Genomic DNA, 119009 nt, shown 5'->3' on the forward strand with positions numbered 1-119009 from the left:
AGTTAAATGAAATATTAAAAAAAAAAATTAAATCCACTATGTCAGCCAGGTCAACATGAGAAACTTAAAATACTGGCTTCTGCAGCTAACTCAGTCATCTTCACCTTCATTTTCCTGTTTGTTCATAATCTGGAAAAGAAAAACAAGCTTTCCTGATTTTCAGGTCCCAAACGATTTCTCAATTTGGAATGAATTAGTCCAAAGGAAGAAAATATTCTTTCTACACGAGCAGAAGAAGCTACTGCTTTTAAAAGTGAGATTATCACTTCAACAGTCTCTGAATCCAAGTGCTTAAGTGACTTTCACCAGTTCACTGGTGTGACTTTCTTTAAAACATCATCAGCAAACATATCTTTCTTGAATGGTTCACCCTTAGTTCTGAAGTTTATTATAGTTGACATTATGGAGGGATGATTGCTGGATGTCCATGTCTTAACCAACTCTTCTTCAGCAGTTAAGATTTGACCCTATGTAGTGAGGTGGCCTGGCTCCCAGCCGCCCCAGAGAGGGACGAGCCCCTCTGGTTGCCAAAGTGGGCCCCCCAAAGGTCAAAGTGCAGAACCGGAAGTATAAAAGCCGCATCCCAGGGCAGAAGCTGCCTGGCCGCCGGAGAAGCCAGACGCTGGGGGCCTTGCTCCCGCTGGGGAGACTCCTGCAGCCTGTGACCAACCCGAGGACTGGCCATACCAGTCAAGGCCTGATGACAACCAGACCCCGGAGAAGCTGTCAACCCTACCGGAGAGAAATGACCCAGAGGAGCTGCCAAACCTACCGCTCGCTGAGTATCCTGAGGAGCCCATGGTCCTTGATTCCCTGGAGGACACCGACCAGATGCAGGTACTGCTAGAGGGGGAGATAGGAAGTAGCCCGGGAGCAGCTGACCCCAGTCTGGCTGCGGCACACCCAGAGCCGATGTCAGTGTGTTGTGGCCAGGATCCCCACTGACACAGCAGCAGGCTGCCTGCCGCTGCTAGGGCCCCGGGCTGGGACGCAGTGGAGTGGGCGGACCTGCGTCCCCCCTGCCACCCCACTCACGGGTGGCCGTCTCTCCCTCGCCCCAGATGCTCAGAACCAAGAGTCTGGGTTTTTGTTCCAGAACTAGTTGCTCAGCCCCTGCCTGAGGCCCTGAGCTCCTGTTTGTTTGCTGCCCCGCCCTGACCCAGGGCCTGGGCTTACTACTGAACTAGTGCTCAGCCCCTGCATGAGGGCCTGAGCTCCAGACTGTGTGTTGCCCTGCCCTGACCCAGGGCCTGGGGCCTGATATTGAACTATTTGCTTAGCCCCTGCCTGGGGCCTGAGCTCTAGACTGCTTGTTTACCTCCCCACCCTGACCCAGGGCCCGGGCTTGTTCTGGAACTATTTGCTCAGCCCCTGCCTGAGGGCCTGAGCCCTTGACTATTTCCTGTCTCACCCGGCTAGTTCCCTGACTCAGCGGACCTCAGTAGTGAGGCGGCCTGGCTCCCAGCCGTCCCAGAGAGGGGCGACCCTAACAAAACCCCTCTACACCCTGGTACCGAATATTGAGAATATTTGCAAGAAACTGAGGTAGAGACAGTGTTTGTTCCATTCGTTTTTTTAATGCTTGTAATTTAACTCTGTCATTGCATATTTCTCTTTTTAAGATCTCACTTCCAAATTTCAACAGCGTCAGCAATAAAACAGCTATTTCCCTGCATTTTTTGTTCAAGGCTATAGAAATAGGCTTCAGGGTACTCAGCATGTGTTCAACATCTCTCTTAAGCCCAGTGCTGAGAACTTTGGCTGTGACGGTGCCCTCTATTTTGTTCACAAACTGTCATCACCAGTTCTTGATATAGTGCTCAAAACAGTCCACAAGTGAGTTCCATCGCACATCTTGTGGGAGAGTTAGCTTTGTTCCTTCCACTTTTTTCAGAGCAGCTGCTGCAAAGTGGTTGTTATGAAAGTATTTTGCAATTTCAACAACATTAGCTTTTATTTCAGGAACACTGAAGTCTTTGGCTAGGAGGTGCACCAAATGAGCACTGCGACCGTATGTTATTAGCTTGGGACTCTCTTCACTCTCTTCTAAATAATTTCTTCTCATCTTGGATACATTTGCAGCATTGTCTGTGACCAAGCTGCGTACTAAACATTTGAATTTTTTCTCACAGTTTGTTATAGCTTTTACTGCTACTTCTTGTAAGTATTCTGCTGTGTGTGCATTTCCTGCTGTATCAATGGTTTCTGTAAGGAAGACATTCCCTTGTTCTGTTGTCACACAAGCACATTGCTCCACCCATCAAGACTCAGGTTAACAATTTCACCCTCTAGACCTTTTGCACACTGCTCAATTTCTCTTTATCCAGCAATTTGCCTGAGACATCTGCTCTGTTGGGTGGACTGTATCCTGGTCTTAATGACTGAACCATGTTAATGAAGTGTGGGTTCTCAATCATAGGGAAAGGAGAGTTTGTTGCATAAACAAACCGGGCAATTTTTTCATCAATTACACTGGTCTACAATTTTTGAGAAGTCGTCTGCTTCAGAGATAAAATGTGCTATTTATTATGTATTTTGATGTGCTGAATTCAAATATGACAATTAAAACAACTGATTGGCTACTGTTTCTAAGATATTTAAGTTTTTACATTTTATGTCTATGTATATTGCGTAGATAGTAGAGTTTTAATCATAAATTGCAAACCTAGGTCTTTCATGTGTTTCTGGTTGCTTTACGTGATAATATTTCACCTGTCCTGTTTATGTAACACTTTAAAAATCAGCAAAAGGGTTATATAAATAAAATTTATTATGAAACAAAAGGCAAAAAACTATTCTGTACATAGTTTAGTCCTATTCAGTGTCTATTCGGCGCTTCTTGGCTTGTCTCTTGTATTCATTAAATGGAGCATCTCTTGTCACTGTCCAGCAATAGTCTGCAAACATTGATGGGCTCCATTTGCCCTGATAGCGTTTCTCCATTGTCGCAATGTCCTGGTGAAATCGCTCGCCGTGCTCGTCGCTCACTGCTCCGCAGTTCGGTGGAAAAAAATCTAGATGAGAGTGCAAAAAATGTATCTTTAGTGACATGTTGCAACCAAGGCTGTTGTATGCCTTGAGGAGGTTTTCCACCAACAACCTGTAGTTGTCTGCCTTGTTGTTTCCGAGAAAATTTATTGCTACTAACTGGAAGGCTTTCCATGCTGTCTTTTCCTTGCCACGCAGTGCATGGCCAAATGCATCATCTCGAAGATGTTCACGAATTTGAGGACCAACAAAGACACCTTCCTTTATCTTAGCTTCACTTAACCTTGGAAATTTTCCACAGAGGTACTTGAAAGCTGCTTGTGTTTTGTCAATGGCCTTGACAAAGTTCTTCATCAGATCCAGCTTGATGTGTAAGGGTGGTAACAAAATCTTCTTTGATTCAACAAGTGGTGGATGCTGAACACTTTTCCTCCCAGGCTCCAATGACTGTCGGAGTGGCCAATCTTTCTTGATGTAGTGGGAATCTCTTGCACGACTATCCCATTCGCAGAGAAAACAGCAGTACTTTGTGTATCCAGTCTGCAGACCAAGCAAGAGAGCAACAACCTTCAAATCGCCACAACGCTGCCACTGATGTTGGTCATAGTTTATGCACCTCAAAAGTTGTTTCATGTTGTCATAGGTTTCCTTCATATGGACTGCATGACCAACTGGAATTGATGGCAAAACATTGCCATTATGCAGTAAAACAGCTTTAAGACTCGTCTTCGATGAATCAATGAACAGTCTCCACTCATCTGGATCGTGAACGATGTTGAGGGCTGCCATCACACTATCGATGTTGTTGCAGACTACAAGATCGCCTTCCATGAAGAAGAATGGGACAAGATGTATTTTAGTCATTTCTGGTTTAAATTGAGATCCCTTCCCTTTATAACTCACTTATCCTCCGCCATTCCCAAGTCAAGGGTCGTATAGACTGACCCAATAGCATATCTTGAAAACTAGAGCCAATCAACAATTTTAAGCATCATTTTCGTTCTCAGTGACCCAGAATTAGTAAAGTTTGANGAGAAAATTTATTGCCACTAACTGGAAGGCTTTCCATGCCGTCTTTTCCTTGCCACACAGTGCATGGCCAAATGCATCATCTCGAAGAAGTTCACGAATCTGAGGACCAACAAAGACACCTTCCTTTATCTTAGCTTCACTTAACCTTGGAAATTTTCCACGGAGGTACTTGAAAGCTGCTTGTGTTTTGTCAATGGCCTTGACAAAGTTCTTCATCAGACCCAGCTTGATGTGTAAGGGTGGTAACAAAATCTTCCTTGATTCAACAAGTGGTGGATGCTGAACACTTTTCTTCCCAGGCTCCAATGACTGTCGGAGTGGCCAATCTTTCTTGATGTAGTGGGAATCTCTTGCATGACTATCCCATTCGCAGAGAAAACAGCAGTACTTTGTGTATCCAGTCTGCAGACCAAGCAAGAGAGCAACAACCTTCAAAGTGCCACAAAGCTGCCACTGATGTTGGTCATAGTTTATGCACCTCAAAAGTTGTTTCATGTTGTCATAGGTTTCCTTCATATGGACTGCATGACCAACTGGAATTGATGGCAAAACATTGCCATTATGCAGTAAAACAGCTTTAAGACTTGTCTTCGATGAATCAATGAACAGTCTCCACTCATCTGGATTGTGAATGATGTTGAGGGCTGCCATCACACCATCGATGTTGTTGCAGGCCAGAAGATCACCTTCCATGAAGAAGAATGGGACAAGATCCTTTTGACGGTCACGGAACATGGAAACCCTAACATCACCTGCCAGGAGATTCCACTGTGTAGTCTGGAGCCCAACAGCTCTGCCTTACTCGTGGGTAGTTCCAAATCCCTGACAAGGTCATTTAGTTCACCTTGTGTTAGGAGGTGTGGTTCAGAGGAGGAGGATGGGAGAAAATTGGATCCTGTGACATTGATGGTTCAGGACCAGAAGTTTCATCCTCTTCCTCTTCCTCGTCTGACTCAAGTGAGAAGGATTCTGGTGCATCAGGAACCGGCAGTCCTTCTCCGTGGGGTACTGGGCGTATAGCTGATGGAATATTTGGATAATGCACAGTCCACTTTTTCTTCTTTGACTCACCTTTCCCAACTGGAGGCACCATGCAGAAGTAACAATTGCTGGTATGATCTGTTGGCTCTCTCCAAATCATTGGCACTGCAAAAGGCATAGATTTCCTTTTCCTGTTCAACCACTGGCGAAGATTTGTTGCACAAGTGTTGCAGCATATGTGTGGGGCCCACCTCTTGTCCTGATCTCCAATTTTGCAGCCAAAATAAAGGTGATAGGCTTTTTTAACCATAGTGATTATACTGCGCTTTTGTGATGCAAAAGTCACTTCACCACAAACATAGCAGAAGTTATCTGCACTGTTCACACAAGTACGAGGCATCTCTGCTCACTTCGGCTAAACAGAAATGTGTCCCTTTGCAAAATCAAACACTGACAAATAAGAGAGCACGACACTGTATGATTTCTAGAGCTGATATAGGGCAATTTGTTCAGCAGAGTGATGTAAGCTTTGTTATGATTGCATCATCCATGACTTCTAGGAATAACATGATGCAATTCATATCATGTATGATGCAATACCATCTTCAGATTGCATCATTCATTGTTTTGCCTAAAAAGCAAGTACTGTCCAAACACAGTCATAGATTTATTCATAGATCCAGTCAAAGATGTATTTTAGTCATTTCTGGTTTAAATTGAGATCCTTTCCCTTATCCTCCGTCATTCCCAAGTCAAGGGTTGTATATACTGACCCAATAGCATATCTTGAAAACTAGAGCCAATCAACAATTTTAAGCATCATTTTCGTTCTGAGTGACCCAGAATTAGTAAAGTTTGACTACATTTATTTCAGAAGCATTTTGGCTGTAGAGCAGTGTTATCCTTTTTTGTAATCTGCTGATTCTTATCACAAACTTATCTATGGTTGTTTCTGGATGATGGAGATTTTTTTTTTCTTTTTGCTGCAGGTGATATACTGTGGCTATGTGACATACATGATGTGACTGAAACACTATCATTGGCAGATAACTCTGAAACTATAGAAAATGATGGTGATCTTGAAGGTGAATAGTCTTCAGAATCCTGTATGTTGAGGATGGATTCTCCTAAACAAACTAAGTCAATGCAGTTATTTAATTATTATTGCCATACTGCTCATTTAGTATTACTCATTGCATTCACTGACACTCAGTACTACTTTAAAGGTGAAATTGGAAAAGGAAGATCCGCCTATTTCAGTTATTTATTTTTTATCACAACTGCATCTAAAATGAAACTACCATAGAATAACAATTATATTTTTTGCTCAAACATGAGAATTCAAGAATAGTCCACAAGGAAGACAGGTAGTCCTTAAGAAAGAAGTATGAAATTAAAAAGTTTACCAACCTGAAGATCCTGCATGTTCAGACATGTTCCTTTCATCATCTTCAATGCAGCTTCCTCCTGAGAAGGAACACTTCCCATGATTGTTTCATTTGGGCAACCAGGCTTTGCATTTCTTTGTTGCACTGTTTGAATTTTGCACGCATGCCTGTCTTACCCACAGGTAGAGGAACTTCATTAAAATATTCCCAAACTGGGTCTCTTTTACAGCCTGCTGCCATTATAGGTTTTCCCTTCTAGTTGACAGAATGGGATGGTAGATCTCAAATCAATGAAGGCTACACTCAGAAAAATCTCAAGACTTCTGGAATATGCTGCTCAAACAGTTTCACTTTTGTTCCTACTGCCTGTCCCTCCCTTCTCACATTTATCTCCAGACGTCTTCTCCTTGTCCAGATCTATTCCGCCCCCAACAATCTTCTATTCATTGAACTTTTTGAAACTTTGCACTTTTAGAGAGAGGTAAGGCATTGACTCTGTGTACACAAATTTGCAGAGGGACAATGGGGTTGAGGTCTGTTATTTCTCACCTCTATATATTATGTATTTATTTATTTTAAAACATTTTTGCTGTTAAGAAGCATGTCATCTCTGGAGACACATATCCAGAGTTTGAGAACTGCAAAATTAACCATCGCTGATGGTAGCTTCTAGACTGAGCACTGAGTCCCGTTGGGTAGATAGAAAGATTAACCTAAATAATCTAGACAGAAGCCCCTGGAATCCCATAAGATTGGGTCCCTAATCCATGAAATATTGGACCTCATTTACAAAACTTTTCTTAAACATTACATACATAATCTCTCATACTATAGAATTAGAATTTATAATCCCTATTCCAGGATGAGATATCTTTGAGCTGTAATGTATCTTAATTAAAACTATCTTTAGATCGTTTTTTCCTCAGAAAGCATTATATCAAAAAAATCTGATTTACATAAAAAAAATCCGATATTTTTTTTTATTTAAAAAAAAAACTCATTGATTTTTATCCAGCCTGGTGCAGATCCAGCAGAGGGCGCTATCATCAGGTATTGCATGCAGTCCTGCTGTGGGGAGATAGGCCGGCAGGTACTCGGCAGTGGAAGACACAAAGGAAAGCAGAAGGAACATATTTTGTGAGGTTGCAGCTTCTAGTTCCGGAGGGGGAAGATAAGAAGCTGTTCATTTCACCCTCACACACCTGGATACAGCTGTCCAGTGGGCTGGGTATTTATGCCTTTTGTCAGTTCCGTAAAGTGGTTTATTACACCCTGGACCACATGCTTAGATTGCAGTACAACAAATCCTTACAGCCTTCTGGCTAAGTGTCCACTCTTCTTTGTCAACAGCTGAAACAAAATGCCCCCCTCTTCTCAAGGCGAAGGGAGATGACTTGCACTAACATTAATGGGGGAAAGTGTTTTCGGTGAGAGTCATAAGATGCACTGAAGGACATAAATCCACACCGTGTAGAGGTCAAAGAATAGAGGTTTATTACACACAGCACTGGCGGAGTGTCACCTGGCTTATCAGGCTCAGAGACACTGTCAATCAATTGATTACAATGAAATATATGGATTTACCATGGGCGGGGGAAAGTGACGGGGTAGGCAGTTCCACACCCCGGGATAGGTTTTGCAGCAAGACAAGATAGCACAGTAGCCAAAGGCTAAAAAGGTTACATAATGTCTCCGCCCAAGGTCTCAAGTTAGCAAGTTAACATTTAATAAATACTTTGATAAATTGTTATTAGTATAAAATATATATGTTGAATTCTGATTTGGGGTCCATAGGAACGGAGCAACTCCTTTGATTGTCCAACAGGTACATTCCTAGGGGTTAAAGCAAAGAAACAGTGAAAGGATATGGTAGTACAGATTGTCTCCTTTATGCCTTAAGGCAGGGCATTGGTCCCTGGGAAGGGAGGTGGAAGGATGCCATATCATTATACTGACATGTGCCAATTTTCATAAACTCAAGGTTGGATCTGTGGGAAGACTGTTTTCCCTTCAGGAGAAACACAATAGGAACAGGGATCCTTTGTTCAATTTGAAACATTGGACGAAACATAATTATTCAGTTATTGCTTTAACATCTGGCATTTCTACTGACCAAGCATATCTTAGCAAAGGCAATGTTGTCTTGTTTATTCTGCTTTCTCTTAGCTAATCACTATTAGCTAGGCCTCTGGTCTCTTAACCAAACTCTGGATTTCGGGTCTGAAAAAGAGCTGGCACAATCCATATACCAGGTTGTTATATAAAATGCACATGGATTTTAACCCTTCATGCACTGAAAATGCAAAATGGACCCCTCAATAAACTGGAGAGAAAAACAGATATTCCCCAAGAGGCTCGTTCCATCACATCTCTTACCATTTGTGCTGCATAGTCCATATTTATCTAGGAAACAACAAGCTGCCGAGTAAATTCCCAGGGTGGGGGAGTGGGGGCGCCACACTAAGAACAAATGTGTTTTGATTTGACATCTGTATGTGTTTCTGCTTTCCCCATTCCCTGGAGAGTAGAAAGAGCACAGAACTATGTTTCTAAAACAAGAAATGTAGCTTTTTCTCCGTTAGCAGTAAGTGTGTTTTGTCTAATTCTGTACAGTTATTTCCCATTACTCTCAGCAGCACCAGGTCAGGCTATATACCTGGAATTGGTTTAATTGCTGTGGGGTTACTGGCTCAGGGCCCCAGTGATCACCTCTTTAGGCTTAGGAAGGGGTTTTTCTCTTGGGGCAGGGGATATAGGCAGGAATTATTTTGTGGGAAGGGGGTTGAATTTTCTCCACCCCAGCAATCTTTGCCAGCAACCAGCTCCTCGCAGCAGCCTGCCCTGGAACCTCTCCGGAGAGCAGCTACAACCCGCAGCAGCCAGTTACTGGCTTGTCGCCTGGCACCATTAGGCTTCAGAGTTAACAGCGGCTCCAGCCCGGGTGCGGCCCCCAACTGCCCAAAGCTGGAAGGGGGCAGCACCCAGTGCCTCAGGCCGGGCCGCTTGGGTCCGGGACCGGGACCGGTTCCAGCGCACTGCTCCCTGCCCGCGGGAGCCCGGGCCCCGCCCCATGTCCCGTCTGGCACGCCCTGGCCCTTGGGGGAGGGGGAACGCGCTGTGCGGCGCCGCGTTCCGGGGCGGGCCATAGCCGCCGCACACACGCCGAGCCCGGCAGCCCGGCCATGGTGGGGAAAGCGAAGCGTCCGCGGCTGCACCAGGCGGCCCCGAGGCCGAGGGGCCCACGGAACCCGGAGCCGGGGAGCCAGGATGGGGCGGGCGGGACCAGCGGTTGGAGGGCGGAGCCCGGAAAGGTAAAAGGGGTGCACTGGGCGATACCATCTCGTGTGCGGGGAGGGAGGGTAGAGCCTGGCGGGCGGTACCATCCGGCGTGCGGGGAGGGAGGCGGTTCTAGTGCGTGGCCGTGCCATGTGCTCTGCCCGGGGGGCGGGCTGCGGAGGGTTAGGGAGGGGTGAGCTGTACCATGGCAGCAGAGGGGCGGGCTGCACCATGGCAGCAGAGGGGGGTGCTGGGGAGGGGCGGGCTGCACCATGCCCGTGGAGGGAGGGGTGCTGGCCAAGCCAGCAAAGGAGGGTGCCAGCAGGAGTCGGGGAAAGGCGGGCCGCACCATGCCAGTGCGGGGGGGCGGGCNGGGGGGGGGGGGGTGTTGGGGTGGGCTGCCCAATGCCAGCGGGGGTTGGGGAAAGGCGGGCCGTACCATGCCAGCGGAGGGGTGCTATGTGGGGCGCTATGTGGGGCGGCTGAGGGGTGGGGTCTGGTGGGCATGTGCAGCGCTGGTGTAGCTCTAGTGCTGGTGTAGGGCATGTCCGTGCTCCTGGCCCCCCGCTGGGTCTCTGGCGCATGCAGCCCTTGCCGACAGCCCGTGTGAGCTGTGGGGCCTGGCAGTGCCCATGCTGACAGCAAGGAGCCGCCTTTGTTACCCAGCGCTCTGCAGCGGGAGACCCAGGTGTAGGCCGCTGGGCCTGGCCTCACATCCTGCCACCACGTGGGAGCCCCCTGCGCTGTCTCTCAGCTCGTGTCCTTCGCCGTCAGTTGTCTCGCCTGTTCGTCTCCTGTCCTCCTTGCTGGAGCCTCCTCCGCTTTGGCCGTCTCGTCTCCCTCCCAAAGGCTGCCACTAGGCCCAGATCCATGACCTGTGTGTGATCACCTCTCTCCTCCACGTCCCGCCTCCTTCAAGTCAGGCTCAAACGCCTGGTCTTCCCCTGCAACATTCAGCCATGCCCTTCCTCACAAATCCAACCTCTGCTCTTCCCATAATGCTGGCCTTGATCCCCTCCTTTTCCTGCAGGGACCTCTGCTTTCTCCCATCCGTGTCCATCAGAACTTGCAAAGCTGCCCCATCCCCATTAAAATCTCTCCTTGCAACTTGCCTTTGCCCTCATCCCTACACATGGTTCCTGTTGGCACCAGTTACATTGGTGGCCACCAGAGACTCCAGTCTTCCATTCTGTGGCCAACACTCAGACACATAAGCAAGGAGCACTTTACCTGCCCGCTGTGGTTTAAATGCTGGGTTGTGAACTCTCAGGAAAACTGTTGTCACATTCTGGGAGAAGCAGGAAAGACAATCCATGGTGATTGGGTGACACTGGGAGGTCTATAGTGACTGTATGCTTTATAGTTGATCGCTGACCTGAGGCAATAGTGGAGAGTCTGGGAAAAGGGTGTAAAAGCTTTTGATTTAAGGCATTATGTAAGGTATTAATCTCAGCCTTGTTCAGACCAGTCACAAAAAGTACTCCGTTCAAGTATCTGTAGTGACATTGAGCATTTAGTGTATTTGGCACTTTAAAGATTAAAAGTTGTTTACAAACATTTTGGAACATCCCCATGAGATACTCTAGAAAAAGAACAGGAGTACTTGTGGCACCTTAGAGACTAACAAATTTATTAGAGCATAAGCTTTCGTGGGCTACAGCCCACTTCTTCGGATGCTTTTATTCCTATCTCCGTGAACAAGCAAATGAGACAGCAAGGCATGGGGCACTTGCAGGCTTAAACTAGTGGAAATGGTGGATTCTCTGTAACTTGAAGTCTTTAAACCATGATTTGAGGACTTCAGTAACTCAGCATGAGGTTAGGGGTCTCTTACAGGAATGGGAGGGTGAGTTCTGTGGCCTGCAGTGTGCATCAGGTCAGACTAGATGATCATGATGGTCCCTACTGGCCTTTAAGTCTATGAGTCTATAAGAAACTCGCCTGAGAACAGACAGACTTGCCATAGAGGTTCTTCGGCAATTCATACAGGATGGTATCTTCAAGTTAAAACAGTGTCAGGTTTAGGACACCACCCTGGCTTTCTGTGTAATAGTTTTTTGTCCCTTAAAGTTTCCTCACCGTTGCTACCACTGGCTCAGCTCCACCAGCGGCCGTGAGAATGGGAATGCTAGTGCAAACAGGCTGCTGGCTCTGTAAGCATCACGTTGCCTAGACTTGTGGTTAAAAAGGGGAGTGCCTGTCTACCTGATGAAGTGGGTTTTAGCCCATGAAAGCTTATGCCCATACAAAGTTGTTAGTCTCTAAGGTGCCATAAGGACTCCTCATTGTTTTGTCTACAGTAGTGCATCTACTGTCCTTGCACTAGTGGAGCTGAAATGGTGGGGAACTTCGGGAAAAGAAGGCTATTGTAGGCACAAGCATTGTGAACACGTCACGTTCCAGAGCAAATGGGCGAACTTTAAGCCACTCACTGGAAATCTCTTTGAGGCACATTCGGGTATTGTCTCAATGAACAGAAAAGCAGATGAGATTGGATCTGTTTTTCAAACCCTGTGTTTAAATACTCCTGAATGGCAGAGACCTATGCATGGCTTATCTTTTTGGTGTATTTTTGCAAACTGATTTCTTGCACTTCTTGTTGATTATGTTTGAAGGCTCACAGTAAGGCTTGTCTTCACTACAGCTGCTGGTCGACTTAAGCTACGCAATTTGAGTTATGTTAGCAGCGTAATTCAAGTCGTCGTAGCTTAGATCTACTTACCGCAGGGTCCATGCTACGGTATGTCGACGGGAGATGCTCTCCCGCCAAAATTGCTTCCGACTCTCATTGAGGTAGAGTACAGAAATCGATGGGAGAGCGCTCTCCTGTTGATTGAGCGTGTCTTCACTAGACCTGCATCGATTGCAGCAATGCCGATTTAGCTCCATAGTGAAGACAAGCCCTTCGAGTAAGAATCTGTAAACCTGAGATCTGGAACAGAGAGACTAGCTGAGATGTTACAAGTCCATCTGGCCTGCATTGCTGGTTTTGTGAACGATGTCAGAGATGTTGACTGTGGTGTATTGGTAGATGGAAGGGAGTGAGAAGCTACCGGGTTCCTGCACCACGGAAGGTGCTGTGAATTGCCTTCTGTTCATTAGTATTCTTAAGAGCATTTCTGTAGAAGACCCTGGAGCACAACCAAAAAGACTTCTCACCAGCAGGGCTTTGCAGATGAACAGTGGGCAAGATCAAATGCCCATGACTTTTGTCCTATCTGAGGTAAGCAGAATTGAAATTCCTCTTGCCCCAAGGTAAAACAGATGAGCTAGTAAGGGAAATAGCGCTAGCAGGATGTTGGTTTTAGCGATGGAAGAACCTTGAAAATGTCATTTGATCTTCAGACCTATTAAACCAAACTTCAGACTCATTCATAAGAACGGCCATACTGGGTCAGACCAAAGGTCCAGCCAGCCCAGTATCCTGTCTTCTGACAATGGCCAATGCCAGGTTCCAAGAGGGAATGAACAGAACAGGTAATCAAGTGATCCATCCCCTGTTGCCCATGCTCAGTTTCAAACCCCTTGCACAGGTGGCTGCTAATGGAGTGTTCTGCATGGCCAGGTGCCCAGCTTGAGACAGCTGGGCCCAGGTTTTCAGCAGTGTTGAGCACTCACCTGATCTCCTTAGAATAGGAGTTCCCAAACTTTTTGCAGGCACAATTCCGTTTTAATGAATTATTTCCACCTGGGACCCCAGACAGCATGGAGGATGCCATTTTGAAGAGCAAAATGGTGGTCTCCACAGAGCATGACCTTGCATGCACCGGAATGTGAGGTCACACCACACGGAGGACGCCATTTTGCTGTTCAGAAGGCATTCTCTACACCCTATGACTTCATGTGTATGGTGTATGTGAGTTTATGCTGTGCAGAGGATGCCATTTTGTAGAGGAAAATAGCATCCTCCATGAATAGTGACCTCACACACATTGTACATGTGAGGTCACTCTGTGCAGAGCAAAATGGCGTCTTGTGCATAGTAGGGATCGCCGTCCCCCCAAAAGGGGTCGTGACCTACCGTTTGGGAACCACCGCATTAGAAGTTGTGGTTGCTTAGCACCTCCTGGCAACCTGGAAGTGCCACTGGCTGTCTCTGTGGACTTTGTTTGTTTCCCTCTATAAAATGGGGACATTACTTACCCACTGGGCTGTTTGATTTCTGTGCCCTGCTTTGAATGTAGAAAGGCTACACAAATGCCCAGTATGCTGAAAAATTAGGGGTGCCCAATCACTGAGGCACCTGAAGTTAATGGTCACTTGTGGATTTTGGCTTTAAATTTCCCAGTCATTTCCCCTGCTAGGAATGTTGTGCAGATAATTCATTATTGTTTGTGAGGCTTGTTTGGGTGATACAGCAGTCAGCACTATAGAGTTCATGAGGAAATTAATAATTCTGTATTTGGTCCAGGGTTTGGTTGGTGTGCAGTGAGTGAAGTAGGGACCACACATTGAGAGATGAGGATAAAAACAAATTCTGAACAGTTGCCTCTTATCCTGCGAGTCCGTCCACCCAGTGCACTGAATGAGGCAGGGGTCCTCTGGAAAAGCTAGAATTTGATCATGTAATTAAAGACTATCACAATGCACATGCCCAGGGGGACTAAATTAAAGATTGCACTTTCAGCCTTAATTTTAACTTTCCTAACTTTTGAGTGCTTGGCTTTGCAACTTAAACGACAGTCTTTGAATGGTTGTATTTGTGTGTCGCTAGACTCTAGCCAACAGAAAATGGATTGTTCCAAGCAATGCAGGCAATGTTCATGCATCAGTACCATGAAAGGGCCTAAGAAGGAATGTCGCATGTACAGTAAGAGGTTGAATTTTAGTGTTCTCCTCTCTTTATTTGGCTCTTATTACCATATCCTGGTGTAGCTGAGTATGAAATCTGCCTTGGTCTCTCCCTCTTTGTTAATCACACAACAACTCATGTGCAGTGATCCTGACAGTGTGTGTTTAATGTGTATGTGGGGGGAGGAGTTCATCTGTCATCTTTCACCCTCTGCCATCTCCTCTTCCCCCACACCTTGTTGCCTGCATGAGTCACAGGACTATTTTCTCACTGAAGGAGTATAATTTGCCGTGCAGGTGCAGTTAATGTTTTGGGGCCTGCTAAGCCAAATCTGAGTAATCTCTTATTAGCATATTTAAGAAATCTGAAGATTTAAAAAAAACAAGCAAGGTGCAAAATTCTACATTTCTATGACTGTTCCGTGTGTAGTACTGTAACATCACCGTATCCCAGGGGTGGACAAACTTTTTGGGCCAAAGGCCACATCAGGGAATAGAAATTGTATGGTGGGCCATGGGTGATCACAAAATTGGGGTTGGGGTGCTGGAGGGGGTTCAGGCTCTGGGGTGGGGCTGGGATGAGGAGTCTGGGGTGTAGGAGGGTGCTCCGGGCTGGGACTGAGGGGTTCAGAGAGCAGGAAGGGTATCAGGGCTGGTGCAGGAAGGGGTGCAGGTTTTGGCTGGGGGTGCGGGCTCTGGGCTGGGATTGAGGGGTTTGGAGAGTGGGAGGGGGGTCGGGGTTGGGGCGGGGGGTTGGGGCATGGGGAGAGGCTCAGGGGTGCAGCCAGGTGGCTCTGCGTGTTGCCGCGTCCGCAGGCGCTGCCCCCCGCAGCTCCTATTGGAGCGCCGGAGGGGGCCATTGGAGTGTGTAGGAGCCAGAGCGGGGCCATGCCGTGGCTTCTGGGAGTCGTGTGGAGTAGCCCCGGCCCAGTGCCCAGGCCGGAGCGCCAGAGCAGGGCCGAGCCACATGGTGCAGCCCCTGACCTAGCACCCTGGCTGGAGCACCGGGGCAGGGCCGAGCCGCGTGGTGTGGCCCCCGACCTCGCTCCCCAGTGGGAGCTCGCAGGCCAGCTTAAAACAGCTCGCGGGCTGGAGTTTGCCCATCCCGCTGTATCCCCTTGTTTAACTGAGGACATATACCCTGCAGAAAAATCAGAAGTCTGAATAAGGGAACTATGCTGCGTGAAGTCCCCTCATTTTCTTTTCACCCCCACGTTTACTGAATGAGATCTAGAACACTGCTGGAAGAATGCTATGGAAACAAAAGCAACAATGAAAATGTGGCTTAAGAGGCCACATTTTCAAGTTTTTCACTACAATCATGAGGGCTAGAAACTTAACTTCTTTTTACAGACGAGATTCTCAAAATCACTTGACTCCAGTAGCCAGGGCTTTAAATGTTATGAGACGTATAGTACTGAAGAGTTGGGAACAGCACAGGTCTCTGCGGTGAAATAGCTATCCTTCTCTGATTTGTTCTGTGCGCTCGTTTCTAGATGGAGTCTTTTTCGACAACACATCATTAAGTAGGAACTTGCACTTCCTTCATTGTATTGAGGTAGTGTCTGTTTTTAAATGTCTGTGACATAGCCCAAGGTGTAGTCTGGACTGTTGAATTGCTGTGTCCCTTTAATTCTCCAGCCCAGGGTGTCTTTTACACTGCTCTGCTAGTGAAAAGCCACCTGCATGTAAAGTCATTTCCAGCCAAGTTACATGAATGCACTTCCAGCTACTCATGAACTACATATAGGGTGATGCCTGCAAATTCTTGGTCCCAGCCTTGCACCCAAGAAATGTACATCTTGCACTGTCCAGCACACTACTGAACAATGCAAGCTCATTAATAGCCTGTCATTTCATCAAAAGAAATGGTTATGCACCAGCCTTTGTTAACGTGAGTAGAGATTCCCCAAACACTTCAACCAAAACGCACTGGTTTAGATAAAACAAGTTTATTAACTAAAGGAAGATAGAGTCTAAGTGATAAGACATAAAGGTCGGAATTGGTTAGAAAAGAAATAAAAGATAAACACGCAAGCTGTTTCCTAAGCTTTACCAAGGTGAATTTTTCTAAAAGCAAAATAGTTTGTCTCACTCAAATGCTTTTAGCAGTCTGTATGGCTGGAAAAACCTCTAGGCCGGACCATTCCCCCCAGTTCCAAAAGCTGCCTTTGTCTTCTAAGCCATCTTGCTGCCATGAGTAGAGGTGCGGGAAGAGAGGTGCTCGAGGGGCCTTTTTTCCCCCTTCTATATCCTGACCTGTTTTTCCTGGAAAAGTCCTTGCTGGGTCATGGGATCAGGCAGTTCCGTGCCATCCGTGAGCTGCCTCCTGTTCTTCAGGTGAATTGTACATTTCTAGTTTACAATTTCCCTGCTGGTAAATCTCCCATTAAACAGGTAATGGCCTTTTAGCACCGAGCTGGCAAGCCAGTGTGCTTTTGTCTTTGAGAAAATGGTCTGAGGGCGTTATCCAAAACTACAGTATATTTCAGTAACAATCATAAGTAAAATCTCATAGCTCCACATATAGTGTTGATACACACATTTTAACAGGACAGTGACATTCAGTAGATGATGCATTTTCAAATGATATCTCACAAGGCAGACATGGTACACAATATATCAGAACCATATAAAAGTGGTGAACATGGAATGCAGGGTGTTGCATAGAGTTTGGGGTGTCCCAATGTCTTGAATGCGTGTGTGACCCAGAGGCACGTTGGTGGTTCACTGCTTTGTGTCAGCAACTCTTGCCAGGCCTGACAAACTGATTACACCCAACACATGGCTGTTATGATACCAAATGAAATCCAGTGACACGTTAGTCAGTAATACTGTGGAGTGTATGTATTAACACTACATGAGGAATTATGGATACTCACTGACTTTGAAGTCTAACAAAACAAAAGGAGAAACAGGTTTTCTTTCAAATGAGGGAAGATTATTTTCTCCCTGTCTATAAAGTAAATTGAGCACAGTGATGTCAGAGACAATGGGCAGTTCATACTGGAGGGACAAATTAATATGAGGATGTAAAATCAGCAGGTGTTCATCCTGAGTCTGGTGACAAAGACAATACACTTTGGGAATGTAAGGAGAAGCAAAAAGACAGGTTGGTGATCCGTTCCTGAGGGGACAAAGAGGCCAGCGCGCTCTGTATCTTTGAAGGGTGGATCCCTTACCATGTTGGGGTGGGGCAACGTTAAAAGGTTGCTTTAGGTAAGAAATGCCTTTAGTCAAGGATGGTAGCTGAAGTTAAATTTTAGTCACACGGTGTACTCCTGTTTTATTTGCAACCATTTCTGTCTCTATTATTCTTGCTTAGTAATGCTTAAATTTCAGCTCTTGGGTAATAAACTTCTCTTTGTTAGAACCTAAGTATATCTCAGTGCTGTTATATTAAGCCAAGTGTGAATCCCTTGTTCAACCAAGTGAGCTGGTGTGCGCACTGTTTCTGTGAGGGCCCAGTGATGGGTTGGGTGTTGCAAGGAGATGCTTGTGGAGAGCTCAGGCACTGAAGTGCGCCAAGGCAAGGCAAAGATAGGCCTGGTGGAGTCCCAAGGAATCGGTGGTGCTGGCCAGCAAACTGGAATGGCAGGGATCTGTTACCAGGGTTAAGAAGTAGCCGATCCCTTTCACACTGAGACATAATAGGGGGACTTGCACTTCTGGTCACTCAGAGCTTGGAATCCTATTTAAAAATGAAAAGTCTGTTTTAAATAAGGTGGTTATAAAACCAGGTTGCTGCAGCAGACTAGAAGAGAAGAGGGAAAAGGCCAGACACCTTGTCACAACATATAACCAAGGAATTTAGGAAAGGCTCAATGGAAGGACAAGCTGAATTTTTTTTTTTCCTGCACGTCTATAGGAAAAAACAAACCAGGGCCCATTGTCTCATAAGAACAACCATACTGGGTCAAACCAAAGGTCCATCTAGCCCAGTATCCTGTCTTCCGACAGTGGCCAATGCCAGGTGCTTCAGAGGGGATGAACAGAACAGGCAATCATCAAGTGATCCATCCCCTGTCACCCATTCCCAGCTTCTGGCAAACAGAGGCTAGGGACACTTCAGAGCATGGTTTTGCGTCCCTGCCTATCCTGACTAATAGCCATGGATGGACCTAGCCTCCATGAACTTATCCAGTTCTTTTTTTTTTTTTTTTTTGAACTCTCTTATAGTTTTGGCCTTCACAATATCCTCTGGCAAAGAGTTCCATAGGCTGACTGCGCGCTGTGTGAAGAAATACTTCCTTTTGTTTTAAACCTGCTGCCTGTTAATTTCATTTGGTGACCCCTAATTCTTGTGTTATGAGAGAGTAAATTGCACTTTCTCCACACCAGTCTTGATTTTATAGATCTCTAGCATGTCCTTCCTTAATCGTCCCTTTTCCAAAAAGAAAAGTCCCAGTCTTATTAATCTCTCCTCATATCTGTTCCTTACTCCTAATCATTTTTGTTGCCCTTTTCTGAACCTTTTCCAATTCTAATACATCTTTTTTGAGATGGGGCGACCACATCTGCACACAGTATTCAAGATGTGGGTGTACCATGGATTTATATAGAGGCCATATGATATTTTCTGACTTATTATCTATCCCTTTCTTAATGATTCCCAACATTCTGTTCTCTGTTTTGACTGACGCTGCACATTGAGTGGATGTTTTCAGAGAACTATCCACGATGACTCCAAGATCTTTCTTGAGTGGTAACAGTTAATTCAGACCCCACCATTTGATATGTAGAGCTGGGATTATGTTTTCCAATGTGCATTACTTTGAATTTCATCTGCCATTTTGTTGGCCCGTCACCTTACATTGCTCTACTTGCTCTTAATAATCTCCTCGTGAGCTCTTGTTTCCTCTTTTCCTTGGCAAAGAGCTCATTTGGAATAGCAGTGAACAGAAAGTAGCAGTGGTAAGAAAGGGACAGTCCAGTGGTGAAAGTACATTTTCTGTCCTTTGTAACTCCCACCACCCCACTTCCTGTGGTTGGGTGAGCCCGCTCTGTGGCCTGCAGGGGTGGCCCTAGCTGTTTTGCCAGCCAGGGTGGAAAACGTTTTCGTTCTCACACCCCCAGACAAACAAACAATGGCTAGCCAATCAGGAGCGGAGGAGGAAAAGGGCTGAGCAGCACAGCAGTTCAGTGCCCCCTTCTGGAGGGCACCTAGGACGACCGTGCTGCTTGTCTGCCCTAGAACCAGCCCTGATGGCCTGTCCTTCAGTAATGCTGGAGGGGTTCAGTGTTGCTTCTCAGCTTGGTGGGTTATGCAGTAGTTATAGGTGGATGCCAGGACTGAGAAGGTTGGAGACTGCTCTTTTAGTCCTGCAGTACTGTGCCCACATTAGGGGGTGTATTGGTATAACTGTTATGGTAAGAAATGATACTCTTAACCACCGACAGTCATAAGACAAAAGAATCTTCTGACTGGACACCACAAAGTGGATGAAACCACGCTCTTGATCATTACATAGAATGCTTCAAAAAAAAAAAAAAAGACTGAAATCCTTAACAAACTTCATATCTACCACAGTCTCTCCACTGTCAAGAGGACAGCCATGCAGTCCCTGAAATCCAACCACCAGATAGTGATCAAACCAGCAGACAAAGGGGGCACCATTGTAATCCTCAACCATGATGGCGACATTAACAAGACCAACTGACAACTCTCTGACACCACTTATTATAAAGAACTCAAAGAAGATCCCACACCACAATTTACCCAGGAATTTAAGGCTATCATCAAATCCTTCCCCCCAAAAAAAATCCAAGAGAAACTCTATAAACTCATCCCCCATGAATGCACCCCAGGAACCTTCTACATGCTTCCTAAGATATACAGACAAAGGAATCCAGGCAGACCCATCATATCTGGCCATGTCACTCTTACTGAAGGAATATTGGGATTCATAGAAACCATCCTCAAACCCTTCACCACACAAAGGGGCAGCATCCTCCAGGACACAACTGACTTCCTGCACAAACTCTGCAACATTAACAACCTCCCTCAGAACACCATCCTTGCCACTGTGGATGTCACCTCCCTATACACCAGCATCCCTCACAATGACAGCATAGCTGTCTGCCATAAATATTTACGAGACAATCAACAAACCTCAGATCTCCACCGCAAACACATTGCCAAGCTCATCCATTTCTTCCTCACCCATCACCGTTTTACATTCAACGGTGAACACTTTGTCCAAACCATGGGAAGAGCCATGGGTACTGGGATGGCTTCCCAATATGCCAGCCTCTTCATGGGTCACCTTGAAGAAGAATTTCTGGACAAATGCATCACAAAACCAATGATAACCTGAGATACATCAACGATATTTTCATCCTCTGGACAGATGACCTAAATGCCCTGATGGATGTCCTCCTCAGCTTCAACATCCACCATTAAGCTCCCTCTGGAACACTCCCACACGATCACCAACTTCCTGGACCCCACGATAGCTGCAACAGTGGAACTCTACAGAAAAATGTATACAAGAAACCCTTGGATCACCACAACTTCATAGATCCCATAACCACCCCAAACACGCCAACCAATCTGCTATCTACAGCCAGGCACTCAGCTGGCACAGAATATACTCTGAGGAGAAAGTCTGGGATACACATCTTAAACTACAGCGATGACTCCTAACCAAAACAGTCATGCCTGTACCAAAACTATGTGTAAACCAGGGGCTAGCTCTACAGAAGTTAGGTGTCTAACGATGCAGAGAGGTGCCTAGTGGGGTTTTCAAAAGCATCTAATTGGGTTCAGTGCCTAACTCTCATTGGCTCAGAAGTCAGGTGCCTAACCTGCTCAGTTCTTCTGCAAACGCCACTAGGCACCTCTGCAGTTTTGCCTTTGTGATCTGGCGCCAGGCCTTAGGAAGGAGCTGCTTGCTGTACTTCCTCTGGCAGGCATGGTGGGATGATTGTGGGTAATGATAGCATTATGCGTTTTTTCAGTGTGACTAAGATGTGGCTTGGTTTTGTCTATGGGTGATCGTGAAACTCCCTATGGAAATGCTGTGCTCAAACCTTGAAGTGCTGAAAATCTAGCAGGGCAGCCTGCTCTTAAGAGACTTGCAGCCCTGTTTCCAGACTGAAGGGGCTTGGCTAACCAAACGAGACCACACCACTGGTGGCTACTTGTGTCTATCCTTAAATGTGCTTAGAAGAGACTGTGACACTCTGTACCCTAAAGCAAGACCCTGGCACCTCCAAATTCACCATAGTGTTGTAATTAGAATATGTTTTGTACAAAATATGCTTTGTAAGAGATCATTCTAAAAGTCTTGATCTGTTGAACATTAATATCCTGTTGGATTGTATATGCTATAATTATATCTGAAGTTGTGAATATTGACTATGTACCAGTATTTAAAATATGTTTGCTCTTGAGGTGACACCCAGAAGGTAGTTTACATCCAGTCTAGACAACACATTACGAATGGACTAATCAGGCTGATTGCCCATTAAGTAACACAGTAGGCCTTAGAGGAAGCTTATTTCCACCCGGGGAATAATGGCTGCTATGACTTATCGAAGCATGCAAGGGCATGTGACCAGATCATGTGACGCTGGACTCCATCTTGTGCCTGTAGTTTTCCACAAACTGTTGTGGGCTTTGTTTGGGACAATGAAGTTCCCTCCACATGGGAGAAGCTATAAAAGGAGGAAGTGACATAATCTCCCCCCAGAACTTAACACCTGGAACAAAGACTGGACTGGGGAGGTGGTTCCAGGCAGGAAAGGAGGAATCCCAGCCTGTATATGGAAGATTGGTGAACTGTTCGTACCACCAGGGTGAGACATTGCTTGATTCAAATCTTGTCTAGTGTAAAGAATTTAGATTGCGATTTTGTTTTATTTCTTAGGCAATCTGCTTTGAGCTGTACACTGTTACTTATAATCACTTAACATCTATCTGTAGTTAATAAATCTGTTTTATATTTTACCTAAAAACAGTGTAGTTTGAGTGAAGTGCATGAAAAAAGCCTTAGCCAGTTAATAAAAACCTGTGCATATCCTCTCCACATTGAGGGAGGGGCGGACTGGATAATAAACTTACACTGGCCAAGTTTTTGACTAGGACAGGACGGTGCAGCTCTGGGGTTCCTAGGCTGGGGAGCTGGGGGGAACTCTCTTGTTGGTCCATGAGTGGCTGGTGAAAGCTGGGTCTGTCCCTGCCTGTGAATGCTTGTGTGAGTGCAGGACCTTGAGGGCTTTGCAGCTTGTCACATTCTCAGTGTGAGAGGGAGTGCAGGCTGGTGAGACAGAGGGCTCAGCAGTACCCCAGTTCCAGGTTGCACCCCAGGAATGCCTGTCACAGAGACCCATACATATTTGTAGAAAAAACCAATGAGCTGGAAACCAGTAGTTTGGCTGTGTCCTCTGAGGCATGGTGCACACTTACATACCATGAACCAATGGGCTACTAGGCCTGAACTTTGCAATTATTTTATTCCTCTCAATATTAAACTGCGTGTTTCATTTTGTCTTTGGCTCAGGACTGGGCTTTTTTGTCCTCTGACGTCTTTGCTGGGATGAAGATTGATCCCAAAACTCTGGTGAAGAAGTTGGATTTGGACTCCCGAAGCGTTGTCTCAGCCCAGACAGGTAAGGGGTGCTCTGTAGGGAGCGATAACTGCTAGAGTGAGCACCTCTCTTCTGTGAGAGAGGGGGGCGCTTGTACCTGCTGCGGGTTTGGCTGGATTTCAGTCGCCTGGTTGTGATCTCAGGTCAGAGGTTCTGCACCCACTGGGATCTTGTATCATGCACATAGCTAGGCGTATAGCTATGTTCATGTTGAATCAGGTGACCACCAGAAGCAAACACGAAGAAGTCAGTTCTGTTATTCCTTTGCATCTCTGAGCCCAGGTGAAATCTGGTGGTGGCCTGAAGGAAGAGCAGGTGTGCAATTACAGAATATAAGCGTGTTCTGAGCTGAGCAGTTGGCTACTGCTTGAATCCGCACTGTCTTAGGTTGTAGAAAGACTCCTACGAGTAACCTCACTTACCTTAGTTGTGTTTGGATATGTGCGTTCAGCATCTGGCCTTGCAGTGCCTGTGAACAATTAATACAAGGAGAATGAAACCACCTGCTAAATTCTGACCCAGGTATGACCTTGGGTCCCAGGAGAGGGTTTTAAAACTGGGCTCCAAGTGAGGGTTGGAGGTGGCAGTTAAGCGTTTGCCTTGCTATTCATTGAGCCTTCCCTGCCCTTTTTCTGGGTCCGTCATAAAACAAACCGTGAGAAGAAAGCCTGTGGCAGGGAGGGAGGGAGAAGAGTGAGGACTGGGAGGGAGCACTATGGACCCTCCTCTGTTCTGTCTCCACAGGACAGGGAGACGTCTCCCTAAACTGCCAAGTGGCAGGTCAAGCTGATTCCACTCTCCCGTCCCTAAGCAGAAAGCGAGTGCAATGCTAATCTCTGTCCTGGGGCGGGAGACTATGGGTCAATGTACTCTACACTGATTCCCATCAGCATTTTCTTGTCCAAGTTTATTTTCTTCCTGCAAATGAACAGTGGTAACAAATCCCATACAGTGTCTTTGCTTTCCTTCACCATTACAGCCAGCCTGAGTCCTCTTGCATCAAACGGGCTATAAACAAAACCTGCCAATAGTCTAGGCAGGATAATGCTTGGTGGTGAATTGGAGCAGCCAGAGTGCACACGTTGATTGGGTTGGTACTGTGGAGTGAGGGAGCAGCAAGGTTGGATAGGGACACGTTAGCCCATGAAGGCAGCTCTCTGTACAGGTGCTTTGTTCCATGATTGACGTGTGTGTGCACACACGCGCGCGCACACACGCACACGTACACACACGCACACGTACACACACACACACACACACACACACACAAATAAATGTGTGTGGGGGGGGGGGGGGGGGGGGTACAGAACCTACCCTTTCATTTGAGTAAACCATAGTCTGTCACAGGCTGGCAGTCTGCAGTCTTAGTCTCGCATTGCAGACCACAGCTGTACGCTGGTTTATAAATAGACCTGTGCTGCTGGTCTCCCTGGAGTGCTGATGATGCAGATGTGCAGTGCCTGGCAATATTTAACCCTCTCCTGAGATTCTAAAGGCTGTTTTCTTCCAGACAGCGACTTGCTGACCCCCCACCTTCTGTTCAGTCTCTTCCTTTTGATTGATGCTTTTGGGGCCGCAGGCTGTGGCTGACTGGAGACCAGTGGGGCAGAAAGGAGGTGCTTTTTCTTCCCTCCCCAGGCTGCTGTGCCCCTTCCTCTTGCGTTGCTCTGGAACCCACGGGGGTTGGCTTGCTTTGGAAATCAGTTCACATTGTTTGTGTGAATTCAGTGAACTGTGGCTGGGTCTCACCTACAGCAGCTGACCGCCCCAGAGGTAGAAGAGAAGGGCCAGCAGTACTAGAGGTATGTGCTTCGTCCTCAGGGATCTCTGGGCTCAGGGGAGAGCGTCCCCCGTGGGGAGTTCAGCCTGACTTCTCCTGTGGTCTTGGCTCTGTGGATGGGGCTGAACAGGAATTCTCCGACACACGCGGTTATTTTAAGGCTCAGTAGAAAAGCCCCAACGTGTTTCTCTCCCACCCGCTTTCCCAGCCCTGAGAAGGTCGGGTTCACAGACTCTGCCGGTGAACACGGGAGCCAGGCAAAGCCCCACTGGCTGCTTGGGGTGCTTCCGGGGCTGGAAGGGGCCTTGCCACCGGCAAGGGTCAGAAATGGCCCCACTGCTGGGAAGAGGTGGATTTGGGCTCCAGTCGCTGTGGCTCCGGTGCACTCTGTGGCCAGGCTCCGTCTAGGCTGCCAAAACCCACCACGGCAGCGTCTCTGAGCCAGGCCTATAGGCTCGCTGCGGTGCTAGCCATAGCAGTGTGGGCGATCGTGCTCGGGGGCCGGGGGTTACGGAACCTGTGCTCAGGCCAAGGGGGAACAGCCACACTGCTATGTCTAACGCTGCAGCGCGAGCCCCAGGCTGCAGACCCAGGCTCCGGGACTGGCTGCTGTTCGTGTGGGTTCTTAGATGGCAGTGTAGACACAGGACCAGTGGCCAGGGAGTGGGGAGGCCCCATCTCTGCAGCTCCTGGCTAGTCGGGAGTATGGAACTGCTCTTATTGCGTCCGAACTGGTCAGAGGCAGGGAGCCCAACAGCTGCTGCCCTGGGGGGCTGAGTGGGCGGGACAAAGGGCTCTGGGGTTCCCCTTCCTATTTCTCGGTGTAGAATGAGACTGGCTGCCGCAGTCTCTGCTTCCCACCAGTAGTCTAGCTGACCCATCTCCCAGGTGTCCTGGGTCTCCTCTTCTTCTCCCTCCTCTCCCGGTGTCCTGAGTCCCGCCGTCTGGCTCCCCACATTCCCTTGATCTGCCCCCACTTTGATTCCCCCCTCCATCTGGACTCCCCGCATTCCCAGCAGCCAGTCTCCACTGCTGGGGTGGGGCCCAGCGACCAGACCAGACTCTCTCCCTTCCGTGTCTGCACCAGGAAGTTTTTGACCCCCACTGCTCCTGAGTGCAGCCGGTGGTGGGGCAGGAACAGGTTGTCAGCTCCCTGGGCAGGGACTGTCTTTGTACAACACCTGGCCCAGTGGGGCCTTTGGTGATGCCTGGGGTTCCTGGGCATTAGGATCATAATCTTCCCCAGACGTCCTCCCCCGGGTGGCCAGCTGCAGAGGTGCTCTGCCCGTGGCTTTGGGTTGGGGGCGCTCTTGTTTAGCACCTGCTCAGTATCAATGGCTTCTTCCCTTTCACCCCTTCCCAGGGGACGGCAGCGGGGCTGGCTTGTGTTAGGTGGGGAGCAGGGGGAAGAGCGGCATTGCTGACTCGAAGTTGGCAGGGGGGTGTCGCCCCTCCATCGCTAGGCCCATGCGCCCCACCTTCCTTCACTGTTTCCTGGCTGCTGTCCCATGGCTTCATGCCAGTAGCAACAGCAGTGTAGGAGAACATGAAGACATGCCCCCGCCCCTCTTCCCCCCCTCCCCTCACTCTTCTCTCTGGAAAGGATAGCAAGGTGCTAGCACGGCCCTGACCCCCTGCTATTGCAAGGGGGAGGGGTGTGTGTGTGTGTGTGTTTCTAAAGCGCGCGCACACACACTCGTGCGCACGCGCACACACACACAAAAAGCAGCACCACTTCCCCCCACCCCACCCCCCAAAACCCAAGGGACTTAATTTTCACCACTGCCTTGCCCTCATTGACCATGTGGCCAGTGATGGCGGTCCTGCCAGCTGTGATTGTTCTGCCCGCCGAGGGGGGGAGGAGGGTGGCAGCCATAGCGAATCTCGCGTTGTCTGGGGAGCCTGGCCCAGGTCTCTCTCAATGCACAGCTGCAGCACCAGCGCTGGGAGGTGTCTGTGGCAGGAACACAGGCGCATTGGGGGCTGAAAGGAGGCTCCACGGGAACACGCTAGGCCTTGGTCTGTACTACAGAGTTAGGGCGAGGTAAGGCACCTAACTCCAGCCTTGCCCTACTACACCCACCTAATAACTCCGCCTCCACGAGAGCCCGAGGGCTAATGGCAATGTCGTTAGGGCGATGCAGTGTCTGTGTGGACACTGGGGGTTACTTACATGGGCTGTGGGCTGTCATTCCTATCACCCCAGGGCAGATGGGGGGGCTCCTGGCTGGCCCCGGGGCTCCTCGCTCAGAGCCTGGCTGCACAAGGGAACCTGGTAGCCAACTGGACTCTGGGTGTGGAGCTCCCCACTGGGAACCTAGGTGACTGCCATGCCCCAAGCAGGGAGCTGGGATACTCAGTGCAGCCGGCTCCTGGTGGGGAGCCGATAGCTGTGTGTGTGTTGGGGGGGGGTAGCTGTGTTCCCAGCAGGGAGCCGGCGGGGGGGTAGCTGTGTTCCCAGCAGGGAGCCGGCGGGGGGGGGGGGGGGTAGCTGTGTTCCCAGCGGGGAGCTGCACACGGAGCTGAGAGCCTGGGATCCCCACACTGCCCCTTTTCAATCAGTGGACATGTTCCTGTTGATTACTGGCATGCTGCCTTTTTTCATTATTATTTATTCATTGATTTTTGCTGGCCCCCTTGGATGTAACGTCCCTCTTACCCTGAGCACTGGCGGGTTTGCCTCAAGCCAGTGAGCAGTGTGCTGTGTGGCACTGGCCAGGGCCTTGCAGCGTTAAGCAAGGGATGGATGCGAATGTGTCCAGGCGGCAATAGGAATAGCTTCACCAGAACTCTTCAAGATCCCTGCAAAGAGCCGAGAAGAAAATGAAAATTAATGTATAAAGACAAAGAAACGTGCATCGTTTTGGTGCGCGTTAAAAAGAAAAGTGTGTGTTTTCATGTGTGGAGCTCTGCTGGTCGTCCATGCCTCACCTGGCCGTGTGCCCATTCATTCCAAAGCTCCCTGCTTTTGATGTGCTCTAGACCCTGGAGCCAGTTCTCCATCATTGGTGCGTCTTGACTGTCACACGCTGGTAGAGAACAGCAGCCAGCGTGGGAGCCTCTACTAGCTAGTTAAGCTTTTGAGTCACTCACCCTTGGAATGAGGACTTTCTGCTGGTACAGTTGAGTTTAGACACTGCCGTTGTGTAAATCAGATGCCTTACTGTAGTCTAATCCAGGCCAAGCCATGTTCTGCTACTGTGAGGGAGTAACTCTCGGCCGCTGCGGTTCCTGGCCAATGGGCGCTGTGGGGGCGGTGCTTGGGGTGGGGGCAGTGTGTGGAGCCCCCTGGCTGCCCCTACGCATAAGAGCCATAGGGGGGATGAGCCGCTGCTTCTGGGAGCTGTGCAGAGTGGGGCAAGACCCTGACCCCGCTCTCCGTCTGGAGCACTAGAGCTGGGCAAGCCCCAGACCCTGCTTCCGTGCGGGAGTTCGAGGGCCGGATTAAAATGTCTGGAGGGCCGGATGTGGCTCCCGGGCCGTGGTTTGCCCACCTCTGCCTTAGAGGAACAGCTCCTCTTCCCTTCTCTCGCTGTGACCGACGGGCTAACCCTACAGGCAGCTTTGTGCTCATTCTGCTGTGTCTGACACTGAGGGCAGCACTGTTCCCTCAAGGGCCTTTGGCTCTCTCATGCTGCTCAGCCAGGCTGATCCCGTCTCTTTGCCGTCGGCTGCATTTGTGCCTCTTGTATTGTTCCCCCTTTCTGTGGTCACCTGGCACATTGTCTGAAATGCCCAGCACCGCCCCCCTGACCAGGCGTCTTAGGGTGACGCATTCTGACAGAGACCATAGGCCTCTTGCATTCCTTGAACACGGTGAACGAAATTCGGTATTTGGGGTGGGGAAACTGCCACTGAATAATGTTAAGTGCTGGGCTCTAGCGGCCCCCCTCGTTCCGACATGGAGAAGGCTGCCTGCCCTCCAAGGGGGAGTACAGAAGAGATTTGACCACTTCTTTATAGCCAGCTGTGTGCTGAGGGGGAGACTGTCAAAGGCCCAAGAGCGGGTAGGTGCCCCGCTGCCCAGCACGTTTCATTGTCACGCTCCCATTCGCTGCGAGGGGCTTTCCAGACGTGGGAGCTGGGAGCAGTCCTCCTTGTTTATCTCCAAGTCACAGGCTAAATTCTCCTGGGCCGTCATTCTAGGCAGGCATCTCTGAACTCGTGGTACTGCTTGCATCTCAAGAACCCGGCTCTACCACCATGGGGAAATGGTGTTTTCTCATTACTGCCCGAGTCCCCTCTGCCACCCCCGGCAGGTTGCCTTCAGAGTCCCAGGAAGGATGTTTGTTGGGCCACTGGGAAGGAAACTGACCTCTAGCAATGATTCTGCATCACAAACAAAGGCCCCTTTAGCTTTCCCATCCCGTGCCTTAGGGTTGCCGTCCGGGCAGCTTTCTGAACTGTGCTCAGCTGTTTCTACCCTACCCTACCAGCCTGGCTTTTAGGTTCCTGGTCTACATAAAGGCCAGATGGTCGTGATGTTTAATGTCTTCATTTAGTTGAAGTGACTCTCCTGCATATGGCTCAAAGTAGAAGATATCTGCCCAGCTGGCAGTTGGCGCTCCAGAGAGAGTCAGCTGTTTCTCCAACCCAAATCCACAGAGACGGACTTTCCCTGGAGAGTCCGAGTCGATGGCGTGGTTTGCACCTGGGAAGTGCACAGACCGCCGTGGCCTCTGCCTTGCCGTCCCTGCTCTGTCGCATCTCAGCTCCTGTAGGTACTGCTGTACTGCAGACAATGGGCCCCACTGTGCTAGGTGCTGTACCCAGACAAAGCAGAAACAACCCCTGCCCCAATGAGCATGCAGTGAGAAACACCCCCAGCAGGGGGATGACTGCTGGCAGGGCTGGGGCAGGGAGCGCACGCCAGGGGACCAGGGCCATGCTCTTCCCTAGGCGAGTAAGCGCACAATTGGCGGGGAGCAGCTTGTATCGTACGAGAGGTATAAAAAGGGCTAGGTGGGTGGCTGCTCCTCCCTGCCCGGGGGCGTCTAGTATTGATGTGGGGGAGCAGAGGGTCTGTGGGCGTGAGTTGGCCTTTGCCTAAGGAAGGGTGGAGGGCGGTGAGGCTGCAGTGCTGCCGTAAGCCACTGGGGGGAGTTTAGGTTCAAGCCAAGGCCCAGCAATAGGGAGGCTGGCAGCTCAGCTGGGAAAACGCTTGTCCTCTGCACTCGGCTGAACTCCTCAGCACCGCTCATCTCGCTGTTCGCCGGGCGGGGCCAACAACAGGCTCTGGGTCGGGCAGGGCATTTCTCGACTCTGCAGCTCCCTAGACATGGATCCCAGCTCCCAATTTCATTTCTTCCCCGGAGCGGGGACGTGACTTTCTCAGGCTCCAGGAAGCCTTTCTCCACAGCCAGGCTTTGTGTGTAACAGAACCGAGTACCCCTTGGGCACAAGAGAGAGGCTCTGTCATCCCTCGCTTCCTGCCTGCTGCCGTCCCAGAGCTCCCCACATGAGCTGTGTTCCCTTTTCAGGAGGGAGTAAGTCAGCGTCCTTTGTTCAGCCACTCGGGTAACCCCGAGGGATCCAACGGGAGATGGGCAAGTCTGTTATGGGTCTGAATCTGCTGCATGGCCAGCTGGGGGAGCCGCTTTGAACCCGGGTTGACTCTTCTCTGTGGTCCTGGGGCCACGATGGCGCAGCTGTGGTTGAACTGCTCCATGGGAGTTACACCTGCCTTGCTCTGGTCCTGTCACTCCGGCACCCGTGTGGGGACGGTGAGAATGCTCCACACCCGTGTGTCCAGCTGCCCCCTTGCTCTTCATGCGCCGCCCTCACCCTGAAAACCTTCCCACATGATTCCCATCGAAACTCGTCGCTTCTCGGCCTCGGGCAGGGTCATCCCGCCAGCCCCTTGGGTCAAGGGATCCTCTCTCCAGGAGACTTACAGAAACTCTTGTATCTCTTTGATCCATCTATAGGGAGAATCCCAGTGAAGAAACTGCATTTCCTGAGCATTTGTCCCAGGGATAGTTGCATTGCTACCTGCAGCCAGATCGCTTGTTCTAGCAGGACTGTCACGCCCATTCTACCAGGGCAATGACGGCCTCTAAACCCTTCTGCGTGGGGTTTCCCGAGCTGCTGTGTGAAACTCTGCTCGCGCTGTCTCTCCTCACGGCTCTCCAGAGCCAGCAGCTGCATCTAGCTGTGTGGGGCTGTTAGTCGTCTCCTCGTCACGCTCTCCAGCTCTCCTTCTGGGGCTTGTCTGTTTCTAGGCCTAGAGGATGGAGCATTTACTGGAAGGAGGCAGCTAAGTTATTTACCAGTCACTGGAGTTCTTCAAAGTGCCCATGACTTCCCTCCTGCCCCCATTGCGTGGCATTGCCTGGCTTTGAATTCATTCTCCGTCCGGGAGGCTGGCTGGGAAGGGAGCAGTCTGGGGGCAGGATTCTGCATTCGCCCTGCTCACGCTGGGAGTTAGGCCCTGCTAGGGTTACCATATGTCCAGATTTTCCCGGACATGTCCGGCTTTTTGGGTCTCAAATCCTCGTCCGGGAGGAAATCCCAAAAAGCTGGACATGTCCAGGAAAATAGGGAGGGAGGGACCGGCGGTGCTCGGCCGGGGGCCGGAGCTGCTGGGGCTGGCAGTGCTCGGCCGGAGCTGGCGGTGCGGGGCCGGGGGCCAGAGCCGGCGGTGCTCGGCTGGGGGCAGCGGTGTGCTCAGCCAGGGGCCGGACCCGGAGCCGGCAGTGTTCAGCCCGGGGGTCAGTCTGGGGCCGGCGGTGCGGAGCTGGGGGCCGGGGTGCTCGGGCTGGGGCCGGCCCGGGGTGCTCGGGCGGGGGCCGGGCCGGGGGTGCTCGGCCGGGGGCGGCGGTGTTCGGCCGGGGGTCGGGCTGGGGCCGGCGGTGCGGAGCCGGGGGCCGGGGTGCTTGGCTGGGGCTGGAGCTGGTGGTGCGGGGCCTGGGACTGGCTGTATTCGGCTGGGGGCCGGGCTGGGGCCGGCCAGAGGTGCTCGGCCGGGGGCTGGGCCGGGGCCGGCAGTGCTTGGCTGGGGCTGGAGCTGGCGGTGCGGGGCCTGGGACTGGCTGTATTCGGCTGGGGCCGGCCAGAGGTGCTCGGCCGGGGGCTCGGCCGGGGGCCGGCGGTGCTCAGGGCCGGGGGCCGGCGGTGCTGGGCCCGAGCCAAGCTGGGCAGGAGACGCCGGGGCCAGAGCCCCGCCTCCTCGCGCCCCCTCCCCTCCCGCCCGCCCGCCCGCCCCAGCTTGCCTGCTGCTTCAGGCTTCCCGCAAATCAAATGTTCGCGGGAAGCAGGGGAGGGGGCGGGGCTGGGGCCCGTGGCGTGTCCTCTTTTTGGACACTTAAAATATGGTAACCCTAGGCACTGCTCAGTGAGCCAAGGGCATCCCACTGGCCCAGCGCGGTTCAGGGCACATGCTAGCCACCGCACCGCCTCTGGGCTTAGAGAGTCTAGCCCCGCATGGCCCAGGGCACAACTGCAAAGGTGGCTGTGTGGAGGCCATGCTGTAGGAGGACCCAGTTACGAGGACCCACCTGGCCTCTGGCGGGCTTTGGCCCTGCCTAGGTGTTAGCCCTGGGGTGACACTAGCGCTGTTGTAATACTGGGTTACTGTGAGCTGGGTGGGTGAGGGGCAGAAGGCGCAGGGAGTGAGATCAGCCTCTGACAGAAGAAGCCGCGTGGACCCATTGGCATGGGTCCCAGGGTGAGGGCAGTGCTGGAGAGAGTGCTCTGTCCATGTGCCTGCGTGGCCAGCAGTCTGTCTCCCAGCCTATTCCCACTGCCTGGGCTTCTCTCTCGCACGCCCTTCCTGAGAGGCCCGGGGGGCCGTTTCCTGCCCACGCAGTCACTGAGTCTGCTCCTGCCAGATCCCTGACTGTCCTTCCTGTGCCCCAACCTCTCCGCTCTCCCAGTGTCCTTTCGGATCTGCTGCTTCCTGCAGTTGCTTCCTTCCTCCTTGGGCTCTGCGGCTGCTCTCCTGGTTTTCTTCTCGCTCAAATGGTTCCCTGGGCAGCTCCGGCAGCACCCCCTGCTCGCAGCTTGTCATCCTCGCGGTCATGCCATTGCTCCGCTCGGCTTCGCCATGCGTCCTCGTTTGCTCTCTGGCTTTGGCTGCCAACTCAGTGGGGACAATGCCCATTGAACGTTTCCAGCGCCAGCCTCTCCCCAGCCTCTCCTCTCCAAGCCGTGCCCCTGCTCTGGCTGTCTTTCACGTTACAACTGCAGCTCCCTGCTTTCTGGCCTTCTCGCTGCTAATCCTGTGCCCTTTGCAGAATGCCTAGCCTGCCCTGGCCTGTCTCAAAGCCGTCGCTAGCTACCCATTGCCCTGTGCATCGAGCTCCAGGCCCCACCGGCATGGCACTGCCCATCTCTGCCATGCTCACTCCTCTCTCTGCCTCTCAGCCCACAGCCTAACCACGGCATTCAAACCTGCCCCTTCTCTCTAAAGCCTCCCTGGGATGATCCCCTGCAGGCACAGACCTTGTGGGGCAAAGAACATTCCCACAACCTTCAGTCCTGGGCCTTCCTCCAGCTGCCCAGCGTGTGTCTGTGAGGCGGGAACACGTCTTCCTCTGGGGCCGGGGCACTGCTCAGCAACGCAAGGCAGAAGGCAGGGTTTCCTCACCTCGGCTTCAGAAGCTTTACTCTCTGGTTTTGATCCTATTTCTGTTTCAGTGAACACGCCCTTCCTCCATGTCAGCAATCCCGGTTTTAAACAATTGCTGCTTTTTTTTAATTCAAGGGTGGGAGAGTTTTAAAGCCTGTTTTGCTCACAGTGTCCTTGGCACAGAGCATTGTGAGATCATCAGGAGTTTGCTACTGTCAGGTTTCTTCAGTGTTTATATTCGGTTAACAGCTGTCACGCCTGCTTGCTGTGTGATGTCCTACTGCACTGCTCTCAGAAATGGAAAGGGAGGGAAAACTGTTCCTTGTTCTGTGAGATCTTCAACAGAAAGACTAAGGCCTTGTCTGCACTGGGAATTGAATGACAAAACTTTGGTCTTTCAGAGGTGTTTAAAAAACACCCCCTTCCCCCGAAAGACACCAGTTTTGCCGATGACAAGCACCGGTGTGAACAGCACTTTGTCGGCAGGAGGGGAAGCTGCGGGTTGGCAGCCAGTTACAGTTCCTTGGTCTCAGCTGGGGCCTGCTCTCCCTTGGCCTCTGAGGACTGCCACCGGCGGGGGGGTACTGAGCATGCGGTGTGCCCAAGGCCTGCCCCAGCACACGCAGGCTGCCAGGAGGGAGGCGTGCGAGCTGGGGTACACCCACAAAGCGCCCCACACAGGGCAGTCCTTGTCAGAGGTCTGGGGGTGATTTCTGCTCCCATGGCATTGCCTGAGCAGCACAAAGGGAGCAGAACTGGTCCAGAGTGTCAGTTATGGCCCTATAAGCTGTGTAAAACAATACGTTCCACCCCTCGCAGTTACAGCAGCCCTGCGCTCTGGCTGAGGGAGTCTCATTCCCAACAGTGCAATGCATTGGTTCCTGCTCCCCCAGCTTGGCAGGTTGTGGGGCTCTGTAGGAGTGTGTGTGTGTGTGTGTGTGTGACAACCACACTGTTACATGGGCTTCAAGCAGAGCCTGTCTGTGGAGTAGAACAGCCATCCTGAAATGGTGGTCCATGACGTACTCCTGGAGAGCAGGCAGGGCCCCAGAGGACTGGCCCCTCCTCTCTTCTGGTTGCTTCTGCGTTGCATAAAAACCTGGATTCCTTCCGAAGCAGCTGGAACAAGAGGAGTTGGCATCATCTGCGTCCAGCAGGAGGCACTGCGACAAAAAGAGACGATCCTGGAGCTGCTGCTCAGACTGGAGTCAGGCGCCTCGCGGGGGATAGAGCCTCCGTGGGACAGGACGGGAGGGAGCCCTGTCAGCGTGTGCAGGGAAAGGAGAAGGGCGGGTTGGCATGGACAGCACTGTGATTGTGTTCCATAGCGACGTCACACCTGCTACCCTCCTCTTCCATTGTCCTGCACAGGGATGTTCTAGCCAGCCTGGTCCCAGGATATGAGAGTCCCTCCCACACCCTGTCTATCTTTCATTGGACCAACTTCTGGTGGTGAGAGACGAGCTTTCGGGCCACACAGAGCTCTTCATGTCTCTCTCGCCAACAGAAGTTGATCCAGTAACAGATATTACCAGTGACTGGAGTGTGGGTGAAAGGGGAGGGGGCACATGAGGGCAGGCCACATGTTTGAACACCCCTGAAATAAAGGCTCTAGAACAGGAATGTGCATGGAGAGGGGAAAGGCTTGCTGGGCTGAAGGGAGCAAGATGCTCTCCCCACAAGATAATGAAATGCAGTTCCAAGGGGATGCTGTTACTCTACGTGGCCGTGTCCTCTTAGAAAACCTGACTTTGGCAGGTTTCAGAGTAGCAGCCGTGTTAGTCTGTATCCACAAAGAACAGGAGTCCTTGTGGCACCTTAGAGACTAACACATTTATTAGGGCATAAGCTTTCGTGGGCTACAGCCCACTTCTTCAGATTTAGGAGAGATCGTTGTGTTCCTCCTTTCAATCCCTTGCAGAAAGGTGTAAGTGTCCTTTTTCACTGCCGTCACGTCCTGCTTCCTATGACACCCCCTTGGCTTTTGCTTAATTGACATGGGATTAAAATGCCAAATGTGCTGCAGGAAGCAACATTTCCTGGATCTCGTCCTGACCTGACCCTTGGGCTGGGGCATGAGCTGACACGTTGGAAACAATTTACTTCTAAAGCAAGGCGCCTGCCTCAGTAGCTGCCTGGAGAGTTCAGTGCTGGGCGTAATGACTTGGGCACAAGCTAGTGTTCGTTCCCCACTGGCCTAATCTCCTTTTCCCAACTGCCTGAAGAGGGGCCCTGTGGCCAAGTGTCATCTCCCATCCGCTTCTCAGAGTCTGCCTCAAAACGCAAGCCGCCTTCGCACCAGTCTGGGTCACCTCACAGTTCTGATGAGCCGCCCTGGTGGTGGTCTGCTCTCTTTCAGCCCTCCTCTCCCCTGTTGTGGAGACGACACTGTGGGTACAAAGCCCCATTTAGGACTCGTTCATTCACAGCACCCCTGTCGGTGCGAGAGAGAGGGTGAACCCCTGGCAGAGAGGAGATGAAGAAGCAAATCTCCAGGGCTTTTCTACCAATGCGTTGCAATTGCAGTATCTCCTTGCTGTTGGCAGTAATTTAAGGACAGTTTGACTCCTCTACAGCTCGGCTCCGGATGTCAGAGGTGAGCTGGGAAGCGGTGATCTTGGAGTGCTGGCCTAACGTAAAGCCCAAGGAGCTGCCTTAGCCACTTTCTGCAGTCTGAGCACTTGGGTTCAGGGCTGGTCGAAGGCTTCCGGCTCTTGGGCTAGCAGACACTGGCTGCTTGTTCATTCTTCAGAACTGCTGTAAGGCCTGGCAGCCCAGCCCTACGACTTGGGCGGCAAGAAAGAGGCTCTGGGAGACACTGCTGGCTGGGGTGCAGTGTGGGTGGGGCAGGCACGAATGGCAAACGCAGAGCAAAGCAAAATTAAAAACAATTAACTTCAAAAAATGCAAAAGCCATGGGATTTATCTCTCTAATACGCAGCATGGTATGATTTGTGTTAGACGAGTTATGGCGGAAATGTTCAACCCTGGCCCCCAGATCTACAGTGTCAGGATCGGCTGAGCCTAGAGCACCCCCAGCTGACTTCATTGGGGATTCATAGAATCATAGACTATCAGGGTTGGAAGAGACCTCAAGAGGTCATTTAGTCCAATCCCCTGCTCAAAGCAGGACCAATCCCCAACTAAATCATCCCAGCCAGGGCTTTGTCAAGCCGGGCCTTAAAAACTTCAAAGGATAGAGATTCCACCACCTCCCTAGGTAACCCATTCCAGTGCTTCACCACCCTCCTAGTGAAAAAGTTTTTCCTAATATCCAACCTAGACCTCCCCCACTGCAACTTGAGACCATTGCTCCTTGTTCTGTCATCTGGTACCACTGAGAACAGTCTAGATCCATCCTCTTTGGAACCCCCCTTCAGGTAGTTGAAAGCAGCTATCAGATCCCCCCCCCTCATTCTTCTCTTCTGCAGACTAAATAATCCCAGTTCCCTCAGCCTCTCCTTGTAAGTCATGTGCCCCAGCCCCCTAATCATTTTCATTGCCCTCCGCTGGACTCTCTCCAATTTGTCCACATCCTTTCTGTAGTGGGGGCTCCAAAACTGGATGCAGTACTCCAGATGTGGTCTCACTGGTGCCGAATAGAGGGGAATAATCACTTCCCTTGATCTGCTAGCAATGCTCCTACTAATGCTCCTACTCATATCCAGCTTCCCGTCCACTGTAATCCCCAGGTCCTTTTCTGCAGAACTGCTGCTTAGCCAGTCAGTCCCCAGTCTGTAGCAGTGCATGGGATGCTTCCGTCCTAAGTGCAGGACTCTGCACTTGTCCTTGTTGAACCTCATCAGATTTCTTTTGGCCCAACCCTCCAATTTGTCTAGGTCACTCTGGACTCAATCCTTACCCTCCAGCGTATCTACCTCTCCCCGCAGCTTAGTGTCATCCACGAACTTGCTGAGGGTGCAATCCATCCCATCATCCAGATCATTAATGAAGACGTTGAACAAAACCGGCCCCCGGACAGACCCCTGGGACACTCCACTTGATACCGGCTGCCAACTAGACATCGAGCTGTTGATCACTACCCGTTGAGCCCGACGATCTAGCCAGATTTCTATCCACCTTACAGTCCATTCATCCAGCCCATACTTCTTTAGCTTGATTCACTTGTGCGCTAGGCTTCTGAAAGCCAGGCTGCCGCTCTTTAGATCCCTGAAGGAGCCCAGCTTTGGGCCCCTTGTTTGAGAACTTTGCCCTAAATCTCTCAGCGTTTTTCAGCGTAAGCTTTGAGAGAGAGAAGCACTTGGGTTGGGCCTTTTCTCAAATGGTAAATCTAAGCTCTGTTCCCCGCTGCTGCTTAATTCACAGAGAGTTCAGCTTCCTTAGCTGTTGGCAGGGCTGGATTTACACCTTAGGCGCCCCTAGGCACAGCATCTTCAGCGCCACCCCTGCCTACAGCTGACCTTCGCGTTTTCCGTAAAAAATGAAAGTTTTAACTCCTTTTTAACTGTTAGATGCTCCTAGAATGCTGACGCCCCTAGGCACTTGCCTGCTGTGCCTAATTGGAAATCCCGTCCTGGCTGTTGGCTAGCTTGCTGCACCTGGGGAGAGAGAGAGAAATGCAGTGAGGCCAGCCAGCAGATAACACTCCTGTAATCCAATGCTCACTGGAGAGGCTCTAGCACTTTGTGACTCAGGGAGATGTGCCCGTGATTCCCTGGATCTGTCACTGATCCCGCTCAAATCGGAATGGGACCATGCTGCACTTGTAACGCCCAGCATGTGCTCCTGGGGACAGAGAGCATGGGAAGATGGCCATGTCTGTGCTTGTCTAGAGTAAAGGAGGGCTCTCTTTCCTTGCAGAGCATTGGTGAATTGGTTTTCATTAGATGATTTCCTGTTTAAAATGTACTGGTTTGGCAGTGGTGGAAATGCTTCTTTCGTGGAGTTGGAGAGAGGACCCCAAAGTTGAAGCCTAAGTCACCCCTTTTCAGGAATGCTGTTAATCCACTGGCCACCAGATAGTTGCCTGTGCCTTGTCATGAAAAGTCTATAAAAAACTTGGATTAAAGAGAGAAGAAGGGGTGTACAGAGGTCTAGGAGCGGAGTATGTTGGCCATACTTGCAGCATGGGGGACTGTATCCTAGAAAGCTGTGAATCTGAAAAGGATTTAGGGATCCTGGTAAATAACCAGTTTAACAGGAAGGGATAATGTGATATTTGGCTGTATAAACACAGGAGTATCGCCTGGGTTTGGGGAAACCCTGGAAAACGTCCAGTTCTGGTGTTCACACTTCTTAAAAAGGATATTATGAAACTGAGAAGGGCTCAGCCATGAGAACCATGACTTGTGGTTGGGGAAAATACAACTTCTAATGAGACTAAAGGAGCTCAGTCTCTTGGTTTTCAAACAGAAGGGAGATGGAGATGAAGCTATCTGACATTAGAGGCCCTTTAATATAGTGGACAAAGTCCTATGAGGTTTAGTGGCTGGAAGTAGGAGTTGGACAAACTGAACTAAGACTCAGGGTCTTGAGTGAGGGCTATCAACCCGTGAAACGGCGTTCAGAGGGAAGTGGTCAAGTCGTCATCCTGGGAAATCTCGAGGGGAGAGTTTCAGAAGCACCTAAGAATTTAGGCGTGAAAGTCAATGGGACATTATGCGCCTAACCCAGTTATTTACTTCTGAAAATCCCACCCTTATTAGCATTGTCTGTTTATCAAATATATGCTGTAGTTCAACCACAGGTTATTGGAGTGGATGGTGGTTGCGCAGTGCGGAAGAACAATTCCCTCCGCTGCAGGAATCCCGGGGAGAGTTTCTCTGGCTTGTGCTGTGCAGGAGGTCAGGCTGGCGAATCATCGTGGTGCTATCTCATCTTAACCCCTGCGTTGTTTCAGGTGCCTTAGGGCATTGTACAGCAGAATGGCCTAACTCAGTGTCTCATGCCAGGCTGTAGAAATAGATTCCATATTGTGAAGTATATGGGAAGAATTAATTGAGAGCTATATTCTAGTACCAGCTAAATCTTGGAGCCTAAACTTTTAACAACAAAAACCCAACCCTCCATTCTCTGGTAGTCATGGGCACATATAATGGGCACATGTCTACAATTCTCATATTGGGCAAATGCAAAGTCTGAGCTGCCAAGAATGCCACAGTAGGGGGACCAGACTGTGTTGCTATGGGAAAAACCTGCCATGATCTCCCTCCTCTAGAGCGCTTGTCCTTGGAACTCTCTGTTCAGGTCTCCCAGTGGGTAATGAGAAATAGGGTTCAGTGAGCTACTCAATGTGTTCCTATTAGGGCTGATATTCTTGCAATGTCGTCTGCCTGACGTGTTCCCTGACTTGATGAATAGGGCTGTCTTGAGATGGCTGGGGGGGCCGTTGCTGGGCTTGTAACTGATATCTGGCTGCCAGGTGAGTCATCCACCCTACTAGTTGCCAAGGCAAAACTCTCTCGGGCTGCTGCAGTAGCAGCCTTTATAAGGTTATTTTAGCTTGCATGCAGGGGAAGGGTGGAACCAGGCACATTCTATGGAGATTAAGGGTGGTGAATGTGTGGCTGTGAATGTCTAGAATATGGAATCCACCCCATTAGGTTTGTGCTTTGAGGTCTCTGACGATTCCTGGTCTTGCAGGGCTCAGTTCTACAAGAGCTGGCCCCGATCCAACACAGCACTCCAGTGTCTGCCTTAGCTTTAAGCACATGGCTAGTCCCACGGGCTGCTTAAGTGCTTTGCTGAATGGGGGCCTGAGTGCTCCGCACCTTGCAGCCCTCTGTGGGACATGAGCGCTGTCGCCTGACTCACTGTCTCACTCTGGGTGACTATGATGTAATCTAGCATGGTTTTCTCTTACCAAACCAGCTCAGTATGGTCAGGTCTCATTACTTACTTCAAAATCTATCAGCCTTGCTTCGGAGCGGGCCAGAGCACTATTACTGTAAGAGAGGGCAAGTATTGGAATTGCTGTCCTCGCGTTTGGAATATTTCGTAACTCTGACATAACCCTGCAATTCTGATATTACCAGCTCTAACGAGACTGACAGCATTACTTTGCACTTACAGCCCCAGTTCGGCCCCCCGCACAGGGAACAAAGGGAACAATTAACCAGTGAGAGAACCTAAAGCGATGATCCCCTGAGGGAGCAGGTAGAGCTTGTGAAAGGAGCCAGGCTGACCGCTCTGGAGGCTAGAGTCCAGTCTTTACCAACAGAATGGGGACAGCCCAGAGAGAGGCGTGTCGAGCTAGCAAGTATATTTCTGGGCTCCGCATGGTGGGAGCTGAATATTTAATATCCAGCCCGTTTGGGAAACGGGCAGAGAATGACAGGGAGCAGGATGAAAGGCGTGTGAAGGAAAGCTCCCCTTTACCTCTGCGCTCTCCTGGCCCTGATTTAGAGGGCATGGCCATTTGGGGTGAGAGGATATCAAGTCTTCTCTCTTTTGCCAGTGTCCCCAGGAATGCCCAGTGCGAGTGGGTACGCTTTCCATTGACACGGGATTGAGACCATTTGCTCATTCCCCAGAGAGGGGATGCCGGTGGTAACACCTTTTACTCACTGCTGACCCAGATCAGGTTTGAATCTGTGACCGAGAGGCTGTGTATCTAACTACTGATCCTTAGAAACAGCCAGTCCTATAATAATCTCTTACAAGTCAAATTAAGCATAATATATGTTACTGTCTTCTGGAAGTTATCCTTAAATGGAATACTAATAGGGTTAGTTTACTTGAAGTCTGCTGTAAGTATTCAGTCCCTTAGTGAGAGCACTTTCTGCAAGACTACTTGTAACCCTTCAGGTTACAATGGAGATGGCATTTAGAGTTATAATGATGGGAAAACAGGATACTCTCCAGAACGTGGAGTCTTCCATGCCTCTCAAACCCCTCCCTCCCTGGCTGTGTGGCATTTCCCAGGGAGCATGGGGGGTTTCATCTCTGTGCTGAACCCTGTTCTGCTCTGGGAATCCATGGACTAGCAGAGCAGGATTACAAGTGTTCTTTGTAAACACTATGTAGAGATGTAATTTCTTACTACCCTTGGGGTGAAACGTGGCCACAGAGGCTGCTGAAAAGTGACATTATTGGTACAAGGGGGATGTCGTGGTGGGCATCTGCTATAGACCACCAGACAAGGAGGATGAGGCAGACAAGACTCTCTTCGGACAACTAACAGAAGTTTCCAGATCACAGGCCCTGGCTCTCATGAGGCACATCAATCACCCTGACATCTGCTGGGAGAGCAATACAGCAGTGTACAGACAATCCAGGAAGTTTTTGGAGAGTGCTGGGGACAACTTCCTGGTGCAAGTGCTGGAGGAATCAACTAGGGGCCATGCTCCTCTTGACCTGCTACTCACAACAGGGAAGAATTGGTAGGACAAGTAGAAGTGGGTAGCAACCTGGACAGCAGTGACCATGAGATGGTCGAGTTCAGGATCCTGACACAAGGAAGAAAGGAGAGCAGCAGAATATGGACCCTGGACTTCAGAAAAGCAGACTTTGACTCCCTCAGGGAACTGATGGGCAGGATCCCTGCTTTGAGCAGGGGATTGGACTACATGACCTCTTGAGGTCTCTTCCAACCCTAATATTCTATGATCCCCTGGGAAGCTAATATATGGGGGGAAAGGAGTCCAGGAGAGCTGGCTGTATTTTAAAGAAGGAGGGCGCAGGAACAAGGGTGGTTCCAGAGAGGATGGAGCTCGGCTGTTCTCAGTGGTGGCAGATGACAGAACAAGGAGCAATGGTCTCAAGTTGCAGTGGGGGAGGTCTCAGTTGGATATTAGGAAACACTATTTCACTAGGAGGGTGGTAAAGCACTGGAATGGTGGGTTACCTAAGGAGATGGTGAAATCTCCTTCCTTGGAGGTTTTTAAGGCCTAGCTTGACAAAGCCCTGGCTGGGATGATTTAGTTGGGGTTGGTCCTGCTTTGAGCAGGGGATTGGACTAGATGACCTCTTGAGGTCTCTTCCAACCCTAATCTTCTAAGATTCTATGATACTTTATTTATAGTGTGGTTGGTGACAATGGATAATTTGGCTTTAACACTGCAGCCAAGAGGTTAAAGAGAGGGAAACTTTCTTTTATATTCCCTTACCTCTGTATTGTTGGGTTTTTTTGAATGGGTGTTCTATTAAAGCCCCGTGACTTGTATTTCAGAAATGTATTTGGCAGCTATACATTATAGATGTAAAGCAGAGGTCCCCAAGCTGAGGGGTGTGCCCCCCCTAGGGTGTGCAGAGGAACGTTTGTGGGGGCTGGGCCCATCCAGCCACGCCATACCCCCAGCTCTGCTCAGGCCCTGCTCCCAGCCCCACCTCCAGCTGTGGCCCAAGCCTTGGCCCCTTTACTATTGTCTGCATCCCCCTACCCCGAGCCACAGCCCCTGCTCCTGGGGCGGGGATGCGGGCAGGGTAAAGCGTGGGGTGGCGTGACCCTGAAAAGTTTGGGAACCGTTGATCTAAAGGGATGTTGTCTCTCCTGAGTGCTGTATTCTCTTTCAGAAGAGATTAAATGGCTAGTGCTCCAGGCATGTTACAGTTGTAACTTCAGCCAGATTTACAATTTCCCGAGGTAGCCATGTAAACCAGGTTGGCTGCATGGCCCGGGCTGTGAGCTTCTTGTGTAAGGAAGAGAAGCCAGTCCTTCCGGAGAGTTGTTCCCATACGAAACCGAGCCTAAGCCTGTGCCCTGTTACCAATCAGGACACAGCAATAGCTGTATTAGTTGGGGGTTGGGAGTACAATGAAGTGGACCGTTTTCAGGGCTCTGGTCGGCATATGGTGTGGACAGGTAGGAAAGATGGATTGTGTGTGTGTGTGTGTGTGTGTGTGTCAGTGTCACTCACACCATATTGACTGACCTGATCACTCTCCCTTTGTGGCAAGTGATGGCAAGAAAAAAGAAAATCTACCTGACTGTAGCAACATAATTTGTGCATCCTCTGCTGGGGAGCTCTATCTGCACACAGGCTAAACAGACTACAGCAATGGGTGACTACAGCTCCACTTGTATGATGTCTTTCATTTTCGGATGTTCATTTGGTTTAGTTTTTGTATGATTTCCCTTCTCCCCCTTTTATTCCTGTTGAAATTACAAAGTTATTTTTATTTTAAAAAAGATGTAAATATTTTAATTGTAAATATGCTCCCAGCTGCTCTGAATACAAGCTGTCTCTCAAATGCTTTACAAAATTACTACTACCTTCAGAGCTGAAACAATAACCTAGGGAGAGAAAGGAGCAGCGAGGGAGAAGAGCGATTGCTAGCAGAGATGTGAACTGAGCTGGAGAGCTCCTGAGGCAGGGAGATAGATGGAGGCTGTTCCAGACTGCAGGAGCCATCAGACTAAAAATAGAAACCAAAATCTCAAATTCAAGTCACTTCTTCAGCCAGTGCATTTATTTGCTTTAGAACATCAGTGGTGATTTCTTGGCAATTCCTGCGTCTCTTGAGTCTCGTCGGTGCTCTGGTATCGCCGATTGCTGTGTAGACTCTGGGAGACGCAGGCCATTTTGAATGGCACAATTCATGACCCAGCATGACTGACGGTGTTGCTGTTCATCTGTTCTAGTCCCAGTCCTCTCTATCCTTCCTGAGGCACTTTTCCGGATCTTTCTGTGTGCGCACGACGGCTTTAGGTCCCTTGTCTGCACCATTGTTCTGTGTATGCAGATCACACACACTTATTTGCATATGCGCTCTATATGGCCACTGGTATTCTAACGTCCTCATGTTTTCTACTTTCATGCTACACAAAAGGATTGGCAAATTTGCCCAAGTCAATAAAACCAAGAATTCACAGTGACTAGATTTGGTATCAAACAGCATTTCTGTTGCTTTGCCCCTTTGAGCCTTTATTCCCTGGACTTTTGCTGCTGCTGTTCAGTGCTTCCCATGAGGGGTGCCAAGATCAGGAGATGAATTCGTTTCCTTAGCTGTGATTTTAGTTCTCATCCTGGAGGGCATCCAGTAACGAGGCAAGCCATCCCTGCGGGTCAGATCACATGTTCCGTGTGAGAATGCTTGTTCCGGTAATGCGTCCTCGGCAGTGCAGTTATTGGTATTGATAACATTGATCCAGTGTGTGTGGTTTCTGCTTTGGGGTCAGTGCAGCTCTGCCATGGTCTGGCAGAGGGAGTCAGAGCTCAGGGGTGTCGGGGAGCAGAGACGGCTCCTGTGGGTGCAATTGCCAGACTGGATCAGAGCCCAGGTCCGTCTAGCCCAGTGTCCTGTCTCTGGCAGTGCCCAGCACCCCGTGCGTCAGAGCCCGGCAGAGCCCGGGGTGGAATAATCCGCGTAATTGCTGCTAGTTAGAGGTTGGCTTGAGCCTTGCAGCATGAGGTTTAATCTCCCTTCCACGAGTCTTTGTTCTAACAACTCCGGATAGTCATGTTCCCCATGTAAACACCCAGTCCCTTTGTTCACTTCAGGCCGTCCCCTGGCGCGGATCCACCGTCTGACTTCATTTCGGGTGAAACCGGTTTTTTATCCTTTGAATGAGCAGGCCTAAGCCATGGGTACTGCCCAGATCAGCATGAAGTGTCGTCTGTGACTGCTTGTTTGCCAAATGCAGCCAGCGTGCCCTAGGGAGAGAGGTCCAGCGACGGGGTGTTTCGGGCTTGTGCTGGATACAGGAGACTGTTGTGCTCGTTTGCTTATTGATACACAGAAAGCTCTGAGCTGGGAAAGAAATTCCATAGCGGGGAAGCTCTGTATAAGTCCCAGGAACACACCCAAAGGCCTGACACTTCCCACCTCTGTGTTTGTGTGGCCTGCACATCCTGACTGTGGATGGTATTCTTCTCTGCCCCTGTGTGTGTAGGGGTGTTGTAGGAAGTAAACAGAGCCGTGTATCTCTTCTTTCTGATTCCATGCGCACATGCTGTAGGTGTTAGATAATATGCACATTAGGTGGCAGCAAAAAGCTCTGCCTTTTTCTAGGTCAGTTCTCTAGTTCTGCAGGACATCTTTTTCTGCAGGACATGGACACGCACACACACTCCAATTCCTCCTTCCATTTTCTCCTTATTTACCCCCTTGTGCAGCCAGACTGTGAAACTGGGGCATATGGGCAAAAACTTTGCCCCGGCGTAAATGGTTCAGGGATTTCTCTGATAGTAAAACTTGCTTCTCAGAAGCTGTTCGGGGGCAAAAGAAAAAAAAAAATGAAATAGTACCAGGAGTTGGGCAGCATTAAAACAGGCAGGCTCATGCAGCGTGGGCCTGTGAAAGGCATCACAGACGTGTGGTTAGCAACTCACTTGCTTTCCCCACTGCCTAATTCTTAGTTGGACTGTGTCCATTCAGCAGCTATTTGATTGTCCACTGCACCAAGCTCCCCCAACTGCTGCCTCCTTCGTTTCCTCTCAGAAAATGTGTAAATCAGCCGACTCTTTATGGGAAGGCGTTTTTGAATGAGGTTTGCATGTGAGCCCCTGGAGCATAACTCCTGTCAATAAACACAACACAACTTTTACAGGCCAAGCGACGCCGGGACTCGCAGCCCAATGTCACGTTGCTTTTACTGGATGTATTATTTATTATGTAATGTGCATAATCGAATGTCAGTGCTGCTTGGCTTTGCCATTGTCGACGGTGACGCACCAGCTGGGACAGAGGCTGTCTGGAAACTCTGGCTGGAGGTGAATCGCTCTAGCGCGTGTTCTGCTTAGCAGCGGTTCTCACACGGTGATGCTGCTGCCCACCCTCGGGGATGCATGCAAATCCAAGGCACTGGAATGGCAGGGAGAAGGGATCTTACGCTTTAGCAAAATGGACTGCTAGCGAGCAACCGGCAGATTGGCTTCTACTGGGTCTTCAGCAGAAACAAGCTACAGTAGCAAGACAAGATGGAGGTTTCCAAATCGTACAAATATATGGTTTCCAGGAAAGGTGCCCCTCCCCTGCCCCCAGCTGCTCTTTGCTAAACTACTTGATCTAGGGAAGTGCAAGTCTGTTTGTATGGGAGGGATGCCGTGAGTTGGAGGGGATGCATTTTTGCAGGCACAGAAATGTATCTGTGCAGCTGCTTCCCATTAGACTTTGTAAACTGCAGCTGCCCTCCTTGCCTGGGAGTTTTGCCGGGCGCTCTGGAGCTCAGGCTGTAGTTTGCTCAGCCTGTCCCCAGCCCCGTGTGGTGTTCGCACTTGCTGACACGTTACCTGGGAAGGCTGTAGTGCAGGGGGATCCTTGGATTGTTTCATCCCGCCCTACCTCATCCTGGCAGAACCCCTTTCTGCTTGATTTTGCTGCAGTTTGAACAGGTTGTGGCTATTAATGAGAAACTGTGGGCAGTGAAGTGGATGGGGAGGAACCAACATGTCAGGCAATGGGGTGGTGAAGTGGAACAAGGCTTTGAAAATCAGGCATCACATTCAGCAGCTCTTTAATGGCAAAGCCGTGTTTGCAAATTGTGTGGGTATTTTTCTGCATAGTTATTCAATAGTGGAGGAGAAGGACTTTGTCAACAGGTAAACAGGTTTAACGTAATGTGGAACAGCAAAGCCATAAGGCACGTACGTCCCTGTTAAACGTACAGAACAGATTGAGCTGTATTGGGCAGTGTGGGGTGCTGGGATTGTCCCGGCGGCTCTTTGTACAGAGAAAAATACTTCTTGACAACGTCTCTAGTGTAACTTTGATGCGTCTTCCAAGGCTGTCTCACTTCTCCTGAGCAGAAGGGGCTGCTTTCTTGGGGCTTGGGTCCCTCCCTTGTTGTTTGAAGAGTGTGTGCGTGTTTTTGTTTGGAGGGGAGGGAGGGGGCCTTGGCTTTTCAAAGGATTATTTTGGGCACAAAGATAAATATGGCAATGTCACTGTGCAGGGAAAGGTCCTGTTTAAAAGGCCACAGTCAAGTGCCTGACTCCCTAATTGTGAACAATACGTAGCCAGCGGTTCTCATCCATAGACCCCAAAGCACTTTACCCCGGAGGGGAAATATCAGTCTCCCCATTCTACAGCTGGGGAAATTGAAGCCAGAGCGATGAAGTGAATGTTCTGAGGTCACAGAGTAGGTGGGAATGGGTCTATATTGGCTCAGTTTGCTGTCCTATCCCTGGATGGTGCTGAGGCCCATGGGATCTGTGAATGGGTGGCATCTCTGGAGATCAGGCCCAAGATGTCTTGGCTCAGGCACCTGGAGTTAATGGATGCCCTTTAGCATATGGGCATTTTTGCAACAGTTTTCTGACCTGTGCAAGCCCAGGAGGGTCGTTGCCTGCCTCCCTGCGAGGTGGTGCCTGCCGATCAGGTGAAGGAGGCTGAGATTTTAGATTTTACAGAGCACTCCCAGCATTTTTATGGCGGGCCAGCCCTACTGGGAGAGCCACATCAGGAGAGCTGGTGGAAATGGGGCAGCGGGTGGCTGACGGCACTTTCCCCGCTGCGTTGTTTAACCCTGTTCAGAGCAGGCCGGTGCGCCATGCCCACCGGCATCCTGTCTGTGGTAGCACTCCTCCCAGCGGAGAGCGTGAGCAGGACGCCCTGGGGTATGCAGTACTGCAGGCATTGCCAGCACTAGGATTGCACTTGTCCTGGTGGAGAGCAAAGAGCAGCACCGTGTCACCTGGCAAGGGGTGGCTCTGTACCACGGCAGAGTTAGTCGGGCGGTGCTGCTGTTGCAGTGTGGCCCTTCCAGAATGCCTGTGCGGGCCCAAATCCTTCTTCCTTGGGAGTGACGGCGGCTTCTGCCACGTGCTGTGCCCGAGTTCTCTGCCCTGTGTGGGGCAGGGCGTGCTGTCCCAGTCCCCGGGCCAGTCTGCACCTTGAGAACGGTGGCGGCCGCTGGCCCCGCTTGCGTGTGAGCCCAAGGAACAGGGCCTGGGTGTTCTGCGCTGGGGACTGAGTTATAACTTGTGGCTGCCCCTGACGTTCCTACACAGTGTGCAGCAGAGAGAAATGGCCGCAGGTTTGTTACCCTCTAGGAATCTGGACAGCTAAATGTGGTGCCAGAAATAATGGAAGAGAACAGCAAATTGAGTTGGACGCCATCCTTGTATAGAAGCATAACGGACGGCTCCAAGAACAATATATACCTGGCGTCTGGCAGTGCCTAGAGGTTCCCGCTGAGATAAGGTCCCAAGGCTGCTGGGCACTGCATAGACAGTGAGAGAAAGAGAGAGAGGCCTGACCCTGAAGAGATGATAGACAATGCTGTTTTCTTCCTGCTCTGTGTTTCCATTTTACAGATGGGGAGACTGAGGCCTGGTGCCAGGAACAGAGCTCTGAGCTCCTGGGTCCCAGAGCTGTCCTTTCACCACGAGCCCAGCCGTACTCTTACAAGGCTCTGCGGTGGGTGAGCCAGAGAACTGAGCTGCGCAGTGGGCGTTGTCCATTCAGCGATGAGAGCTGGGGTATTGCATTGTCTGGTGCGGTTATAACAGGGAGTCTCACTGTAGAAGCTCAGTGTCTGGTTTAGAGCATGAAGAGCAGCATGATGGAAAGGAAACGTGATCCCTGTCTTGGTCGAGCTGGGGGCTGGAGTATTTCTGGTGTGTACGTACTCTTGGGCAGTAGAGTGAGCGGAGCCCTGGGGCTTGTCATGCAGATCTCCATGGCTGATCTTTGGTGCTGGAGGCTGCTAAAGGAACACAGTCTTAAAGGTGCCACAGGACCCTCTGTTGCTTTTTACAGATTCAGACTAACACGGCTACCCCTCTGATACTTGACACCATGCAAGGCACTGCATTTAGCCGTATGGAATGGAAATCTATCAACCTCATGAAGAAACTTGCACAAATACAGACAGATATCATCTTCCTTTCTAACCTTGTTATCTCCACACTGATTTATACCTGCCTCTGGAGATTTCCATTACTTGCATCTGAAGAAGTGAGGTTCTTACCCACGAAAGCTTATGCTCCCAGTACTTCTGTTAGTCTCAAAGGTGCCACAGGACCCTCTGTTGCTTTTTCCAGGTCAAGTGACATGATCACATGTCACTGCAAGACTTCATTGCCCACTTGCCAGCACACACATATACAGGATGACTCACAGGTAAAACACACCCATCTGCGCATCTGGTCCTGGTTAATGGGAGTCATCAAGATTCCAAACCACCATTAATGGCCCACACTTTGCATAATTACAATAGGCCCTCAGAGATATATTTCATATTTCTAGTTTTAGATACAAGAGTGGTACATTTCTACAAATAGGATGAATACACTCAGATTATAAGCTTTGTAATGATACCTTACAAGAGACCTTTTGCATGAAGCATATCCCAGTTATATTATATTCACTTATTATAATATTTTTATAAAACTATTCCAGTTACATTATTTCACTTCTTGTTCTGTTTTTATAAAACCATATAGACTGCACAACGTCACAGGAGTTTCCAGGTGGGTGAGTAATGGGCCCCTTCGCCCCAGATCCAGCACACTCCTTCTACCTCACACTCGTTCTTGGCCTCTCTGTTGCAGCTCTCTGCACCGCCGTCGTTTTAGTAAAGCTACATGAACTGTGTGGTGCTAACGGAATTGGCCATGTGAAAAGCGGCCAGAATCTGTCCAGTGATCAACCTGCTGATTTTAGAAACAATGAATGTGTGTTGGCACTAAACAGGCTGGCTGGGGGTTAGGGAAGCCCTGGCATGGGTAGAGGCTAAAAATACCTCCTCACTTCCCCCAGTGGTGAAGCAAGTGAGTGGAGAAGAGGGAAATTAATCTGTGTAAATGTAAAGTGTGGAAGGAAGTCTGTGAGTTTGCCCTTTGCCTCCCCCTGTTCTGTAAAATGTGGTAGGTTGTTGGGTTTCCTGATGTGCTACAACTCTTAACAGCTGCAGATTGTTGGATTAATTCATGACGTATAGTTGTGCAATAGATAGATTAGTGTGTTGTCCTTCCCCCTCCTGTTCTGACCTATCTTTTGCAAAGATTTAAAAATCAAGGGCAAGCTCTGACATGTGATTACCTTTTTCATTTTCTTTTGACTGCATGGAGTGTGCTGGTAGCAGAGAAAACTAACTACGGGGAGATTGAGAATGGACATGTTAAAAGAACGCCAAGGAAATCTGCCAGAAAAATAGGTTTAATCAATGCTTCCAGTAACCTGGTGGAAAATGTTTCTCGGGTCCTAATTAGCTCTCAAATAAAGGTTCTGAGTAATTACTTCATGCAGCTTTTTAATCAGAGCAACAGGGAGCTCTTAAGTTCTCTGCTTCTTCTGCCTGTGTTATTTCCATTGATATCTGTGCCCCTTCTCTGTTCCCATGGCGTCAGATGGACAGAATGTGAGTGGGTCTACTGAGCTACTGTTTGAACTGGCTTCTTTCAAAACGAGGGTGCAGAAACCGCAGCCCATGAGTAGCACAGCTAGAGAAAGTGCTGCGGTGTTCAGCCTGACTGGACTAGCAATACGTGTTTGGAACAAAACTAGACCTGTATCATGGGCTGTAGTCACCTGTATATCCATTGATGAGTAAACCCCATTAGCTCCATGATACCGATGGTGTAGCTTGGACGTGGCGGTGAAGGCCCAAGTTTTCAAAATTGACTTCTCATTTTGGGCACTGGAGTTTTTGGGCGGGCAGCATTAAATAGCTAAGGGGTGATTCCGGCAGAGCACCACTGGCCCAGCTGGAGTTGTGGTTACGCACCATGCAGCGTCCGGGCAGAGCTGGGAGGAAAATCCCAGTGTCTAGGCTCCCGGCCTAGCACCGGATTCACTGGCCCCAGCTTTAGTGCAGTTGGCCCTTTGTGTGGTTTCTCAGCAGATGCTTTTGTTGCTTCCCTGATGAAGCAGTCCATCCCGTGTGACGCTCTTTCAAACCGGCACCTTCGCTGCATGGCTAGGAAGTGTGTGAAAGCGCTGTGGGTGTTTCCAGTCACGGGCACAGACTGATCAGATCCTGAATCATTTCAGTGCTGATCAGTAGTGGTGAACGTGACATCTGTGATCAAACTTGTGCAAGTCTCTGGGGTGCCAAGCAGAGAAGAGCTCTGCTAGAAGAGCTCTCCATATAGATCCAGACAGGAGGAGGGGGAGGGCAAGTAGTCTGGGGAGGGATTGTTAGGGGAGCCCCTTTCTAGGTAGGTTTCAGAGGAGCAGCCGTGTTAGTCTGTATCCGCAAAAAGAACAGGAGTACTTGTGGCACCTTAGAGACTAACATTTATTAGAGCATAAGCTTTCGTGGACTACAGCCCACTTCTTCGGATGCATAGAGTGGAACATATATTGAGGAGATATATATACACACATACAGAGAGCATAAACAGGTGGGAGTTGTCTTACCAACTCTGAGAGGCCAATTAAGTAAGAGAAAAAAACTTTTGAAGTGATAATCAAGCTAGCCCAGTACAGACAGTTTGATAAGAAGTGTGAGAATACTTACAAGGGGAGATAGAGTCAATGTTTGTAATGGCTCAGCCATTCCCAGTCCTTATTCAATCCTAAATTGATTGTGTCTAGTTTGCATATCAATTCCAGCTCAGCAGTCTCTCGCTGGAGTCTGTTTTTGAAGTTTTTCTGTTGTAAGATAGCCACCCGCAGGTCTGTCATTGAATGACCAGACAGGTTAAAGTGTTCTCCCACTGGTTTTTGAGTATTTTGATTCCTGATGTCAGATTTGTGTCCATTAATTCTTTTGCGTAGAGACTGTCCGGTTTGGCCAATGTACATGGCAGAGGGGCATTGCTGGCACATGATGGCATACATCACATTGGTAGATGTGCAGGTGAATGAGCCCCCGATGGTCTGGTCTGGCTGATGTGCTTAGGTCCTATGATGATGTCACTTGAATAGATATGTAGACAGAGTTGGCATCGGGCTTTGTTACAAGGATAGGTTCCTGGGTCAGTGTTTTTGTTCAGTGATGTGTGGTTGCTGGTGAGTATTTGCTTTAGGTTGGGGGGTTGTCTGTAAGCGAGGACAGGTCTGTCTCCCAAGATCTGTGAGAGTGAGGGATCATCTTTCAGGATAGGTTGTAGGTCTTTGATGCGCTGGAGAGGTTTTAGTTGGGGTCTGAAGGTGACAGCTAGTGGTGTTCTGTTATTTTCTTTGTTGGGCCTGTCTTGTAGGAGGTGACTTCTGGGTACTCATCTGGCTCTGTCAATCTGTTTTTTCACTTCAGCAGGTGAGTATTGTAGTTTTAAGAATGCTTGATAGAGATCTTGTAGGTGCTTGTCTCTGTCTGAGGGATTGGAGCAAATGCGGTTATATCTTAGAGCTTGTTCATGCTCTCTGTATGTGTGTGTATATATATCTCCTCAATATATGTTCCACTCTATGCATCCGAAGAAGTGGGCTGTAGCCCACAAAAGCTTATGCTCTAATAAATGTGTTAGTCTCTAAGGTGCCACAAGTACTCCTGTTCCTTTCTAGGTAGGTTTCAGAGTGACAGCCGTGTTAGTCTGTATCCACAAAAAGAACAGGAGTCCTTGTGGCACCTTAGAGACAAATTTATTTGAGCATAAGCTTTAGATACTTTCTAGATACTTTCTGTGGCATTGACCATGTTGATGGTCAATGCTGCCCAGTCGCCCTAGAAGCTTCTCCAAATGCAGCGGTGGCACGTGCTGTGAACTGCCTTCCCACCCCTCTCAGTGTTCACCAACTTCCCCCAGCGCAACGTTTTCATTCACTGGAGTTCTGTATACTCCCACCCCTTCATTTCCCCACCACATGGGAGCCGATAAGCAGCTCCGATTAGGAGACACAACTCCAAAAAAAAACCCCACCCCAAACTCCTATGCAGCTGTGGTGGTTCTTGAAAATGCTGCTCTCTGGGTGTTTTACTGTGGATTGGACAAAGACCCCACCCTACTATATCACTGATTTACTTAAGTGAAGCTGATATGGCAAGTTATATGCCAAACGCTGTCCATTATGTTAGCAATGAGGTTCTGCAGCGTTGCTCCGATTGTGATAAGTGACATGTCCTGCTGGAGCCTGCAGCTAAACTCAGAGTTGGAGGCTGATGGCTAAAAGGACTTTGACAAGTGTCTATAGTAACGGACCCAGGCTTCTTCGGGACCCTTTAGATACCCTTGCAGCAGTGGTCAAACAAGGCAACAGAATGTGAAGAACCATTAGGAAAAGGACAGACAATAAGACAGAACCTATCCTAATGTCGCTGTATAAATCCATGGTATGCCCACACCTTGAATACTGCATGCAATTCTGGTCACTCCATCTCTAAATATAAATAAATATATTAGAATGGGAAAAGGCACAGTGAAGAGCAACAAAAATGATTAGGGGTATGGAACAAATTAATGAGGAGAGATTAATAAGACTGGGACTTTTCATCTTGGAAAAGAGATGGCTAAGGGGGATACGATAGAGGTCTATAAAATCATGACTGGTGTGGAGAAAGTAAATAAGGAAATGTTGTTATTTACTCCTTCTCATAACACAAGAACCCAATGAAACTAATAGGCAGCAGGTTTAAAACAAAAGGAAGTATTTCTTCACACAACGTATAATCAAACTGTGGAACTCTTTGCCAGAGGATGTTGTCAAGGCCAGGACTATCTCAGGGTTCAAAAAAGAATTAGATAAGTTCATGGCGACTAGGTCGCTCAATGGCGGATAGAGCGCTCAATGGCTATTAGCCAGAATGGACAGGGATGCCGTCCCATGCTCTGGGCTAGATGGACCATTGGTCTGACCCAATATGGCCATTCTTATGTCCCTCTCCATTGTCTGCAGAGTCCTCTTAAATGCCTGAAAATAAGAAACCTTTCTGCCAGTTTTGGCAATCTGTTTTTCAGCCATTGATGCCTTTTCTCCTGCATTTTTTTCAATTCCCCCCTCTCCCCTCATTTAAACACTAGCATCACCAAAGATGGCAGTAAAATGCAGATAATGCTGTTTTGTCCGCTACAGCAGTTGGGCAAGGAAGCCTAAGGGCAGGTCTACACTAACCCCCCAATTCGAACTAAGGTACGCAACTTCACGTAGCTAAAGTTCGAAGTACCTTAGTTCGAACTTACCTTGGTCCAGACGCGGCAGGCAGGCTCCCCCGTCGACTCCGCGGTACTCCTCTCGCCGAGCTGGAGTACCGCAGTCAACGGCGAGCACTTCCAGGTTCAACTTATCTCGTCCAGACAAGACGCGATAAGTCGAACCCAGAAGTTCGATTGCCAGCCGCCAAACTACTGGGTAGTGTAGACCTACCCTAAGAGCACAAAACACTTCTTTTCTATGGCACTGATGTAAATGCTGCCACTTCATTTTAAAACTTCTGGTCTGCAGTATGCTAGATCTCAAAGAAACAAATGGATGTTTAGGTGAGGAGTGCTACTGTAGCCCCTTAAACCAGGGGCTTGTCTGCACAAACAGTTTGTTCACGGTAAGCTGGGGTGTAAAGCTCCCCATGCAAGCCTGCTGCGCACTAAAGTCACTCACTGCATTTTGGTCTACTCCTGGTTCGACGCGGGAGCCGGTTGGAGCGTGCTAAGGAACTGCTGGTGTGCATCAGCAGGGTCCACAAGGCAGGCGCATGCAGGGGAGAGTTCCATGAACTAAATCATCGCTCAGCCAAGCCCTAATTGCACATTGGGCCGAGCCTAGTCACATGGGGCCAAATAGGAGCTTGTCCAGCGGTTGCAGCGGGACTGGGGTTTGACCCGTTTTCCCTTTCATCTAGTGACAACATGATTGGCGTGAACGTACGTTGCGTACAGTGCTAGGAAGTCTGCCCAGAGGATCGAATGCCAGGAACCAAACTCAGCAGAGCATATCCTGACTCCTCCCGCAGCCTGCTTCCCCCCCGCAGTGAGAATTCCTAGGAACCTGATTGCACTGGGTTCTGAGCACTGCAGAGAGAGGAGTGTGATAGCTGGGCTAACACACGAGCTGTTAGTTAAGTCTAGGGAGGAGATGCAGCCGTTCCAGGTTTCTCCTTCCGAGACGGACTGTGCAGATTTCGTCTGCAAGGTGAGCGCTGCGGCCAAGAGTGGGAGCATGGGCCCAGCGCTGTTCAGGCACAGAAAATCTGGGTTTTCAAACGGAAGGCAGTGGAATTATTGATGCTTGGCTGTGTGAGGAAATAGTATCCCAGAGCCCCGGGCTGACCCGCCACTCAGAAACAACTGTTTGTCTGAAGGTCAAGTGGTAAGTGGATACAAAGGTCAACCAAGTAGGGCTGAAATCAATTGGATTAATTACCATAGACGGAACAGTCTCCCTCATTAATTATTCACACTCCCATGGGGAGAGCCACAAGAAACGGGGCGTGCTCCGACTTCCCTCGCCAGAGGCGCCAGCCCCGGGACTGAGTTGGAACACATGTTCTGTGAAGGATTGAACTCTAACTCTGCCTCTCTTCCCAGCAAATGGACTCATTCTGCTAAGTAATTTCTGCTGGTGGCCTTCCTGGCACCTGGCTCTATTGACGGCTCTCGTGTTTGACAAAGAGCAGCTTGTGTTCCGTCGTTCTGCTGGGATGGGAACGTTCGGGGTTTGGCTTGTTCGCAGGAAAGGATGTCAGCTGAGAAGAGCTGGGAGTTGGGTAGGAAGGAGCCCCTCACCCTAGGGTAGGAGCAGGCACGCTCCCTGGTTTTCTCCAGATGGCCGAGTGGGAGACCAAAGGGGGGCCAGGCTGAGGGCTTTGTAGCCGCACAAAGACCTGCGCAATAGATGCGATTCAGTTAAGTGTTACATGACTGGGGTTCAAAGCAGCAATATTAAAATAATACTAGCCTGCTTAATCTCTCTAAAAAGCTCGTTTTTGGGGCAAGGAAAGCCCAGCGCAACACTACACATTAGGATAAATATGTTCTGGACACACAACTCTCACCGGATCCCTTGCGCTAACTATTTTTGCTTGCTCGTGTGACTTGCATCTTTGGTTTCTTCGTAAAAATTCTGTGGAGCACCTCTGTGATCAGCACTACTCTGCCACTCTTGTGCGGCTATGGATCACCTGGGCTTTTTATTTCTCTGTCACCATGTTGCTTTTGTGTGCTACAGTAACGGCTCAATGCGCACCTGAGACGTGACTGCAAAGGGACTGGTGCCCAGTGGGTTCTTCTGAAGGCAGGGGGTGCAGCTGTTCTTGCAGAACCTTTGTTGATTGTGGTGTTGTCTGGGAAGGGAAGAGCCCAGCGTGACTTTCAGATCCCAGGTGGGATGCGTCGGACTGGCCGCCGTAAAAAGATGTTTCCTTTGTAACCTGGGCATGATGGATCCAGTCGACTCCAAGTCCATATCAGGCATGCCCGGTTTACAAGTAAAGGATGCCTGTTTCGCACACGCGGCCAGGGCTTGGTGAGCCAGGCTGGGCTCTGCTCTCCCGTGTGTCTCTGCTCTCAGTAAAGCTGTCACTGTGACGCCCCTGCAGCCCCAGCCCTCCCACCAACATAGCGCTTACGCTGGTGTAATTGATGTCTCTCGGGGGGTGGTTTATTCACTCTTATGCCGACATAAGCTGTAGTGTAGACGTGGCCTTAGTCTGGTCACAGAAGCTGGAGCCTGAGTAGGCTGGGTGCCTCATCCTCCTGCCTGTCTGGTTTGTCAGGCAAAGGGGAAACTTGACTGGTACATTCTTAGATTCAATTGGAAAAAAGGTTCATTCCTCTGCTCCATGAGCTGGTGTTAGAGCAGCCCAGAAACGGTAAATCTGATGTTGGGACTGTGGGCTGCAGCTAACTGCAGTTCCTGTGCCTTTCCCATCTGGCTGCCCTTCGTGCTTTATTTCCTAGCCCCCTCTCAGCGGTGAGTAGCCTTTGGGGGAGAGCTGGGCCATGCTTGCGGACAGGGCTGCTCTGGTGCGTTGAAGCCGCAAAGAGCTCGCTTTGACACCACGGCTGGCTGGCTGGCTGGCTGGCTGTCAGCGCTGGCACAGAGTACCTGGTCCTTGGAAACATTTTGGCGACGTGATTAAAAAACATATGTATGGAAAGCATCCGGGCAAGAGGCTACATTTCGGGGTCTTGCGTTGCTTCCCTGTGCACTTGTCTGAACAGTCAATGTGCGGCAAGCTGAGGTATAAATCTGCCGCTCACTGACTGTCCACGTGGACACGAGTGTCCTGTGATCTGCCCTGCTTTGAAACAGGAGTCGCTCCAAACGCGGGACAGAACTTGTAGTGTGTGTTAGCAGGATCCACGTGGCCAGTTAGTCTGCGGCACGCCGGTGCAAGCTGGGTTTACGTCCCAGCGTGCGAGACACTAACTGTTCGTATAGCCAAGTCCTTCGTTGTTATCCTCCGATACTCTAGTCTCCTCCGTACCAGAGAGTGAACAGCGCCTTTACATCTAGGATTGTGATCGCATGTTCTAGGAGGGAGAGGTTTGATCTCCCTGCAGAACTGCCGTGGAGTAGATTTGTGTAATGCCATGACAGTTCAGCTAATCTACTTAGTCATTTAGGCAGACACAAGGCCATGCTAGTCCCAGATTACAGCCTCTCATCCCTTCATTAAATTCACACTAAAATAATAATGGATTATTGAAAAACAGATTTTTTTTTTTCCCAGGAGGAGCGTGGGGAAAGAGGAGGGTAGAGTGGTTTTTATTTATTTATTTCCACTAAGCAAACTGCTGAAATCCACCCAAGGTCCCTTGAAATATCAGAATATAAAAATCTGTCGGCCAAGGCACTTTATTCCATTGCCAGTTATACATCCTTCTCGGGGTGAGCCTCCAGGACAGGGGCATGGTGGTAAAACTGGACGTGTTCGAGACCATTCTCTTGTCTCTGAACTTGCCTATAAAAAGGGCCCCCCGGCTGTGAAACGTGGTTGCTGCCAATACTCTTGTTGTGCCAGAGCACCCCCAGTACCTTCCTAGGCTGGCTCTTCGTGTCCCCATCGTGTTATAGTTTGGGTGTCTGGGTTTTTTTCCCCAAGCTTTATCAGAAATCTAGATTTGCGATTAATGGCAGCCACAAGTACTTGTGGGAATTTCATACAAATCCTTTCCTAGTAAAAGCCAAAGAAAAAGCAAATACCTTGCACACATGGACCGAAACAGTTCTGCAGAAACCAGATGATTCAAGATTTTTGCTTGGTACCTGGAGACCAGGAAAGCATAATTTAAAACATCCCCAAATGTCCATGTGCCTACAACAGTGATTACCCCGAATCTCATCTGTAGCACATCCTCATGCATTCCTTCCCCTACACAACCAGCACCACCACATGCTGCCCAAGAGTGGAACAGAGGTAAGCAGGATTAGCTGTTTGTCTGGGGGGTGATCCGGCATGAAATTATGCTCAGGACTGGGTCTTTGTAAAGTGCATGTGTGGCTAGGAGTGCAAGGCAATGCTGTAGCACTGCAGTGCTGGTCACAGCCGGGCCGTGCACCCTTGGTGGTGTGTGTAAGGTTACCAACCGTTCTGGAGAAATGCTTAGAAGATCACTCTCTGGTTTGCCTTTCCCTGGACACAGGGTAATTAAAGGTAATAGCAGTAGTCAAATCCAATTTGGCATCTTGGAGCTGGCTTCCTGGTTTTCTCCAGCTACGGTAAGAAATAATTAAGGATAGGAACAGATCAATAGCAACGTTAGATAGTGGGAGCTCTTTGTTTGAAAGCTTCGTAAAGGAGACTCCGTAGCACTGGGGAAAAGTCCTTGGCAGAGCTCAGGACAGAACAGCCCCTGCAGAGGGAGGTGGTAATTGTGACTGGTTAGATCACAGAAACCCCCTGGGAGCTGCCACCTGATGTGCCAAGACTACTACTGCTCCTGCTTTCCCTGGCAGCTCGGGGCCCCAGCACCCTGTCTTGCTGAGCCAGACACTCCCGTCTGCTCCAACACAGACCCAGGGTCTGAATTACTTGCCCCAAAGCTGCAGACTTAACTGAAAGCAGCTAACAGAAGTGCTCTTATCTTTAACACTCAGGTGCTCAACACCCAATGGGGTCTAAACCCAAATAAATCTGTTTTACCCTGTATAAAGCTTATACAGGGTAAACTGATAAATTTCATACATTGTTCGCCCTCTATTACACCAATAGAGAGAGATGCACAGCTGTTTGCCCCCCACCCCCCAGGTATTAATACATACTCTGGGTTAATTAATAAGTAAAAAGTGATTTTTATTAAATACAGAAAGTAGATTTAAGTGATTCCAAGTAGTAACAGACAGAACAAAGTGAATTCCCAAGTAAAATAAAATAAAACATGCAAGTCTATATCTAATACAGTAAGAAACTGAATACAGATAAGATCTCACCCTCAGAGATGTTTCAATACGTTTCTTTCACAGACTGGACGCCTTCCTAGTCTGGGCACAATTCTTTCCCCTGGTACAGCCCTTGTTCCAGCTCAGGTGGTAACTAGGGGATTCCTCATGATGGCTGCCCTTTGTTCTGTTCCACCCATTTATATCTCTTTTGCATAAGGCGGGAACCCTTTGTCCCTCTCTGGGTTCCCCCCCACCCCCTCCTTCTCAATGGAAAGACACCAGGTTAAAGATGGATTCCAGTTCAGGTGACACGATCACATGTCACTGCAAGACTTCATTCCCCACTTGCCAGCACACACGTATACAGGGAGACTTACAGGTAAAACACACCCATCTGCACACAATTGTCCTGGTTAATGGGAGTCATCAAGATTCCAAACCACCATTAATGGCCCACACTTTGCATAATTGCAATAGGCCCTCAGAGTTATATTTCATATTTCTAGTTTCAGATACAAGAGTGGTACATTTATACAAATAGGATGATCACACTCAGTAGATTATAAGCTTTGTAATGATACCTTACAAGAGACCTTTTGCATGAAGCATATTCCAGTTACATTAACATATTTTCATAAAAGCATATAGAGTGCAATGTCACTGGAATGTCAGGCTCCCCGCAAGTGGGTGCTGTCCTGGGTCCAGAGGGATCACTTGTAGGATGAGGGTCTGAACTGCAGTGCCCAGACTCATGGGATCTCTCTCCTGATCTGAGCCTCTTCAGGCTACCGTAACGTTAAAGAATTCCTGCTCTTCCTTGGCTTCCTGCTGACACGTTTTCCTCTGAACATCTGTCAGCTGGGAATTGAGCTCCGATTATTGACATTCCACTTGACTTGTTACAGTAGTGCCTGCGGCTCCGGTCAGGGCCCTAAAGCATTCTACAGACACACCCTGCTCAAAGAACAGCATGTCTGAGTGCAATGCCACAGAGGACAGCAATGACCTGCGGGCACTAGTGGCCTACAAAGGCTCTGTCACGTTGCCAAGCCCCAAATCAATAGAGTCCCTTTGTTAGTTGCTGCTTATACTGGCTCTACTCTTGGCAAAGCCCGGGGCTTCCTGCTGGAGTTGAAGGTATCTCTCTCTGTTACTCTATAAACCTGGTCTGGAGGGGTTAGCATTCGCCTGTGCTAATTCACATCAGGCTAAAGAAAAGGCATAGAGCTGGTTAGCCTAGAGAGCCATGCTGCTATTAAAGATTAGTCACTGTTATGTAAAATGAGGGGGAAAGGGAAGTGGGATGGCTTTGAGCTTCTTCTCCGTCTGTAGTAACTGGTTGTCTTTGGCCTCTCGCCTCAGTCTCATGTAGCTGGCCATATAAAGTGCTCCAGGCCTCCTCACTCAGTGCCCAGTGCCATCTGTGTTAACGCTGCCCCACATTGCATGTTGGTTTTCCCTGCCTTTCCATGTCATTAACAGAGAAGTCAATTAGTAATTGATTTATTTCCCTAGTTCCATTAGCGAGAAGTAATCCAATATTCCATGCATCCTACCCGTCAGCAAGTGAACACGTTCCCAACCCACTCCTTCCCCCGCCCCTATTGCTGCCGCCCTCTCGGGCAGTCTGATAACGTGGAATGTTTGAAGAGTCTGGGTTTTTCCGGTAAGATCCTGTGGGCCAAAGAAAAACTGAGACCAGGGCTGATTTTCTTAGCTGACCCATTTTCAATTGACAAGATCAGATTTAAAATTTTTATTAAAGCTAATGTTAAAAAAATTATCTAGTACATAGGTTGGGAAAAGAGTGTCTGTACATCTGGGTATAGTGCTTGGACTATCCACTAATACAAAGTTTGTTTTTAAAGTCATATGATACATAGAGCACATAATCAGCAATAATCCAAATTTAGGTGAATAGATTTAACAATACAGTTTAGATATTAGAATGCGACTACTCGGCTACATCACTCGTGAAAAGTTGTAGAGAGATTTGGTTGTGGAAAGCAAAATATATCAGCAAGTGGAGATTGTCCCTCAGTAATTGAGAATTAGGATAGGTTGTCCATTTAGAGGGGGAAAAACACAGTCCATCAAGAAAGTATTTGAATTACTTTCCGGTCTGCACTTCTCCTCGGCACTCCGTCTCACCCCTCCTGATATTGCCGATGTCCAGTGATGTATGTAGTTGTCCCTCGACTACCTGATGGCACCTGACACCGTGAGTTGCCGCATCAGTCAAGCGTAGTGTTGACCGATTCCGCGTTCTCTCAGCAGTCACTCGTTACAGGGGTCCCATGCGCCTAAGGCTCCGACAGTCAGTGCATGTGTCTGGACCTGGGGACCCTTAACTCTCAAGATGTCGGCCAGAGGGGCATATTTCTCTACCTTTCGATCTCGGGCATCGTGAAAAGCCGGGTTCCTGTTCTCTAATGGCACTGTGTGACGTCCACCATGATGATCTTCTTCCAGTCCTTGGTGATGACTATGTCCGGTCGCAGTTGGCTGTCAGTTCCAGGGATGGCTGAGTTTATGGCAACCTTCCCTATGGGTGGCGGGATGGCTCTGGCCAGGCGATCTTGGATGGTGTTGTGTCGCAGCTGCCAAGCTCTTGAATGGGGCTTGCAGCTACTCAGGATGTGGGGTAGCATCTCGTTGGCATAGCCGCACTCCCTGCATCGCTTGTCCCGATTCCCGTGGTGGAAGGCTCCATTCAGGGGGACACAGTTGAGCTGGGCCCTGTGGATGAACCTCCAGTCAGCAAATCAGGTGAAGCTGCCCTCGGGAAGGAAGTGGTTGCTGGCGTTCCACATGCACGTCACCTCAAAGGCCTTGCCCTGGTCTGGCTTCCGTTTCAGGTGTTCCACGTATTGGCAGCAGATGGCATCCTTCAGGGTCCTCTCCAGCATGGTTCTAGCTCTTGGAGTGATGATAGTGTAATCTGTGTTCTTCACCTGTGGCACCAGGGCTCCCAGCGTTCCTCGCACCACGTCCAGTGGCAGCTCATACACTTCTCCAGTAGTTGCATAGCATTGCGGGCAGGAGTCCAGAGCGAAGCAAAGTCTCCCCGGTCTCTTCCAAATTCACCTTCCTGCGAGCCGCTCAGGTGGGTGGTGACATCTTGGTTGAAGGGGGTCCTGGCAATTTGCATCTTGACGGCATCCTGCAGAGCACTCTCCGCGATGTTCATCACCGTGGCGTCCGGACACGTAAGAAGGCGTGAGTGATCACGGCAACATCGCACAGATCACCCATACGTGGGACGTCGGCGCCGCCCTGCCTGTGCAAGATGTACACCAGTTCATTGCTGGCCCTCTGGGGAAGAAACATCTACTACTTCACCAGCTGCCGGATGGTATTGTCTGCCTTGTTGAGAGGTACCTTCACCACGGCAGATCCCCTCAGGACGAATGAGATATGGGGGATCAGGAAGGTGTTAAAGGTGTTGATCTTTTGCCATGGTGCCAATAGGGAGGAGTTGATCCTAGCCACGTTTCAGTAGGATCTCCGCGATGGTATCCTCAGGTGTCTGCTGGATGCAGAAACCCGTCGGTGTGCCAAGTTGTTGGTCTGATTGCCTGTCATCGGGGAAGATCATGGGTTCACCCTGGATCTGAAAAGACGTCGCCTGGACTGAATCCTTTCTACTGCCATCGATATGCAGGGATGCACGCTTCCTGGCATTGAAGTGGAGTCCCATCCAGTTGGCAGCTTGGCTGGTGATGTCAAGCATTTGTTCGAGACTCTCAGGGTTGTCTGCAATCAGGACCAGGTCGTCTGTGTTAGGCCAGGATATTCACTCTGTTGTCGTATAGATCGAAATAGCTGGAGATCGCTCGAATGAGCGGATCCATGGCTGAGTTGAAAACGATGGGGTTCAGAGGGCAGCCTTGCTTCATGCCACTATGGAATTTTGGGTGTCTCTCCCTCCATGAAGCTCTTGGTGGTGGTGCAGCATTCATACAGGTCCTGGACCAGTTGGAGAAAGTTTTTTCTCTCTGTGTTGATGACTCACTGATTTACCTCTCTATTCAGGACCTGTCGCGCTCTCTTCAGACTCAAATCTCAGCCTGCCTTTGACATCTCCTTGTGGATGTCCAGCTGTCAACTAAAACATAACGTGGCTACATCCCAGCTCCTTCTCCTCACCCCCTTTCTCTGTCACGGTGGAGAGCACCACTGTCCTCCCTGTCACTTCACCCATAATCTCAGCTCTAGTTTTTGACTCATCCCTCTCTTTCGAAACAACACCACACGTCAATCTTGCTGCTTCTTCCTGTGCTAAAATCTCTGGGATCTGACCATTCCTGGCTGCCCTCACTGCCAGAAATTTTCTTGTCTAAGCCCTGAGCATCATTACGTTCTTGGGATGGTTCTTATGCATAAGTTAGTGATTTGTACTCTCAACTCCATCCAGCTCCAGTTTTTTGCCTGGGAATATAGTGAGGTATTGATCGCCTTAACTCAATGGAAAGCGAAGAGATTGCTGAACAATCAAATTGGCTCTTGCATTAATTCTATTACTGCTCTAGAAAAGCTGTGTACACACTGATTTAAACTGCTTTTCCATGGTTTAAAAAAGGTGTGCCTGTGTATGTATCTGTTTTCATTTTCCTCTTTAATTGCAGTAATTACTTTGGCCCAAGGCACATCTTTGGGATTAATGATCTGCTGGAGTTCTTCGAGTGATTGCTCATGACTATGGTCGGCCTCTATGGTGCGGTATAAACGGCGCTGCGCGCTCCCCCCTCCCTCAGTTCCTTCTTGCTGCCAGTGAAGGCGCTTCGGAACTGCTCTGCTCCAGCTTTGCTGTAGCTCGTCCCCGAAACTGCTGGTTCGTTCAGTGTGTGGTACCTGTAGTTAGTTAGTTGTTTAGTTTAGCTAGAGTGCCCAGGCCAGGGCATGCCCCGTGTCCTGGGTTTTAAGTCGTGCGACACTTGTAGGCGATCTGTGCCACTGAGTGATCCGCACGCGGACTGTCTATGCTGTCTGGGGGAAACCCATCTCAGCGATCGCTGCAAGATTTGCAAGTTGTTTAAGTCTCGGACCAAGAGAGAAAGGGACATTAGGCTCCGGGCTGTCCTGTTGGAGTCTACACTGACCCCGGCTCTGGCACGCCGCTCCGAGTCGGTAACTGGGCACCGCAGTGTCTGTGCGCGGTGACCCTCCGGTGCCATCGACTAGTCAGCACTTCTCCCTGGCCACAGGGTACGCCAAGAAGGCTAGGAAGAGGCCTTCTTCGCCGCGGCACTGGAGTAAACCCAGGACAGAGGCTAGACCCACGTCGGACAGTCCTCTAGGCCTCCGACTCAAGTCGAGCTGAGTAACCCGGCCTATTTGGAGCAGGCCTCCCCGGATGTCCGGATGCCCTCCATACCGGAGGCCCTGCAGGCGGCCCAGGGTGTTATGTCCATGCCGGTACCGGGAGCACTGCCGATGTCAGCCCCGCACTCCAGAGGCAAGCCACCGCTGGGATCTCCGCAGTTGCCCCCGGCTCAATACCGGTCTCGGTCGAGGGAATGTTCCTGACACCATTCACTGCCCAGTGGCCGTTCAGGGCAAAGTCCTCGTGGATTGCCCTCGACGCGCACCAGGTATCTGGTTGGGTTCCATCTGACTGAGATTCTTGGCACCGCTGAGACTCTCAGCACCGCTCCGCCTCCAGGAGCGAACACCGATGGGACTAATGCAGACATTGCCAAAGGTCCTCATCTCGGAGGGGCTATCGCAGCCAGTCACGGCATGAACGTTGACGTCATTCCCGTTCGTCGTCCCGCTCCAGGACCCCATCACGGCACCGCCTCCGCAGCCCTGGGCATTGATTGCCATCATCTCGCCATCGTGGGTCCGACCGCCAGAGCCGATCGCAAAGCAGCTGTTACTGACGGTACCGGTCCTCCATGTCGGGATCGCGGTACCATGGTCGGCATCGCTCCCGGCGCCACTGCTCCTCCCGGTCCAGGGACAGCAGCAGGTTGTATGTCAGCCCGGCCTCCCTTTGTAGTCGTCCATCGATAGACCAGGCCAGCCAGGCCAAACAGCCGGCTCTGCTGGTGCCACAGCAGGTGCAGTGGCACTGGACCCTGTGGCCGGCCCAATGGTACCAGTGGGCACCGTGGCCCCCAACACAGCCCCCAGTGGGGGCTCACTCGGTGGTCAGAGTCTCAGAAGGACCATCGGCCTCCCTCTCCAGACCTCCGAGGAAGGAATCAGTGGGACGTACATCCTTGGCACCGTGTCCAGAAAATGACCAGGTGGTGGACTCTCCGGTGCCGGTCGACACCCAAAGTACCGCACCAGCCTCCTCACCCTCCCCGGATGAGGCGATTATGGCCCCTCCGTCCTGCAGGAGGACTAGGGCCCACCAAGAACTCTTAAAAAGGGTGGCATCAAGCCTCCACCTCCAAGCAGAGGAGATGGAGGAACCCTTGGACTCCCTGTTTAATGTACTGTCCTCCTCGGCACCGGGCAGGGTGGCCTTGCCTCTCCCTGAAGGGGTGGTGAAAATTTCAAATGCCCTGTGGCAAACCCCGGTCTCATTGGCCCCCATCTCTAAGAGAGTGGAACGCAAGTATTTTGTACCCGCCAAGGGACATGAATACTTATACACCCACCCTGCTCCTAACTCCCTGGTGGTTGAGTCGGTCAACCACAGCGAACGGCAGGGCCAACCAGCCCCTACCCCAAAAAATAAAGATTCAAGGAGGCTGGACTCTTTTGGAAGGAAAATTTATTCGTCCTCGAGTTTCCAGTTATGGGTGGCGAACCACCAGGCTCTCCTGGGCCGGCGTCAGTTCAATCTGTGGGGCTCCCGGCCCAAGTTCGAGGACTCCCTCCAGGAGGGCGACAGGAAGGAGTTCAAAGCTCTGGTGGAGGAGGGCAACTTTGCAGGCAGCTTCGGATGCAGCGGACACGGCCGCGCAGTCCATGGCCTCCGCGGTGTCCATGAGAAGGGCGTCGTGGTTCCTGCTCTCTGGGCTGTCCAGCGAGGCGCAGAGCTCCCGTTTGACGGCAAAACCCTGTTTGCGGAACAAACGGCTACAAAGCTGCATGGCCTGAAAGCCTCCCGCACGACTCTCCAGACTCTGGGTCTCTATGTTCCGGCTCCAGCTAAGCCACAGTTCAAGCCACAGCAGACTCCCGCTCAGGCCACCCACCCAAAATACGAGACCGCTTCTAAGAAGTCGCTGGACTATAAGAGGCACCCACAGGGGCAGTCTCGGCCTGCCTCCCAGCCTGGGTCCTCCAAGAGCAAGCAGGCAGGGAAAAGGCGGTTTTGACAGGAAGCCCGGGGGTGCCCTTCCAGTTCTCATCAGGGATCCACCCTCAATAAAGCTTCCCTTCTCCAATCGGTTGTGTGCTTTCCTTCCGGAGTGATCGCAGTTGACCTCGGACCGATGGGTCCTCAACACCATCTCCCGGGCTACACCCTCCAGTTTTCTTCCTCCCCACCCAACCATCCCCCGCCCCCATCCCTCCTGGGGGACCCCTAGCACGAGGCTCTGCTCGAGCAGGAGGTGGGGCAGCTCCTGGGCTTAGGAGTGGTGGAAGCAGTACCTGGGGAGTTCAAGGGCAAGGGGTACTACTCCCGCTATTTCCTTATCCCAAAGGCCAAAGGGGGGTTCAGGCCCGTCTTGGACCTGCGAGGCCTGAACCAGCATATGGTGAAGCTCAAGTTCTGCATGGTCTCCCTGGCCTCCGTCATCCCCTCCCTGGATCCCGGGGACTGGTATGCCGCCCTCAATTTGCAGGATGCGTACTTCCACATTCATATATTCGAGGGGCACTGACGCTTCCTCCATTTCATGGTGGGGCAGGAACACAATTTACGGTCCTCCCGTTTGGCCTGTCCACTGCTCCCAGGGTATTCACGAAATGTATGTCAGAGGTGGCAGCCTATCTCAGGGGCCAAGGGGTCCAGAACTTCCCCTATCTGGACGACTGGTTGGTCAAGGGCAGCTCCCGGTTGCAGGTGTGGGATCACGTGGCGCGCCTTCTGTCCACATGTACCACTTTGGGCCTGTTGGTAAACAACACCAGGTCCACATTAGTCCCGGTTAAATGCATAGAGTTTATTGGGGCAGTCCCGGATGCCTTGTCGGCCAGAGCCTCCCTCCCACTGGACAGGTTCGAGACCCTGTGCAGGGCCACGCGGTTTTCTCCCGTGCTATGACTGGCTGATTCCTTAAGGGGTTAGATCGCCTCTTCCCGTATGTTAGGCCCCCTGTCCCGCAGTGGGACCTAAACCTGGTGTTGGCCTATCTCACGGGTCCCCGTTTGAGCCACTAGCCACGTGCTCCTGGTCACACTTCTCATGGAAGGTGGCCTTCCTGGTTGCGATCACGTCGGCTAGATGGGTCTCGGAGCTCAGGGCCCTGACCTCCGAGCCCCTGTTGATGGTGTTCATAAAGATAAGGTCCAGCTCCGCCCACACCTTTTGTTTCTTCCGAAGGTGGTCTCCGCCTATGACATGGATCAGGACATTTTTCTGCCGGTCCTCTGCTCCAAGCCCCATGCATCCAGTGAGGAGCACCGCCTCCACGCACTGGATGCGAGACGGGCTCTGGCTTTCTACGCGGAGCGGACTAAGCCGTTCAGAAAGTCCTCAACTGTTCATCGCCTCGGCCGAGCACATAAAAGGTTGGCCGATCTATACTCAGCGGCTCTCCAACTGGATCACCTCGCGCATCCGTACCTGTTATGACCTGGCGGGAATCCCGCCGCCACCAATTGTGAAGGCGCACTTGACTCGGGCGCAGGCCTCGTCGCTTGCCTTTTTGGCACATGTCCCCATTCAGGACATTCGTAGGGCTGCCACATGGTCTTCGGTTCACACGTTCACCTCGCACTATGTGATTGTCTCCCAAACCAGGGATGACGCCGGGTTTGGCAAGGCTGTGCTCCGTCCTGAGAATTTGTGAACTCCTACCCACCTCCAACAGATGTAGCTTGGAATACACGTGAGCAATCACTCGAAGAAGAAAAGACAGTTACCTTTTCCGTAACTGGTGTTCTTGGAGATGTGTTGCTCATGTCTATTCCACATCCCACCCTCCTTCCCCTCTGTCGGAGTTGTCTGGCAAGAAGGAACTGAGGGTTGGGGGAGCGTGCAGCTCCCCTTATACCGCGCCAGGCAGGCACCACTCCAGGGATTGCTAGGGGCTCCCCTATAGGTACTGCAGGGGAAAAACTTCCAGCATCGGTGCACGTGACGAGCACGCACACCTACTGTGGAATAGACATGAGCAACACCTCTCGAAGTAAAAGACAGTTCCTTTTTCCGTAACTGCCTTTTACTTCCCCTCAGTTCTTGCTTGGGTGTTGCCAACCAGTCGTCAAGGCCCAGGAAATGCCCTGTGTGCTCTCAGTGGTTGTGGCTTAAATTCTGTTGGTTTTTCAGTGAGCAGGTTCAAGTACTTTGCAGTCACAATTCCCAGCTGTGTGGGTGCCTCTGTTAGAGCCCCACAGCAGGACTGGGATCCCACAGGACCCACTGCCATAATCGCAGGAGAGGGTAAAATGTATTTTGTTGTGGGCAGGATGGAGTGGGCAAAAAAAAAACAGATTGCAGGAATTTGCAGGAAAACACTAAATACCTTGTCAGTTTACCAAGAGTAGCCGATTTGGGAAATTGCTAATTATTGTGTTTGAGCTTCTCTTTTCTATCCGTGTTTATCTCCCTCGCTACAAATCCGGTGTAGTGCACCAGCTCAAGTCAGGGCAGCGAATCACACTCAGAGGTTTTGTTTTTCTGATGCGCCCTAAAGTCGGGGGGGGTATGAAGGTTTTAAGCCTTGCACTTAAGGGAGGGATAGAAGGAGATTTGATGTCTATTATAACGAGTTGAAGTATTGTTTTATGTGGTTTAAGCAAGATTTGTTTGATTCTTTTAGTGGTAAAAATTGTGTCTGAATTCTGTAATATGTTAACCGAATGTGGGGTTTTTTAGTAGCATGGTGGGATCTCTCTCTCTCGTGGGATGTAAGGTTTTTGCAGGTGGGAATGGAATAAAAATGCAAGAAACAATATGGGAGCGGGTGGGAGTGGGGATTGCGGGGAGTGGAGGGGTTAAAAAATAGGCCTGTGCAAGGCTCTACCTCCTTTCTAACTGCCTAACAAAAGAGATGGACTCTCTTTCTTTGTTTGTGGAGGAGCTGATGGCAGGAATGTTGCTCTCAGCGATGGAGGGGCGGTTATTTCCACAAGAGGCTTTCCTCTACCAACCCTCCTTGTCCGAGAGGGACGGAATTAATGAGACTCAATCTCTTAGTTGTTACGATTGAACTCCTCTCTCATTGTAATATCAGTCAAAGGCTTGGTAGCCCAGGCTGTCTTGGCACAACTGGAGGGAGGGTGGCACTTGCAATTCTGCTATCTCAAGAAGTCAGGCTTAATCCAGGTGTTTTTCTGCTGTAGAAGTCCTGGTACTGGGTTATGCTGGATTCCATCCAGCAAGCAGCTATGTAATCATTGTACAGAGCAGGTGTTGGAAATGAGCGTTCTATGTGAGACACAAGGAATATATTTCATACAGTACTCAGTGTCCGATATTCCCCCACAAAAAAGCTAGAAAAGAGAAAATCCTGCTCAGCTCACTGTTGATATCCAGAACAGTGCCAATGCTAACGGCATGTGAGATTCATTAAAAGGCAAGTTTAGTATAGCGTTAATTGCCTCCATGCCATAATTGTGATCCTTTTGTTTTAAATTAGGAAAAACACTTGTATACAGGGGCCCCATAAAATCTAATCGCCCGGGGCCCACAGGAGAGTTAATCCGGCCCTGTGTCTACATGGAAATAAATATTGAATAACGGGCTCTTCAGCCTAGCAGGGAAAGATCTAACACGATCGAATGGCTGGAAGCAGAAGCTAGACAAATTCAGACGGGAAATAAGGGGTCCATTTTTAACAGGGAGAGTAATTAACCACTGGGACAATTTACCCAGGGTTGTGGTGGATTCTCCATCACTCACAAGGTTTAAATCAAGACGGGATGCTTTTCTAAAGGATCAGCTCTAGGAATTATTGTGGGGAACCTCTCTGGCCTGTGCTATGCAGGAGATCAGACGAGGTGATCCGAGTGGTCCCTTCTGGCCTTGGAGCTGATGGAAAAAGCCTTTCCCAAATTGATGGCCACACTGGTAATTTGCCATGAGCCTAAGGGCTGCAGTTTAATTGGCATGAAATGGAAGAGACTGATTAGATTTAAAGCCAATGGGTATTGGCCCAACCATGTAATGCTCAAGTTTGAGCGGCGTGACCTTCTGCTTGGCTGAAGCTGGAACGCTGCCTCTCTGCTGTGACCTGGAATGCCGCTAGCAGTCCTCCCGAGGAAGTTGTGCGCCGTCGGATGTTTTGGTGCACAAGCACCCTTAAAATACTCACTAATCACCATGGTACCCTGTAGCCGAGAGTGATTACATAGCGGGTGGCGTGGATTAGTGATTTGAGGAATGCTCTCTTGTTAGGGCATGTCTCTATTGCAGAACTTCTTTTGGCCCTGGGCACATTCTGGACTTAGCTCGAAGTCCACCCCCTGGTCAGCAGAGAGTCTGAGAATGTAATCCAGAAATGCCACGCGAGGAGCAGGAATGCAGAGGAGAGCCATGGTTAGTGCTGGGGTCTGGCTGAAAACTGAGGCTGTGATCTGCGTCTAGGGATGTGTCTGTAGAGATGTAAGCACTTCCTCCACACTCCTTCTCTCTCTCAGGGTGGGGCTCTGTAATACATAGATAATGTTACTGCTGAGTCAGGAAAATGCCAACGCTAAATTTTCTACGGAATCTTAACTTCTGCCCCTCTTTGTGTGTGGCTTAATTACACTCGCATACTATTTCTCAAAGAACACAAATATTATACAATATTTTTCTTTTAAACCTAGACACACAAATAGAGTGTCTTGTAATCTTATTTTTCATTGATACTTTTATGCTTCGGCAAATTTCATCTCTTAAATGCGGTAGTATTTCACTGTTGAACAAAACAGAAAGGAGCTAGGCCTATGAGAACCTATTTTATAGGGCAGGCTGGGAATTTTGACTCAACTTTTTTTGTTGGGAAATGTCAGTTTATCAAAATCAAAATGATTTGTGGGGAAGGGTCAGTTTCAATGAATTCCTTGTTTGGAAGAGTTTCAAAACTGTCAAGTCTCACCTTGACATTTTCCAGATGAAAAGTTCGATATTTCAATTTGAAATGACTTTTTGTTTAGAAATGTAAATTAATTATAGTAATAAAATGCATTAAAAAAATTAAAGGTTGAAATGTAAATGAAAGATTTTGATTGACCCGACCCCACTGTTTCTTTTGCAGATTGTGTGCTCGCACATTTTTTTGAGACTTTGACTTTTCGTTCTGATTTAGGACAGCAAAAAATGTCAAAGTCTTGAGAACTTTCCCAGGCCAAGAACAGCATTTCCTGCCCTAAAATGCTAGTATTTTAGTAGTTCTGTTGGCAACTTTGTACTGTTCCTATTTCTTTTCATCTGGCAGTACAAAGTTCTGACGCTGCAACCTGTTCTGTTATGTGCATGCACACCTGCTGCATGCGCTTCTCTCCCAGCTGGGTTGGGGGGAGGAATAGCTCAGTGGTTTGAGCATTGGCCTGCTAAACCCAGGGTTGTGAGTTCAATCCTTGAGGGGGCCATTTAGGGATTTGGGGCAAAAATCTGTCTAGGGATTGGCCCTGCTTTGAGCAGGGGGTTGGACTAGATGACCTCCTGAGGTCATTTCCAACCCTGATATTCTATGATGCTATGGGTTAGCTACGTGCACCCTACCACAGCTGTACTCTTCCCAGGGCTGGGGTGTATAATCTTACCATTCGTGATTCAGTCCCACAGATCCCAGTGTTCACTGAAATACCCAAAGGCATTGCTTGTTTGGAAGCGCTGCCTCTTGTCAAAGCCCAGGGTCTGTCCCTAGCTATTTTGGTGCTAGTGGGTTTTTTTCTAATGTTAGAAAATATTCACATCGTTTCACAGTCACCCTTTTCCATAGCTTGAACTGTTTTTACTCAAACTTTCTAACAGATCTCGCCATATCAATCGCTTCAGGCTCCACGCCTGGAATAGCTCCGTGAGAAAGAGCAAACACTTCAAAAACAACTTGGGCCACTGGAAAACGGAGGACTCCATATGCAGCCTAACCCATAGCATTTGCTGCTGACCCTGCTATAATTAGGTAATGCATAACAGTCTTGCAATTCACCCTGAAAGCACCGATATCTTTCTGGCGCCACCCTGCTGGGCTTTTCTTCCTGTAACAGATAAAAGCTGAAATGTTTCCCTTGCCCATCCTCACAGTTTCATCCTACAGACAGTTGCAGGGTGAGCGTGTCACTTTGTTCTGCTGGGCGCCTGAAAATGTTTACACAGGAGCAGCCCATTTGCTATAGACTCTGCTGTGTTCTCTGGCTTCCTTTGTGCTGCACATTGCAAGCTCCCCTTCTCCAGTCCCATCCCAGTGATCGTTTTAATCTGCAGCTTGGTTTAGACGCTCACACTATCATTGTGTGTGCCACTCTCCTGAATGAAACAATAGCCTGAGAAGGCAGGAAGCACATGTATTCATTATATTTAAAAATAATCATGTGTCAAACCAACAGCTGAGATAAGACCAACTCAGAATCTGAAAACCAGCAGTGGAGACATCCAGGAATGGGGGCTCCATCTGTTCCCACCCAACTCAAATGCAAACAAGGGTTCCTCGCAATATAATCCTTTGGAGTGCAACCACTTTGTGCATTCAGAGACGAGACAAACGTGGCCATCTGAACAGCACAGGTTTCTTAAGGAGCTGAGGAGACTTGCTCCAACATTATGGGGGCACAATATGCAGTGATACCAATGTAGAAATACCTTCAGAGAGGAAAATATTGGGTACTAAGGCCTCTTTGATCTGGCAGAGAGAGGCGAAACAAGAGCCAGTAGTTGGAAGCTGAAGCCAGACCAATTCAAATTGGAAATAAAACACAAATGTTTCACAGCAAGGGTGCTTTGTTGGGCTCAATACGGGGAAACGGGTGAAGTGTAATGGCCTGTGTTATACAGGAGGTGGGACTAGGTGGTTTAATGGCCCCTACTGGCTTTAAACTCTATGACAATGGAAGTTCCCAAGAATCCTCATCCTGTGAGACCTTAGCATTTGCAATGAGGTGTCTCATGCAGTGGCCCAAAGTCTCCTCCCTACCCCTTCCACTCTTGGAATCCTACAGCAGTTTCCATGCTTTCCCTGGGTCAGGCCTTTGAACTGGACTTGGATGTAGGGAAGAGAAAAATTACCCTTTCAATTCTAGTTAGACTACCACCTTCTGGAGGTGGAGATCCAAACTCTCCCGGTCTCTGGGCAAGAGGAATGTCCTGTCATCACGGTGTGTCGCAGAAAGCTCCCGGAACCAAGTGAAAACAAACATGCCAATAAAAGAAGTTTACCCAAGTGAGATATCAACTAGCAGAGACTCTGGCCACTCTGACATGGAAACAGCCCCTCCCCTGCATTACTCCTATGGATCTTGGTGGCAGATGAAGCCGTAAATAAGAAAATTCATGCAACAGTGGTGAAAAATACAAGCAGATTCTTTGCCTCAGCCCTGGAATTCCTTGTGCTGGTGTCTTAGACTTTTCAGAAGAGGCCAAGAGATCCTACTTCTTTCTCCATCATAAGTCACTAAATTGCATCTCGCTGAACTATTCTTAGGCATGAATGGCTTTGCCAGCCTTTGCATAGCTCCAGAACTAAGTAGCAACCATGCTCCCCATCAAGAATTCTGCCTACCATACAGGAGAATTTGCCTGCCTTCCAGATGACTTTCCTGGACGCCGGGAACCTTGCCTTGAGTTCAGATCCAATCATCGGATGTCTTCTCTATCAGAACTCCCTCCCTGCCTAGAGAGGAAGGATGGTCCAGTGGCTAAGGCACTAAGCTGGGACTCTGGTGACCTGCTTAGCCACATCCTCCCCGTGCGACCTTGGTCAATTCACTTAGTTTCTCTGCGCCTCAGCCCTTCAGCTGTAGCCTGGGGGTAATTGCCCTGGGCCTGTAGGATAAACACATTAACAACTGCGAGGCGATCAGACACTGTGGAAATGGGGGCCAAAGAACCACCTCTGAGGGGAAATCCTGCAAGTACTGATGGAAATCCCAGAGTCTACCTAGCCTCTGGTCCTTGCCTTCCAGTTGTGAGCGGATACTCCTCTCTCTTTCTGTACAGCGGTAACTAAATCATCACCCCTGGAGTGCACAACAGTCTGACCAGTAGTGAAATAGGAAACAAACAAGGAAGGCGGCTGGATGCATTCGACCCCCAACTCTCCCCTCTCGTTCTTGCACGTGCTGAGACGCTAATGAAGCCGTGCTGATGGTGCCATTGGCAAGGGGCATTCAGATCGTTGCTGGATCTCTCCATGGAATGAGATCCCATCGCTATGGGATGCTGCTGTCCCCCCCGTAAAGAGGTAATGCAGTAAGGGGCCTGCTGTGCTTTCTTCCAGGCCCACCCCACGTGGGGAGCTGTTTCTCTGTCCTTGGAGTCCCTCTGTGGAGTGCCACCAGGCTCGAGTCTCTCCTCCTGCCCTGCTCACACTTCGTGTGGAGCTGCTGGAGGAGACTGGGGGACAACACAGACTCAATGAAGCACTGACACCCAGCTGTCCACCTTCCCTAGATCCCCAGCAGAGCATTGTCTTGCAGCTCTCCGTGACAGGGGAACGTCAGCACCTGGATGCAGAGGTGATACTGGGGGGGTGGGGGAGGGAGGTGCTTTGGAGGTCTTGTCATCACCTTTGACGCCATCAGGTCGTCAGGTTAGTTCCTGACCTCAGGTTCTTCTGTGGGTACCCAAAGAGCGATGGTAGTGAGACGTGCCTTCCTGCACTGTGCCATGGCCGTCCAGTTCGGACGTGCCTGGGCGGGCTTGCAGTGAATCTCAACTATTGTAATGCGACCTTGCTTGGGGAGAAAGCACCGCTGGGCTCCGAATGCAGCAGCTCGCCTACTTCAGGCAGGCAGGCCTCAGAAAGCCTGTCGCTCTGGGAGATTGCGCAAAAGCCTGGGAACGTTTCCAAATTCTGAGCTGTACCAAGCGCTTGGAGGGAGCTTGGTGCAGTCGCTCAGAAGGAAATCAAATGCAGTGTCTGTGTTGAAAGGTGTAACGTTGGCTCTTTCCTAGAGAGGTGGATTGAACACATTAAACAGCCACACCTTTCTCATAGGGATTTTTTCTCTCTGGAGATGCGAGGTGTGCAGGGGGCATGCAGTTCAGAAAGGGGGTATTCCCTTGTCTCTCTCACCTATTTAACAAAAGGCGAACAGTGAAGGTTGCACGGATACCCTCGCGCTCTGGCTACCCAGTCAGCTGGCAAGGTTTTTACAGCCCGAGACTCCAGTAACTGTGGAGGTTCCCAGACTCCTGATCCCTTTTGCACCTTCTGTGAGAAAGTCGAGTGACGGGTAATCTTATCGGAAGGCAGGAAAGTGACTTGTGTACGGAATGGCAGGTTTGGGGGAGACGTTTTAAAATGCAGGCCTGCAAGGCATTGTCAAAAGGGCTGTCACAGTTTCCTTTCACATCACTAAACCCGGAGGAGTCTGAACTGTTGGTAAACGTGGCTATTTCTGGGCTCTGCAGGAGAAATCAGACAGCTTCCTGGCTTTGTCTCTTGTTTTTCAAATCTGGGAACTTCTGTAGGAGCTCGGTGTGGGCCGTCGCCCTCATTCCCTGCTGTTGTAGGAGCTCCGTGTTAGCATCGCCCCATTGCCTCACCCACACACTACACATCTCCTGTGCGAGCTGCCCTCTTTATTGGAAAGCAAGTACTTTATTCATTGTCCCTGTGGCTGTCCACGGGCTACATGGCAATGGGTGCAGGGCTCGCCTGTGATGTCACAAAGCGTGGAATGTTGGGTAAACATTTGGGAAAAGAGGATGACCCATCCAGAGAACAAGCTGCCCCTTGGCGCTCTCGGACGACGCTGAATTGGATGGCAGCAACAAGGAGCTGGTCTGTCCCTGCGGCTTCTGCTAAAGCCGAGGTTCTGCAGACATTATGGGGAACTTGCTACCCCAGTGGGGAGGGGAGAGCTTGGAGCTGTGTATCTCCGTTGTGTCCCTCGCGGAGTTCTCTCTTCACGTCGTGAGAGCAAACCAATGACTCACTGCCCTGCAGCTACTTACTAAAGGAGTACTGTTGCCAAGGCACTTTTTAAACTCTTGCTGTGTGAAGGCAGGTTTCTCATGTACAGGCAGCCAGGAATGAGTGTGTCTGCTCCCCTCTTGGCACAAATATCAGATGGATTCGAAGTGGGGTGGGTCTGTCCGTGTCACAGTTGTCTCTGTTGGGGTTAGCAGGTAGGACACTGGGGAACTTGCATGTGAACGAAGGGCAAAGGGGCAGCTTTGTATTCCATGGACGCTGGAAGCTAGAACGGAACCGTGCGATAAAAAGGCACTCCTGCCTGGATGCCCTTTGTCTTTTAAATCAGTCAGGGCAACGCTTCATGCCTGCCCGTGCTTTCTCTGCAGCGTGAGGCTGTTCACGTTTCTCCTGTGGACCATGGGATGAGGACAGGGGCAAGAGAAGGGAAGCTGGTTTCAAAGCATGGATGTGCCATCCTAGATCAACTCGCGACAACTTTCTTTGGTGTGTGCTGGAGTGTTTGACCCTTGTTTCTTCCTGTGCCGTAGCTCAGCGCTGTGAAGTTCTGCAGCACTTGAGCATCATGGAGGCATGGCAGTGACACTAGTCTAGCGCTTTCCACTGGACGTCTGCTCCTCCGATTGCCAAGAAGTTCTGCTGCCTCTTTTTCAGGTCATTCTTCAGCGTGTATCTCTCTCCCCCCTTCCTCCTCTGCACTCCAGCCTATTCTGTTACTTGTGAGAGAAGTGCATTAACCAGGATCTTTCCCCAGTGTCTGACAAGAGGCTGATAAACACTATGCCGGAGAAGAGACACTTGTCTAACAAATGCCCCTCTGAACATCGCCTGGGAGATCCTTGGTAGCTGGGAACTGTTCATTGGTTAGGCTGGCCTTCAGCTACCATAAGTCAGTCTGTTGGCATTGTGGCAGATTCTGATAGCCTTACTCACGCTGAGTAGCACCTTACTCTGGAAGTAGTCCTGTCGAAGCCCATGAGAATGCTTGTGGAATAAGGTATCAGAATCTGACCCATAGCAAGTAGATACGTAAGCAATTAGTGTGTGTGTATGTAAAAATAGGTACAGCTGTATTCACGAATACAGCAGACCTCTGGACTCTTTAAAAGGGCTTGCCCATGAGAACCTTCCCTTACAGAAATGTTATTGTCCTGATATTGAACCATTCCACATTCGGCTGCTGTTTAACAGTCTAGCAGAGGAGGATTTTATTTTTAAGTCAGCTGTGGTTGCCAAGTGAAAACAGATGGACTTTCCTTTGGAGCCCTTGCTGTTAGATTTCTGTAAATTAGACTAATCTGATGCTGACACTCTCTTCTTGTCATTCGCGTCTCTGCTGCACTCGCTGGCTCGCTCCTGCTACCGACATGCACGCTGCCATCTCCAAGTTTCATGAAAATATTTTCAAAGGAATTCAAGTCAAGCTGCCTCTTTTGTTGCAGCATTCCCCCTTTAATTCAGGTCTTGTGTCCGGCGTACCAGTAACACACATGCTCTGCTCGCTTTCAGCTGCTGGGAGGGAACCTGCAACGCAGGAACGGCAATGGCCAGGCCTGACCAGTTAAAAATCAAGTTTTATTTTGCACTTTGAGAATTGCCAGTAGGGAGATGATTTGGTTTCACACTGGCTGTAAGTAGGAGACGGGGCAGAAGTGAGCAGAGAGAAGGGGCTGGCAGGAGGGGGTGACAGTCTGGGACAAGGAGGAGAGGGGCAGAGTCGGACTGTTACGTTCTAAATACGAAGGATCCACCTGCTGCGTGGGTTTCTGGATAACTTGACTGGCTTTTTCTAGAGTCAAGTGGGACAAGGGCGTGTTTGTGTGTGAAATGAACAGCATGAACGGGAACACCCAGACTGACCTGATCTTTCCAGGAGCAGCTGTTGGTGTCTGTGCTGTAAAAGTCACAAAGGTGTTTGTCAAATGTAAACCCCTCAGGCCTGGTCTACACAGCTTACGTTGACCCACCTCTGTAACCGTTACAGTGAAACGTAGCTCCCGCCGACGTAACTCGCCCACTACACCGACGTAATAACTCCACCTCTGGGAAAGGTGTAGCGCTTCAGCGATGTAGTTAGTGCGACACAGTGTCCGTGTAGACCCTGTGTTGCTTACATTGACCTTTCGGAAGCCGTCCCACGGTGCCCCACACTTACAGTTAAATCGGTGCAAGCACTCCTGGTGAGAACGCGCACCGCTGACACAAGGAGTGTAGTGTGGACATGCAAAAGCCATTTAATGGCTGCAGTGGCTGTACATCACCGTAACTTAGGTTGACTCAATTTTGTAGTGTAGATTTGCCCTCGGTCTGTTCTGGCCTCTCCGGGCAGTAGTTTCTCCACGCCTGGTTCCTCGCTAATTCCCATCGCTGTAATTTCATAGCCACAAAGCCACTCCAGAGGGAGCTCTCAGAAGCACCCAAAGGATTTAGGAGCACAAATCCCGTCAAAGCGTGATGCTCAGGCAGGCAAGCGCAGCCCATTCGGCCCGTCCCAATCCCCTTTGTTCTCACACGTGGTGAAGGCACCGTCAAGGCTCTCGTGCACTTGTGACTGATTGGGCAGGGGCAGAGGATTAACTCTCCGGTCACTTTGAACAATGACCTGTCAGCCTGTCTAGCAGCTCTTGTGAGCCTGTCTGCGCCCCAGTGGGCAGCCTGCCAGCCTGGAAATCCTGTCGTGAGCATTGAATGTTTGTTTGTTTGGCTTCACACACAGCATTTGGGATGGCATCTTAATAGTGGCTGAGGAGGGGTTGAACTCTAGCTAGCGAGGTGAGCGCTCTCCTGGTAGCCATTTCCCGGCAGAGGCTGACTGCCCGCATTCCTGACGAAGGGAGACACGTTTTTTCTGTCTCATTTGAACAAACATCAAATGGTGCAAAGACTCTGAATAACCAGGTCAGAGAAAGGAAAGAGGGCAGTGACCGAGTGGGTCTGATTGTACCTCCCCCTGCTTTTCAGTGGCTAGGCCCTCCCCCCACCGTCGGTCCTGGGTCAGACCTAAGCTGGCATGTACACAATGGCCATCAAGCATTGTTCGTGGCCTGCTTTTGTACAGTGAATGATAAGGGGGGCCTAATCCACTCCGGGCTGAAATCCGGTTACAAAACCCTCCTTGGACACGGTTCCTGCTCTGTCCCTCTCACCCAGCTTGGCCGGAGAACGTGAGACTCTCCTAAGCTGGAACCCAGCTTTTAAACAGAGCTGAAACGGTTTGGTTCCCCCCTCCCCCCGCCGTTACTTGGCCAAACCTTGGGATGGCTGGTACTATTTCTAATGTTTATACAGCTCCACAAGTTCGCATGGTACTTTACAGAAATAAACATCTCACCCAGACAAGCAGAGGAAACGGGCACCAGGCAAGGGAGGGAACGGGTGTTAAAGCAGAGATGTTGTGAGTCCTGTTAGGTCACCTGTCAGTCTAAGCTCCAGGAGGCGTTGCAGGGGGAGAGCGGGCGTGCTGGGGCTCCTGCGTTAGGCTTATTGCTGAAGTCCTGTTTTCTGTTACGTTGGTGTAGTGGACGGCAACACTGGCAGTGCTATTGCAGTCAAGGACCCTTTGCCGCTGGAGTCTTCCTACCCCCTGGTTTAACCCTGTTAGAACCCAGGGGCTTTTGTTGGTTTGTTTTCTGGTGCAATGTCCCTTGGGAGAGGAGGGAACAGCGGCCATGTGTGGTAATGTTCCAGGCCTTACCCGGTGAGCTGGAGGGACAGCGCCTCTGGCTAAGCCAGTCAGGTCTATGCCCTCGAGCAGGGCGTGGTGCCTGCTGCCCCAGCCCATGGGTTTGCTACGCGTTCAGCGGGAGGCCCTGCAGAAAATGATACGCTGTGCCGTTCACTTTGCCATTCGATTTTAGGTACCGTTTTTCAGACTCGCTAGTGACACCGTTTTCTCAGACTGAGCCCCAAGTAAGCTAGCTCTGAGAATTGCTCTTGCAGGCTGCGCTCCCTGTTCCTCTGATCCTACAGCTGTTCAGCGCTCGCTCCCGCTGGGCAGTTAGGCGTGCTAGCGGCAGGCTCTGCCCTCAAGAGCTTGCTGTCGCACTGGATGAACCAAACAGTAGCGGACATAGAGCTCCTACGGACAGATCTTGGTGAGGTTTCTTTTCCCTAACCCATCTCGGTCCAGGCCAGGTGCCTCCACCGCAGTGTCCTTCCCCTCAGCGCAGCCTGACAACGTTGTAGTGCTTTGATGAGTGCTCCCTTGTGTGTCTGACTCCCACTGTGCACGTTTGCTGGGCCATGCTGCCCTGTAAGGAGCGTCCCCCCGCTGTGCTCCCTGACTGTCCGGATGGCTTTAAAGCTGTGCTGGTGTGAGTGGGCCCCAGCCAGCCCTGAGTCCCTGCAGCTCAGTGCTCCCCATTCCCCGCTGCCCCATTGGTCCGTGTCCTCAGGCGGTGGAGGGTAGGGGGAGGAGGGTGGCGGGTACCTTCCCGTGCCCTGAATGAGGCTGCTGCCAGCTGGGGAGTGACTGGGGGCGGCAGGGGAGGTTCAGCTGGCTTCCCACCACCATACTGCTGCTCGGCGGCTGCATCCCGTCTGTCTCTGCAGGGGAGCTGTGGCTGTCCTGGGGAGCTGGCTGGTGGGTTCTGCCATGTGTCCTGGGAGACAGGTGGCAGACTGGAGGCCCCAGAGTGCCTGCCTTTGAGTGGAAATACAAGGCTGTGCTGCAGGGATATGGCTCCTCCGTTTGGCTTGAGTATAAATGAAGGCGACCCCCTTAGGTTCTGGAGCTGCATGAAACACCTTCTCCTGCTTCTCCCAGCTAGAGAGGTGCAGCAGCTCGGCCAGGAATGGCCACACCCTGTTGCCGGCTGCTCGCTGAGAGACTGCACGGCACGCAGCACGGCCAGGGGAGCAGGGCCAGTCGCTAATGTCAGGTGGAAGGAAAGATGGAAATGAACGTGATGGGTTGAGCTGTGTAACTGGGAACGTGGTGGAGGCTTGGGCAGTTCGGGCAAGGAAGGCACAAAGGAGGGGTACTGAGGGACTCGAGCGGATGCTGGCCCTGGTTGTGCTGAGGGCACCTTGCCATTCGACTTCCACATGGCATTGTCTGATGCTTCTCCGATAGCGCGAACCAAGTCAGGTGACTTTCAGGCCCTCCGGATTGGCTAGCTTGGAAAAACACCCTTACCTGGGGGTCTGTCCATTGCAGATTGCAGGCCGAAGGAATGCAGTCACTTCCCTGAATTGGAGCCCTTTCAATTCCTGCTGGAAGCTAAGTGCCCCCACGCCCCTTTGCTAATGGACTTCAGGCACTGAAATCAATGGCAAAAAATCCAACAACTGCAATGGGAACAAGATCTGGCCATTAATCGCTCCACAGGAGTTCAGGACATGAGCTAATGAAAGATCATGTCACCACTCCAGTAATGGAATAACATTTATAACGGTATTACAGTTAATGAGAGTGACAGTGAAGAGAGGGAGAAACCCCAGGAAAGTTACGTCTTTCCAGACACACTTTCTTATCGCTTTGTGGCTTGTTTCCGGCTGCCTCACTCTAAGAATTGCAGCCTTTCTGCGATGAATTAAAACTCTGCATTTGCAATGCCACTTTATTGAATTTCTGGATTTCCCCCCCTCCTATTCCTGTAAATTGCAGAAGCTGCACTGCGTTAATAGGATTACACCATTTCTATGAACAGCATTCAGCCTATCTGGTCTTACAGAGATGCTGATGATCTCTTCGGTTTGAAAAGGTTATTAGCTGGACAAATCCTCACACCAGGAAAACGAAATAGGGAAGACTTTACTGTGCAACCACATTAATGTTGTCCATGTTTAGTGAGCGCTGTCTGCGTGGGTAGACTCAGTCCCTCCTCCCAAGCCTGTCTGCTGGAGGCAACCCCATTTTCTCTCATTTCTTCCCCTTTCCGTCCTTACCTTAGTTCTAGCTCAACAACCGTCCTTCTGGCTGAAGAGGGGAGGAATCGATCCCTGTGGACAACATTTGTGTCGCTTCCTAGAGGTGATGCCACAGAGGTGTGTGGCTCTGCCTTCCCACCAGGGAAGCCTGATTAAGGGTTGGACTTCTTGGGTTCCAACATCACTCTGACCGCTAAGGTGTACGTGTAGCATGTGCCATATCCCTAAAGTGACACGTAGAACTGGCAGCAGAGCATGGCTTTCTTTAAAGGGACACGCTTGGCTGGGAAATCGCACGTCTCTGGCAATTGTGAACAGTCAGTAAACAGAGTCAACGCGTAAGATCACAATAATGGAAAGAAACTGGCAAAAAAGAAAAACCATTTTCAATGCATGTGCTGTTTGCATGTGACAGCAGCTGGCATACAGACAGTTTCTCTGTTTCCACCTTGATGTCACTGGGGAAGCAGAAAAGCCTGATTGATGTGTTTGAAAGGAAGATGTTTCAAGGCCCTTTCAGGGGATGCTATTGAAAGGGGGTTCTGCCAGCATTTGGAGTTCTTAAACCTGGCTCCTTTTAACACACAGGGTCAGCTCCACAGTCCACACCATCCTCTGTGCTGCTCTAGCAATGTGAGAGGCCCCAAAGCTGGGCATAGAACTAGCATAACCAGCTCCTAGATCACCTTGCCTGCCACAACGTGCCATTGACCCCTCTGGGGAGGAAGCACATGACCGGATCCTCAGCAGGTTCCTTGGGACCTGTAAATATCCAGCATAGCTTAGAGCAGCCCTCTGCTCTTGAACCAGGAGCAGGATGAGGGAGCTGTACCTGGCTCCCCCTCCCCTCAACCCACCTGCGTCCCACTTCCACTGGGTACAGCGCGGCGTCATGGCCATTAAACTTCTTGCAACCTCAGATCAGTCCCTGAGCCTTTGTAATGGCAACAGGTAATAGAAATTGGCCTACCAGCACTTCCCTCTGGCCAGCGGAGAAACCGAGATTTGTTAGGAGTCTTGCTCTGACCGGCACTAACCCTTTGAGGCTGAGCAGCGCCCTAGCCTGAGAAGGCAAGGCAGTATTCTGGTCTCACTGGGCCTTGCTCTGCGTTTGTCAGCGTGAGCCGAGAGATGTGCTGGCAGGACAAACGGGGCCTCTGCAGGAAGTGGGTGCTAGTCAGGGAACTAAGAGAGGGGCTAGACTTGTCTCTGGATAATTCTGTATGTCGCTGCCCTTTTGATCATGTGCTTGATCGTTGGACTAGGAAAAGGTAACGTCTCTAGCAAGCAAGGGTGGCACTTCTTAGTGACTAGTGGGGCTAGTTCTGGCCAATGAGGCCACGGATATCCGTTAACCGGAGACTGTCCGGAGAGCTGTGCAATCTACAGAGCTGGCTGAAAACGGTGCTGTGTGTTTCACAGAAAATGTAGAGGGAAAACCAACACCTTTCGTGTTTTCATGGAATCTTTCACTGGTTTCTGAATTTTCTAGAAAACCTTTTGAGACGTTTTGATTGAGGGGTTGAGGAGGGTCTCACTTTCCCCCTCTTTCCAGCAGGGGAGAAGAAGGTGGGGGTTTAAAGCCTATTTTCTTTATTGAAAAAAAATTTCCACACAACTGAAACTGTTTCTCAATTTTCTGCCTTGTCTGAAACCCCCTTTTTGGAGTGAGAGATTTCCGGCAGGTCCAGTGGCATGGCTGAAGCTGTGCAGTCCTGGCTGGCACCAGGGCTTTCTGGTTCTACCACGCACGCGCTGCTAGCCGCAGAGGGAGCGGCTTATCCAGGGCCAGATCCTCCACTGGGGTAAATTGGGGTCGATCTGTCGAAATTGCCTGCAGCCCCATTGGCTATTTTGGGTTCCAGTGGGTTTGTTGTTGTTCTGAGTGTCTTGCAAATCACCAGATCTGAGTTTTAAATGTGCTCCTTCATTTCTTTGGAGGTAGAGCAGACCTGAGGTGGGAATGGGGCAAAAATGATTGAACAATTTTTTTCTCATCAAAAGCCTTGGAGGTGGGGGCAGAACTGGGCAGCAATCGGCGTACTGTCTGCTTCTGCTTCCACCCATTTGCTTTGTTATAACTCCTCTTTATGCTCCGTGCTTGTGTGTACGTTATACCACGTTGTGTGATTTCTGGTGGTTAGGACTGGCTTGTATGTGCCATGGGAATAGAAGGCCCGATTAAGGAGTCAGTGGCTTCTGCTTCACGATGTTCCCTTCTGCCTCATGGAGATGCAATGCTGGGCAGCCAGGCTGTGCTATTCTCTAGGGCCCAGCCAGGACAGCGCTTCCCTGAGCTGTGCTTTGGTTATCGCGCCGGCTAGGATCCCCGTACGACGCTGAGTGGCAAAGGGGAGCTTTGACTTGCTCCTCTGAAATGGGGTTAACAAACGTGGACTGCCCTTTCCGGCTGCTTGTGGCTCCTCTCCTGAGAGAGCACTTCAGAAACGGTTCGGTCTCGTGATAGGCTGTGTTTGGACTTTCATCATGCAGCAAAAAAGATGCCGCTGTTTCTTTCAGTTCATTGCCAGGCTGTAACTGTAGAATGGCCAGGATGGCCCATGTGAGTCTGACCAGCAGGGCAGCTCGTTTGGTCACGGACAGTAGCAATCGCTGAAGCATTTCGCAATGTGGTGGGGAGGGGGAAATAGTGGAGGCTGCCAAAATGTTCAAACATGGGTGCCAAAGGCCCCATCGCTCCTCATTGGGCATCTAAGTAAAAGTATTTGATTTTCCAAGGTGTTGCGGGCCAGCAGCGCTGGCTGGAGTCTGTGGGAGATGTGCATGCGCCACATCTTGAAAAGTCAGGTCACGGAAATGCCCTCATTTAGGAGCGCAGAGGTGTGGAAATCTTGGCCTTAATGGGTCCAGTTTGGTTCTGCCTTGAAAAGTGCCTGTGAAATACATGTCGTGCGGGGCTCCATATTCCTGGTGTCTCTCGCGGCTTTCTGTATGCCCTGTTTCCAAGTCAAAAGACGTTTATTTCTGCTTGCCAGCTCCACAGACTCACCCTGGACTGTCTGACTCCAGCTGGAATCTTTCCACCTCCTGGATCATCCCGAGCAATAGAGATGCAGCAGACTAAACTGAGCTCTCAGTTACACTTGTGCAGCTCGGCTAGTCTTCGCTGGGTTTACATAGGAGTAACTGAGAATATAATGAAGAGAAAAATAAGGGCATAATTTGCCCTGCAGATCAATTTTATTTTCTGGTGATGAGTGAGATGGAAAAGATCCAGCTTGTTTGTCAGAAATCAGGCTCCTGGTGGTAGCTGGAGAAGGCACCTATTCTTGACAATCATGGCATGTTAGATATGGAAATCAGAGATCCCAATGAATATGCAACACTCCAATGCCAATTATAGAGTAACTTTTCTGGAGAGAACTATGCGTCAAAACTCCTGCTATTATGGGAAGAATTCTCAGCTGTTCCTTGAATTTAGTGTGGTTCCACTTTCCAGTCATTTGTCTTGTACCAAAGTCAGATTTTCTGAAAATCAGGCTGTCTCAAATCTGGATTTAGGAGCTGAGCTGTACCCCTGAAAGAGAAGAGCACGTCCCTTGGTGAAATTGTACACCAACTGAAAGGGTTAGTGCCATCCTGCATGGACAGGAGCTAGGCCTGGGAGTGTGCTTGAGCTATGGGCAGAGACCAGTGGGAACGAGGCCTGCACACTGGTGTAGTGCGTAATGAAAAGGGAGGTTGGAGAGCGGGATCAATGCACCGGGGATGTTCCTACTGTGAGTAGTGCGCGGTATTCAGGGCTCCTCTCTACTGGAAAGTAAACACGAGCCGAGCCCCCTTGGTGAGCTGCTTCCCACCCACTAATGCAGCCCAAACACTTTCTCGCCACGGTGGGGGCACTTGTTGGGGTAACTGGCTTGTTAAGGAGAAAACTCCGAATTGCCACAATTCCTTCCATCCCCATCCTTTGACATCAGGCGCATTTGGTGCAGCATGCTGACTGCGATCCCCCTACAGCTCCTTCAGCCTCTGGCCTCTCCAGCTCCAGTTCTCCTCTTGGCTGGAAGCAGGGTGGAATTTGGTGGGTGTCTTTCAAACGTGGCTGGCCTCCCACTTCCAGTGTCAGGATGGCCCAGACCACTCCTGGAAGCTGCTGTGTGCTCTTCAGAAGTTCAGCTAACCACTTGTATGGCTGATCACTGTGTTGTTACATTCTTTTATTGTCATGTCCATCTAACGTAAGTGGATACAGGCGCTCCCTTCCCCAGAGTGGGCGACTGGCCTGCTCTGCAGTGTGCAGTCACAATTGACACCGCTTGTTCTTGTATTCAGCTTCAACAGGCAGAATCCCACTGGCTCTGTTCCTGCTTTCCTCTCTGTCCAATGAAAGGCTGCAGGAAAGCCTCGATAACTTCCCATAATCCTCCCAGGAGGCAACTGGAACTGCAGGCCCTGGGCTAGAGTCTCAGCTGCTCCCAGCTAGGGATATCCAACTGCAAAAGGGCCAGTCGCTTCTCGGGATCTGTTCTTCTGGGTCCAGCCCTGTTGTTAAGGGATCGCCAGCCCCTTGCTGCTCGATCCGAATGGCATCTGAGCTTTGCTTACAGAATGGTCTCCACACTTGCGCAGTCTCCATCAGCAGCAGAGAGGATCTCTCATCCACTGCCCTATATTCTAGGTCAATTTTGTTACCACTGCATTGACCTCTATATGTACTCCAGGCATTATCCTTTCTTATTCCAGTCTGCTGGCCTTGAAGCACCAGTCCTCCACGTTTTGATTTCTTTGGCCACAGCAAAACCGTTTAAAGCTCAGTTATTCTTTCTGACAGTTGGCTAGTGTGGTGTTCATTTTGGTGCACATTGTCTCTTATTGTGTTGCCATCTCCACTGACACAGCAGTATCCATGTGCAGAATTGTGGCTCCGGAGACACTAGGGGGCTCGTATTTGAGTTGTTTGTCTGCCAAGAGATGTGCCATCGATCCACATTCTAGTCCTGCACCCCCTGTTGCCGCTGTTCCTTAGAAAGGTTGTGCCTGATGTACGATCTGAGGCTCAACTATGTCAGAGAAGGGGCGTCTTGGCTTTAACCGGCATTTTTGATCTGGCTTTGAGATGAAATTGTGACGTAAGCTCTCTTGATTGTTGGCTGCGCACAGTAACGCGGCCAGGGCCCTGCCTTCACGCCTACTTGCTGTGGAAGCAATGCCAGCCGGGACTGGAAGGTTGGAGACTGGAGTTGTCCGGGCCACACCAGTGAAGATCTGTAGGCCAGAGTTAATCATCGGGTCCAACTTGTCTCCGTGGCAGTGGGAGCCCCCTGCTGCCGCCCGGTGTTCGGCAGGTGCAATAATTACGGCATTGGTAGATGTCCATAGAGTTGCCGCGCCAGCACCCCAGGAGTTGCCAGCAAGCCTGCGGAGGAGTGGGACTCTCGACTGGATTTTGGCGCGTCTTCTCCATGTGTTGAGGAAAGGACAGAGAGTGGTCAAGCATTATCCCGGGCCCCAGAGGAGTAGGGTAAAGTTCAGAAGCGATTGGTTGGTTGTTCCGAGGACCTGCGGCTGGCAATGAGCTAACCACGTGGCGAGATGGAAAGAAGATGGCACTGAATTTTAGTGCGTTCAGTTTAAATCTCCACTTCAAAAAGTACTTGGCCACGGTGTCAAGGTCAGATGGCAGGCAGATCTCCCGCTCCTCAGGCAGAGGTCAGCAGTGCACACAAACATAGCTGCTGAGGCAGGTGGCAGGTGAGCTGTGGGTGCAGGTGTGTGTATATTAAAGAGCATCGAAGCGCGTAAAGCTCCCTGGGGAAGTCTCTTGTCCATGTGACATGGGTGATGTGAACCATCTCCACACTTGACGATCACGGTCCCGTTGGAAATCATCTGCCTGATAAACTCTTCAAGTCTTTTGTCTAGGACCATGGGAGATAATTTTAGGACTAGTCCATAGTGCCAACTGTGTTGTATGCTGACAAAAGGGCAACCAAAACAGTGCTGACTTTCTGTCCGGCCTCAATGGCACACTCAGTACAAGAGGTCTGTCTGATCACTTGATCCTGGTCACTATGGTCCAGTCAGAACCCTGCCTGGTAATGAGATACGTGTGGGGCAATTAAAGGCAACGATCATTTAAGGACCAGTCTATTGAGTGATGCTGATCTGAGCAATTGGGTGATAGTTTCCGGGTCATCGACCTTCCTTCTAGGCTTGAGATGTGCCCCTGCGTGTGACCTTCGCCAGGCCTTGGGAACCAGGCAGCCTCCCAGACAAGTGCTAGAGACTGTTTGCAGACTGTCGCTTCAGGATGAGCTCATGTTATGCCGGAACTCTCCATGGATGTTATTAAATCCAGGAGCCTCGTAAGGCTTGGAGAAAGAAATGGCTGATTCCAGTTCCTCCTTAGTGAATGGCTGGGATAAGCTGGAGGGAATTGACCAAATGTTTGAGAGCAGACAATACCTTCCGATCGTGATTTTGGTAATTCTTGGTCGTCTGCTGGCCACAAGTGGGCTGCTGCAGCATTTGCTGAGACGTGTCAGGCATTTAGGAGTCTCCTCCACCCGAAGGTGATGAAGACCCCGAGTCCTACGGTTTGAGTGCACGAAGTCCAGACTTTGAACACATTCATGTCACTTTTGCTGCCTCTTAACACAAAGACATTCCATTAGCATATTAGTGGCTGGTTTTATCCCCTCAGGCGAAGCAGACTGCCTCTCCTTTGGGTAGAGGTCATCACAGGTCCCAGCTGGGGTTATGTGCCCTGTGAAAACCATGTGGAATTGACTTTCTCACCACGCTTAGCGAAGTCTCACCGAGGACCTTGTGAGACAGGTTCCCGATATTAGCCACATGCCGTGGCTCCCTGACTTCGAGGAGTCTGTCTCTCTCTTCTCTGAGGCGGTTCCAACTGGCACACCATAAGTTCTGTCTCTTGGGTGTGTTCATCTCAGCCACCGTAATCTCTAGCTCTGCTATCGCCGTTAAGAGGGGGCAATGCTGAGACTGTGGGTAGTTTCCAAGTGTACACTCAGCGATTGAAAATGGAGCCACCTACAGAGGCGACAGCAAGAACCCCGATGGGCCGAATGGGAAGTAGGACACTGCTTGGGGTCACAATGGCAGGATAGGCCCAATCAGTGAGAGTTTTGCTATCAGGAGAATCAGTGAGGTGGCCGGAGTTCCTGGGAGGTGAATTGAAATCTCCACACACTACTGCAGGATAAAGAACAAGAGGGAGTGGTGGGTGTTGCCGCTGTTCATAAGGGGGCAGGAAAGATTTATAAGCTTTGCGCTGTTGACAAGTATTGCGGTGCCAGGTGGTGATGTCACCTTCCTCAGATTGTCCAAGTTCTTGAAACTTAAGTCCAGGTTTCACGTAAGTGCAAATCCGAGCGGTCCATGATGAGCGACAGCTGCAGTCTGATAGCCCCTGATTTCTGGCTGAGACTCTGTGCTGGAATGGGTTTCTTGAAGCAATAAAATGTCTGTGATGATTAAGGTTAAGATTCTGTCACGGTTATTTCTAGTAAAAGTCATGGACGGGTCGTGGGCAATAAACAAAAATTCACGGAAGCCGGTGACCTGTCTATGACTTCTACTAAAAATAACGGGGAAGACTGACAGCTCCAAGTCTGGCAGCTTAGAGCTCAGGATCTCTGCTCCCCACAGCGGCTCAGAGCTGCAGGGCTGGTGGTTCGGAGATCCAGGGCCCCCGCTCCCCGTGGTAGCTAACAGCTCGGGGGCCCCGTGGCAGGTCAGAGCTCAGGGGCCCTGCGATGGCTGAAGCTGAAGTGGAAAATGTCCTGGAGGTCTCTGAAAGTCACGGAATCCGTGACCTCCAGGACAAAATCTTAGCCTTAGGAATTATGTTAGCAGTTAGCGGCCAAAGAGCCTGACGCTTAGGGGCAGAGCTGCCCTCTGGATTCAGCTGTAAGATTGTTAAAGCCCCCACGAGACTTGTGGTCCCTTCTCACGCTCTGACTCTATGGCCGAGATGTCAGGCTTGGTCCCTCCCCTCCTGGGGGTTAATGGAAGACACCAGCAGGGCAGCTCCTGCAGTCGTTAAAGAGCTACAGTCTCTGGATAACTCTTCTCTTTCATGGGGCTGGGGCCTCGGGGTGGACAGTTTATTTCCCATGAATCTTATGAGGATATGGACAGGCGCCTTTCCCGACCTGCTCTACAGACAGAGCACAGTGTGTGGATAGCCCCAAATGGGCCTGTCCCAGGCCTTGACTTCATTAACAAAGGGAACACACAGTTCAGCTAAAATCTTCTCCCAGGCTTTGCAGCACCGGTGGGCCCATTCTGGTCTGCTCAGCCCCGACCCTAGGTCCTCTGTCTAGAGAGCCCTTGCCCCTTTGTGCGTCCATGTGCCTCACACTGCCAGCCTGTGGCAGGAGGGTGCTACGCTACAGAGCCGTTAATGCAAATACAGCATTGCCAACCCGTGCAGGAGTCACCGCGGGGAGGTGGAGGGATGTCCAAGAAACCCCGCCACTACGGCTAGGCCGGGAGAGATCTTTACATAGAACAGAGGGAGGCAGCAATCCTGCGGCATCTTTTTCATATCCTGCATTTATACAGAAGAGCTATAATTTAATACAGACTGTTAAAAAGAGGCCCCAGAACTGTGGCTTTTGTATCTGCTTCATGCTGAATACAGATGCCCAGTGAGCAAAGTCTGTCTGGTGGGGCACTAGGGAGGCCAGAATTTGGAATGCTACCTGCTAGCTTCTGTAGAGTGACCATATTTCCCTATGCTGAACACGGGACACCTGGTAAAATTACTCGTATTCAAGGGAGTTCAGCAGCGATCCATCAGAACTAAGCAGTACAAACGCTTTAGGGGTCACACACTAGGTGACACACACACCCCTACCCTCCCCCTCCACGTGCACACATACACATGGGGAGAGGTGACACATCCACACTCCTGTACACCTCTCTCAAGGGGGAGGGGACGGGTGACTGACTGACCCAACCCTCCCTGTCTGGCGCTTTTTGCCCTCCAGGCCTGGCTGGGCTCCCGGGAGGGACCCACCTCATCTGGTGCCATGTGTCCCTGAGGCAACACGTGTGGGGGCAGGGGGGGCACGCAGGGTCATGTGTCTCCCTCCCCAGATTTCTGCCACGGTTCACACCAGAATGTGGCCTTGTACAGAAGGAAAGGGAAGGGAGCTACTTTCAGCCACGGGGCGGGGTTGGGGGAGGAGAATGACCTGGCGTGATATGGAGGAGCACCAGGGCTGGGGGGAAAGGGGTAAAGGGAGAGAACAGCGAGACGGGGAGCACGTGAAGGGCCGATGGGTGGGCAGCAGAGGTGACATGTAACCGGCTGGCACCTGGCGCCTACCTGCACTCACCAGCCGCCGCAGCGCGCAGCCATTGCCGGCCAGAAACGAAATGGGGGGCGGGGCCCTGTTGGCTGAGAGCCGGCACGCAGCGGGGGCTGCGCTGACGGACCAGCACGGGGAGTGGCCGGCCCCATGCACTGCAGCTGTGCCGGCCCTCCATCCAAACTCCTAGAAACTTTGCACACCCACACCCACTGTCAGCCACTGGACCCCCCCCCCCCCCCCCCACACACACACACACACACTGCTGGTGGGCGGGCGGCTGGCAAGCAGGGATCCGGCCAGCAGCATCACCCGCCAGTACTGGTTGGGGGGACAGAAAATACAGGACAGTTTGCCTGTTTTTAAGAAGAAGTCGGGACACCTGCAGGAGGGCTTAAATGCTTTAAAAATGGGACATCTGGTTACCCTATGGCTTCTGCGACTTCTCCAAACTACCCCTCCCACCCCTTGGTCTTTGTCGGGCCGTGTGCACTCTCACTGCCATGGCTGGAGTGACTTCTGGGGGCAGAGGGATGAAGGAGATCTCCAGTGGCAGATGGATTGCTTTGAATGTGCCCGTACAGAAACGGCCAGCAAGCCAGCCGGCAGGTGACAGGAATGCCTTGTCTAGCTGATGGGTAGGGGCAGGTTTAGCCACCTCCTTATGATGGTGATCTTATTAGTAACTTTCCAGCTAGTTTATTTGTAACTTTATTGCTAATTATTTTTCTAGGAAGAGAAGAGAATGTTTGTTAATGTTGCTGCATTTGTAGCCTTCCTGGGGCATGCAGGAGGTTGTGGCGTGGATGCCTTTCCCCGCCCCTCTCTCCCATGCAGAAACATTTCAATTAAAGGGACACCAAACAAGATTAAAACAATGCTTTATAATGAAAAAAAAATTACCCTCTATTGCTCAACACCCTCTTAAACATGGTGCATGTGTACAGCATTTGGAGGGAAGAATAGCTTTTTCCAGAAGGTTTGTGTTCCTGTTGTATGACTGGCGCTGAAATTAACACATCTGTTATTGTTCAACTTCCATTTATATGGTACCCCATTGTGCCAAAACATTGTGTTTGTGCAACAACAGTGTGGATGACATATCCTCAGCAGAGTTCTGGGAAGCGCATTTGTTAAATCACTGCTCCTGCAGAACTAACACAAAAATGGGGGCTCTGCTCTGCTTGTTGGCTTTGCATAGTATTTGGAGCTCTCCAGTTTAGTTAAATTGTCCTCATTACATTGCAACGGTGCCAACAATAACCGTTTTTATCATGAGCTGCCTGGTATTTGCTCTGTTACTGTCCCAGTTCCTGGAGTCATGGGATTTGGTGATAATCTGTTTTCTTTCCTTTTCTTAAGTAAATTTCTAGCCCTCATGTCTGGGGGGAAAGTTTGAAAACATGAGCTGAATGGACCCGGAAGGCTCAAAAACAAACAGAGAACCCAAGAGGTATTAATAGTTTTTAAACCAATCTCATGATCGTTTGGGGGCTGACTCATGTGATTTGAGTGCTTGGGGTGGGGAGTACAGAGATAATCGCAACTGCAAGGTAAAATAGCTCTTAGTCTACAGAGCGTGACCGTGTTCCTTCACCTACAACCACTCGGAAATACGGGACTGGAATGGAAAATGAGGCTTTTCTCATCTGTCATGAAAGCAGCATCTGGAGAGATGCAGAGAGTAGGAAGCAGGCATTTTGATGCAGGAGGCACCAAGCCTTTTGTGTGTTTACAGTTAAAATGTTCCCCACTGCATAGATCCCACAGAAAAACCCCTCCCCACTAAGAGGAGTAAATGTCAAGGTTATAGAATGTAACTAGCACACAATTAATGTAAGTAGGTGTGTGCTAACTTTGTTCTCAGACCAAGGTTTTAAGGGCTAATTTCACTGGACTGTTTCTAGAAGGAAAAAAGAAACCCAAACCCTCTGGATTTCACTTAATAACAGAAGTACAATGGAGCAGGAGTTTGTCTTGGTCTCTCGGAGGTGCCTGTGAGCCGACTGAAAATAAAAACGATGCTGAGAGAACACGGGCTGTAATTAAACAGGCGGAGGAATTTATTGTCTGAAACGTTTCTGAGCTGCCAGTGGCTTTGTGCATGTTGGAAAAGCATCGGCTGCTTTTTCCTTCGGATGCCGTGATGTTGGAGGAAGAGGCGTGTGAGCCATTGTGCTGTGCCGTAGCCCAGGAGCGCCTGCAGACTGCGACACTAGGGCTGTGATGGCAGCTGGCCAGAAGCAAGTTGTGTAACTTGCAGAGCGTGGAGCACACTGGGGGGGGCTGTTGGCTTGAATATGGAGGTGAGCGTCATGGCTGCAGCAGCAGATTCTGGCCACAGCAGTCGCTGAAGCCTTGCTTGTGCACTGAAGAACAAGCCAACTATGGGTCACTCTGTGGGCTCATGTAGTTCTTGGGCCTGTGGCAAGATGGCTGATGTAGTATGGTGGATCCTGCGCTTTTCTTGGCGGGGGTCTAAGAGCCACCCCTTGCCCCTGCTCTTGGGGCACCGAGGGCCCTACTAGTGGCCTGGGAAAGTGGTAAAGGAGGGAAGCGGGGGAGGGGTCTGGGTTTGCGCCTCACTCTGAGTCCCAGCCCCTCTCAACCCCTGTGGGTTCTTACCCTCTTCCCCCTTGGGTGGGGTACCTCCAGTCCTTAAACACTGGGGGACGGAGTCTCCCTCCCCTGCTGGGGCAGAGTCTCCCTTACTCCGGTTTTCTGATCTTCCAAGTCTCACAGCGCCCCTCCAAGCTCCAGTCCTTCCTCCTTCTCCCCTGACTGCCTGAAGCAGGGGGGTTTATTAGGTTGCTAACAGGGCCTTAATTGACTACAGGTGCTCCAATTAACCTGTAGCAACCCTCCCTAGTCTACAGGGAACCATGCCTTAATTAGCCTAGGGGCTTATATACTTCCCTTCTACCACTCTCCCACTGCTCCCTGGCCCTCCTGCATCACAGGCCTCTCCTGCAGCCGTGCATCCTGGAGTGAGACTCCAACATCACTAAGGTGTCCCGAGAGGCAGGGTCTAGTAGCACTCACTACTTAGATGGTGTGACATATTGTTATTCCATCCACTGTTTTCGCCTGCTTCTCGTTCATGGTATTGGGTCTTGGGCCTTGGGCTGACGTTCCCAGGCTTAGCTTTGCCTGAAGGAGAGAGATTTTATTGTTGAAGTCTGAGCAGGTCTTTTCAGCAACATCTGATTTGAATGAAGATGGAGGGACCCAGCTCCCCCCCGATTTCAGGAATGGGGAGAGACTGGGAGGGTGCCCCAGAATTGAGGAGGGAGGAGACAAAGAAATGAGCACCTATAGGGTGGGGGAAAGACCTTGGAGAAGAGAGATGTGAGACCCTTCATATGGCCCCTATGTGTGTGGAGTCCAGAAGAGAGGGGGCAGCTCTGCTCCAGAAGGGTATGGGGTGTGTGGGGGGGGAACAGGGTCACTCTCCCCTCCTCCCACCACCAAACCCTACAAGAAAGTAGCAGGCCAAGCAGCGCTTTGCTCCTTACTGGTCTTCAGCAAGTAGCCGACCACTGCTGGGGAATATTGTATGGGTGGGGTGTAGTGGGAAGGGGATTCCTGGGGGCTGATAGGGTACCCCTGTCAGTCTGGAGAATCTTCCAGACTCCCAGAAGCTTATCTAAAGCCCAACTCTTCTGTCCTGGATTTGAGCTGCTCACTAACATACGTGCACCCTCAACTCCCCGGGGAGAACTGGCCCTGAAGACTTTCTGTGACTTGGCACACCCATGTGTGCTGGGTGGGCATGGTGGGAATACAGAGGGGAATAGATAGCCAGCCAGTATTTCGCAAGAGGGCCAAGCTTGGTTTGGCAGGATACAAAGGTGCAAGTCTGTGCTTCTGAGCATGCTCCCCATGAGCAGATAGCGACACACCCCCTTTGTGCTGTCCCCTCACCCTGCCTGCTTTTATCCCGGGCACCGCAGCATCCACGCTCAAAGGAAGCCATTTTGGGGAGCAGGCACGTGAGCGCGTTAGGGTAACAGCCCTGCCCAGGGTGGGCTGGTGAGGAGTTGTGGGGAGCTGCCCCCCTCTGCCCAGCATCAGGTGCCCCTATGGTGCTGTAGAGATGGCACTGCAGGGTTGGGCCAAATGCCTTTGCTGCGTACACAGACTCGTACCTCCCTGCGCTGTCCCCAAAGTGTTCACTCTGCCTGTGCACAGCTGACTCCACATCCCCCTCTCTGAAATGGGCAGGAAGAGCAAACCTGTATCTGACGAACAACGCGTGACAGCAATGAAATAGCCACATGGAGCAAGAACAAGCAATCCTGCGAAGGGCCAGGCAGACGGCCCAACCCAGCAGCTTGTGTCAGGGGTTTATTCTGCCCTGGTAAGACAGTCAGCTACTCGTCCTTGGACTTTCTTGAATTCTCAAGATCTTCTGTAATCCCCCAGGAACGCAGGAGACCATCTGTCTCTGCTGGCAGTCTCCTGGCAGGGAGAGGATCTGAAGGGGACATGGCAGTGTGGGCAGCGGGCTGTTGCTCACAGGGTCAGTCTCAAGACAGTGACGGGTGCATTGGAGATCCACCTGGCGATGCAACAAGATGATGCCAGTTCTGACAGATGATTCCTGCTGGCACAGCAGGATTGAGGGCTTCTGGCACGTCCCTGCGCTCTCCCCTCTTCTTGTGAATCGTGTCTCCAGATGTGATCTCCTGAAGTCAGAGCTGCCCAGGGTTCGACTCTGTGGAGCCTGTCCCAGTCCCTCTTCTCACACCACATAGAGATCAGAGCTCCAGCATGCCAGGGTCGGGGTGAATGCCAGGCTGTCTCGCCTGCTTGTTCTGTGCCCTCGTGGTCATGCTGAACATTCACCATTCACTGCACAGGTGCTGAGGTGGGGACAGTGCACAGGAGAGAGGTTGCAGCTGTTTCAGCGAAGTAAACCTAGAGAAATGTTCCCCCTTCTCTCCACCCCCCCAAAAATGCCTTGGCATCCAGCAGAAGAGGACAGCCCCAGCTGACGAGAGCCCTGCCTCATTCACTGCCTGTCCCGGGCGTAAATGACTCTCATGAACTGTGGCCTGCACAGGGCAGCACGCAGGAGTAGAAGACACTACACGTGTCCAGATAAAGTGACAGAAAAATGTTGTGTTTTTATTATATTTTAATTGTTTGCCCATACAGCCTTTAACACTGGCAATTCCTGGCTTGCGTCTGTATCTGTGCGACTTTAACACCTGATCGCTCGTTGAATACAAAGTATATTCAGGGGGTATTAACACTGACAGGGGGAGCCCCGCCCAGGCCAGTGCATGCATGGCTCAGAGGATGGCTTCCCAGGTCCCGGTCCTGCCTTCAGTTCAGCATAAACAGACGATTTCTCCCGTGGACATTACTGGCTCCATGTGGGCTCAAAGGTCCATCTTTACATTTCAGGATAAAAAGCCTCAACGCTTTAGAGAGACTTTGCTCTCTGCCCATTGGATTATTTTCTCCCCAGTCTGTGAGTAATTTCCTGTTGGGACTTCGTGCAGGGAGCCCTATAATTCGGCCAAGCAGGCAGCTTTTGCGTTTCCTTAAATAATCTGCTTCAGTTTGGCAAAAATAAATAAATATCTGAATTACTGTTATTACTAGAACTAGCCAGCTGGATGTGGTCTTTCTCATTAACGAATCATACCAGGCGCTGTTTTCCAGTGAAGTAATGAACATGTTTTCAGACAGGAAAAAACCACCACTGAAATACAGAACCGTTCGGTCAGTATTAGCCAGCAATGAATGTTAAGTGCGTGTTTGTCAAGTCTGGGCAGTTGTTCAGCAATCGTTGGGATATGTTTTATTATTCACATTCCATCCTGTTCTAGTGATTCATTCTTGCTTTCCTGGTGCTGCAGTTACAAGTATTTAGTGCAAGGAAGCAGTGTCTGGAAATCAGTCAGTGGGAGCATAAGTAGGTGAAACAACAGATCAAGGCCTCAATCCTTTAGGCATATCCATGTGCTTGGCTTTATGCCCATAGGCAGACCCACAAAAGCCAATGGGGCTAGTCACGTGGTTTGGTCACATGCTGAACTTTAGTGTGTACAGGTTCAAGGGCTAAATGTGTACCCAGCAGTGAACACAGTGTGCTTTTGTGACTGTCTATTCATCCTTTTTACAAGACTGTGATAAATTTTGTACAAAGTATGCTATGTGAGGTATCATTTGAAAACTCATTATCTGCTGAACATTATTGTCTTGGTAAAATATGTGTGGCAACATTGTATGTAAAGTTATGAAATTCTACTGTAGAAGACATGTTCCAAGTCTAGGGAATCAGTTTTAAACCAGTTCCTCAGAGACAAAAGGCTAGCCAGCACCTCGGCCAGGTGTCAGAATAATCAAATGGACTATCACCTGGTTAAGCGGCCATTCTCTGTCAGGAAAAAGGGTGTGAGTGAGAAATTTACATGTTGGCAAAGAAACAGCTGGAAGTTCCCATCCCACAGGCTTGCTGTCGCTGGAGCTGGTTCTCAAAGAAGAGAAATGCTGTAAGAAAGGGGAGCAAACTCCTCTGATTGCCTCTCTCCCCTCATTTCTGTTCATGGCATCAACAGCAATTGAAAGACAAAGGAAGCACCTCTGAACTGGGGGACGGGTTCTGGCTGAAGGAATCCTGCCAGACGGCTGTAAGCATGTGGCGAGAGAAACCTTTTTGCTTTGATTTCACTTAACTAGTAAAGTTCGGTATTAGTTTTCGTTTTACCTTTTATTTCTTTGTAACCAGTTCTGACTTTTATGCCTCATTACTTGTAATCACTTAAAATCTAACTTGCTGTTGTTAAACTTGTTTTATTGTTTTATCTAAACCAGTATGTGTTTGTACTGAAGCGTTTGGGAAACTTCATTTGAGATAACAGGGTTCATGCATATTATTTTCGATTAATGAAATGACGGACTTTCTATGAGCTTGTGTTGTTCAGAAGGAAAGAGCTGGGCAGCACAATACATGCATTTCTGGAGACCAGTCTGGGACTCGGAATTTGCTGGTGTCACTTTGCAATGTAAGGAGTGGCTGGCTAGAGCACTCGTAGATAACTCAGCTGGGAGTGATTTACGTGCTCGAGGCTGTGTGGGAGCAGGCCAGGAGTAGTGGTTCTCACAGCGAAGCAGCATAAAAGGCCCTCCAGGTTGGAGAATCGAGGGGACACAGCTGTTCAGCCGTCCAGATTGTACCCAGGGGAATGTCACAGCTTTATCGGATGTTTTAGTCAAGAGACAAAGACATTGATGTTAACTTCTTCAGCCATGACAAATACACCCTATGATCCTAACCATAGAGAACACACTGCAGTGTCCAGAGAGGGCTTTATTTCTCAGCCTTCGGTAACTGCAGTGAATGTAATGTGGGGTTTTGGTTTGTGTTTTAGCCACAGGAAAATGCAATTTGAAAACAAAAACCTGATCTAATTGAAGCCTGATTTAAGTTGTCAAAGTCTGAAATACCAAAATATTTATTTCCTCTTTCTATAGAACCTGGGTTTATTTTTAAAGTCTAGCCCCTGTCGGAAAGTCTTGATAGAAAAAGGTATCATTACATTCTATAGATATTTTTTTTTAACAACACTATAAAATTTCATTTAAAATTACATCCCTGCCTTAAAATTCTGCAGGATGGTTTAAACAAAACTGCAGAAACATTGTCTTCTGTTGAATTGTATAGGCTTTTAGAGAATTGTTGACAGAACCCTACTACATTTCTGTGAAATCCTATTGGGTTGATCCATCTGTGGGAAAAGAGGGAGGTTGTAAATCACCTGTTATATATTTTTTCCATGTTTAAGAATAGTTCCTCTACATGAGAGAGGCAGCAAACACTTACAAAGCAAATAACTCATCAGCACGCAAAGTTCTTCCTCTGTCAACATTCCTAGGGCTATGGTCCAGCCTGGGATGGACATGCACCATAGCTGCTTTTGTAGGAAGCTGATTGTAGTCAGGTTTTCCTCTCTTGCTATAAGGTAAAATTCTCCAGTCCCTGTAATAGACAGCACTTGAGGTGGGTTTGTTTTCTGCAGTACTAGACTTCGGAATGCAGACATTCATTTTCAGCTGGATGACTGGCTGTCGGCTTCGCTTTTAGGCACACAGATTATTGTTATTAATTAGTGCGTAGCTGCCACCACCAAGACCCCATTGTCCTAGACTCAGAGTAAGGGGTAGCCCATTTCCCAAAGAGCTCGCGGTGTAACTGGAGAAGACAGACAAGGCTGGGGGGAGGGAAACAGGCACTCAGAGGTAAGAGACTTGTCCAAGGTCACACAGCAGGTCAGTGATAGAGATGGGAATCGAATGAGGTCTCCGGACTCCCAGTCCAGTGGCACAGCCAGCAGGCCATGCTGCCTTCTCAGTCTAAATGTATCGATAGCTCCATTTGGTAGTGTCAGGCCAGTACGAGCAGGGAGTGTGTTTCTAGGGGATGATTGCACTTCTGTCCCTCTCAAGTCATCTCGCAGTGTCTTGCAAAGTCGTTTCTTGCCTTGCTACCTAATGTGTGTCATAGCTCTGAGCAGTGGATAAACCTGTGTGTTTGTAATGTGCTGCCCTCCTCCCTAGCTCACGTTTGTTCCCTGTTGTACACTACTGAGCGCTTTGTCCAGTCTACTGTTGGATGTCTCAGGAAATAGGGCTTCCACCCCTTCCCTTGGAGACTTTAATGGCACAGCAGAGCAGACTTTGCTTTAAGGAAGTCTTCTTGCTTACCAAGCTCCGTTTCCCCTCTGAATGTTTCCCATTCCTCTGGCAGTCCTAGACCTTTCCTCTCCTCCCTTCTTGTTTGAGCTCTTCAAGTGCTTACACCTAGTTGTAGTGCTTCCCCGTGGAGCCAAGCTAAGTCTGAGTCTGCAGCGTTTCCTTACGAGCAAGTCCGTGTTCATCATGTTTGCAGCTCTTCTCTGAATAACTTGTTGAGTTCTTCCTGGGGTTTGAAGGCAACACTAACTAGGTGTAGTCTCAGGATGCCTCTGTCTGTGCAGTCCCAAATCCCATGGGCTTCTCTGGCTGCTACATCTTATTAGAAGCTCATTTGTGGTTTGCTGTTCACATCCCTGAAGGTCTCAGCGCTGCCGCTTGTCAGTTTCTCTGCCCCTTTGACTGTGTGTCGCTGGCATTGTTTTTCTCAGGCCCATCAGTTTGTATATTTCCAGTTTTGAAAGTAATTTTCTAGTTTCTCCCAAGCTCCCTTTGAATCATTGCTCTGTCCTTCTTGGTCTCTTTGACCCCTCCCAATATAGTAACACGCTGTTCACATGCTTTTCTAGACCATCAGTGCAAGGGTGAAGTAAAACCAGGCCTAACCTGGCCCCTGGTGGCGATCCTACTAGACACCTCTGCACACAGTGATACCAGCCGGCGGAAGGCGAAGTGCTCCGCACCCACAATGGCGTCAAGGTTTTCACCAGAGTTCTCTTCCCGTGTGGGCCCCCGAAGAAGGGCCAGATTGTCATTGCTTCCAGAGTGCCGCGCTCCTGAGATCTTCTGAAACACGGGCCCAGATTGTGGGTGCTCAGCACTAGAAAATATGGCCCGGGGCTTTTTTGAAAATGTGACCCTCATTGATAGGCCCATTTGAACCAATTGTCATGAATTTGGGAATGATGGTTTCACAAGTTGCTGTATTGCCACCCACCAGTACCCAGCCTCTCCAGCTTCCTTAATTACACGAGTGGCAAAGGTTGAGCAGAACTCTCATTGCAGATTGTCTGGCCTGTTCTGTTGGAGTACCTCCATTGGAAGTACCTCCTCTGGCAGTCGTAGACCTTTCCTCTCCTGGGGGGCGAGCTGGAAACGCCGCGTAGGGAAGCACCACTCAGACTGCCGTGTGTTCTTATTTTTCAGGTGTAGAAGAAAAAACACTTCTGTCAAAAAGAGAAAAAATGAAGCTGCGAAAAGACAGGTGGCTGCAGAGTAAGTATTCCCTCGATAAGATCCCGCTGTCAGGGTGGTTGTCTCATCAGAGGGCCAGTAGAAGCCCTGCATTGGACTGCTTCCTAAGCAACCTACGTGCCACATGTAGCACAGTGTACTGGCCCTTTGAGGCTTAGAAAGTGAAACCTCGTGAGCCCAAGAATGACCCCTGGGGGCCAGGCAGGTGCAGTCGCTGAGGGAGAGGAAGCGGACTCAAGGAGGCGCTGTGTGGCTTGGGGAAAACCCTGACTGCTGGGTCCGCTCTGAGGGCCTGAGACTGGTGTTCCGTCAGCTGGGTGGGTGGGAAGCCCCCTCCTCTCTCCCACGTCGGGGACACGGCTGGCTGGAGATAATTCCCAGCGATTCTCTGCCTGTCCCAGAGAGCAGTGAGTGCTGGGAAATGCTGTCTCTCCGAGAGTCCTGCATGGCGCATGTGGAAAATATGGGAAGACACAACCTGTGTGTTTTTCCCAGCCCTGGGAGGAGTTAGGTTTGCTGCTGGTCTCTCCCAGAAGCTCAGAGGCGTGAGCTCCCTTGTTGGCAGCTCTACTTTGTGCTGAGTTTGGCCTGTAAGGCCAGAGCGCTTTAAATGCCAGGCTGCAGGGTTCTATTAAGAACACTGCTCTCCTTGGCACTTGGCTGTGCACTCTAACACAGGGGCGGGCAAACTACAGATGTGGGCCACGTCCGGCCCACCAGCCGATTTCATCCGGCCCTCGAGCTCCCACTGGGGAGCAGAGTCTGGGGCCTCTTGTGCTCCAGCCAGGGAGTGGGGTCAGGGACCACACCGCGCAGCTCCCAGATGCAGCATGTCCCCCCTCCGGCTCCTATGTTTAGGGGCAGCCAGGAGGCTCTGTGCACTGCCCCTGCCCCAAGCGCCGCCCCCGCAGCTCCCATTGACTGGGAACTGGCCAATGGGAGCTGCAGGGGCGGCGCCTGCAGGCGGGGCAGTGTGCACTGGCCACACCTCTGCGTAGGAGCTGGAGGGGGCACATGCTGCTGCTGCTGCTGCTTCTGGGAGCTGCTTGAGGTAAGCGTCGCCTGGAGCCTGCACCCCTGAACCCCTCCGGTGCCCCAGCCCTGATCCCCCTCCCACCCTTTGAACCTCTCGATTCCAGCCCAGAGCACCCTCCTGCACCCCAAACCCTTCATCCCTAGAGCTCGCATCTCCAGCTGGAGCCCTCACCCCTGCACCCCAACTCCCTGCCTCAGCCCGGAGCCCCCTCCAGCACCCTGAACTCCTTTCTGGCCCCACCCCAGAGCCTGCACCCCCTCCTGCATCCCAACCCCAATTTCGTGAGCATTCATACAATTTCCATACCCAGATGTGGCCCTCAGGCCCAAAAGTTTGCCTACCCCTGCTCTAACAGGCTTCACCTTAGCCCCCGCTGGGGGAGATCTGTACCATTCTCCTACATGACCCGAGTCGTCCAGACGCTGGGCAGTGTGACCTCATACCAGCAGAAGGGACCAGGAAATGCCTGTGAATTGGTGACCTCAGCCCCATGGGCATCAGCTGGCGCCGTTCCTGGCTCAGCAGGGGCAAGGGCTTGCTCTGTCCGTGACGTCTCTGTCGGGTTTTTCCACGTTTAAGCTCTTTGTTATTTAGCTGGATGGGATTTTGGCAGTGTCCATTCTTTCCAGATAAGCAGCGAGGTGTTTGTCTTGCTTTCCCTGCACCCCCTGGAACTCCCCGTGGGGTGTGTCTGCTGGTTAGCTGTTCGGGTTACTGGCAGAGGGGACTTTACATGCAGCCCCTGGTCCCTGGACCCCTGGTTTTGTGGGGGGGGGTTCAAGGGAAGGGGGGTTCCGATGAATAACCAAGGAGTCACTTTTGGGTCAGGTGCATGCACAGCTCCTCCCTTCTCCTATTTTATACACACACACACACACACTCTCTCTCTCTCCCTCTCTCTCTCCCCCCCCCCCCCCCCCCCCCCCCCCCCCCCCGGGCCAGTCCCGGTTCCATGTTGTTTATTATTACTGAGGACTAAACCCTGCTGCTGTTGCTTCAGAATCTAAAGCTTTGCTCTTAATTCCCCAAACTCTTTACACGATGGCAGGTTCACACGGGGTTTGAGAGTTAAGCCAAGTGTGCGGTGTGCCTGAGGGATTTGCTCCCAGGAGTAACCGAGCCAAGCAAAGGGCCAGGACCCCCTTGGCCCAGGATTTGGGGAACTACCGCATTGCCGGGCTCTTAGAAGTAGTGATGCGAAGGTCCTGCTTGGACGTGATCATCTCTTGCCTCAAGCACGTTGCGAGGCGTCCTCCAGAGTTTCACGGGAACTTTTCAGCCCCTCCTTGGCTGCTTCTCTCATTTCTGTGTCCCAGAGTCGGCAATTTCTCGTGTCCATCCCACTGCCTGGGATTTACTCTTTGCTTGGGTAACTTGCTTTGCTGCATGAAGCCACAGTGTCCTCTCTTGATTGCATAGCCAGGTTCCTGGAGCTCGGGAACACTAGTTCTTTTAGCCCCGGCACTAATAGAGGCCTGGATTCAGGAAAGCAGGTAAGCACTTGTTTAACTTGGAGTGTACCCTTACATCCCTTTGGCTTACAGGGGAGCTGAAAACGTGTCAGTGCTTCCCTGAACTCCTGTCGAAGAGAAGTGGCTTTTAGCCCACGAAAGCTTATGCTTAAATACATTTGTTAGCCTCTAAGGTGCCACAAGTACTCATGGTGCTTTTTAGTTTAAATAAACCAACCTGAACAGCCCCCAGATGTCGCTGCTTCACCAGCTACTCTGAGGAGCTTTACCTGATGTGTGTCCATCACTTCTTTCACTCCGAGGCTTGAGACTAGCCCTTGATCAGGCAATCCGTCTTTACTCACAGCCCCTGGGGAAATCCACGAAAACAAACAGCACTGCATCAGCAGTCATTTTCCTGCAGTGTGGTATAGGCTACGGGCAGTAAATGGAGTAAATATCTGGGCTTCACTTGAGCCGTTAATTCATCTCAGACACTGTTTATTACATTGTTCCCTGCGAAGCCACCAGGATTATCCTCTTTAAAAAACCCCTTACATGTGGTGGGGAGCAATTTGCTACTGGTTCTTTTTTGTTTGTTTTTGTAATCTTGGGATGAAATATTTTTCTTTAACTATCTCTTGTTTTCCTTGGGTGCCCTGTCTCCCTGCATTTTTTGGCATCCCGTCCCAGTACCCAGTGCAGTGAAGCTCGGCCCAAGAGTGTAATGCAAAACTCTCCGCGCATATTCCATTCCAACAGAAACAAATCATAAGAAAGAGACTCAAGGAAAAACTGATGCAAAGCTTTGGCCATGAGAAGCACGCATGGGCCCGTTACTGAAGAAGATTTCATAGAAGAAGAATTCAGGGTGTTTTCAGGCGCGTAATGCATGGTAGCACTGGGAAGTAGCCCAGCTCCAGAAAGCCAGACCAAAAAAAGAAATGGTGCAGAACAGAAACCAGGGCCCCTGGCAGAGCCGCCTGCAAGGAGCAGTGTTTACAATCCGGATTTCTCACAACCCTCTGTGCGTTGCAGAAATCACAGCTCACCCAGCTGCTGATGGTAGAGACCCAAGCCCCTCCCTGGTTCAGCGAACAAGAGAAAATGATTAAAAGGTTGGCCCACAAGATTACTGGCGTAGAAGTATCAGGGCCATGCAGTGCAACTGCGCTACCTGGCTGACTCTCGGCCTGGACACAAGATGCGCTATCTCGAAGGTCAAGGCCACAGTCGATACTGTAGGCAGGTTCCACAGCCTTTGAATCACTCAGAAAATGCAAAGGAAGCAGAAACTTTCTACGAAGCTCCCTCCTGGGGAGTCCCCTGCTGCGGGGGAGACTCCAGGGGGTCAGAGAGTGCCTAGCCAGCCCCTACGCTGCAGGGACAGGAAGTGGCTGGAGCCCCACCTGGGTTGTGTTCTTTGGGTCCCAGTGCCACCTGGTTCTCCACTCTTTTTCCTCCTCTCCCCAGCTGGATCCCCTGCTAGGGGCTCCCCTCAGCTCAGGCAGAGCCTGGGCTCCCGCAGCCTTGCAGGGCCGTGGGCAGGGGAGGAGCTCCCATGACTCTCTCCCTGCACTGCAGCCAGCTGGGGAGCAGGAAGGAGAGCACAGCTGATGAGAGCCCCCCATCTCCCTGCAGCGACGGGGCCGAGTCACACAGCAATGGAAGAGTCCCGTGGCGCAGCTCAGATGCTTTCAATTCATCACCAGCCCCCGTGTTCTTGAGCGCACTGCCTGCGCCGAGGGCCCCCGGCTCTGCACTCACGCAGGGCGCCTGGCACGCAAATGCTGCATTTCGGCCAACAAGAATTGAACCTGGGTCATGAGCCAAGAATTGAACCTGGGTCTTGTGAGTCCCGGCCCAGTGCACTTGCCACAAAACCTTCCTTCCCCTTGTAAATAAAGTCAAAGTCAGTCAGGTTCATGGTTACAGTGACATCTGTCAAGGATGGGAGGATCCTCCCCTTCCTCTCTCCAATCTCACTGGAGGGTCCATGTAATTCTAGCACATTGGTTTCATTTCAGGTCTTCAGTGCTCCTCTTCCCCACTCTTAGCAGGTCACCCCCTCGCTGTGCGTGGGAGGGAAGTACAGTTCTCTCACTAGCCAACCTCCCAACGCACTTTGTTTCAAGGCTTAACCATCCTGACAGTTAGGAAATTTTTCCTAATGTGTGACCTAGACCTAAACCATCCTTGCTGCAATTTAAACCCATTGCTTCTTGTCTTGTTCTCAGTAGATGAGAACAATTTATCACTCTCTTCTTTATAACAACCTTTTATGTGCTTGAAAACTGTTATCATGTCCCCTCTGTCTTCTCTTCTCCAGACTAAACAAACCCAATTTTTTCAATCTTCCCTAATAGTCATGTTTTCTAGACCTTTCATCATTTTTGTTGCTCTCTCTCAACAGTGTGACACTGTTGACTCATATTTAGTTTGTGGTCCACTATAACCCCTAGATCCCTTTCTGCAGTACTCCTTCCTAGACAGTCATTTCCTGTTTGGTATGTGTGCAACTGATTGTTCCTTCCTAAATGCAGTAGTTTGCATTTGTTCTTATTGAATTCCATCCTATTTATTTCAGACCATTTCTCCAGTTTGTCCAGATCATTCTGAATTTTAATCCTATCCTCCAAAGTGCCTACTTGGTATCATCCGCAAACTTTCTAAGTGTACTCTCTAGGCCAGGGGTTCTCAAACTGGGGGTCGGGACCCCTCAGGGGGTCATGAGGCTATTGCATGGGGGGGTCGCGAGCTGTCAGCCTCCACCCTAAACCCCGCTTTCCATCCAGGATTTATAATGGTATTAAATATATAAACAAATGTTTTTAATTTATATGGAGGGGGGGTCGCACTCAGGCTTGCTATGTGAAAGGGGTCACCAGTACAAAAGTTTGAGAACCACTGGTATAGGCCATTATCTAAATCATATTTGTCCTCCCTCCGCTGGGGTTAGGGTGCTTGGAAATTGACAATCTCTTTCTGACTCAGAAATAGAAGGTGTGAAGCTGGCCAGACAGAAGCAAAAAGCTGAGGCAAAGCGGAAAGCGACGCCGGTGGTGGGAGACATGCAGCCGTTGATGGAAGCCCTGCCTGAACTCTCCGAACTGACCACGACCAGCAGGGCCAGGAAGCAGCCCAAGACGTAGGTACCGTCTGGTGGGCTGTTTTATTTTGCTACGTCCTGCAGCGGGTACCGTTGTCATGGCACCGCCAGCGGCACACAGTGGGCCGCCCCCCTCGCTCAGTCCCTCTGACTGTCCGTGCTCTCTGCTCTGCACGAAACACGTGGCAGCAGCACGCCTGGGTGTCCAGGGTGACGTGGTGCGTCCCCGTGGAGACTGAGTGTCGCTTGCTGGGGGGGGAGGGAGGCTGATGTGGCCCAGCACGGGGAGACGAGCAGGGTTTGCAGCAGTGGGAGCAGACTTTGAACAACTAAGTGCTTCTGAAGCTAGCCCCGAAGGCAGAACAGGCAGCCGTGCCGCGGCTCCTGCCACGTGCGGGCGACTGTTTAATGCGAGAGCGTGTTCCGTTGGCCGTAACAGCAGCGTGGGATTTCCGCCCAGGTCCCCAGGGACACACTGGGGTGGGTCCGTCACAGACGTGCCCGATGAATTCCCGGCTGAAAGGGCGCCGTTTGTAGCTGACTCTGCCGAGCTGGGCAGAGACAGACAAGGGGCTTCCTTTGGCAGCAGCCAGCCTCTCTTGGAGCAGTCGTGCGCATTCCTGTTCTTCTGACCATCTGAGCTTTCTCTGAATTCCCACCCTGGGACTTCTCTCTAACACAGCGCCTGTCTCCCCAGGCCAGACGTGACCTTTGACCAGTGTCTGTTCCCTCCCTGATGTTCTGTGTGTCGGGGGGTTCTTGTGAGTACCAAATTGGGGAGAGAAGCGTTCATGCTCTATGTAACCATATCCCCATTGGCACACGCTCTGCTGGGCCTGCAGCCAGGAATGTGCATTTACCATAATGGGCAGGGGTTTACAAACACGGCTTGGCGAAGCACTCGAATCTCTGCACACGGAGCGAGGCTGGAGACCCCACGAGCACAAGCTCTCGTGATGGTCCAGGGCTAGTCGGAAGGGAATGCTGAATTGGGCTGCTCCCCACCTACGCAAACCGCGTCTCTGCTGCTCCCTCTGAAAGGGGAGGTTTTCAGAGGCACCGGGAGCAATTAGGCAACTAACTTGTAGCTGTGCCTTTGAAAACCAGCCCCCAGCAGCCCCACTCTGGCAGGGGAATTCCGGGCCAGCCAGTGCAGCTGATGCGTGGGGGGGCAAGGCCAGCCAGCTGGCCGATGTGCTGATGCTGTAGATCTTCTGGGCAGCCCAGCCACAATTTACTTGCCTGCTCCCCAGGCAGGGTCAGTGGCATGGAGGAACAGCAGCTCTGCCCGCCATCCATGGGAAGAGCTCCAGCTCGGGCTCACCCCATGTTGTGCCGGTGCGCGTGTGGTGGTTTGAAATCACCAGAAGAGGTTTTGATAGGATTCGAAACCCTGCATTTATGCAACGCAATACTCCAGTGATTTGTCAGCGTTATTAATAAAAGATTAGCTTCTCCAGGAATTTGATCTCCTGCTGGGTAAGAGAGCATCACAGTGAGGTTTTTAGTCTCATTTATAATGAATGAAGGCAACAAAGTGTAATGAAACAAGGCTGCGTAAGCCGACCGGCATCTCAGCCCCGCGCTGCTGGAGTGGGGAACAAGCCCTTCCTGGGCACTACAGCTGGCAGACCCATTGCGAAAAGGGCTAATATTGTTCTGGGTTGTCCGAACAGGAGAGTTGCATTGTCCCATGGACTCCGCCCTGGTGAGGTCTCAGCCTGAGGACAGAGAGATGGCCAGATTGGAGTCTGGGAGAGAACCACAAAAATTATCAAAGGCTTAGAAAACCTGACCCATGAGAAGAGGTTAAAAAATTGGGCATGTTCAGCCTTGAGAGGAGATGACTAAGGGGGGGCTTGGTAAGTCTTCAAATACGTTAAGGGCTGTTATAAAGAGGATGGGGATCAATTGTTTCATCCATGTCCACTGAAGGCAGGACAAGAACTAATGGGCTTACCTGCAGCCAGGGGGATTTAGGATAGATAGCAGGAAAAGCTTTCTAACTCCAGGGATAGTTTAGTGCTGGGCCAGGCTTCCCAGGGAGGTTGTGGAATCCCCGTCACTGGAGGGTTTTAAGAACAGGTTAGACCTGCCAGGAATGGTCTAAGTTGACTTGGTTCTGCCTCAGCCCAGGGGGCTGGACTTGCTGACTTCTCAAGACCCTTCCAGCCCCGTGTTTCTGCGATTCTATCTCATGGGTCAGAAGCATAGTATGCCTGCAAACAGAACTGCTGCAATTTCTGGCAGAATTGTGCATTCTGCGGAACTGCTGGATTCTCCTGGGAAATGCCCAGAGAGAAGCTGTGAGGAGCAATTCTGCCTCCAGTAGGTGTTGTGCTTTCAGAGGCTGGTGTTTCTAGGAACACTTTCCTTTAAATGGGATTTGTTTCCTGGAGAGATGCCAACTTCAAAGCTAATCCTTTCGGAAACTGAGTGTGAAGTAGGTTTAGAGCAGGCCCAGCCTCTGTCTGAATCCTCCCTGCCTGTGTTTGTAGCTTTGCAATCACACTTTAAAAAACAAATGTTTTCTATCCCTGCTGCTGTCAGAGACCCAGGGAAAGGGAGGAATTTACTGCTCACAAGGTGCTGTCCCGTACACAGCGTAAATACCCTGAGCACATGGAGACGTGTCCTCTCCTCTGAAGACTGTAGCTTTTGAGGTTCCTTTAACAATAGTGGATGTGGCAGTGCAGTGTTGCATACACCCTGCATGCGTGTGTCAAGCTGACTGCCCCGGTAGGAGTTTATCTGCGTTTGCTGTTTGTTCCCCTCCCGAGTTCGGAGGCCTGTCCGTGGAACATGACGAATGACTGTCACATTACGTCACAATCTGGCCGGTGGCTCTGAACAGCAAGCTGGGGGTCAGCTGTCACCTCCCCAGGAACCGTGCTGTGTGGACAGCCCCCACTCCTCGTTCAAGAGATCATAGTTTCCACGCTGGAGGGTTGGGCTCGGGACAGAACGCTGGTGTTGGTGCATCGGTCGTCCCACGTGATGCGGAAGATGGTGTCGTTGGAGAACCTTGCGGTGTCTGCGAGCCAGGTTTCGGACCACACAGGAATACGGGGCAGAGGAGAGGCAGAACAAAGGGAGGAGAACAGGAAGAAGGTAGCAAAGCGAGGCAGAGAAACGGAGAGGAGGCCAGGAACTGCTGTCACAGGAAGCTACTATGGGGCTGGGAGACCTGTCACCGTGACCAAGAGGGAAGTGGAAACGGCTTTCCCAGTGTAGGCCAGGGGGATGCTGTTGCTGGAAGTTAGTACAGACAGTATTAAAGGGACTGTCTTGGGGGAGCAACCCCCACCCCTCTGGCTGTGTTGGGGGCTCAAAACTTTGAGCAGGTCCCCCCCAAAACCATTTTTTTCTGGCTGTTTTGTGCCAGCAGCTGCCTGTATCTCTCTGCTGGCCCCTGAGTGGAATAGCCCTGCTCACTCTTTGCAGCTGGCTACAGAGCGTGTTGCTGGCAGAGTGCTCAGCTCTGCTCATGACCAAACATGGGCTGGGACTGACGGCCCCTCTTGTGGTGGGAGTCCTGGGACTGGAGATGGAGTTGGTCTCGTCTCTGCCCTGCAGTCTGTGCTCAGGTGCGTTGGGGAGGCCACACTTAGTGACTCGAGTGACAGTTCCTTCCTTGCGGATTGCACCGCTGGCTAATAGCCCACCCCCTTGGGAAATGTTCAGATCCTAAGAACAGACGTTTGCTTTGGTTTGTTGTGGTCCCCATTACTCCTTACTTTGCCCATTGAATTCCCTCATTGGGGGAACAGTCCCAGGACTCGCAGACATGTCTGTCTGTCAGCTGACCAAGCTGTGCAGAGGTGGTTGGTTAATCTATTCTCGTAAGCCAATCCTTCCAGCCCCTTACCCACTGCAGCGCCTCTCCTCCGAGTCCCCTCCCGTTGGTAGCTGCAGCACCCAGAAGCCAGCTTCCCTGTTAATGAACCTCTCTCTTGACTGGCGAGTCGGCTCTCCAGAGCCTTCTGAAATAGCGCCACCCTCGGGGCGATTTCCTTGGCTCTCCCGACGTTGGCGGGACCCAGACAGTCTCTCCAGGAGGTCAGACCCTTGGTTAACCAGCTGCAAATCTTGTGTGTTTCTGTGCTCCCAGCATCTGTATACAGGCACCCAGTACAGTCCTCCGCCCATTCCTTCTCTTCTGCCCAGTCAGGGAGCCAGTGTTACCCACTGCATGTACATGCCCGGTACTTTAATTGGGATTTGATTCGTTCCCCCTTGACTCTCTCTGCAGTGCTCCCTGCCGAAGGCTCCCTGTAACTCTGACAGCAGGAGGCTGCTATTCCACCAGACTCTCTCCATGGAGCATTGGGATGGCTCCTCATTACCTGAATACCAGACACGCATGCCGCCCCCTTCTGCACACGCTTCAGTTGGTCACCAGGGCTGGCTTCCAGCTTTTTTCTCTCCCACATGGCAACAGGGAGCTGCCACCTGCAGTTCTCTGCACAAGCCCCTAAAGTCGCCTACGAGCCGCATAGATGTGTCCCAGCTTTGTGTGTGGGACACTGTGAGCACAAACCCTGGACGGTGCTCAGGCTTCGCTGGGCCTCTCTGCTCACATCTCAGGAACATGCCGTGTAGAAGGGGCTCACAGTCACCCGGTCTGACGAGCTGCCTGGCATTCGCCAGCAGCACCACCCAGCACCCTCGAGACCTGACTGTGATGTGCCTCAGGCAGAGAGTCAGAGGCCCCCCGAGTGCACCGATGACAGGGAAATGCCCTGCAATACACCCAGGTAATCCTGGCAAGTGACTCGCACCCACACGCTACAGAGGAAGGTGAAACCTGGAAGGGTCCCTGCCAATCTGACCTGGGAGAAAATTCCTTCCCAACCCACCTATGGCGATAAGCTAGACCCTGAGCATGTGAGCAAGAACCAGCAAGCCAAGCATCTGGGACACAGAATGCTTGGCGCCAATTCGAAGCCCTGGCCAGTCCAGGCCAGTGTCCTATCTCCAGCCATGGCCATTCCTGACGCTTCAGAGGAAGGAGATAAAAAAACCTTCCAGAATACACTGGGGGGAAGAGCCCTTCCTGACCCCTGTCAGTGGCTGACTGAAACCCAGAAGCATGAGCGTTAGGAACATAAGATATGACCCGGAAGTGAGCACCAGGCTGCAGAGCCCTGCCCCCACCATCACAAGCAGCCCCATCAGGCAATTGCACCAAAAAATTGTCCAGCTCTCTCTCAAGGTTCGGTTTTGGGACCCATTTTATTTAGTCTATTTATAACTGACCTCGGGACCAATTGCAAGAGTGGGCTGATAAAGTTTGCGGATGATACGAAGGTGGGAGGAGTTGCAAACTCGGAGGAGGATAGGGATATTCTGCAGGGAGACTTGAATGAGCTTGTGAATTGGAGTGTCAGAAATAGGATGAAATTTAATAGTGAAAAGTGTAAGGTGATGCACTTGGGGATGAATAATAACAATTTTAGTTACAAGCTGGGGACGCATTGGTTAGAAGTAACGGAAGAGGAGAAGGACCTAGGGGTCCTTGTGGATCGCAGGATGACTATGAGTCGACAATGTGACGTGGCGGTGAAAAAAGCCAATGCGGTCTTGGGATGTATTAGGCGAGGTATATCTAGTAGGGATAGGGAGGTCCTGCTTCCGTTGTATAAGGCGCTGGTGAGACCTCATTTGGAGTACTGTGTGCAGTTCTGGTCTCCCATGTTTAAAAAAGATGAACTCAAACTGGAACGGGTGCAGAGAAGGGCGACTAAGATGATCAGAGGAATGGAAAACCTGTCGTATGAAAAGAGATTAGAGGAGCTTGGGTTGTTTAGTCTGACAAAGCGAAGGCTGAGGGGGGATATGATTGCTATCTTCAAATATATCAGAGGGGTTAATACAAGGGAGGGAGAGGAATTATTCCAGCTTAGTACTAATGTGGACACGAGAACGAATGGATATAAACTGGCCGGGGGGAAGTTCAGGCTTGAAATTAGACGAAGGTTTCTGACCGTCAGAGGGGTGAAATATTGGAACGGCCTTCCGAGGGAAACGGTGGGGGCGACGGACCTGTCTGGTTTTAAGATTAAGTTGGATAAGTTTATGGAGGGAATGGTTTAATGGTAAAACATAGTAGCCAAGGAAAACCAAGCAATGGTACGTGAATAGCATAATGGCCAACAAGGGTCAGGCTAGAGACTCTTGCCTATATGCTCGGGGTATTACTGATCGCCATATTTGGGGTCGGGAAGGAATTTTCCTCCAGGGTAGATTGGCTGAGCCTCTGGAGGTTTTTCGCCTTCCTCCGCAGCATGGGGCAGGGATCACTAGCAGGAGGGTCTCAGCCGATTGAAGTCACTAAAACACAGGATTGGGGACTTCAACGGCAGAGTCCAGGGAAGGGTCTTGCGGCCTGCAGCATGCAGGGGGTCAGACCAGATGATCATAATGGTCCCTTCTGACCTTAAAGTCTATGAGTCTATGAGTCTAAAAATAAGTACGTTGTTTGCCCCCAAAACTCCTAGTGGGAGGCTGCTCCAGACCCTTACCCCTCTGATGGTTAGAAACCTTCTTCAAACTTCCAGCCTGAATTTGTTCATGGCCATGCCCAGCTCTCTGTTGTTCTCGCTACTCACTTAAACCAAGTCTAAAAGTGCGTTCCCTCTTGGTTCTCATGGCCTGGTGCCAGGCAGAAGCACGTTGTGCCATCTTTCCACCCCTTTAGTCGGGCATCGGCAGTAACTCAGCAGAGCTTTTAAACAGAGACAGAACTCCCTGTTCCAGAGCTTCCCCTTCCCGTCTGACTGCCGGCTCTCCTAGCCGAAGCTGTGGTGGTGGTTGTGCCCCTGCTGTATGTGTGGAGAGAGCCTCCCGTTGCTTTAACGTCAAGGAGCTGGGCTGGCTCTGAACCAAAGTGGGGCAGTGCAGGAACGGACACAGCGATGGGGGAACGTGCTCCCTGGATAGCTACACAAGGCAGCTGGGCCGGCCAGCCCTTCTCCACTAACATTACGCATTGTTTGGGGTTGTCCAGCGCATACGCCACTGACCCACCTGCCTCACTGGGGAGCCCACGGATTCAGCCGGGAGCTCGGCACAATGGCTCTGGGAGACGTGCGTGGGTGGGGCAGGTAACTGGACAGGTCACTTCAGAGCCCCCTGGGGGGCGGGGGGGTTGCTGCAGTTTGACCCCTAGCTTAGTTACAAATTGGAGGCGACCCTGCTGCAGAGTACAGAACTGGGGCGATGGTGTGAGGAAGTGCCTCCACCTGCCATCCTGAGACACGGAATTCCCCTCTCCGTCCCGCCGCAGGGCCTAGCCCCAGAACCGCACTGTGTGGGCTTGTGGCTGGACACATGCATGGCAGAGATTTGCCTCTGCCTCCCTACTGGGGACAGCTTCAGAATCGCTCATCCCTTTGCCATCCGGCACATAAAACAGCCAGACTGGGTCAGACCAACGGCCCGTCTAGCCCGGTATCCTGTCTGCAGCCAGCAGCCAGTGCCAGGCGCTTTTGGCAAAATGTTTTCCTTCTACAAACCTGTTCCCGTCTGTTCCTCTCTGCAGCCACGTGAGAGCGAAGGCAGAACCCACCGACTTCAACCAAATGAAGCCGGCCCAGAAGCGCAGGCTCCTGTAAGTACCCAGCTAACAGTGAATGCATGAAACAGCTGCCTTGGGCGACGCTCATGCACCCGCCCGCTGCAGCTGCTCCCCGCGGCTGCCCTGCTGCTCCCCGCGGCCGTGTGGCTGCCCTGCTAGGAGTCAGGTTTATCTGGGGCGTGGTTTTCCAGGTCTCCTAGCGCAGCGTCACACATCTAAGCCAAACCTGCCGTTGCATTCTGGGGGGCGTGGGTGTTCCTCGCCTGCCGCAGTTTGCCCTGGGGTGTGTACTGGGGAGAATGGGCCCCTTGTGTCACGCAGACGTGTCTCCAGGGCAGTTGGGTTTGGCAGCATCGGCACCCACATTGCCCTGGTGTGAAGGACAGCCCGGGGGGGGGCGCTCCTCTGAGTGACCCCATGCAGAGGGTCAGCATGAGGCCGATGCCCCGGGGAGCTCTCGGAACAGAGTGTGAGGGACCTAGGGAGAATGGGGCTGGCGGCGACCGGCCCCTGCTTGGCCCCTTTTGTGTCTCCTGATGGAATCAGCCCGTGTCTGCTCCTGTGCACCACACAAGCCAGAGTTCGTCCTGGAGAGCTCGCCCTTCTGCCTCGGGGGCTAAGGGACTGCTGGCCTAGGTCGCAGCCTTCGGCATTCCTTCCCTGCAGCCTGAATGCAGACTGGCCAGTTCTCCTCCCAGTCCCACTGGCTGTCGTGCCTTGGCGCTAGCAGCTGCCATGGGGTTGAGTGGCCAGGCCCTGGGGAAAAAGAAGTGCCACGTGCTTGCTCTCCCCGTGTGTCTGGTTCAGGGCTCATTTCTCACCAGAGGGAAGCAGGCAGGTCTGGCAGAGCGTGGGGCCAGCGCTGACCATGGTAACTGTCCACACTGGAAGCTAACGAGCAACTAAATTAAGAAATCCCATCAGTGGCTTGCAAGGAGCCTGCAGCTGCAGTGAGCGCTCAGTGCCCATCTGCACAGACCGGCCAAGCTGTGCCCTTGGTAGGGGCGCCCACAGTGTTAGCTGTTCTCAGCTACACACGGATCACATGCTGGCAGGCTCTTGCTGTACCTGATATTCCGGACAGTAGCTTTAGAAGAGGAAACTGTCCCAGTTCTTGCTTTTGGGGAACATTTTAAATGATTCCAAAATCTTCAGGAGACTCCCCAGTTCTCGCTATAGAGAAGGGAAAGTATCGCTGGGCCCCAAAGCCCTATAGAGCTACACTTACAATTGTGCTCATTGCAAGCACTTACGGATGCCCATTGCTGTGGTATCTGGAGTCACTTGACAAGGCTTACTGCCCAGTCAGCCCCGTTCTGCCCGGTCGGTCCGGTGCGGAGATGGGCGCGGCCCAGATGGCCTGGCGCCTGTGTGGAGATGGGCATGGCCTGGTCGGCGTGGCCCGGTTGGCCTGGCGCCAGTGCAGAGACAGGCGCGGCCCGGTCGGCCTTGTTCTGGCTGGTCAGTGCAATACCTGCACAGTCTATTCAGAGTTCTCTTGCTTCTCTCAGACAGGAGGAAGTGGCCAGGTTTCACGAGGTCATCGCAAACCCCGTGTACAAAGCCAATCCCCTGGCCGCCATCAGTGAGCATCTCTGCAAGCGACTGAAACAGGAGGCGGGAAACGCTATCTGACAAGTCAGCGAGGACTGAATGAGCCTAGTGCAGACGAGTCCAGCTAGTCACTGCCAGGGGCTCCTTGAAAACAGTCCAACAGGTGATGAAATCCAGCGGTCCTGTTCTCTGTCATCAGGACTAATGTGATGCGCTCTGGACAGTGGCAGCTGTTTCTTGGCCAGGAGCCCACAGACGGCAGCGTGTGCTGTGAGTATCTGGGTGCCCACGTCACACGCGGTGAAATCTGGACAGTTTCTCCCTCCCTGTTAAAAGGCACCTTTACGTTTTATGTTGCTTCTACTCTCAAGGGGTGTTGAACCTGCTTTTTGCTGCTTCCCATTGGGATCACCCTTAATAAAGAAATCCTCCAGTAACCTGCAGTGATGATCCAAACTGCACGGCACGGGATACTGGGACTGCAGCGTGCAGACCATTTGTGTAGAGATTTATATAAAGGTCAGCGCTGCTGTTTAAAGAGACACTTAATATGTTATTAACTTGGAAATAAACCCACTTTGACCTTGGTTCTCACTGAGTTTGTCTGGATTGTGTTTTGGCAAAGGCCGGTATAAGGATAAAGCCATTACTGTATCCAACTACAAAGAGCAGATCACTTGAACAACCACCCTCCCCCCCAAGCCTGTCTTTCTATAGGCAAATCCACTACACTGATACTGCGGTGTAGGAGTGAAAGGATCTGCGCCCCCATTTGAACGGGTTGCAAATCTGACTTGTCTTTCAGCAGCACTGAACCGCTGTCATTTCAAATGGGGGCGCTGCTGCCTTCAGCTCAGCAACGCATTCTCCACCTGGCCTGCTGCCTGGGAGGGATCGCTAAGAGACCGAACACGAGTTCACCTGGGAGAACTGAACAGAGGTTCCTAAACGATGGCAAAACGTTCAAAAAACGTTCAAAAAACTGAAAATTCTTTGTATTGCAGCAATACTGAGCACTGTTACTTAGCAGCTGGCAGGGATGGATGTCTGTGCCAGAGTTCTTCAGCTTCTTAACTCCTGGGACTTCTCAGTCAAGCACATGCTACATTAGGAAGCTCTCCCTAGCTAGGGCCAAACTTTCACCTTCGTTGAGCTTGGGTCCGGGAGTGCACTCAGGCCCAGGGCCGGCTCTAGGCACCCGCAAAGCAAGCAGTTGCTTGGGGCGGCAGATTTGCAAGGGGCGCAAGAATCCAGCCTGGGAGCTGAGAACCAACAGGGGGCCCTGGGAGCTGTAGTTCCTTGGTTAGCTCCCTGCCTATAGAGCAGTGGTTCCCAAACTGGAGTTTGTGAACCCCTGGGGGTTCACAAAATGTTACAGGGGGTTCTCAGGAAAAAACTCCCTAATGGTGGACAGAGTTGTCCCCAGGGACCCCAGGCCGCACAGGGCCAGCTGCCCAAAGCCCCTGAACGTCCAAGAGCTAAGAAGATCAAAGCAAGTATTTCTATCACACTGAGGAGATTTAAACATCAAGATTCCTTATAAGAAATGGAAAGGGAGGTGGATATTTTTTGCTGTTTTTAAAATTAAATAGGCAGCTAGCATTGGTTTTAAAATTATTATGAAGAACAAGTTTAAGCTTTGTTGTAATGTGCGTTGTTTGCCTGGACTGCTCAAGACCTGAATGCTTGTGTAGGAGGAACTCTTTGAGTTGGCTTCTTAAATACCTTCCTGCTGTTTCACATCTGATACTCCTTGATGAAACATAGGAGCCTTGTCTTATAACAGGCTTATTCAAAGTGATACAAGCTACGAAAGTGAGATCTTGGAAGAGCGTTGTCATTTTCATAATGTAATACAAATTCTATAATGATAAATAATAATTAATAGTGTGTAATAAGCATGTCATAAAAACACATTTTATATTTCCAAGATCACTGCTTTTATAATTTATACTCAGGTAAAGGAGAAAATCCCTGGAAATATTCATTTTTAGGAGGGGATTCGCGAGACTTGTCATTCTATTGAAAGGGGTTCACAAGTTGTTAAAGTTTGGGAACCACTGCTATAGAGCCAGCCCTGGAGCAGGGAAAGAACTACATTTCCCAGCATTCCCTTGGCCACTAGCAACAGGAAAGGGAGGGGGAAGGAGCATGGAACTGAAATCTGCAGCTTGCTGTGAATGGTAGGAACAGAGCTGCTCTCGGTGTTTTGCCCCCCGCTAGGGTGACCAGACATCCCGATTTTATCGGGACTGTCCCGATATTTCCTTGTTTGTCCCGCGTCCCGACTGACGTGCGGTCGAGACACTGGACAAACAAGGAAATGCCCCGGAGCCTGGAGCCCGAAAGTGCTCGCGCCCCGCCCCGCCCCCGCCCCCTCCTCCCCCGATTGGCTCCCTCCCCAAATCCCCGCCTCTTCCCCAGGCTCACCATTCCTCCTCCCTCCGCAAGCGCTGGAGGGAGGCCCAGGAGACGCAGGGGAAGCGCGGGGCCGGGGTGAGTGAGAGTCCGGCCTGGCCCCGAGCAGGACTCAGTCGGGTGGTAGGGCAAGGAGGGGGGCGGCCCGCGGGGCCAGGCGGCGGCTGTTCTCCCCCCCCCC

General features: G+C 50.7%; 1 protein-coding gene and 1 long non-coding RNA gene across 3 annotated transcripts; one reads left to right on the forward strand and one right to left on the reverse strand.

Annotated features, from left to right (window-relative positions):
- Positions 1-8172: 8172 nt before the first annotated feature.
- Positions 8173-9838, reverse strand: LOC117884903. The gene is made up of 3 exons (XR_004647682.1): positions 9726-9838; positions 8766-8906; positions 8173-8222 (listed from the first exon to the last, which is right to left on the reverse strand). It is a non-coding gene; the product is annotated as an uncharacterized LOC117884903 (long non-coding RNA).
- FAM207A (family with sequence similarity 207 member A) lies at positions 9508-117011 on the forward strand. 2 transcript variants are annotated; one of them, XM_034785874.1, is made up of 6 exons: positions 9508-9700; positions 22961-23069; positions 101634-101702; positions 107163-107316; positions 114821-114889; positions 116368-117011. In XM_034785874.1, exons 1-6 carry the CDS (start codon positions 9572-9574, stop codon positions 116489-116491), a joined length of 654 nt encoding a protein of 217 aa, XP_034641765.1. In that variant the 5' UTR covers positions 9508-9571; the 3' UTR covers positions 116492-117011. The 2 variants fall into 2 exon arrangements, with proteins under 2 accessions (XP_034641765.1, XP_034641766.1); XM_034785875.1 differs by having other exon boundaries at positions 9509-9700; positions 116372-117011.
- Positions 117012-119009: the final 1998 nt, after the last annotated feature.

The sequence above is a fragment of the Trachemys scripta genome, chromosome 11 (assembly GCF_013100865.1).
Source record: "Trachemys scripta elegans isolate TJP31775 chromosome 11, CAS_Tse_1.0, whole genome shotgun sequence".
In the NCBI taxonomy this organism is placed as follows: domain Eukaryota; kingdom Metazoa; phylum Chordata; order Testudines; family Emydidae; genus Trachemys; species Trachemys scripta.

Coding starts and splice junctions, on each gene's coding strand:
- FAM207A (XM_034785874.1), top strand. CDS start 9,572: ATGGTGGGGAAAGCGAAGCGTCCGCGGCTGCACCAGGCGGCCCCGAGG. Junction 101,703..107,162: donor AAAAGACAGGTGGCTGCAGA/GTAAGTATTCCC, acceptor TTTCTGACTCAG/AAATAGAAGGTGTGAAGCTG. Junction 114,890..116,367: donor GCCCAGAAGCGCAGGCTCCT/GTAAGTACCCAG, acceptor TGCTTCTCTCAG/ACAGGAGGAAGTGGCCAGGT.